The sequence below is a fragment of the Lytechinus pictus genome, chromosome 10 (genome assembly GCF_037042905.1).
Source record: "Lytechinus pictus isolate F3 Inbred chromosome 10, Lp3.0, whole genome shotgun sequence".
NCBI lineage: Eukaryota > Metazoa > Echinodermata > Echinoidea > Temnopleuroida > Toxopneustidae > Lytechinus > Lytechinus pictus.
The window spans coordinates 30,965,381-31,109,559 of NC_087254.1; the positions used below are offsets into that span (position 1 = coordinate 30,965,381).

General features: G+C 35.8%; 4 protein-coding genes across 8 annotated transcripts; 1 reads left to right on the top strand and 3 right to left on the bottom strand.

Moving 5' to 3' along the window:
- Nucleotides 1-10,361: 10,361 nt before the first annotated feature.
- Nucleotides 10,362-35,382, bottom strand: LOC129270088 (hexosaminidase D-like). The gene is made up of 15 exons (XM_064105804.1): nucleotides 34,958-35,382; nucleotides 33,341-33,476; nucleotides 30,877-30,931; nucleotides 28,928-29,040; nucleotides 28,379-28,466; nucleotides 27,807-27,885; nucleotides 25,063-25,148; nucleotides 24,222-24,408; nucleotides 23,046-23,189; nucleotides 22,642-22,777; nucleotides 22,198-22,280; nucleotides 21,597-21,693; nucleotides 20,853-20,975; nucleotides 11,799-11,894; nucleotides 10,362-11,233 (listed from the first exon to the last, which is right to left on the bottom strand). The coding sequence occupies exons 2-15, from the start codon at nucleotides 33,406-33,408 to the stop codon at nucleotides 11,074-11,076; spliced, it is 1,515 nt and encodes a 504-aa protein (XP_063961874.1). The 5' UTR covers nucleotides 33,409-33,476; nucleotides 34,958-35,382; the 3' UTR covers nucleotides 10,362-11,073.
- LOC129269465 (target of rapamycin complex subunit lst8-like) lies at nucleotides 34,968-48,228 on the top strand. Of its 2 annotated transcripts, XM_064105805.1 has the most exons (9): nucleotides 34,968-35,197; nucleotides 35,703-35,846; nucleotides 37,628-37,679; nucleotides 38,104-38,266; nucleotides 39,759-39,834; nucleotides 40,812-40,886; nucleotides 41,239-41,444; nucleotides 42,672-42,814; nucleotides 43,554-46,063. In XM_064105805.1, the coding sequence occupies exons 2-9, from the start codon at nucleotides 35,733-35,735 to the stop codon at nucleotides 43,670-43,672; spliced, it is 948 nt and encodes a 315-aa protein (XP_063961875.1). In that variant the 5' UTR covers nucleotides 34,968-35,197; nucleotides 35,703-35,732; the 3' UTR covers nucleotides 43,673-46,063. The 2 variants fall into 2 exon arrangements, with proteins under 2 accessions (XP_063961875.1, XP_054762940.2); XM_054906965.2 differs by lacking the exon at nucleotides 34,968-35,197 and having other exon boundaries at nucleotides 35,464-35,846; nucleotides 43,554-48,228.
- LOC129269466 (intraflagellar transport protein 27 homolog) lies at nucleotides 46,061-59,105 on the bottom strand. Of its 2 annotated transcripts, XR_010294916.1 has the most exons (8): nucleotides 58,778-59,105; nucleotides 57,878-57,957; nucleotides 56,873-56,932; nucleotides 55,678-55,737; nucleotides 54,588-54,702; nucleotides 53,997-54,106; nucleotides 47,450-49,100; nucleotides 46,061-46,896 (listed from the first exon to the last, which is right to left on the bottom strand). XR_010294916.1 is itself a non-coding variant. In XM_054906966.2 (7 exons), the coding sequence occupies exons 1-7, from the start codon at nucleotides 58,812-58,814 to the stop codon at nucleotides 48,999-49,001; spliced, it is 564 nt and encodes a 187-aa protein (XP_054762941.1). In that variant the 5' UTR covers nucleotides 58,815-59,008; the 3' UTR covers nucleotides 46,061-48,998. The 2 variants fall into 2 exon arrangements, 1 of the variants encoding a protein (XP_054762941.1); XM_054906966.2 differs by having other exon boundaries at nucleotides 46,061-49,100; nucleotides 58,778-59,008.
- An 11,388-nt stretch (nucleotides 59,106-70,493) lies between these two features.
- On the bottom strand, nucleotides 70,494-107,245 carry LOC129269467 (trinucleotide repeat-containing gene 6C protein-like). Of its 3 annotated transcripts, none has more exons than XM_054906970.2 (18): nucleotides 106,803-107,245; nucleotides 105,188-105,254; nucleotides 103,700-103,731; nucleotides 102,877-102,922; nucleotides 99,017-99,162; nucleotides 96,798-96,869; nucleotides 94,116-94,189; nucleotides 93,496-93,598; nucleotides 89,740-89,767; nucleotides 88,805-88,936; nucleotides 86,834-86,923; nucleotides 86,013-86,579; nucleotides 83,287-85,017; nucleotides 82,715-82,803; nucleotides 82,198-82,324; nucleotides 80,289-81,629; nucleotides 77,373-77,443; nucleotides 70,494-76,867 (listed from the first exon to the last, which is right to left on the bottom strand). In XM_054906970.2, the coding sequence occupies exons 1-18, from the start codon at nucleotides 106,827-106,829 to the stop codon at nucleotides 76,385-76,387; spliced, it is 5,226 nt and encodes a 1,741-aa protein (XP_054762945.2). In that variant the 5' UTR covers nucleotides 106,830-107,245; the 3' UTR covers nucleotides 70,494-76,384. The 3 variants fall into 3 exon arrangements, with proteins under 3 accessions (XP_054762945.2, XP_054762942.2, XP_054762943.2); XM_054906967.2 differs by having other exon boundaries at nucleotides 80,199-81,629; XM_054906968.2 differs by having other exon boundaries at nucleotides 70,500-76,867; nucleotides 80,238-81,629.
- Nucleotides 107,246-144,179: the final 36,934 nt, after the last annotated feature.

Here is a 144,179-nt window from a genome sequence, read left to right on the forward strand (position 1 = left end):
CCTGACAAGAAATAAGCAGCAGAACTGAATGAAATTGCTGAAGGAGTAAAGGATTACCCAGTCCTCAAAAGCAGCCCGAAGCAAAAACTGATTGATGCAACTCATGCAGATATCAATATGGGTTTGTTTTTCAAAAAACTGATCATGTGTGAGGTAGCAAGGATCCAAAGCTGGGTCATATCCCAGACATTGAAGCCTGGGTACAAGCAGGCTGAGAAGGCATTTGATGATCATGTACATGAAACACTTGTACCCAAGTAATGACGCTGGGAAATTATACTAGACAGCTTTTCAAAGAAGGTAATAAACACCATGTCCTAGCTCTCATTCCAGACAGTGACAGGAGAGAAAAGATGGGAGAAATATTCAACTTGTTCCGACAGGTTCGCCAAGTCTATAGGGCTCACCATCCTGGCAAGGAAGACATCGCATCTTACAAAGAGAAAGCCATCAGAATGGGGAGGCTTTTGGATGAGCACTTCACTTACGCCAGCTGGCCCAACTACCTACACAAGCTCATCGAGCATGTCTAGGAGGTACTTGAAGACGAGGGACCCGGAACTATTGGCGGGCTAAGTGGGGAGGGGAATGAAGGAGCAAATAAGGTATTCAGAGATTTGTGCGGCCATTTTTCACGTAAATCAAGTGCCATGCTTTCACGTTGAGATGTTACCTGGTTTCATTGGCTGTACACAAGTCCTAAGCTTCGTAGGATAGCTCAAGTCACATCAAGAGACTATTCATGTTCAAAATGTCAGAAAATGGGGCATAGTGCAATCCATTGTTCAAATGCATGAAAAGAAAAACAAGTGGAATGCCTCTGGCTATCTCACCTGCATCACGCGATTCAATATAGCAGCAGTGCTGACTTTGAAAACTACTATAACTTGCACAAGATGTTCAGTGATACTTGGTTACTCTTATGTCCACGTTTTATGAACTAGACCAATACACTTAGAGATATGATGGTAATTCAACAAATACCCCCAACATGGCCAAAGTTCATTGACCTTACATGACCTTTGACCTTGAACATGTGACCTAAAACTCGCACATTGAATCTGATTGAAACGTTGTATCAAATTTTCACACACCAAGATCACTTTCATTGAAGATCTAAACTGAACTTTGTGAAATCATGAAATCTACTGTACATGTACATGTAAGCTGAAGAATGATCACACTAAAGATTGCAAGCACAGACTAGTACGAATGGGACAGTGTATTATTATCATTGGAAAAGTGACGCTTTACTCATTTTTCTCAATTCTCAGCAATTACACCTCTTTCAGAATCCTTTGGTACTTTTTTTCAATACATAAAGAGAGACACTTGGGTGGTCATTTTATTGGATTCTATACAAACTCATATTTAAATAGGAAATGTCCATTATAACAATTTCAAAATGAGTTTGGATGTGTGAACATGTTAATGTTTTTACATGTTTGACGAGTCAAACCTATCCATGTGGATACTTATCAGCTTACATTTACTTATTTTATGCCGTTTTTGAACATTCGACAATGATTAACTTGATACTAAACTGTCAGAATTTACTTCATTTATGTTAATAATATGAATATTCAAATAGTGCTTACAGGTTTGAAGGTGTGCATGTGTTTGATGTGAGATTCACATAATTACAATATATGAATACCATTTCACTGGCTTATCTGCGATGGTACTGATTAAATATACTACAACTCACATTTCAAATATTCTGAATAAAAGGTAGTCCTTCATTGCCTCTGCAATTTATGTGTAGGCTGTGTAATTGTTACACCCCATATTTGACTCCCTTGGCCAATTGATTGAATAGCCCCCCCCCCCCCCCCCCGAGAAAAGAAATTTTGATCAATCTTGGGATTTAAGTCTTTAAATGCCCACCACAAGATAAAAGTATCAATAAATCATACACCAAAGGAAGGCTATACTATAAAATAAAATATATATGTTAGATTCAGGCATTTATTTCTACAGATTAATGAATGTACTTTATAGTTTTTATACTACTTAGCTATACACATATAGCTCTTTCAATTGGGCCAACTTGCATACATGTATTTAGGATGGTAATGCTTACACAGTCTCAATCTCTTATTTTGAATACAGAAGTATAATTCAAAAGAGCACTATTTTGTGCGCATTGTACTTATACACTAATTTTATGTTTTCATCAATGAACAGTTGTTTTGGATTGAGTTGTTTGAGATATTCAATTTGCTCAACTTTTGTCTTCCTACTGGATAGTTTAAAACAGACCAACAAAAAATAGTAACCAGTCCATCATTTTTCTGAATTCCTTTTCTTTATATAATTACAGTGGTCAACATTGAGCATACATGAAATTAAAATTTACGTGATTTAACCAATTTTATTTCAAAGGAATATGCATACTGATCTAAATACTCTTATCATTTGGATTCTTGGTACTGATTAACGGTCACACTTTATTATCCTTGGTTTTGACCTGAGGCCTGTTGCAGAAAGGGTTGCAATTAAACGCAAGTCCAGTCTGCACACTTTTCATTGTTTGAAATTAGAGTTGCATTTGATTTTTAGAGTTTCAGTGCAACTCTTTCTGCAACGGGCCACAGTACTCAGAAGCATTTGTTTTTTACTTTTAGTCGGGTAATTGATTCAGCATAAATTATCGGTGCCAGCAGATCTTTGTGAAACTGTACCCTGGTATTAAAAATTTCATTTTTAACTTAGACATACATGTAAGGAGGCCGAAATTGGATCAAAGAGCAGGAACATTAAGGCAATTAGCTCTGGATATTCATTTTATTTTCCTGTTGTCACAATATATTCTATCCTGTACAGGGAAAGTCATGATTTAATGACCCATTGAGATTGGATTTATTTATATACGTATATATGTAATAATACTTACGGTATGCGCCTACCCACTGCATGTACATAGCTTTTTGTAGAGATTTACATTTATAAAATCCACTGTAAAATTGTTTACCAACACAAAGGTGGACCGTGTGTTTATTTTTCCATACAACGAATAAATTTCTCTGGTCTCAATATTGTTTAACTCAGTTGATGCAGCTATAATGGGCAAATATTATTCATTTATAAGTCTCAATTTTATTTTAAAGTGCCTTTCAGATAAATGGCAATGTACAAAGAATGTTTACTTCATGATTACATGTACATAATTACTTAGGTTTGCAATCATTTAGATCCTCTTGTTAATTATCAATATTGATTCTTATTGTAAGTGTACAATTGGTACATGTACATAAAGGGAACACATCAACTCCAAAGCCTTATCGCTTAATACAGTTGGTACAAAAATACTTCCCTTCTGGAATTTTTTTCAGCTTAATGCAAGTTGTGTGCAACCACTGATGACATCTGTCACACTGACTCCATGTTGGGTCACCTGAATCTGGGGCCCATTTCATAAAGAGTTGCTATCATAGCAAGTTGCTATCATAGCAACTCTGGTAGAATAGCAGCTTTTACTTGCTATGCTAGCAACTTGCTATGCTAGCAACTTTGCATTTCATAAAAGCACATTCGCTGGAAAGTCAGCTTGACTTTCCAGCTATTTATTTGAATAGTCATGTACGAGGCTGATTAGGGGGAAATCCCCTTTCTCTCCAGTTTTTTGTTTTCAATTCAAGTCATAAGTTTTGGTAGAAAGCACTGGAGGATGCAGGGGGGGGGGGGGCACAGCCGGCCCGTGCCCCCCCACCTTTGAGAAGCAAAATTAGAAGAAGAAAAATTGAAAGAGAATATTATTATTTTTTTGCTTATTAATTTTTTCGGGAGCGAAATTATTATTTAGCAGCTGCAAACAGGGTCTGCAGCATAAGACTAGCAGTTGAAGCAGAGTGATGGCTCTCTGGCGATAGTTTGCAATTCTAGAAGAGAGTAAGAAGAAAATATCTATTTGTCACAGGATGGCATAGCATTGTTTCTCCATTGTGTAAGTTTTCAGAGAATTGATTTCATTTAGCCCTATGCCAGGGAAAAAATTATTTTAAAAAGGGGGAAAATATATTATTATTGCCGGTCGAAATTTCACCTTCAACAAATTTTCTACCGTACAAGTTTAATCCCAGTCCCACACTTGACTATTTGTGTCGGTAATGCAAGGTTGTATCAACAACAAGGCAGGCGGCGGCCCACTGCTGGTGCAGTGCTGTATGATCACCCTGAAGCAAGTAAATTTGTAGGGTCTAATTATGCATGAAACATCGAAAATGACCTTAAAAGATTATTTTTGTTCAAAATGGAAATGACTTTTAAGTTATCGGTTTCAACGGTGAATAACCATTCAGTAAATGGATTCAACAATGCCATGGCCACAACTTTTTTTTTTTGAGAAAGTCAGAAACAGAAAAAAAAAGCAATCATTTTTTTATTGCATACATTCGTAATTCCAAAGCTTCATTATTCCGAAGGTTCGTTAGTCCGAAAATGAAGTGAGGTTCGTAATTCCGAAGGTTCGTTAATCCGAAAACGAAATGGTTAACGAACGTTATTTCGTTTTCGGACTAACGAACCTTATTTCGTTTTCGGATTAACGAACATTCGGAACAACGAACCTTATTTCGTTCTTGGATTAACGAACCTTCGGAACATCAAACCTTATTTCGTTTTCGGATTGTCGAACCTTCGGAATAACGCCACAAATATTCGGATTAACGAACTCTTTTACGTTTTCAGATTAACGAACATCGAGGTATAGGCAATTTACGTGTTTCGGAATTACGGACCTTCGGAATTACGAAGTGTAACCTTTTTTATGGCCTAGGGCTTTTTTAATTTAGGCCTTGCATTAAACACTTCCACACAATAAATCTACCTTCCTCTATTTTTTCCCACAAGAAAAAAAATCCTCTCAATTTTTCTTTTTTTAAAGTCTGTCTATAACTTGCCTCCCTTTTTTTCCCTTTGCCTGCCCTGGGAAAGACTGAAAAATTTGCTGTTTCGGAGGAATTTTAAGAATTTTTTTTTTTTGGGGGGGTAGGTAGAACAAAAAAAAAAGAAACAGCATTTCTACTAGAAAGCATTACATTAATATTTTCTTTATTAGCATTATCACAGACATTGCTCTAAATATCTGTTCTCTTGTAAGAGCCCTTTGGGCATGCCTGAGCACAACGTACACCATTCTTAACAATGAAAAACCCTTTACAGTGTCAACTTGACGCTCCCCCATGACCAGCGTCAAATATTTAACCCTATTTGACGCTCCAGTAACCATACTTGTCGCTCCAGTAAAAAGTTGACGCTCCTACTGGAGCGTCAACTTTTTATGAAATGCGCTGCAGCGTCAAATATTTAATTTGACGCTGCAGGTGAAAATTTGACGCTGTTTTGGGACTTGACGCTGACGCTGTACCTTTATGAAATAGGCCCCTGGTGAATTTGCAATTGTGCATGGTACATAGTCACACTCTTGAGGTTCATAGCTACGGTCAGAAAGCAGTGAGATTTGTCGAGATAACCCACCTAAGACAGGTATGGTGTCATCGCCAACCAAATTATGAACTGTTAGTCCATACGTAGAAAATATAGATTCAGCATGTAAAGTTTTGGGAAGCAGTTGGTAGGTGTTCAATTTGAAGTTTAAAAAGAATGCTCTGGCACTAGCTTTGGGTGCTATGCCCTTCTTGATATCTCTCTCCAAATCTTGGACCCCACCAACTACTATTATACTTCCATTATGTACCACAGATGCATGGGAGGATAGGTATATACTAGATGTTTCAGGTGACCCAGGCAAAAGAGAGATCTCTGAGAATTGTTTAAGTTGTTTGTTCATGCTCACAATTCTCGCTACCCCAAATAGCGATTTCGCCGAGATCCGGGAAAATCCCTGTAACGCGCATTGCATTATGGGATAGCTTTTTCGGTATTACAACTTCGTGTTCGGAAGTCCAATGCACTGTTTTGCCATTCAGATCAACAGTGCCGTCATGCACTACAACGCAACGTCGCTTTCGCTCGGAAAGTTCGTAATCACAACCCTCTCTTTCACGATACATTTTAACGGCCTTTTCTGCTAAAGTCACTAATTCTTCCCGACGCTTTCCATTGCAAGGTATTCCTCTGTCAGTTAAGATTTTTTTAAGTTCCGAAACTGATTTTTTATCCATTTTGTGGTCGACGAAAAATTGAACGGAATGAATGCTGTATATATTTAGCGTCTAGTCGAATACGATCGTGGTGTCAGGCCGGTCCCTAAATGCAAAATTTAAGATATTCATTTCTTGTTAAATTTTTTTTAAACCAAAAAAAAACATTTAAAAAAAATATTTTCACATGAAATATATTTTTTATTTTTATTTAAAATTCAAATGGAATAAAAAGTATTATAATCTGTACATATTACGCTGATTGGCAGCGATTTCAGCGTGGTGGAAAACTCAGTATCGCAAACCTCACGCGAGCATGACTCTTAACCGGAAGTGGTGATGACGATCCGACGGAGTGAAAATTATCTCGTCTCGCGCATTATGAGATTTTTGTTCCTATTTAGGGTAGCGAGAATTGTTATTTCATTGAGTGATTCTTGATATGTAGGTGCTCCTTCAATGAATATAACTCCGCCAATAATTGGCATCACAAATTTGTCATCTACTTCCAATATGTTTGCACTGTAATAATTACCATTAAAAAAACAGTGAAAAACAAAAGATGAAAAAACAAAGAAATACATAAGAAATTCTAAAAACAAAGAAATACATAAGGAAAAATTTACTTTTGTAATTTTTCTTTGTGGAAACCTTTAAATTAGATTAAAAAGATGACATCTGCAAAAAAAGAAGAAAATTTGAAGTGAAATAGGGTGTTAAATATGCAAATAGTGTTTTTCATGAATAAATTTGCATATTTTTATTCATAATAATAAAAAAATAATAATTTTCAGATTTTTTCTATACTAGCACGTAGTTTGTGTGGTAAAGAATGTGTGTGCCAAATTTTGGCGCGATCGCGTGAACGGCGGCCCCCCCAGTCCTCACTATGTCTCAAATAGCCCAGTCCTTTTATGGTTAAAATTTGATGTTGACGCCGCCGCCGCTGTCGGAAAAGCGGCGCCTATATTCTCACTCTGCTATGCAAGTAAGACAAAAATTACAGGCAAGAATGCCTCCCAAAGGTTGTATCAAATTGGAATAGTTTCTCTCCCACAGCTAAAAAAAATTAATTCACATGTAAAACTTCTTTTGTGGATTACATCTACTAGTCTCTATGGCAGAGACCATAAGGGAAAGCTTTAAGAGATTAGGAGGTGAAAAGGTCGAGATAGATGCAGATTCCGGCATTAATGTATATAGAAATGATAGTGGAACTGTAAGACTACTTCGGCATGCATGTAAAGCTCTAGCAAAGGATGCACATAACAAAAGTGGGTGTCATAGGGCTTGGTGAACATATGCTAATGATAAAGGATTTTTTAAGCTGTACCTGTAAAACTTTAGAGGAAACCGTTTCAACATTGTTTTTTTAGGGGATTGGTGGACATGTTATTCATTTGAGAAATCATATTTATGACTTCTTACACAATGTCAATAGACCAACCAATGGTCTTCTCAATGCTATCTGTGCTGATGTGCAAGTCAGATTTTACCTGTCAGGATGAAAAATTTTAGGAATCATCAATTAAATGATAACAGCTCTTCTCTGGCATGTTACTGGGGCATCTGGCTACATTCTTGACATGAGTGATGTGTACTCAAAACTGGCCTCAAGGAAGAACTGTATTCAGATGAAAATATTTCTGAATTCATTAATTGCAATATCTCTCATTTGATGAGAGTTTGATTATGAAAGACGAGATATTCAATTCTCTAGTAGGTGCTTGGGAAGGCGATGATACTACTCATAGCTTTATGAGGCCTACTCCGACAGCTCTGGAACAATTAATTAATCAGGTGACAAAAGATTACTTGCCAGGGGGAAAATATCATGAAGCCTACATATGGAAACCCAACAAAACTTTTGTCAGCAAGGGCTTGAAAAAAATTAATGGTATGGTGATGAATTGGTAACTTCGATCTACAAATTTTGGGAATACTATGCTTAGGCAAATTATGCTAAAGCAAAGCAGACTGCAATTTCTTAAAGGAAAGTGGTCAAGTACAATGTCAAGTACAGTAGGCCTATATATAAAAAGAAAGATGCTGTATAATCAACATAAATCACTCCCCACAAGCGACTAGCATTTCAATCCTTGATGAAACAGGACATCCATCGAGGGACATAATGACCGTTTCTGGTCACAGAGCTGAGAGTTCTTTTAAGAACAATGTTTGCAAGAGCAATGCCAAGAAAAAAAAAATGTCAAAAACTTATCCCACAAACACCTCAAATGCAGAGCCTATGATGAGCAAACATTGACCCAGGTTAGGGAACAGGTTTGGCAGTCCCCCTACCTTGATGTATTCTGTGGTTATCAGGGGTCCGTAACACAAAGCTTAGCAATGATAGAACATTTTTCTATGATTGATTCCATTGACTACAATGTACAATCAATCACAAAAATCAAGCGTACGATTAATTGCTAACCTTTGTGTTGCGGGACCAAGGTCATCAGGGTCACTCTTGACAAGTGGGGCCACCAGTAATATGATCAGGGGGGTGTTTCATCAAGAGTTTTGTCCGACAAGTTGTCAGATCTGACAACTTTCCTAGACTCTGGTTGGCTAAGTCTAGAAGCACTGTATGGTAACTGTCAGATAAAATAGTACTTGTCGGACAGAACGTCCAACAAGTCTTTTCATGAAACACTCCCCAGGGCTTCCACAGTTAAAATCTTTGTCGGGCATCATTAAGCCCAGTTCCCAGTCTGCCCATCAGGTTGGTGGTTCTACCCCCCCCCCCCTTGAGCTTATGGGTGAGACTGGGAGGGTGAGAAGTAAGAATTGCTGATAATCTGGACATTGAAATTCTTGCAGACCTATAATCCTGCAAGAATACATCCCGCAGGAGATATGATTGATAACTCCAGGGCCTCCATATATTCCCAATCATTTACATCGGAGAGGAGATAAGATTCTTAAATTGTGACTATTTTTAAATTAGATCAGTACACAATGAATAAAAAAAGGATAGTTTGTAAAAAGCAACAAAAAACAACAACAAGAGTTCCAGGAGAACTAGTCAGGCAGAAGTAGCACACCTGTAGAAATGCAACGGTCTTATAATTGTCAAAGCCTTGTGTTCAGACAAGAGACAGGTAAACCTAGATTTTTACATCATCATGGAATTTCAAACCAAATCGGTTTTCTCTTGCAAAACGGTAAGCCACTTGTCATTGTAGAAATAACAAGTATCCTATTGGCATTGACAGGTGTACCAAGCTTTCTATGGAAAAAGATTCATTAAACAAAAACCCCAGTAATTACAATATTAGATACATGTAAGAGTAAGAACTGAATAAAAATGTTATTTGCTGTAAATAAGATATTATTTAACAAATTTTTCAAACTTCATGTTACTGTTGCTTGTCATGCTACAGATGAAACCATGCAAGACCCTGGAACTGCACTGGATGAGGTGAGAATACTGGGATCGATCAGGGCCCCGTCTTACAAAGAGTTGTGATTGATCCGATCAACCAGAGGTATGGACGCCCAGCAACCTCAACATCTAAAATGCAAATTTGTTCAAAGTATTTTCTAGATATGAGGTATATTCATATATTCATTGTTCTCTTGAAGTTTCTGTGTGATTCTCTTGGTGCAAATTTCCTGTAGAAAAATTATGGTACGGATGGATTTCCATAGAGTTGAGATTGATTGGATCAATCCTTGCTCTTTGTGAGACAGGGTCCAGGGGCCTGTTGCATAAAACTTTTGCCCTAAAAACACTCTGCCATATAAACCAAAACTCTGGCAAAAAAATTGCCAGTTTTTTATGGCAAAAGTTTTATGCAACGGGCCCCAGGTGTGACATAGAAAGAGATGCATTTAGGAATGAGCTGTACTGACCCAAGCCCAGCAAAATAACAATCTCAACAAATTATGTTTTCCCCTGATCATTTCACTATAATAGCTCCTTATCATCTAGATAGACTGAAAAAAATTGTTAGAAAAAACAATATTATGACCTCAGTCACTCATAGGTACTGTAGTAGCGACTGTCCTGGGGGCCAGACTTCGGGAATCCTCGGAAGAACTCGGAAGGGTTTCCTCACCTACGACCCGAGGTCATATGCAGCATGTTCGCCTTCCTTTGAGACTCGATGTATGAACTTTGAATGGGAAACAACCTACTTTGATACTGAGAGTCCTTTTTAGTCAGTTTCGACAGGAAACCAAGCCAGAGCAGGCCTAAAGATAGGTAAGTCTTATTTTTCTTAGGGCTCGCGCGGCTTCAGTACATTCAATATAAATATGTATTCATATAACTTTTTCACAGAAGTGGACAAAATGTAAATATACATGTATTCCACTATCAAGAAATGAAGCCAGGATAGAGCAAACCTGGAAAAGTAAAAATATAACCGATTTTTGACACTCATTTGAGTAACACACATTATATTTAATTCATTTAAGAACACAATTCTTATTAAAAGTGATTTTGATCACTATTTGTTTCTTCAAATTGACAAAAATTACATTATTTGTTTTTATTGCTGAGCTGTCACTGCAAAATACTTTGGCTTTGAAAACATACCCAATGGCTTTGAGCCATAGTGTCATTGCAACTTTATTTTAAATGGTGATTTGACCACAAATCATAATGTTGCAAAGGTCCATTTCAGTCTTCTAAACATTATGAAAAGACCTGGCATCTTTTGCATCATGGTCCATTCACATAACCTGAAACAGTTTTGGCAGAATGATTATAATTTATTTTAAAGTAAATCATTACTCAAAGCATCCAACATAATAAACAATTCTGGATCAAATTGCTGAAAGCAAACCTCAGAGCTTGACTTGAATCAGGATTCAGGATCACATTCATCGATGAAATCTTGCTGATATCAAAAGTTTCCAAAAGCACACCTAGGACAGCACAGTCCCTGGTGTTCACACACACAACTTTGGTGTAGAGCTATTGCTTAATACCTAGACTCCATCACCCAGGAGTTAGATGTCAGTGATCCAATGCCTTGGTTGCTGCTAGTCTCCTTTCTAGGTGTTTCATGAGGGGCATGAGACACAGATCCAGCCATTCCTTGGATGTGGGTGGATGGTAGACTTCGCCGAGGGCTTGATCTGCCGTTGACCTCAGGGCTGTCAGCTTGGCAAGGAGGCTGTGATGTGAAAGAGGACAGAAAGGAATTATGAATGACTTTAGAGAACTACCTTGTCTAAATTTACTGGTGCTTTACAGATTTCACTGCATAAGACTTTTAAACAGATATTTTAAGGTAAAGCATAGCCATGGAAAGTGCACACCAAACAAGATGGAAAGCAGGCTATTTCCAAAAGCAAACCAATCAAGAGAGCATTACAAGTACTTCAGTAAAAGACTGTGGGTTATATTCTGAAGTCAGTTTTAATTTAAACTCTGGTCTAAAGATGTGGTTTAACTATGGAAAGCTAGAAGTGGCAAAATACATCTAGCAGTAAAGGTTCATCTCTCAGCACATTTGATACTCAATACATACATAGCTGCTTGGTAATACTAACTAAATCAGTTTTCTTCACTGTCAAAGAATTGGGACATAACACATTAACCATAATACACACAATGTAACAAATTGACATTTTCAGCTTCCCATAAATTGAGGTTTGGGACAAGCCAGTAAACCCCCACTTTTAGCTGAATCTATTTCGGGATGACCCAGTACCTTTAGAATTAATCACACTTCTCACCTTAAGACCGGTCCCATTTCATCATCAGAGAGGGGAGCAAGGGGTGAACAAGGATTCTCTGATGATGATGCTTCTCCTTCTTTCTTCAATAAGGCACTGGAAGAAAATAAATAAAGAAAATTTTTTTCCAATTCTACTTTTAAGCTACTAGATTCACTGGAGATCGTTGAGGTACCCTGCTTCAAAAAGTTTAATTCACTCTATATAATTCGACCATTTTGATGTCATTCTCTCTGTTAACCAGCGATGCAAAAAAAAATCTTGTTCTGTATTAAAGACACCTGGGCCCCGTCTTACAAAAAGTTACAATTGATCAAATCAATATTAACCCTACGGAAAACCATTAGTGTCTATACAGGAAATTTGCACAATGTCCTTTGTAAACAAAGAGACGCTCAGTGAATTTTCAAGAAAACAATGAATATACATCATAGGTAGAAAATATTTTTGAAAAAACATGAATAGATGTTGACGTTGCTGGCCGTCCATTGTGGCGATTGATCGGATCAATCGCAACTCTTTGTAAGACGGGACCCTGGGCCCGTATTCCATAAACGAGATAAGCTTTTTGCTTAAGTCTTAGCAATTTGTCTTAGCATTTTGCTTGTCTAAGAAATCTTCCCTAACGATATTCTATAAACTTTAAGACATTTGTCTCAAGTCAGACGATATGGCTAAGCCAAAGTCTCAAAGTCAAATTCTATGACCTTCTAAACTGCTGCAGGGGTGTCATTGAAGTTGTTTTTTCTTAACAAGTTTGATTTTATTGAAACTAATTACAACTATTGTAGTAAAGGAAGAGCATTCATCACCCATATATGGTAAGAATTCTTTATTCAGATTATTCTATATTTTGTTAATTACCAAAACATTTCAATCCCAAACCGAGTGACTTGCACAGTTTTTTATGTATCAGTCCCATTCATTACTTTTCATGTATTGTTTGTCAAAATCTAAATGGGATAGGGTAGATTCCTCTCGACATCTTTATTCTACTTCAGTTGAAGTAGACCTAGTCCTAGGGTCTAAGGGAAAACATTTGTAACTTTTGAGACTAGTCTTGGGTCTAACATTAGGCCTAGATCTAGCATAGGCCCAAGATCTACAACTAATATCCGTCTGTTTGGAGGAGAATTGAACATTGTTTTTACTTTTTACTTTCCTGAAGGCTGAAGCAAAACGTAACTTTGTTAGTCTAGTGCCGTAGTGGAGCAACTGAGACTGAAGCTACATAGGCCTAGATCTAACGATAGACCTATATTAGTATTGGTCTAGGCCTAGGCCTAGAACATGCAGGACTTAGCCTGGCTTAGCCTTAAGACAGGGATAGATCTATCTAGATCTACATGTAGGTCTAGAATAGATCTGACTTAGACCAAAAGCTTCAGTCTCCGACTGTATTTTGGTTGACGACACTAAACAATCTAACGTTACGTTGGCCTAGTCTCACCAATGTGATATGACAGTAAATGTCAGAAACTTTTAAATAAATCCCCAGAAACGACGGTTATTCCTGTCAACAGTGCTAGATCTATCGCTACGCATTGCTTGCCAACTATGCCTAAAGTTAGATCTAGTCCTAGTAGTAGTCTAGACATCTGATCTATCTTGCCCCGGGGACCTCGACACGACGTCTTTAGACACAGTATGTGTTCGGGCTGCCGCAGTAAGACATCTATCTAGATCTACTCCTGCTTTTTTTAGGTCCATCTGTTTGTTTGGAGTTTTTATTTTATACATTTTGAGGACTTGTTTATATCTAGGTTTCCAGGACTAGAAAACAGGCCTAAACCTAGACCAACACTGGCAACAGCTCAGTCTAGACTAGGCCTAGGGCCTAGATTTATATAAGAATTTAGATCTAGGGCCTAGGCGGCCTAGCCTGTGCTTTCTTCTATTCATTCTAGATTTTATTTCTAGCCTATCCGGTAGCCCTAACGTTAGGACTTGCTGATCTAGTCTACTGTTTGATCTAGAAATCTCTAACCTAGGCCTAGATCTAGACTAAATGACTTACTCACTTAGACTAAAAGTTAGACCCTATCTAGATCTAGAACTATACCAATCTAGGTGTACATAGGGTCATAGTAATAGGTCTAGATCTAGAGACTTGTAGACTCTATCTCAATGTAGATTCTAGATCTAAAATAGTAAATGTAGGCTAGATCTAGTCTAGTTCTACTCATCTAACGTTAGGCCTGAGAAAGGAAGTAGGCTAGGGATCTAGCATTGGATTATTTCTAGGACTAAAGGATCTTGATCTAGGCTTAGATCTAAACTAGGGGCTGTAGTTCGAAATCTTGAGGTCTAGCCCCCCCCAAAAAAAAAAAAAAAAAAAAAAACTAGAACTAAGCCCTCAGCTACATGTAGTTCTCTATGTAGCCAAACAAAAGTTAGCATTGACCATTGTCTTAATCTTTTTTTGGCGTATACATGTAGTTATCATACAAACACATATTTTGATGAATGAGAAAATGTGTCTTGCAGATTATTTTAGCTCAAAACCTACATTTCATGGACATATAGGCCAATGTCATAAAATGAAGAAGTAGTTCAATACACATCATGCTGTTTACACATTTATTGATCTGATATGCTGTTATTATGGCAACACATTTTCCAATATATGTCTTGCAGATCTACACCTCAAAATCAATTTGTGAGCCAACTTTTATAAGAATTGGTAAAACTGATAAAGGGATTCAAACCACAAGATTTTCACCTAATTTCTTTATATAATATGTTGTTACCTTGGCAACACGATTTCTGATACAGACAAAAATAGTCTTGCACATCTTCAACTCAAGACTATTGTGTGTACGTGCCAAATTTCATGAGCATTGGTTGAAAAAAGATGAAGGAGTTCGAACTACAAGATTTTCACCTTATTTTCGTTATATAATATGTTACCATAGCAACCCGAATCTGATACAGGCAAAAGTATATCTTAGACATCTTCAACTCAAGACTATTGTGTGCGCCAACATTTTAGGAGAATTGACCAGTTGAAAACTGATAAAGTAATTCAAATCACAAGATTTTCATCTAATTTTTGTTATTTTATTTGTTGCCATGGCAACGCAATTTTTTATAAAGGCATAAAATATACTTTGCACATCTTCAAATCAAGACTAACGTTTGTGCCACATTTCATGAGAATTGATTAAAAACTGAAGAAGTCGTTGGAACTGCAAGATTTTTACATAATTTTTGCCCTAATATACCGTTACCATGGCAACACAATTTCCGACACATGCGAAAATGTGTCTTGCACATCTTTACCTCAAGACTTATGTTTGTGGCAAACATCATGAGAAGTGGTTGAAATATTATAAACTTGTTAAAACCACAAATTTTTCACCTAATTTTCGTTATTTAATATGTTGTTACCATGGCAACGCATTTTTTTTATATAGGCATAAAATATGTTTTGCACATCTTCACATCAAGACTAATGTTTGTGCCACATTTCATGAGAATTTGTTAAAAACTGAGGAAGTAGTTGGAATAGCAAGATTTATACATAATTTTTGCCATAATATACTGTTACCATGGCAACACAATTTCCAACACATGCAAAATTGTGTCTTGCATACTTTTCCTCAAATCCAATGTGTGAGCCAACTTTCATGAGAATTGGTAGAAAACTGATGAAGTAATTTAAATTTTAAATTTTGGCCATAATATACTGTTACCATGGCAACACAATTTCTGAAAAAGCAAAAAAAAAAATTTCTCACACCTCCTTACTTTAAGACCAATGTGTGTTCCAAATTTCATGAAAATCGGTTAAAAACTGAGGAAGTAGCTCGAAATGCAATATAGGTATAAATTCTAAAAAAAAATTGGCCATGATTTGTTGGATTTAAAATGTCTTAAAGCAATTAAGACAACTCACACCTGTCTTAAAGTTAGGGCTAAATTCTTAGCCATGTTGTATTTATGAAATACAGACTCTGCAGTTTTAAGAAAAGTTACTTAGCCATTCATCCTATATCTGTCTTAGTCGCGCAAAACCTCTTAGCCAAATTCTAAGACAAAATTCTTAGCCAATTCTTTATGGAATACGCGTTTTGGCTAAGAATTTTGTCTTAGACAGAAAATAAGACAAAATGCTTAGATTTTTGACTTAAGCATGCTTATCTCGTTTATGGAATACGGGCCCAGGTATACACACAAATGCCACTAGGTCTTCTTCAATAGGTCTGAAAAGTGTTTGGGGGTCAAGGGGCAGTAGCCCTGGGCCCGTATTCCATAAACGAGATAAGCATGCTTAAGTCAAAAATCTAAGCATTTTGTCTTAGTTTTCTGTCTAAGACAAAATTCTTAGCCAAAACGCGTATTCCATAAAGAATTGGCTAAGAATTTTGTCTAAGAATTTGGCTAAGAATTTTTGCGCGACTAAGACAGATTTAGGATGAATGGCTAAGTAACTTTTCTTAAATATGCAGAGTCTGTATTTCATAAATTCTACATGGCTAAGAATTTTGCCCTAACTTTAAGACAGTTGTGAGTTGTCTTAATTGCTTTAAGACAACGTTTAAATCCAACAAATCATGGCCAATTTTTTTAAAGAATTTATACCTATATTGCATTTCGAGCTACTTCCTCAGTTTTTAACCGATTTTCATGAAATTTGGAACACACATTGGTCTTAAGGTAAGGAGGTGTAAGAATTTTTTTTTTGCTTTTTCAGAAATTGTGTTGCCATGGTAACAGTATATTATGGCCAAAATTTGAAATTTAAATTACTTCATCGGTTTTCTACCAATTCTCATGAAAGTTGGCTCACACATTGGATTTGAGGAAAAGTATGCAAGACACAATTTTGCATGTGTCGGAAATTGTGTTGCCATGGTAACAGTATATTATGGCAAAAATTATGTATAAATCTTGCTATTCCAACTACTTCCTCAGTTTTTAACCAATTCTCATGAAATGTGGCACAAACATTAGTCTTGATGTGAAGATGTGCAAAACATATTTTATGCCTATATACAAAAATTACGTTGCCATGGTAACAACTTATTAAATAACGAAAATTAGGTGAAAAATTTGTGGTTTTAACAAGTTTACAATATTTCAACCACTTCTCATGATGTTTGCCACAAACATAAGTCTTGAGGTAAAGATGTGCAAGACACATTTTCGCATGTGTCGGAAATTGTGTTGCCATGGTAACGGTATATTAGGGCAAAAATTATGTAAAAATCTTGCAGTTCCAACGACTTCTTCAGTTTTTAATCAATTCTCATGAAATGTGGCACAAACGTTAGTCTTGATGTGAAGATGTGCAAAGTATATTTTATGCCTTTATAAAAAATTGCGTAGCCATGGCAACAAATAAAATAACAAAAACTAGATGAAAATCTTGTAATTTGAATTACTTTATCAGTTTTCAACTGGTCAATTCTCCTAAAATGTTGGCGCACACAATAGTCTTGAGTTGAAGATGTCTAAGATATACTTTTGCCTGTATCAGAATTCGTGTTGCTATGGTAACAACATATTATATTTATAAAGAAATTAGGTGAAAATATTGTGGTTTGAATCCCTTTATTAGTTTTACCAATTCTTATAAAAGTTGGCTCACACATTGATTTTGAGGTGTAGATCTGCAAGACATATATTTGAAAATTTGTTGCCATGGTAACAGCATATCAGATCAATAAATGTGTAAACAGCATGATGTGTATTGAACTACTTCTTCATTTTATGACATTGGCCTATATGTCCATGAAATGTAGGTTTTGAGCTAAAATAATCTGCAAGACACATTTTCTCATTCATCAAAATATGTGTTTGTATGATAACTACATGTATACGCCAAAAAAGATTAAGACAATGGTCAATGCTAACTTTTGTTTGGCTACATAGACAACCACATGTAGCTGAGGGCTTAGTTCTAGTTTTTTTTTTTTTTTTTTTGGGGGGGGGGGCTAGACCTCAAGATTTCGAACTACAGCCCCTAGTTTAGATCTAAGCCTAGATCAAGATTCTTTAGTCCTAGAAATAATCCAATGCTAGATCCCTAGCCTACTTCCTTTCTCAGGCCTAACGTTAGATGAGTAGAACTAGACTAGATCTAGCCTACATTTACTATTTTTAGATCTAGAATCTACATTGAGATAGAGTCTACAAGTCTCTAGATCTAGACCTATTACTATGACCCTATGTACACCTAGATTGGTATAGTTCTAGATCTAGATAGGGTCTAACTTTTAGTCTAAGTGAGTAAGTCATTTAGTCTAGATCTAGGCCTAGGTTAGAGATTTCTAGATCAAACAGTAGACTAGATCAGCAAGTCCTAACGTTAGGGCTACCGGATAGGCTAGAAATAAAATCTAGAATGAATAGAAGAAAGCACAGGCTAGGCCGCCTAGGCCCTAGATCTAAATTCTTATATAAATCTAGGCCCTAGGCCTAGTCTAGACTGAGCTGTTGCCAGTGTTGGTCTAGGTTTAGGCCTGTTTTCTAGTCCTGGAAACCTAGATATAAACAAGTCCTCAAAATGTATAAAATAAAAACTCCAAACAAACAGATGGACCTAAAAAAAGCAGGAGTAGATCTAGATAGATGTCTTACTGCGGCAGCCCGAACACGTACTGTGTCTAAAGACGTCGTGTCGAGGTCCCCGGGGCAAGATAGATCAGATGTCTAGACTACTACTAGGACTAGATCTAACTTTAGGCATAGTTGGCAAGCAATGCGTAGCGATAGATCTAGCACTGTTGACAGGAATAACCGTCGTTTCTGGGGATTTATTTAAAAGTTTCTGACATTTACTGTCATATCACATTGGTGAGACTAGGCCAACGTAACGTTAGATTGTTTAGTGTCGTCAACCAAAATACAGTCGGAGACTGAAGCTTTTGGTCTAAGTCAGATCTATTCTAGACCTACATGTAGATCTAGATAGATCTATCCCTGTCTTAAGGCTAAGCCAGGCTAAGTCCTGCATGTTCTAGGCCTAGGCCTAGACCAATACTAATATAGGTCTATCGTTAGATCTAGGCCTATGTAGCTTCAGTCTCAGTTGCTCCACTACGGCACTAGACTAACAAAGTTACGTTTTGCTTCAGCCTTCAGGAAAGTAAAAAGTAAAAACAATGTTCAATTCTCCTCCAAACAGACGGATATTAGTTGTAGATCTTGGGCCTATGCTAGATCTAGGCCTAATGTTAGACCCAAGACTAGTCTCAAAAGTTACAAATGTTTTCCCTTAGACCCTAGGACTAGGTCTACTTCAACTGAAGTAGAATAAAGATGTCGAGAGGAATCTACCCTATCCCATTTAGATTTTGACAAACAATACATGAAAAGTAATGAATGGGACTGATACATAAAAAACTGTGCAAGTCACTCGGTTTGGGATTGAAATGTTTTGGTAATTAACAAAATATAGAATAATCTGAATAAAGAATTCTTACCATATATGGGTGATGAATGCTCTTCCTTTACTACAATAGTTGTAATTAGTTTCAATAAAATCAAACTTGTTAAGAAAAAACAACTTCAATGACACCCCTGCAGCAGTTTAGAAGGTCATAGAATTTGACTTTGAGACTTTGGCTTAGCCATATCGTCTGACTTGAGACAAATGTCTTAAAGTTTATAGAATATCGTTAGGGAAGATTTCTTAGACAAGCAAAATGCTAAGACAAATTGCTAAGACTTAAGCAAAAAGCTTATCTCGTTTATGGAATACGGGCCCTGGAGCTTTATTTAACATTTACCTACCAAACATTCCACCATATTAACACAATTAACTAAAGTATCAAAACAGTGACATTCTGGGACAACTGCAATCATGCAAAGCATGCTCTTATAATGAGATATCATCAAACCAATATATATATATCTACTGATGAAAATACCCTTAACACAATGTCAGGCAACATCATAAACAAAGAGAATGCACACAGTATATCAGATGTAAAGTTCAAACTTTTTTTGTTTTATCAGAAAAAGTCAGAATTGCAAGTAAAAGTCAGAATAGTGGTATCCTTGTATAAAAAGGATTAATTTTTTTATTTTCATTTAAGAATTATAAATCTCTAAAGAAATTTTAAAGAACCTAACATATCCAGATAAGGGCAGGTTTTTGTATATTTCTTTATCTGGAAGCTCCGGTGAACTCAGCATTTGTGAATACTCTGTTGTGGTTCTTCCCTTAACCCTAACAGGACTGGGCTATTTGAGATGTATTTCAGCATGATCGCGCGAACGGCGGCCGAGATCAGAAGGGGGGGGGGCCATCATGGCCCCCCTTCTGATCTCGGCCGCCATTCGCGTGATCGTGCCGAAATTTGGCACGCACATTCTTTACTACATAAACTACAAGCTAGTATTAAAAAAAAAAATTTAATAAACATTTTTAAAATATGCAAATTTAATCATGAAAAATATTATTTGCATATTTAATACCATAATTCACTTCCAATTTTCTTATTTTTTTGCAGATGTCATCTTTGTAATCTAATTCAAAGGTTTCCACAAAGAAAAATTGTAAAAGCCAATTTTTTCCTCATGTATTTCTTTGTTTTTAGAATTTCTTATGTATTTCTTTATTTTTTCATCTTTTGTTTTTCTTTATTTTTCAATGGAAATTATTACAGACCATTTAACAACTAAATTAAACCCTAAATTAATTAAGCAGACCACATAGAACGAAAAATAATCACCCTTTTATGAATTTCATCTCCCATAGACTTTGTACACAAAGTATAAAAATGAGCCATTTTTGGCATGACATCGACTCGTAAAAAGTCACATGACGTCGCGATGGTATACCCGTATGTCGCGAATTTGGTCTCAAAAGTTGCGCGAGACTTCAAAGAAAAAAGGCATAAATTTTGCGGCGCTATCTTTGTGCGTTTCAGAAATATCGCGCGAAGCGTCGAGGGGGGGAGCTAATTCCATTTTTTTGAAAGAATCTCAAAAGTAATTTGTAAAGTTTCTTGTTCTTCAAAATCAATCTTTACAAATCACTCAGCCCTATAAATTTATCAAAACCCTTTCATGAGATGAATGAAATAATGAAAAAATGCTTACCTTTGACTAGCAAGCCTAAAAAGTTTTTGTCCCTCCTTCGATGATTGGATGGTAGCAAGCTGCCTGGCACACATATACACCCCACTACCAGGATAGGTACCTATTGGTACACCCACAGGCATCCTGGGGGAAAAAAGAAGACATTTATTAAAACTTGTTTCTAGAGGAAAAAGAAAATTAAGACAAGTTGATAGGTGAACTTTATATCACAGTAAAAAATACCAACTGATTATCCAAGCGTTAACACATACCACATAAATATGGTATCAAATTTTATGGGAGAAAATGCTTTTTCAGGCCAAATATAATAATATGTTCATGAGATATTTTCTTCTTAATTTGGGGATTTGTGAGGTGTCATGTTTTTTTTACTCACAAGGTATCTCTTTGGATGCTGAATTATTTTTTGGGGGATTAATAATGACAATTGTACTGATGATATTTTCTTCGCATATAGAGTTCCAAATTTCACCATCGATACTGATAGTTATTGAATAGATGCTACCCGAGAAGTTTTTAGATTTAATTTAGATCAATAACAGAGAAAGAAATGAACAGAAACAGGAATAAATCATCTGAAAGTAAACACAATAAACACAGAAAAATGAATATTACGATCGTTGAATTTAATTGTACGAATGTGCAAAATTGCAACATCAGCGCAGCAAGAGTTAAAAAAGAACAAACTCATTTTGTACATTTTATGTACAAAAAAATTATATTAAAAGAAATATGACAACATACTCTGATAACGACAGGTTTGTTTCTATTTCCAAGTCCAAAAGCTGAGGGAAACCTAGCCTTTGAGATATACTCTGGTGTAACTCCTCACTAAAATGGCCTGTAAAGATCAAGTTTTTAGATTTAATTTAGATCAATAACAGAGAAAGAAATGAACAGAAACAGGAATAAATCATCTGAAAGTAAACACAATAAACACAGACACAAATTTCCAACAGATTGACTATTCTTTTAATTTAGAGATTTTTTTTCTTGTAGACATAGCATGATCCCACTAAAGCTAGACCAGGCTATTTGATACACTGTAATGATAACATATTGGGTAGAAAAAACACAATTACTGTGGTCTTTGTAAACATTTCATGATTTTATTTGTATTTTTTATTAATCCCATTGCAAATTAAAAAAATCTGAGTTATGATCCCTTCAATCTGAGCTTATCAAAGTCTGAATTTGATCTCAGTATTACATCGACTAACAGGATTCATTAATTTCATTACACAAAATTACTTTCTCATGAAAACTGGTTAAGTAGCTAAAAAAACTGGAAGTCAGATGCATACAACATTGCATATCACACAAAATAATATAAGACTGAGTTTACCTTGAATAAAAGTTTGTAAACAGAATGCAAGCGAGGGCAAGCCAACTGGCAAGAGCTCACACAGAACTGTTTCATGGGTGTACCTGGGAGTATAATGAAAACAGAAACTCAATGGCACTTATATTCAGAAGAGAGAAACACATTTTTTTATTGGTATATTTGTATATTAACAGATGTTAATTGATCATTGCTTTACAAATTTGAAACATTGTAATTCTTATAAGATTTAAATAAACAAAACATATTTTAACAAAATATATGCACCTAGCATCCTTAGGGACGCACCATTAGATATCCAGGGGGGCTGGAATTTTTTCCAAAAAAAAACTTGACTTGCTATATGAGCAAAAAAAAATTTGACTCACCATCAGAGTAAAAAAAAAAAATTGGTCCACTGACAAATCATCTGAATGGTGGGAAAAAAAATTGTCTCAATGAACTTACCTCTGCCAACCAGTGAATACTATTCCTTTGAAGAAGAGGCTCTTTGGAATGGTGCTTGACAGGTGTCCCGCCCATAGCTCCTGGTTTCTTATGTGTTCTAACTCTGGTGTCAGGAAGAGGGTTGGTCCAAAAGCACCTTGGAGATCAAAAAAACAAGAGCATGTTATAGAATGCTTTAATTGTACAAGGAAACATGCATTTCTATTACATTGGGGAAATTAGAACAGAGATTGACTCATGGAAACCACTAATATAAATACAGTATTTTTATACTTAATTGTATTAACTTTATGTGTGCAGTCACTGTGCTAAATTATGTCAGCAAGCCATGTTTACTCTGGAGGCACAGGTTCCGTGTATTTCAGGAACTATCCTCTCTTGTGAATCCCAAAGGGTTCTTTTACCTTTGAAAGCCGAAGCAATCCAGACATTCTTGAAGACTTTTTCATAGAGTCGCCACACCTGGTCAGGAGTATTGTTGTGAAAGCTCTCTGACGTATCCAAGTAGTTCCACACCATAATGTCAACAAGCTCATCCAACTTGGAATCTAAAGTAAAAACGAGCAATCAAGGTTTGTTTAGATACCACACAGTACGTCCCAGCCATAGTGACGGAGGGGAGCAGGAGGGTTTGGTTGAGAACGGAGGATGTAATGAATCATGCAAATTGAAGGGAGGGGTTAAGGTCAAGGGTGGTTGCTGGAAATGTGAGGTGAATATGTTCAACCCTGTTTAACATGGACAAAACCATATTAAAAAATTGGACTAGTGACTAAAACCCACTCAACTACCCCTTCATAACTAGTGTTCTAAATTCATGTGATAAACCACCCATCCAACTTAAAATTATGACAGTAGCAATCTCAAGTAGAAGTAGTATTGTAAAAGAGAGAATCAAGACAGTGCTTGTTTAACAACAAATTTAAAGTGTCAACAAATATATTATATCATATTTAACATAATATAAGAAATGAACCAAAATGTAGAAAAGAGGAAATTCTAGAAATATTTTTACTCTTGCAAACAGATTGAAGTTTGCAACATTGAGGCAATTCAAATGTGAGATAAGGAATTGACCATAAGATGGAATGAAAAGAATGTAAAGTAAATGATGTAATGTATATGGGTTATACAACTCATTTGACCTTGGTGCTAGTTACCAAATGGTGTCAAATTCCCCATTATAGCTAACCAAAGCATGCCTATATATACTAGAATGGTACACATGTTCAGCCTTGACATGTTCACCCTTGCTGGCTTTCCATATTTGACTCTGAACAGGAATTGAATATATCATTTTGTTGGGTCCTGTTTCACAAAACAAAATTCTGATGACTGTTAGTACTGAATAGGTGACATATCATTGGCTGACAGCAAATAAGCCATACAAATAATTGCATTATATCGTGATAACAAGCTTTATGAAATGGGATCCTGGGGAGTATTTCATGAAGTTAAATATTGTTACCAAACTCCTAGAAGCTGATTGGCTCAGAGCACATCTTATCAGTGAAAATCACTGACAAGATACTTCATGAAACACTCTCCTCATTGCATAGATAGAGGAGTAAGAGACCCACCTTTGAGCAAGTCATACTTGGCATTTCTCAACATGTCGTCCCACATGATCGGTCTGACGTTGGGGTACTTTTCCTTGAGGTATAGGAGCACGGCCTTGACGTGAATCAAGAATAGACTGACAGGCTCTCCAAGGAAACTATGTGTGATCCGCCCACAACACTTGTCACACCGTTTCTTCATCCACACCTATATAGGGTGGATTCAGAGATAGAGGGGGAGGGTACCATAAGAAGAGAGAAAAGGAAAGGAAGAGAAAGGAGAGGGAGTGAGATAGGATCAGAATTTGCAGTATGTTAATAGTTTTTCTTTATCATCATGCTCATTGTCATGAGAGTATACAGAGAACAGATACGGCCTGTTGCTCTTCTTGGTACAAAATTTTGCAAGATTTATCATCTCTAAGTAAAGAACAGAACAATTCATATGATGAGATGTTCAATGATTTGTGCATACATAAATCTCTCACATAATTTTCACCTCCCAAGTTCCGTAACATGAAAACTGAACACAAATTATCATGCTCTTGTAAATTGCCTCCAGAAGCAATCTTACTTGTTGATTTTTTTTGGGTGTTCATTCTAAATATCTTTCTGAGGCTCACATATTTTGGGGTGGATGTGGCCTTGACAACTTCCAACACTTACAGAAATCTTCACAATACCAATTTATCCATGTCTACGGAAAGCCATTTTAGAAGCTATGAACCTACAGAAGGACAGTGTCCTGTAACATACAAACTTGTAATCAGTTGTAAACAATATTTAGTATATATATCTCACTATGTTATACTCCTAAAATCATAAAGTATTTACAGCAGTGTTTATCAAAGAAGATACCTACCTCATCTGATCCTATATGAAAGTATTTCAGGTTAGGGTGCTGTGCCATAACTTGATCAATCATGGACCGTACCAAGCCTATCGAATCTATAACAACAAACAAAAATACATCATTTGGATGGAAAAGTAAATTATTGTTTCTCTTTTCTAAAATGGAGAGGTTGTATATATATAGTGATCAATTTATATATTTCCTATTGAAAAACACCTTCTTTTCTAACACAACAAATCTTATTGATTTGACTTTAGTGTCCAATTGACAGTATTGCATGTTAATAATCAATTCACTCACAATTAATTAATAATTAATAATTTCTAAGCATTGCTGTCTGATAAAAGGAGACCATACAATTAATGTATTATCAGATAAGAATAGTCGTATTACAAAGTACAATTAAAAATTCCATCTGATCACATACTTGCTCATCACAAACAAGTAGAACACACTTCTGGAAGGTTTACTATGCAGTGTTGTTGAAAGATACAATTCTAATACAAACAAGTGGAATGCCTCTGGCCGTCTCACCTGCATCACGCGATTCAATATAGCAGCAGTGCTGATTTTGAAAACTACTATAACTCGCACAAGATGTTCAGTGATACTTGGTTACTCTTATTTCCACGTTTTATGAACTAGACCAATACACTTATAGAGATATGATGGCAATTCAACAAATACCCCCAACGTGGCCAAAGTTCTTTGACCTTACATGACCTTTGACCGTGATCATGTGACCTGAAACTCGCACAGGATGATCAGTGATACTTGATTACTATTATGTCCAAGTTTTATGAACTAGACCAACACACTTTCAAATTTATGGCTGTAATTCAACAAATACCCCAATTTGGCCAAAGTTCATTGACCCTAAATGACCTTTGACCTTGATCATGTGACCTGAAACTTGCACAGGATGTTCAGTAATACTTGATTACTATTATGTCCAAGTTTCATGAATCAGATCCATAAACTTTCAAAGTTATGATGGTAATTCAACAGATACCCCCAATTCGGCCAAAGTTCATTGACCCTAAATGACCTTTGACCTTGGTCATGTGATGTGAAACTCATGCAGGATGTTCAGTGATACTTGATTAACCTTATGTATAAGTTTCATGAACTAGGTCCATATATTTTCTAAGTTATGATGACATTTCAAAAACTTAACCTTAGGTTAAGATTTTGATGTTGATTCCCCCAACATGGTCTAAGTTCATTGACCCTAAATGACCTTTGACCTTGGTCATGTGACATGAAACTCAGGCAGGATGTTCAGTAATACTTGATTAACCTTATGGCCAAGTTTCATGAACTAGGTCCATATACTTTCTAAGTTAAGCTGTCATTTCAAAAACTTAACCTCAGGTTAAGATTTGGTGTTGACGCCGCCGTCGCCGCCGCCGCCGCCGCCGTCGCCGTCGGAAAAGCGGCGCCTATAGTCTCACTCTGCTATGCAGGTGAGACAAAAATTGATCAATGTTGTAATAAGACTTTCAAATAGTATTTGGGGTTCTATTTTCTTTGTTTCCCTTTGACTTCTAATTCTCAGTTTTATCATTGGAACTAATCAACTAATAATCCTTGATTAATTCAGTATCATTTAATACAGATATTTCTTTCTCAATTTGTACTTATAGGACACAATAAATAGTGAAAACTGAAGATATCCAAACAAATTCAATCAACAATAAGTTTCACCTATACAGCGGATGATTATATATCAAGATATGCCACCCACAACATCTACTTTTAGAAATCAGGCATCTCAAATCCTGTCAAATTCGGAAGGGAATCCTTCATTTACTTAGTTTTGTGATTAAATCTCTTCGCATATAATTAATGTTCCAGGGGCAAACAATCCACCCACGATCTTTTTCAACATTGTGATAAGATCTGTCAATAAAAATTTATCAAAGCTATCTGGAAAAAATTTAAAACATTAAGATATTGCCTCGAGACTGCATATTTTGGTTACTACTGATCCCAGTATATTCATAATCTCCACATCAATATCAATTTCTATGACAATCTGCCTTCTAGTACTAATGAATTCTACAAGGAAACCCTAGATAGATAAACAGGTATTCTGTTCCTGTCTCATTACAATCTTCTTTTGAAAATCGGGGATGAAACCTTTATAACAACAATGCAACATTCTAAGTTCTAAGAGTGGGGACTTTTAGGGTTTTTTAAATATAAACATTATCCTCACCATTTCTAATGGGCTGATCAGATATACTGAAAAATCTTGCATGTCAAATTAAACCGGGGAAAAAAAATTCAGATTCCCATTTAACTACCTTGTATAGTTTACATTGGAACCAGTAGGAATTTCAACCCCCAATTCCTGCTATTGATAAATAGGGCTAAACGCTTTTAGAGGATATATTTTCCATACCAGTGAAAACATGTTATCATAATATTTTGTGACAATTTCAGTGATTTTCATTAGATTGATGCAAGTATGTACAGGCTTGTGTGTGATAAATGGTTAAATACTTCATACATGGACACATATATGATATACAAATATATTTAAAAAATATACACTGAAGTCACTGATTATAAAGAATTTAGATTTGAAACCAGGGATGTAGTCAAGGCCAGTACTTTTGAGTCATGAGGCCGCTGAAGAAAAACCTTCTCCTATAGACTTTGTACATGTGACTCAGTCTGAGGCTGAAGCCAAGGCCAGGATTAATGTGGCCTCGACTGCTTCCCTGTTTGAAATACAACTGACTCACCAGGATGAGATGGACACAGACTCCTCCTATCCTCTGGGTGTTCTCTAAGATGAGTGAACCGTGAATGCTTTAATACAAACTGAAAATAAAACAAATAATCTCTTTAAAAATAGAAAATTTTATTTTTGACAAACCAGTAGACATGTTATACCTGAAGGAGAAAAAAAAGGGACTACATCAAATGCATATTAGGTATAATCAGGTTAAAAATGTTTTGGAAATCAACACACAAGGCCGTTTTCTGAAACAAAATATAGATGTACTTGTACACGTCGGTATGTAGCAAGGGTTCTTCAAGCACAGCAGACAGAGCTCTTTATCACTCTGCATCACGAAGCAAAAACATCTGATTTTCTTTATCAACTATTTTTTTCCTTCAAAGTAATCACAGATAAACACTTCAATCCTCTTGGATGTAATATGTTTATGGCAAACAGAATTTTTAGAATATATGAATAACTTGAATATATATTTTTGTTTTAAAATGGGTAAACATGAAAAAAGAGCTAGTAATATTGGATGATAATTACTTCTGCATATAAGACATATTATCACAATGTTTTATAGCCTACCTCCATATGACCAAACGTCTGAATGAGAGGGATATATTGCAAATCAAGACTCTTAGCAGCTTGTTGAAGAGTGGCAACGTCTCCAGAACTATACATAAATTGAACAAAAAATTATATTAATTTTTTTATTGTACTATCTTGGTAAGCACCCAAAAGAAAAAGGTAATGTTGGATACAGAGAAAGAGAAAGATTTGATTCAGATTAAAAGAGAATGTGTATTCTCATTAAATTCTGGAATAACTCATTGAATTAGAAATTCAGGAATAAATCCATTGAATTAGACATTCAGGAATAACTCTATTGAATTAGATATTCTGGAATAAGTTGATTGGATTAGAAATTCTGGAATTGAATTAGAAACTCCATTGACAAATATATATGTTAATATAAAACATTTAAAGCAAAGTTAAGGGGAAATACAGAATAAAAGACACATACATTCTGAGCACACTTAAGAACAAGAAACAAAGCAACTTGAGGAGTCCTTTATCTAAAATTATAGTTTTCAGGGGATGATCTTGGGTTCGAAGTTCATGACCTACATGTACCTGTAAAACTCATCACCCTTTTGCAGTACATCAAGTTCCCCTGTATATGGGAAGGTGTCCTCGTACTCCACTAGAAGTCCTGTAGCACCCCATTCTTTGAACAATGGAAACACCTGGATGAATCGAAAACAAATTAATAGAAAGAATGGATTAGACTAAAGAAGCAATACGATGGTGATAAAAAGTTGGTGAACCTCACCAGAAAATGAACATATTTAAAAGTGTTCAAGTTCTGCAACGTTTGAGATATATTCAATTGTGAAGTTAGGTGATAAAATATTACATCCAATAATGCTTGTTTGTCAGGGTTCGCCAAACATTGTAGTGTTGTTATCTACATTCAACACCCAGCATGAAGGAGTGCATTTTCTGGTGGGGTTCACAAACTTTTTAGCACCGCTTTATATTTGTGAAACACCATGCTTTCATTTCTTACATTAATATGCTACATGTATTTCACATTGTTTTATCACCCTTTATAACACTCTGACCCATGTACCTAATATGAGATGTCTATGTCTAGGGAAGTGAGTGATGTTACTGTCTGAGGAAATTCCACGGCTCTGGGGACCTTAAAAGTTCTTATGCAATAGCTTTTAGATTGGATAACATGCCACTACCAGCATATAATTGCACCAAGACATTTGAATACATGCCAAGGTGTAAATAATATGATCATTATTTTTTATCACTGCTTGTAAATATTTAATCATTTTATCAAACAAATAATATCATAGTTTACTAGCAATTCTGTTTAATAGGCTTATGTGAAGGATATGAGTACTGTGTAATTTATCAGTTGTGACCTCCTGAATTCTTCCAATATGTAAGTGTACAACATGTTAAAGAAAATTGCCTCCCATGAAAATGCTTGGTATATTAGGATACAAGAGAACCTACAGTTGAAAAGGTTTCGAGCATCGTAAGTATTTATAACCAGTCCAAATAAATTATTGAACGCATGAGGCTAAAATTCTAGTACTAACAGCATTTACTCCATCCATAACATTTTAAACTTGTTTGGGTTCCCAGAAAAAAAAAGAGTAAGAACCAACTGGTGTGGTATGCAGGGAAAAAAATGACATGGGGTCGATGTGCTCTGGCAAATACAAAGAGTCCCCGAGATACCCTATTCATTACAATGTTACACCTAATCCAATATTGCATATCTGGCAGTCTCATCTGCTTAATACGCAATTCAATATTGCATTACCTAGTGCTGACTTTGATAACAATGTACAATGCAAAATTGCTCACAAAGAGAGGGAAAACCCCCATTAATGTGATAATAAACTCCTAAAGTTTATTGACCTCAATTGACCTTTGCCCAATGACCTGAATTACACTCATTCAGTTGCCAATAAGTGATTACCATTATAGTTTTATGTGAAAGTTTTATGGAACAAGCACTAAATACAATTCTGTACATTATCTTGAAAATTCAAATTCTTCACTTTGGTAAAGCATTTGACGCAACATGGTCAAAGCTCATTAATCCTAAATGACATTTGACATTGATCATGTGACCTGCAGCTCATGTAAGATGGTCAGTGATACTTGATTACCCTTAATATGTCCAAGTTACATGAAATAGGACCATATACATTTGAGATCTCAAAAACTTAACCTTGGTTAAGATTTGAATGTTAATACCCCAAACATGTTCAAAGTTCATTGACCCTAAATGAATTTTAACTTTGATCATGTGACCTGAAATCCAAGTTCAAGTTTCATGAAATACGACCATTTAAATTTAAGATGACATGTATAAAACTTAAACTTAGTCAAGATTTCAATGTTGACAACGCAGCTACTATCAGGAACATGGCGCCTTTATAGTCTCACTCTGCTATACAGGCTAGAAAAACAAACAAATATTATTACCACCATTGATCATCATTATTTGCATCAAGCCATCGACTAAATAAATGAAATAATTGATGACTTACCTTCAGTAAATAATCTATCTTGGGAGGAGCTCCTTTCAAATCCAAATGAACAAGTCTAAAACAGTTAATAAAAAGGGATATTAAGTGACGTTAATAATGCACTTAAAAACTGTTGTATTGCTAACAGGAATCAAGAAAATTGCACATAGATGAGCATGAAAAAGCCTGGAAAGGACTGCATCCCAATTGTCAGCCGACTGTTTCAGTTGTTATGTGAGGGCATTTAACCCTATAGCACCTACAGATTCCTATACATAATGGCAATTACTCACTGGAGGAAACAATAAAACTGGTAATAAGTAGGCATTGTTCCAAACAAATTGAAATAGTTTTTTATAAATTTACTTTTGTTCATTACAAGTTTTATTTATTTTGTAGCATAGGACCTGTTGAATAGAATGGTACATGGCAAAGTTCAATCAGATGTACGAATATTGACCTTTGACAATCGTTTGCAGAGCGAGAAGAAAAAAAACAAAAGTTCGGGTTTCAGCCGCCCCAGTCCCACGCCTTCAAAAAAATGTAAAGTATCACTGACAGAATACTAAAGTTTTCGCCAAATCTTGGATCAAATATATGTCAAAAATTAATTCCAACTCACATCTAGATGTCACTCTGTGTGATATCCAACGTTTTGATGAACATATAGCTACGCCCAAGCTTCTTCGGCGAAGTAAGTGGTTTTCCGAGACATGGACGCAGCCATCTTTGCTGAGATCGACTGCGCAACAGTCTGGAACTTGACACACCGATGCATGTCAATCGGTTTTTCTCTATTATACTCAATAGGAGCATACACTTTTCTATGCAGATTTATATAGCAGCCAACCTATACGGTATGCACACGCAATATTACCACGGTAAATCATAGATAAGAGATACTCTAGCGCAAAGAAAACGTACGGGCGGTTAAGGGCGGTTCAGTGTGTAATAGGAAGGGCGGTCTCGGGCGGTTCAGGTGCTATAGGGTTAAAAAGCATCCCTTGGCATTGAACCACTTTTCATGATATTCTTTCCAACTCCTAGGTACATGGAAAAAAAAACCATGATAGCTCAAAAATTCATCATCATCATCATCAATTCATCATCATCACCATCACCATCATCTTCATCATCATCATCATCATCATCATCACCATCATCTTCATCATCTTCATCATCATCATCATCATCATCATCATCTTCACCTTCACCTTCACCACCATCATCCTCATCAAAACCACCACCAGTCCACCAATATCACTGTCACAACCTTTGAACATCATCTCCATCATCACCAGCAGCATCATCTTCACCATAACCAACACCTTCATCATCATTGTCTGAACCTTCTTTAAATCAGTACCTTACTTTCCACCACTGCCACCAAACTCATTAGCATCACCATCCCCATCACCTTTGTCATCGCCACCACCACCATTATCTTCATCACCACCAACAGCATCATCTTCACTATAACCAACACCTTCATCATCATTGTCTGAACCTTTGTTAAATCAGTACCTTACTTTCCACCACTGCCACCAAACTCATTATCATCACCATCCCCATCACCTTTGTCATCGCCACCACCACCACTATCATCACCACCAGTATAATCATGAAATCTCCTTGACAACCACTAGCATCCATGCATTTGTAATACATGTACATTGAAGCAGGTCTTGTTTTGTAAATGTTAAAGTGAATGAGTTGTGCAATGAACTTGTGAGAAAGGTGAAGAGAATCATTGTAATTGTTCAAGTTCCTTTTTACTTTTAAGAAGTATATACCTAGGAAAAAAGCAACAATTCTTCCATCTTATTCAGCAATTTGTGCATTGCAGTACTGATACTGCAATACACAATTACTTTGAGACAGTTCAACCCACAATAGTCTTGATTACTATACAGGGCTCAAATATAAATATGTCACAAGCAGCCATGTTGGAGGACAGAACAATGGGAGTCATGTGAATTGCTAGACCATAAAAACAATGATTAATCACAGTTTGAAGCACAGGTTTTTTCTGTTTGTCATCCAACATGGCTGCCCGTGGTAACCCTCTTCAGATGAATCTGACTTAACAGCACTTTAACTCATGATGATGGCCTTATGGGATGGAAGGGGGGGGGGGGCAGTGAGCTTCCAAACAGAATAAACACACAAAACTGTAATTTCAATAGGTTATGCAAAATGCAAGACCAGGTGTTGCCATATCAGCTTATGATTGAATTGCTGAAACTTAATTATTACCAATTCAAATCTATATAGGCCCTACAGGTTTCTTTCCTGTGAGCTAATACAAAACAATGAATAGAATCCAGTTTGCATATAATTTAGTTGATGCTAGGTCTGGACATTCTTCAATAAGATTTGAGGTTGTTAAGATCAGTAGAGCCTTTATTTATTAAATAAAGGTAGGCCTATGCATAAAACTGTTAAGCATGATCAGGTCTAAAGGGAATATCCAGCGTAGACTTACCTTTTATATTGATCAGGCATTGGAAGTGCTTGAGATGGAACTCCATAAATTATGTTTTGGGTCTCCATCTTGAATGAAATTCTAAAAATCTCCAGCTAGTAGTAGTATGAGTCACAGCATAAATGTTGTTTCAGATCTAGTAGAGATAAGGGGGAGGAAAATCGTTCTTTTATAGTAGATCTACAAATAAATAACTCAAAATAAATTATAAATCACCCAACGGCCCTAGGCAATGTGATTCACACAACTTCCAAACAAGGTGGTGAACCATGAGTCTCGCCTGATTTCTCCATCAATAAATTATACAAAATGATCTTTTGACCCCTAAATGACTTTGATCTTATTGATCATTCTAGTGGACACACGTGTGGTATCATCCAATGATATTTTTACCAAGTGTAAACACAATTGATGCAGAAATTAGGAAGGCAAGTTAAAACAAGTGGAACGCCTCTAGCAGTCTCGCCTGCATTACGCAATTCGATATAGCAGCAGTGCTGCCTCTGAAAACAGCTAATGAATAAATATTCGTAGAAGAAAACACTAATATAATAATAAAATATGTCCATTCACCCAAAATGACCTTTGACCATGATCATGTGACCTAAGACATGTGCAAAACACTCATTCATACTTGATTACCTTTATGTCATTGAGCTAGATCCATAAACTTTCTAAATGACCTTTGACCTTGGTCATATGACTTGAAACTCGCACAGGATGTTCAAGGATACTTGATTGCTCTTGTAAACACTGCGTGTCTAAGTTTTATGAACTAGATCCATAAAATTTCAAAGTTATGATGACAATTCCTCAAATACCCCTACGATGGCTAAAGTTCATTGACCCCAAGTGACCTTTGACCTTGGTCATGTGACCTGAAACTTGCATATGATATTCTGGGATACATAGTTGCTCTTATGTCCAAGTTTCATGAACTAGATCCATAAACTTTTAAAGTTATGACAATTCCTTAAAAAAAACCTAACATGGCCAAAGTTTATTGACCCTAAGTGACCTTTGACTTTAATCATGTGACCTGAAACTCAGGCAGGATCTTCAGTGATACATTATTACCCTTATGTCTAAGTTTTATGAACTAGGTCCATATACTTATGACAACATTTCAAAAACTTAACCTTGGTTAAGATTTCGATATTGATTCTCCCAACATGGTCTAAGTTCATTAACCCTAAATGACCTTTGACCTTAGTCATGTAACCTGAAACTCAGGCATGATGTTCAGTAATACTTGATTACCCATGTAATCATGTACATTAAGTGGTGAATTAACCAATTAAGACTTTTCTGAGTAACTCTCCAAAGTCCTAACATGCCTAAGTAATACGTTCTATTGCCCGTTGTCTCTTCTGTACGTCTTCCAGTTTCAAGTTTAAGGTAAAAGTTTCAGCTTCATTCGAGATAGGGGTCTAGAAATAACTTTTCAAGCTCGAGTTTGGTAGGGCCTGACATTATTTCTGTCAGTTATGATCGATCATGTCTTTCAAACTAATTCAAATTAAAACATGTAACGTTAACTTAAAAGTTAAGTTCAACTGAGTTACATATTCTTATTTATTTGTAGTACATTTGACAATCACAAGAGTTAACTTTTACCTGTTTTCCCAGGTTATCACCAGGAGCTGGACATTGAGGAACAGAAGATCCTGTGTCCAGAACTGAACCTTTGGCTTTGTAACCTGGCTTATGTAACTTTCTCAGCTGGCTCCGGGCACGTATTGGAATTCGGACCGCCGCAGTACTGAACTTCCCCTTTCACTGACGTGACAGTGACACTGTCACTACAGCCTTACAGGCTACACACAGTTCAACTCTGTCTCTGAGAACCAGTATAACGTTAGTATTGACGGCTAAATATCCATATTTTCTTCCACTAAAATTTAAAAATGCATTCAAACTTTCGCTTTCCAACAGTTGTGTCAGCGTCGGCTTAACGTTTCACAGTATTGCATTAGAACGAGAAGCACATTGCAAAGTGGCGTGCTATGCTAGCGAGCTGCTGTAGTCTGACGGCTGAGTACGAGTATTTTTCATGATATGCAGGCATGATCTGCATGCCGCGCGCGCCGCGCCGCGCTCTCTAGCTCCTCCGCCCTCGCGCTGGCCTGGATATGGATGCTGCCGATGTAATTGCGCGATCGAGCTAGCTAGCAAGCTAATACGGTCTTCGCCTTGTTTACAAACAAAAGACTGGTATCATTTTGTACCGTAAGCTCATGGATAGACTATGCGATTTCATTTTACGAGAAGGGCTACCATACCGAGCCTGTAATGCACCTTCATATGATCAGTGCGGAAGCTGCTTTCTTTGATTAGTCTGGTTCTCTCTATTCCCCTTCAGCTGGTTACTTCTTAGCAGTTTTAAACAGAAATGGGAAATCCAAGCGATCAAATAATTCTCGCCACTGCCGGCTATGACCAAACTATTCGTTTCTGGCACGCACACACGGGTATTTGCCACCGCACTGTCCAACATCAAGAATCGGTGAGTTTCATGAAATTGTGTGTGGTAATCTATTGGATTTTTTATTAAGGTTATAGTCGGTCAAGAGTTTGAAGAGGGCGTGTCCGATGCGAAAGTGTGATGTCGTTGGTGGGTGGCGAGTGAGTGGGGGGTGGGGGGGGGGTTGCATTGTAGCTCTTTGCTTTAAGAGAAAAAAGAAATAGGCCTAGACATAGTAGCTTTTTTATATCTATTTCCTCTTCAAATTTTACTTAATCCTTTTATCTTGGCCTTTGAATTTGAAGTAATGTCCCTGCCATTGAATCAGTCCATCCTGACCTGGGTTGGGGTTAGCCAGGAGGCTCCTAGAGAGTAAAAATCATACACTAACGTGTGCTTATTTCATGGAGCTAGGCATATCATAACCTTGTTCATTGAATGAGTGGAGCCAGGGATTGTGCCCCATTCATGTGCATATACCGCGGTCAACATTGCAAATTTTGCCCCGAGATTTCTACTTTCCCTGTAAAAGATCTAAATCATGTAAATGGGCTAGAAATTAATTTCCAACATTTATACAATTTCGATTTCATTTTGAAACAATTATTCTTTAAAAAAAAGAGAAAAATATTATGAAAAGACAGGAAAGAAACTTGCCGGTGCGATGTTTACATGGCCATCTTGTTCTCTTTGTTAGTAGCTAAGATACGAGACGCTACGGCATATAGAGGGCGGCAGACATCTGCCACCCTCTAATTGTATTATTAAGCCAAGGGGAATTTGCATAGAAAGATGATGAAAATTAAGGGGCCAAAATACATTTGCAAAGTCATATTCTCAAAAATATAATATCTAGTCAGTGATATGTTGATTTCCACATTTTCCCACTGAAAAAAATGGGTGCCAAGGTGTTTGACTATTCATGAATTCTGTGCTAAGATGTACAATCTGATTGGCATTTCTTTTTATGACTCTCAATGTACATGTACATTCTAAACTTAAGAAAACAACTACTTTTAAGCAGCCTCAACACTGATGTAGAAACTGTGGTTCATGTGTAAAATATTTGTTTATTAAGGTACCACAAATAGCAAGCTTTCTGTTTATTTCATAGCTTTAAAATCTGTGATGGGTTTTAGTCAACTCTGTAGATAATTCGAAACTATGAAAGTTGTAGCTTGGAAGCATTAACCAGTCAGCAGCATGTTCATGTTGAAGTTGTGAAAATTGAGATTGACGGCGATGAAGAACAGTCTTTATATCAACCAGCTGTTGCTCAATGCTCTGTACATCAGTTAGCAAAAAAAAAACATGTCTATTGTGTATGTACTCAAATTTATTTGCTGGTGAAAATAGTGGTTTGGGAGAGCAAGTAATTGAAATAGTCACGTTTTTTGGCAGATGTAGGTGATATAAAATGTATGATTTTTTTTTTGTAACTCATAGGCTATACTGTATGTGCTCATAAAATTACACAGATGCCAATTTAAGTGCTTATATTGCTTTGATTGAGTTGTTGCTTACCATAATATATTAAGGGGGTGATTAAAAATTAGGGAAGTAATTGCGATTATTGTAATTGTATTAAATCAGACATTAAATTTCTTTAATTTTATGGCAAGGGTGTTTTTCTATATTGCAGCACAAATGGAAAATATAAAAAAGAACACTGGAAATCTTCAAGACTTGTGATCATGAGAAGGGCATTGAGTTAAATCAGCACCCATAGTGTTTGATAGCATTTGATTAATTTAAGCCCAGTTTAATTACCATTATTATTGTCATTTGACTCATTATAATCCTTTCCTCTTTCCAACCCACAGCAAGTCAATCATTTGGAAATCACCCCGGACAGGAGTTTATTAGCTGCTGCAGGTGAGTATTAATATGGAAAACAGATTTAGCTTCTCCATCACAGATTCTCTAAACTATTTGCACATTTCTACAACTTTGTGTTCCATATTTGTCACACACTACTTCAATGAAGAACTGAAGGGGACTCCTAAGATTGCTGTGATCGTGAATGATAGCAGTACTTTTTACCTCTAGGCTCTATTAAAGAGCGGTAATGTTATTTCAGAGTTTTGTGAAAAACAGAATTTGTATTAATAAATGTCTTTGGTGAAATAAAATAGACATGCTCCTTGCATAAAATATAAAAACTGCTCTGAAGACTGAATTTCTATCAATTATTTTAACTTAAGTTCTTCCCTAGAAGCATACACTGGAATGAACTTTTAAAATATTAAAATTCAGTTCAAAGAAATTCACCCCCGGTATTTTGTCATCTTCTTTATAGGTTACCAGCACATCCGTATGTATGATATCAACTCAGGAGACACCACACCAATCATCAACTATGAGGGAATCCCTAAGAATGTTACATCGGTTGGGTTCCAGGAGGAAGGCAAATGGATGTTCACAGGTGGAGAGGACTGCACTGCTAGGATATGGGATCTCAGGTATGAAGGTGTTGTACAACAAAAGAGATGCAATCAATATTAAGTTTGATTGTTCCTTTTAGATTGTTTGTATACTGACAGATGCCATTGACTGTACAATTGATTGCATCATTTTATGTAGGGTTCTGATGTTGCTTTTATTTATAGAAGGCATCAACATTGGTGACTAATTCTTTTGGATGAACATTAATTGTGGAAAATGAGAAAATTTATGCCAAAAAAAATAAGGAAACTGCTCAAAAGTGTAGGATTGTGATTTATTTATTCATTCATTTATTCAATCATTCATTTATTCATTTGTTAAAACTTAGACAAGTGTATCACTGAATATCCTGCCTGAGTTTTGCACCACATGATAAGGTCAAAGGTCACTTAGGGTCAACAAACTTTGGCCATGTTGGGGTCATTTGAGGAATTGTCATCATAACTTTAAAAGTTTATGGATCTAGTTCATGAAACTTGGACATAAGAGCAACCATGTATCCCTGAATATAATGTGCGAGTTTCAGGTCACATGACCAAGGTCAAAGGTCACTAAGCGTCAACGAACTTTGGCCATATGAGGGTATTTTAGGAATTATCATCATAACTTTGATATTTTATGGATCTAGTTCATGAAGCTTGGACATAAGAGCAATCAAGTATCCTTGAACATCCTGTGCTAATTTCAGGTCACATGACAAAGGTCATTTAGGGTCAACAAACTTTGGTAAAGTTGGGGGTATTTGTGAAATTGTCATCATAACTTTAAAAGTCTATGGATTTATTTCATGAAACTTGGACATAAGAGCAGCAGTGTATCCTTGAATACCCTGTGTGTGTTTCAGGAACATGGCCAAGGTCAAAGGTCATTTAAAGGTCAATGTACTCTGTCTGTGTTGGGAGTATGTGTGGAATTAGCATCATAACTTAGGAAGTTTATGGTACTTGCTCATGAAACATCGACATAAGGGTAATCAAGTATGAATGATAGTTTTGCACAATCCTTTGGTCACATGATTATGGTCAAAGGTCATTTTGGGTCAATGGACATAATATTTTAATATCTTATTAATGTCTCTTCTGTGAATAATTATTCATTAGCTGTTTTTCAAAGGAAGCAATGCTGCTATTTCGAATTGCGTAATGCAGGCGAGACTGCCAGAGGCGTTCCACTTGTTATATATATTTTTTTTCATTTGTTTGATTTTGGGGGGCTTTTTTTAAAGCAAAAGTGCTTGCTTGTCATAAGCCTTAATTTTAGGGAAAATCCCCATACATTGTATGGGCTTTACCGATATACAAACATAGATCTACATGTATAACATATGCAGAGACACAGTTTACAAGTCCTGTTTTTTTTTAAGTGTACAGAGCTTTGTGTACGTTTTCACAAAAATGTTTACAACATGTAGAGTATGGTATATTTATACTGGAGATGTTTTCTTCGGGAAGTAGTTCATTTTATTTACAAGAAGTTATAGATTATGTTCATTTACTTTTTCATTGACAGAGCACATAACTTGCATTGTCAGAAGATCTTTCAAGTCAATGCCCCTGTGAACTGTGCTTGCCTACACCCAAACCAAGTAAGTAACAAAAGCTCACTTTCCACATAAACCTTCTATGGAATTTGTGCATATTTTCACAAAATCACCATTAGAAGGTTTTTGACATCCTATATGAAAAACATTCTGGAGGATAGCTATGAACTTGAATTTAAACTTATTAATTTTGAAAAACAGGCCCTATTGTTTCATTGAACCATCACATTTTAAGTTATTCTATCAAGAGGAATATTACCACATTTTCATTGTAGTTCCTGTTACAGGCTTTGTCCATCACCAAGAGTGGAAATGACTTAAAAAAAAAACTATTGTCTCAAATACGAAAGTCATTATTTTACTTTCCCTCAATGACTACCTGAACCAGAGGTTGACTAATGTATGTGATGGGACTACGAGTTAGCTGTGCTCAAGTAATGTAATGGTATTTCAGGTGATTTTCACAATTTTTAGTGGCAGCAAGCTATAGGCCACCTTCCTATAAAGCCTGAAATATAGCCTTACAGCCATATAGCCATAAAGCCTTACAATGGTGTCAATGACTGTGTATGATGATGCTCTTTAACTTGTATTAGATATTTTTATTGTAGAATATCCAACAAATGAAAGGAATAGTCTTTCCAAAAAAATACCCCTGAAAGATGAATATTTAAGTTGGCAGCACTGTATTTTTCAGTTTTCAATCTACTTGTTCAAGACTTCAAGTGTGTTAATTGATATTCCTCTTAACACAGTCAGTGACAGTGAATTTGTTCTCAAATGTATCATGCATGACACACTCACCTTGTTGATTTAATTTATAGAATTTTTCCACTCGACTCTATTTCTTTTCTTTTTTCACATTGTAAATAACAGATTAAAAGATGATAATGGGAGAACCTTTAATAGGAACTAGTGTCCTTTTGGCAATCCTTGGCCATCGATCAATGGGTCTTTTTGATTTCCTTGTATTTCTTTTGCCGGAAATCAAATAAATAGATAAATTACCTTTCCATCAACAGGGAGAGTTAATTGTTGGTGATCAAAGTGGAACTGTTCACATTTGGGATTTACGGAGTTGCCACAACGAACAGCTGGTAAGTCGGTACATGTCATCAGAATAGAAATACTATCACATTGCATTCCTTTTAAGAAGAAATAGCCTTCACATGTAATAGTTGATTGTTTTTGCATCAAAATCTAGCCTCCAGGAAAGGATCTTAAGGTAAAGTAAAAGAGTATCAATTTATAATTTGGTTAATATGTTATTTGTGTCCTTTTAGCCCTTATTTGTCATTATTATTGCTTTAAAAAATTAAAAAATATTTAAAAAAATCCTTGACAAAATTGTAACTAGCAAAAAAAAATCATATAATAAATCATATTTTATCTCGTACATAGCTAATTGATTTATCATAATTGTAATGTTACATTACATCTTCATCTCAGGTTCCAGAGCAGAATTCCTCTATCCAGTCGATAGCCATAGACCCTGAGGCTACTCATATGGCAGCAGTCAACAACAAAGGCAATTGTTACGTCTGGAGGATCACCCAAGGCCAGGGTGACAACGCCCTCTCACAGCTCCATCCAAAGACAAAGATCCCCGCTCACAAGAAGTATGCCCTCAAGTGCAAGTTCAGTCCGGACTGCACGTAAGTTCTTTATTTAACTGCCGGGAATTCAATCCTAACATCACTTAACTTGTTTTGTGAATCGAGAGTTTGTAGGAGTTTTATCTAGATTATAACGTTTAGACTTTAATTCCTGTCAGCTGACATACATATATGAACTCTGTCCTGTAAAATTCTTGATAAGAAGAAGCACCTGTATGCTAAGTTTATTATTTGTCAAAATAAGATGAAGGTGGTAGGAAATTCCCTCCCGTTACATTAAAACAAGAAAAACATGGGTATCGAGTTGAACACTTAGAAAGGGTCACCACTTGTTTATAAGCTTTAGTCCTGCGTTTATTACAAACAGCCCTGCCTGTAGTGCATGACACAAGAATAAGTATCTCAGCCAGAGAATATGATTGAATAGATCATTGTTTCGGGCAGAGGTGTCAAAGAATTAAAGACAACTTTGTTTACCTTCCCGTACTAAATTTTACATTAGGTAGTTGTAGCATTTCTTATAGGGAAACTCTACAATGCATCAATTACGTTGGAAATGCAATTGAAATCCCAATGGAGAGCTGAGAGGCTTTTGTTTAAAGTTGGTGGACTGGGACAGCAGATCAGCCGAAGATTTGGACCGAACGAACAATTGCAAATATGTCGTTGTCCAGAGCCATTAGATTTCGATGCTGTCCCTGTCCACCAACTTTCGACAAAAGCCTCTCAGCTCTCCATTGTGATTTGACTTGCATTTTCAAAGGAATTGGTGGTTGTAGAGAGTTTCCTTGTAGTAAATGCCAGTTGTGGTAATAATCTCAAAATTAGTTCGAACAGAATCCAATAAAGTGACCACCCAAGTGTTTGTTTGTATGTATAAATAAAAATGTGTTCCAAGCGGCTCTGGAATTGATTGTGTAATTGTTGAGAAATGAGCAAAATAAATAAGGCATTCCATCAAATGTTAGGTATTTTTCCAAGCAATATTAATACACCATTCTGCATATGCTTTTCTTTTTGTGTGATAGTGATCATAAGTGTTGTCAGTTCTCAGCTCAGATTCGATGATATCACAACAATAAGTATATGATAACTGGATGAAAATTAACCTTGATTGATTTCATAGACTTTCTCATGAAATCATTGTTTGCTGCAACTGCATTCTTTTATCTTTAAATCTGTTAACTGTTTGTAATCAAAGAGCACATACAAACTTTACAAAGTGGTGTTACTAATGCAATGTTTGTCACATGCTTTTCCTCACAGGTTATTAGCAACTACATCAGGAGACAAGACGGTTAAAATCTGGAGGACAGCAGACTTTTCTCTTCTGCAAACGTTAAGTGTTGACATGCAGCAATGGGTGTGGGACTGTGCATTCTCATCTGATTCACAATATGTAGTCACAGGTAAGAGTTACTTTCCAAAGTTTTTGAAAAGAAAATTCTTTTGGCAATGTTATCCAATAGTGTCGAGGATTCAGGTTGGGCGTTGGAATGCTGGTGTTGTGAAACAACCTTAACACCAAGCATCATGGTTAGGTGACTCTCGACCTACAAACGGGGTTTGAATTTCAGCGATTAAATTTGAATGTATGTCCATGTATTCATTTTGAAAGAAATCTATCCACATTATGTTGCACTCAACCCAAGTGAGGTGAATAAGAACGCGGCAGGACTGATTCCTCCTCCAAACCACTTGAAGCAGCAGATGGAGCTAAAGCCATTGTAAAATCCTAGATAGAAGCACTATAAAAATGCCACTTATTAATAACTATAGCACCTAATGGCAGGTGGGACTGTTTGTAGGAATCATTTGTAGTGTCAAGTTTCCTTAGTACAATTAACAAACTTTGTAGCAGTATTTCATTTGAAAAGTGAATTTTAGCTGTTGCTGGATAAAATTAGAGGTTTGATTGCATTTGAATCTCACCATGGCACTTGTATCCTCTGTCAAGGCATTTATTTTCATTTGCCACTCTCCACCCAGGTGTAGTAAGTGGGTAGGAAGAAATTCCTTGAATGCTTGAGATGACCAGGGTAGCCATGCTAAAGCCAGGGTAATAATATGTAGTGCTGAGAAACATTGCATTAGGCGCTATAAATGTTGCATAGTATTATTATTTGATTTTCCTTTCCCTTTTTTCAGCATCATCTGATAGGACAGCTAGGTTATGGAGCATAGCAGAAGGAGAGGTCAAACGAGAGTTTAATGGTCATCAAAAGGCTATTACATCCCTAGCTTTCTGTGACAACATCACCCCATAGATTACCCACCACCCTACTGCATTGTTATCATAGCAACATAGAGGAGATGGGATCGGCGAGAGTTCAAGAGTCATCAAAGGACAGTATCCCGAGCCTTCTGTTCTGACATTACATCATAGGCTATCACTCAGACATTGTTGCCATAGCAAAATGCTTAGACGTAGTGATGTGATGACTGCTGACATATATCCTCTGTGCCACATTCTCCCTTTGCTGAGGACTCTTTGTATATAGAGGTTAAATGATGAATGCCCAAGGAGTGTGGAAAATGATGCTATGAGAATCAAAGGTCTCTGAACTATTTGAAGATCATATAGACTGTATATGGACAACTCTTCGTTGTTTGGTGGAACTGTATTGATGTTTTTCATCTACAAAACAAGCGAAATTGCTTTGTGTTAAAATAAAAATGAAGAAAAAATTATTCATCTGTCTTTATCTTGGATTGTGCAGATTATTACTGCACTACATTTACTATACACAATAAAGTCAAGATTATACATGATGGCGGGTACTCTAGTCCAGTTAAGTAGGCCTTGGTCTTACTCTGTCCTGAAATTATGGGAATCCAGACATTTCAAGATGGCATTTACATGATATGTTTCCTATCTTTAAATGGTTCTTCCCACATGTTTTTATGATGAAGAGAACCGTTTCAGTAATGTTAAATGAGCTGACCAATTGAACTTGTAGTGTTAGAGATACCTGTCACAATTGGCTATCCATAATTAAACTACAACTTTAGACCAGAGTTCAGGATATAAGCAGATTTGACTAAGGTTAGTAAATCTCTAATTTGAAAGAACGATTCTGATTGGTTACTAGTCAGTGTACTGAGCAAAATTTGCATGCAACGATGATCTTGATAGGCCATTCCCAGCAATTAATGTGCCTGTTATGAGGCCCTGATGTGGTGACAAAGTGCACAGGTTATAATGAACACACAATAATCAGCAAGTAAGTCTGTCAGAGTCAAATCTTATGGAACCTCAGAAATCTGATCAACTTTGAAGAGGTTAATTTTACATTTTGCAGTCTGATAACATAAGTGAAACTTTTCTTATAGTAGAATAATCACTGAACAGGAAGGAATTTTTCAGACTGGATTGTAAAACTATATTTTATTAAATGGGTAATAGTAACATGATACCAAGTATCAAGCGCAGTAGAAGGGTTTCACACGCTGATACTTGTTAAGGGATGCATTTTCAGAACATGGAAAAAACTTGTTTAGGGTGCTTTTCGAAACCCCCATGGTCACGCATGGTATCCACTAGTCAATGGAAGTGCCCCCATCCCCGGATATGCATATAGTTTGTATATAAGTGGACCATATTGTTATTATTAACCTCTTCCAAGTCTAATTTCACCTAACTCGAACGGATTTCTAAGGTCCTCAAGAGATTTGTCCAAAAGTTATTGACAAACACATTACTTGTTTTGTGCTTACTTTTAGAGAATTTGATCAAGCCTTGGTTTTCTACAGCCAAGAGAGAAAAAAATATGTTAAATTTTATGTCTGAAAAGTCTCGCTGGATTGCAATATTTGTGAGTTGTAGTAGTATCACTGGGTTTTATTTTATTTTAAAGTATGCTTATGTATATCAAATGTGCAATTTATCTTGTCCTATAGATATTTTGAGAAAGATTTACAGTATTCAAGCAATCTTTTGAGAGAGCTTTTTGTCTTTTGCAATGAAAAGGTTCAAGTTATTGATAAAATGCTGATTGTGGAGGATAAGATCGTAGATCTCAACGCGAGGGCTTTGAGTCTCGCTCATGCCGAAACGCGTCTAACAAAAAAATCTGATGCTATAGCGTTGTGTGTTAGCGTGCCTCACCACTGTATTCAGTGCAGGTGTGAATGCAGTTGGAAAACACTCCGTCCATCGGAAAGGACGCAAATGTTAGTTCCGTGTATAGGAGAGTCACAACCTATGCACGTTAAAACCAATACACTATTCGTCAAAGAGTAGGGTGTTCACCCGGTGTATTGCACCTGCCTGTCCCGGCAAAATTTAGGTCAAGTCAAGCTTGACGTTCATATGCCATAATAATCAATAAAATGATTGTGGGCATTAACTGAAAGACAAGACAAGAAATCTCTGTAATTTCACCTTCCTCTTTTTGACCAAATACAAAGTTAAATACATGGCATTAGTTATATTCTAATATAAGATTGGTGTAGTAATTGTTTATTTAATTCAGAGCTGGATAAAAGTTGTACTTGTAGTGCTTGTAAGGGATAGATTTGTATAGACTCTTCAAACCTTGTTCCTTTCAGCAGCTCTTAAGCTGTCCCAGGATGACATTTTGTGCATCAGTTTGAGTTGTCATGATGAAGTAAAGTCAAGTATTGTAATATGGAAAGAATCATGCTAGTCTATCTAAGTTATAGTCTGAATTTTATTGAATGTATTGTTTTACTCTTATTTTATACATTTGAGACTCCTCATTTAATTCAAGAGTCATTATCTCTAGCCAATATTTTCCTGCAATGTGAGATGGGCATAAGTTCCGGTAGCCAAACAGATAAGCAGAAAAAAAGTTACCATTTCAAGACAGATTCTTTCCTTGCTATCATTTTCAATTGATATTGAGCAATGTTACCACAGTACAGTGTAGTTCCCAAACGTGACTACTTCACTGAAATCAAAGGGTTGAAGAATATAATGAAAAACAATGGATTTTCTTGTATAGAAAATCTATCTCTTATGTCATTGTTTTTTTTTAGATTCATTACATTACATTACATGTAATTCCTTATTAACTATTATGAGTGACATACAATATATCATGTGCAGAGCATAATAAACATACTGATAATCTCTTTTAGTATCATTATGAATGAAGTTATGATGAAACTAAACCTGCAGCAGGTTTTTATTGAAATAATCTTGTACAAATAATTGTAAATAAATAGTATGATAAAGTTAAAAGGAAATGAATGGTTTCATCTCATTCTTTTTCTCTTCAATTGTCTGGAGTATGACAAATTAATCTTTTTTTTATTATACAATGACAGCATCCACTAATATTCATAAAGATATACAGTATATACATAAATATACATGCCATACAATTTTCACATGTAGGCTGGACAACATTGATGTTGGTGATGTCACAATCCTGTAGCAGAGTGAAGGACTAATTATGTGTGAAAATGTCCTGGCCCACAATCATCCTGACAGGCACATCACTGTTTATACATCATTCATTATGAACTTTTAAGCTCAGTTGACACTTGCACGCATTGGGCCAATGTGCGAACTATGCGTGCCAGCTTGCGGATAGGTGCGTGCCAAAATTTTCAACATGTTGAAAATTTTGGCACGCATTACAAATTTGTGAACTGTTCGTGATCTATGCGCAACCTAGTCGTACCACTGCGTGGCATCGAAATATAAATTTTGTGGCGCCAAGAATAGTAGGCACACCCCCCAGGGTAGTGGCACGCAGTTCACAACAGGGTCGCGCATACTTTGCGCATAGGCCAAGCATACTTCACGCATAGTTCACGAATGATATGCGCAAAATTGTGAGTGCAGACCACGTGATCAGTGTGAGTTGTACTAATCAACAAACGTAGAGGGTGTCAACACCAGAAATGTGAATATTTAAATTTGCGCTAGATACGTCACAGAATAGGGTGGTGTCGAGAATATTTGCTGAAAGCACGTCGGGACATTGCGTGAACTGATATAGCAAAGTCGTGCCATAAAGTGTCCCGCACTGGCACGCATCAATGCGGGCACCACAATGCGTGCAAGTGTCAACCGGGCATTAGGTTCTAAGCCCACTGCAAAGAACCGCTTCTCAAATGTCATCATATTGAGCTATGACCCTGAATAAACTCGGGGAAATGTTTGGGCCTAACGCTTTTGTGTGCAGTCCATTAATGTATTTCTGCTTGCAGTGCATGTGACTTTCAGGATACTCAATTCAATTTCTCATCTTGTTGAGTCCCAAATGCTACAGCATTATACACATACTAATTATTTGGTGCACTTTAATCAACATATTCCACTAAAAAAAAGTTGAGGCATATTCTTTCATGATTCGATATTATGACCAAAACAAGGGAGCATTGCATGAACAAACTTGTCGGACGTTTTATCAGACAAGTTCTGTTTTATCTGAGTTACCATAGAAACTGTGCTTCACAGCCAATCAAAATCAAGGAAAGATATTAAATATGACAACTTGTTAGATGACAAATGTTGATGAAATGCTCCTTTATCTTTAAAAATGACAAGGGTTTCCTCAAAATGACACTTTGTTCAATAGAACAGTGGACCATCGAACCAATTTCTGCATAGTCCTTAGTAATTAAGTTACTAGTAGAAATTACGCATTTGTAAATAATTTACATTAATTGTATACTTTCATTCACAAAATATGTCTGTTCAACTTGTAATGAAATATTAATAAAGCAAGACTTTTTCATGTTTTTTTTATTTAGAGGGTACATTCTGCCATCATTTATGGAATTGACACAATTTTTACAATCTTTTCAATAAAATAATTATCCTTTGACCTAATTTTTCTTAATTTTTCCTCATACAGCTGCTTAAGCTATGATAACTAGAGAGTATAGCATCTTTTCATACAAATTAGAAAGAAGAGAAATTGTATTTCACATATCATTAAAAAAAGGGTGGGGGGGAGGTTGGACAAGAAAATGATGGGTCCCAATACAGTACAAAGACGTTGAGGTCAGATTTAAGTATTTTATAGAATCCCGTCAGGGCATTATTTCATGAAGCTGATGTTGACAACTTTCATAAAACAGTGTCAATTGTATTTCACAGCCACTTTGCATAAGATAACATGTTTCCTAGACTGTATATCACTACAAATGCCACATTCTATGAAAGTATTTTATATCAGTGGCATCTATAACTCTGAATGTGTTATCTATAAAGGGGTTCAAGCTTGTGTTAGCTGCACAGACTTTTTACGAGAAGAGTAGCAATATGCAATAACAGAAACTCAAAGACAAGATATAGGAGAATATAGCTAAATATATGTCATTGACCTTTAGATACAATTTATCACACATAAAATGTTCAGTACCCAAGTCTTGTGTACAGATTTTGAAATCAGATCAGACTGAATCTAAGAAACATTTTTAAAAGAATAGTATCTTAATTGACAGCCTTCACAATTACTTAAAAACCTTAATGAATACATAAACAGACAAAATTTTGAGTTACAATATCACTAAAGAAAAAATAGTGCTTCTCTACACAAAGTTTGTTTACAATATTTACAAGTAATATATATATCCACAAGAATTCATAATGTCTTAAAGATGATTGATCTATCACGTTGCTATAGTCTTCATGACTTCTACTCTCTCTTGATAGAGCTTGTAGAAAGCATTGGCCAAGTAATAGAATGGTGCATCAGTGTTTTCTTGTTCCTTCTGTATGGAGAGATAAGAGAAGTTAATGAGGATTTTTAGTATGAATAGGTCAAACTCTTTGAGATGGTAAAAAATGACATGACTTGGGTTATCCGTATCTCATTTTAACACAAATCACTCACCCTTAACAGACGATTACCCCCTCAAAGAAAATCAGAAGAATTAACAAGTAGGACAAGTATAGTTATCAAATTGCAATGTACCGAGCATGGTAACAAGTCTTTTTAGCCAACCTACAAGGTGTATATTTGTTAGGAAAACTTTAAACTCACATTTTGGAACTTCATATTTCAGTCAGTCCTAAATTATGGTTACCTTTACAAACGCAAGACATCAGGTTGACTATATAGTCCAGTAGATATGTGAAAAAGATGCTCGAATCTGGCAGAAAGTGTGAAATCTGGCATACAGGGGTATTTTTGGGCGCTGATTTCAAAAATTGCCGGCCCCAAGCGATTTGACCATCGGGTCGTCCGCCATTTTGAAATCCAAAATGGCCGCCATGAAAAATCATTAAATGTCATTTTCTTGAGTTTTTCATGTCATGTGACACTGAAATTTGGCATATAGGTGTATTTTGAGGCACTGATTTCAAATATTGCTGGCCCCCAGCAATTTGACCATTTGGCCGGCGGCAAAATGGCCGCCATCTTGAAATCCAAGATGGCCGCCATGATATATTATTGCAATCATTTTCTTGAGTTTTATATGAACTGCGGTATTGAAATTTGGCATATAGGCTTAATTTGGGGTGCTGATTTCAAATATTGCTGGCCCCAAGTGATTTGACCATAGGGTCGGCCGCCATTTTGAAATCCAAGATGGCCACCATGAGAAATCATTAATGTCATTTTCTTGAGTTTTACATGACGTGTGACACTGAAATTTGGCATATAGGGGTATTTTTAGGCACTGATTTCAAATATTGCCGGCCCCCAGCAATTTGACAATTTGGTCGGCGGCAAAATGGCCGCCATTTTGAAATCCAAGATGGCCGCCATGAAAACTCATTAAATGTCATTTTCTTGAGTTTTACATGATATGTGACACTGAAATTTGGCATATAGGGGTATTTTGAAGCACTGATGTCAAATATTGCCGGCCCCCAGCAATTTGATCTCCAGGTCAGCGACAAAACGGCCGCCATCTTAAAATCCAAGATGGCCACCATGAAAGATAATTTACTCAAGTCTTACGTATGGCCTGTAACACTTTAGCTTTGGATAAAAACTTGATCTTTGCATCGTTGATCAATGAAAAGAAGATAATAAATAGATGCTATTTTGAATTCCAATATGGTTACCAAGTTTGAATGATGTACAACATTATAATGGTGAGTAAAACCCATTGTATAGGCACTGAAAACAAATCGAACACAAGCACATCTTTGTCCGTTGCAAGGATTACAATACTTTGGCACCCTTAATTGCTGATATAGATGTTACTTAAGTATGAAGCACCATACATACACAAACCAGCTAGCTTCTTCTGCAGTTACACATTTGAAGTGGCTTTGGTTGAATAATAACCATCCGGAACAATCATTTTCTGTTGAGAGGCTGTAAATTATTTCTTCATATGATCTGCAGTATTGCACTTCGACATATCGACGGAGTGTGGGGTACTTATTTAAAATATTGCTGGCCCTCAGTGATCTGATCCCGAGTCAGAAGCAAAATGTCAGCCATCTTGAAATCCAAGATGGCTGCCATGAAAAAAGATCATTGAAAAAAATCACTTTATCTAGTATCACATAACGTATTATTTTAAAGTTTGGCATCTAGGGATATTGAAAATGCCCCTAGTAATCTGTCCAATAGATATGCTGCAAAATGGCCACATCTTGAAATCTAGAGAGGATCTACTGTCATGAAAATTCATCAAAATCCTTTTCTTGGTTTTAAATAATTTGAGGCACTGCATTTTAGACATACAGGCAAGTTTTTGGCCTGCTGGTTTGAAAATATTGCTCCAATAATTGCAATATTTTATTACAAATCAACATGAAGAAAACTGCTCCAGACTTGAAGTACTGATGGTTATAGTGGTATGATGATGATGATGAAATTAATATCAATGATGGATGATAATAATACACATTTTATTGTTCAAAATAGAATTCAGTAACAGAAATGCTCCGAAAATTTATTTTGCCCATACCCTGTAGATCGTGAGCCCGGCAGCAATTTAGCAGCGCCACACAGTCAGACGTTGCTCTATCCCTTAAACAGGGGAGTTCACCCCGGAGAAAAGTTTGTTGTAAAAACAAAAGAAAATATGATATAAAAATGATATAGGTGGATCCATCAAAGATATTAGAATTTAAGTTTTTGATTTGTGACGTCATATAGGCTACTGTACGAGCAGCTGCCCCATTATGTTGTGTGATATAAAATGCATAAATGGTTCATCATGGGTATTTTTTAATCTTTCTGGAGCGGGTGTGAAATCATTTGTTTGTTGATATACCGAAGCTTCAATAAAAACATTTTGATTTTTTTAGGAGGCTACATTTCATTTATTTTGTACTATAAGAAACATGGGGGAACTGCTTGCATCTGACGTCACAAATAGACCAAATGAAATTCCAATAGTTTTTTAAATATTTGATGGAATTTCCTCAAACCTTCAATATTTTTTCATTATTTATTGTTATTGTTTCAATAAACTTTTTGTCAGGTTGAACTTCCCTTTAATTCGTTGACCGCCAAACAGGTTAGAAGGAACTCCCCTCTTTTAAAATCTTTTGGTCTGATGCTGTCGGAGCTTGAACTCCCGATCTCCCGATCGAGAGGCGAACATGCTCCCATTGTCAGATTGTCGAACACACGATGGTTATCCAAAAATGCAAAATTTCAAAATAATAACTACGTTATAATTATGATACTTATTTTTTTAATGAATTTTTTTATGGCAGCCATCTTGGATTTCAAGATGGCTGCCATAAATTGGATGAACATTAATGAATTTGAGAGAAGTCTATGGAGATCACAGGGAAATCCCAGTTGTGGGCGATTCCATCAAACTTAAAACACGTGTAGAAAGCAACTCGGACGCAAAAAGAAAGCCTATTTTCTTCTCTTTCGACTGATGATACATATATTTTGATTGCTTGAAAACACTTGGTTATTTACCATCTAATCAAAAGACACATAACATAATTTCACCCAAGACCACAATAATATATGCATGTGCGTATGCCCGTTTTTATACAGTATTCAATGGGGCTTCAGCAATGTGCCCGTACCGCACGTTCCAGGCACAAATTTTGTGTTTCATTTTTAGCCATCGAACCCATGACGATATACATTGTTTAGCTCAAAATTTTACATTTTCTTGTCGAAAAATTATGAATTCCACGATATATAATTTGCAAGAGAAGTTCAGTTGTTGAAATCTATCATATGCGATATAGCTCCCATCGTTTTGCCTGTAAAACGGGAAATCTACGCAGTTTCAGACTCGTAGCAAGGATTGGCGATAGTACCATGACAAATCTGTGTGGTGGAATAGTGTATTCCATGGAGGGTGAAATCAAGCTCATACAACAACGGTAACCCTTCGCACCCATTGTTCACCTGACATGTATATCTACCATGCACCCCTATCGACGTGTCTTTATGTATTGGTGATACGCTTAAGTGCACTCGAACGTTTGCAGTGAAAGGGAGAAGAAATTTGAGGTCTTATTTTTCGATATGCATGGCGGCCATCTTGGATTTCAAAATGGCGGCCGACCCGATGGTCAAATCACTTGGGGCCGGCAATATTTAAAATCAGCACCCCGAATTAAGCCTATATGCCAAATTTCAATACCGCAGTTCACATAAAAATGATTGCAATAATACATCATGGCGGCCATCTTGGATTTCAAGATGGCGGCCATTTTGCCTCTGACCAAATGGTCGAATTGCTGGGGCTGGCAATATTTGAAATCAGTGCCTCAAAATCCTGTAACTGTGCCAAATTTTAGTGTCACATGTCACGTAAACAAGAAAATTACATTAATGATTTCTCTTGGCGGCCATTTTGGATTTCAAAATGGCGGCCGACCCGATGGTCAAATCACTTGGGACCGGCAATATTTGAAATCAGCACCCCGAATTAAGCCTATATGCCAAATTTCAATACCGCAGTTCATATAAAACTAGAGAAAATGATTGCAATAATATATCATGGCGGCCATCTTGGATTTCAAGATGGCGGCCATTTTGCCGCTGGACAAATGGTCAAATTGCTGGGGGCTGGCAATATTTGAAATCAGTGCCTCAAAATACCCATATATGCCAAATTTCAGTGTCACATGCCATGTAAAACTCAAGAAAATGACATTTAATGATTTTTCATGGCGGCCATCTTGGATTTCAAAATGGCGGCCGACCCAATGGTCAAATCGCTTGGGGCCGGCAATTCTTTTAATCAGCACCCCAAATTAAGCCTATGTGCCAAATTTCAGTACCGCAGTTCATATAAAACTCGAGAAAATGATTGCAATATTATATCATGGCGGCCATCTTGGATTTCAAGATGGCGGCCATTTTGCCGCCGGCCAAATGGTCAAATTGCTAGGGGCCGGCAATATTTGAAATCAGTGCCCCAAAATACCCATATATGCCAAATTTCAGTGTCACATGCCATGTAAAACTCAAGAAAATGACATTTAATGATTTTTCATGGCGGCCATTTTGGATTTCAAAATGGCGGCCGACCCGATGGTCAAATCGCTTGGGGCCGGCAATTTTTGAAATCAGCGCCCCAAAATATCCCTGTATGCCAAATTTCACACTTTCTGCCAGATCCGAGCATCTTGGCCATTTTTTGTCACATAACCGCTCCACTAATATGAAGGTTTAAACTATAGTTTTATATTTACACAGATCACACATTAAAACTTACAGCAGAACATTCAAAGTATTCCAGTCCTTTGCCTTTGGCAAATTCTTCAGCCTTGTTCCTCTCTACGACTCTCCGCCCTTCAAGGTCAATCTTGTTGGCTACAAATACACCTGGCCAAGTGAAAGAGCACATTGTAGATAAATGAGTAATCATATATCTTGGTAGGCGAGTTTGTTTCCAATCTCAGAGTCTCACATTAACAGATGGCATGTTTAGTAAGGAATATTGATGACCGACATACTTTAAAGTTATTCACTCTTCACTTAGCATCAAGAACCAAACAGCCTAATAGTTTCATAGCCAATCAAATCATCCACCAGCTGTTTGATCCTACATCCTACAATGGATACGCAACTACTTCATTGCCCCTGAGCATTGCACGTTGCCCCAACTATACAGTTCACTATGTATATATTAGCAATTTAATGTAGTTCGGATACTTGGATAGATGATTTTAAGGCACTAACAAAATATAACAGATTAAAGAATGATATCCTCTGATGTCAAGTACATTTGGTATTTGGTGCCTGTATTTGTATTCAGTGGAAACTCAGCAAACAACGAATTTGCAATGATGGAATCATATCTCACCTGGGATGTGCTGTCCAGCTTTAGCTTTGACTCGTTCCACCCAGCGGTTACATGCAGTGAAGCTGGTTTCATTTGTCACATCCATCACCACCATCATCACTGATGGATGCTCCCACTTCAGAAGAAGAGAGGAGAGGGAGGAGAGGGATGATTGGAGAGAGAGATGAGAAAGGGGGAAAGGAGAGAGAGACAAACGGGAGAGAGGGGAGAGCCAAAAGACAGAGAGGGGGGATAGGGGGTCAAGAAGGCCAAAGGGGGTAGGAGGTAGAGATGGGGGAAGAGGGGGGATAGGGGGTCAAGAAAGGCCATAGGGGGTATGGGGTAGAGAGAGAGGGCAGGGGTTAGAGATAAAGAAAGATAAGAAAATGGGAGATGTAGAAAAAAGGCAAAGGAATGGAGATGAAGAAAGAGATGGAGGGATGAGGAATGTACAGGATGGAAAAGGAGAGAGGACAGGAACATACAGTAAGAGGGGAAGGGGATATAAAGGCAAATTATATGATCCTGAAGATTAGACTAAATACATTTATATTGTATCTGAGAAGCATGCTGAATGTGTGACTTGGTAAAATATTATTTTTTTAAAAGAAAACAATAACTATCATTCCTTTTCAAAGTCTAACAGACAGGCAGGGTTAAAATGAATATCACACTTCACTTGAATCAACAGCGTTCATAAGTAAGCAATACTTATACATCACAATGCCACAAGAATAAATTGGAGTATCAAAAAAATCCATGAAGGTTCATGACATTAGGGATTGAAAATGTTAAAAGTAAGAAAGAAAGAGCAAGACACAACATAACGTCTTCTAAAGTGCGACTAATGTTTTTGAATTTCTAGAGATCTGAAAGCAATTTGCTTCTTCTTTTTAAGATTCACATAAGGGTACAGTATAGACCTATCCAATAGCCAATATGCATTTGGCCATAATCAAGGGTAGATTTGCTCCTGAATTTCTCTATCAAGAAATATAACTACATCTGCACGATCCAAGAGTTGAGAGCAAACAAGCTAAAAGAATGGGGCAGTATAGAATTTTGTGTTACAGAGTACATAAACTTTGTAATCTACATAAATTATACTTACTGCTTGCTGAGCATAATCAAAGAACATCTCTTTGCCTGCCGTATCATAGATGTACAATTCCTTCATGAAAATGAAAACAATATCAAAACTGACATCAGTATTTAATGGCAGTACCAAGGAGGTAAATTGGAAAGACAAGATTAATGTCATATTTCTCAATGAGCAAGAAAACAAGCAAATTGATTTTATTTCAAATATAGCTTTGCTAAATTAGTTATTCCCATGTGAACAGCCAAATTTTCTGATAACTGACACACTAATTGTTGCTCATCGAGTTCGATCTTCTGATTATTTTCTTCACATATTTCATCATTTTTTTCCTCAAAGGGGTGATTTTATTCTTCCCATGCACATCTATCCCTAAACAAACTTCTTCAATGAAAGATTCAAGTTAATAGATTTGTTTATATTACGCTGAATGATTAAGTAAACTATTTCCTCTTTTGTGACCTTCTAAATTTGTTTTTACCCAAAATTGTTATTTCCAGACAATATTATGAGAACATGAATCAACACTGGCCATCTTGTCTCTCTTCAATCATTACATGAATATTCAATTAACAATTTGAATCTCTATATTGTTCCATATTTAAGAAGCACATTTTATAACACCACCACCCCCCCCCCCCCATAAGGACAATTTGCAACAAAATCACAGCTGTTTGGATGTTTATTGTATTCGCGTGGTCGAAATGTATCTTGCATTTCCTTTCAAAAATATGTTATATCTCATTTACTTGTCATTAACATACTGGACATTCATATTAATGCCCTGCATTAACATTAATGAGTCATGACCTGGGCTTATCTAAATCTTTATCACGTTTTATAATTGGCAAATTTCTTGCACTAATTATTAGGATGTTGATTATCATAACATCAAATTATAATGTATGTAACAATGTTAAGGTTATAAGGAGCCAGTTTCACAAAACTGTTCATAAGTAATGACTTTAAGAATAACTGAAAACTTATTGCCAAATAAAGTTGTTCACTTGATGCTTCATCAAAGTTTTAAAAAATGCCTCCCAAATCACCAACATTTTTTGCAAATAACATACTTTACATTTCAGGAAAAGGTTAATTCATGTGATCGTATTTCGATGTTGGTTGATGTAATTACATTTTTTAAGAACATTTAGATAACTTTCAGAACATTTTTATGAAATTGCCCCAATTCTCTTTTGATACATACCACTGTGTCACTCGTGTCTGGAATGCTGATATTCTTGACACACAGTTCAACTCCGACAGTCTAAAATCATGATGAAAAACAAGCAATAGCATTAATAGGCAAACAAACTTAGAGAAGTGTGATATTGTCTATTGACTAGTTGCTTTAAGAGGGCTAAAATTGAATGATTCGTTTATGTATTTAAACTTTTAGTTCAATTTCAATTTCAATTTATTTGCTCATAAAAATCCATACAAAAACATACATATACAAAGTATCATATTCACAAAATAGAAAAAACAACAACAAATAGAAACTTTGGATTGAATATGAGAGGGACAGCAAGAGAGGGACAGCAAGAAAGGAACAAGCCTTGTGATTAGCTGACCCTATAACATAATAATTATACAAAGACTTCAATAACAAAGATAGAAAAAAATCACTAAACTACAACAAAGGGGGGGGGGTGCCTATAATACCTGAATGAAATTTATACAAACTCTATGAATTACTATTTAAAGTAAATTACCTTGATTTTGACTTAAAAACATTTAATGAAACTGATTGCTTGATGTCTACAGAAACAGAATTCCAGAGTTGTGGTCCTTGAAATAAAATTGAGTTTTTAAAAGATGAGAGTCTTGGCTTAGGTAGATGGAAATTCTTTGCATTTCTTGTGTTGTATCCATGGAAATCACTATTGAACTTAAAGAATGTTTTGATATAATCTGGCAAGAGGTTATTGTTACATAAATACATAAATATAAGAATTTGAAATGCATGAATATCATAAAATTTTAATACATTCAATTCAACAAATAGAGGATTCGTATGGGCAAGGTAAGGAGCATGAGACATAATTCTTATTAGAAAAGGCATCACAAGATATTCACTGTAAAATAAATAGTTCTTGTAGCAGTTGTCGCTAGAACATATGCCATCAACAGCTCTATATATTTGCCATTTGTCTTTTACAACATCAAAATTAATGAATAATTCTGAAAATTTTAAAATTAATGTACTAACCATTGAATAACCTTTTGGAAAATGGGCTCCATCACTGTGAAATACCTGGGTCAATGCACTCTTTCCAACAGCCGAGTCTCCTGCAAAGGCAAAACATTAATAATACAAGAAAGAATAAATAAATTTCTACTTTCTTCAATTTGTAGAAATTGATGCAAAGGGTAGAATGGGAAGGGCTAATCAAGATTTCAAAATGGAAGTGTGCATAGGGGCTGTTGATAAACCAATTCACTAATATAGACCATCCAAAATTACTCTTCGTTGTATAAAAGTTGAATTATCAACTGATCTAAAAAAATAGTTTTTCATGGCTGGGCTGAAAAAAAAAATCAAAATGGTGATAAAATATAGTCTTATACTAGATCTACTCTCATTCGTGGGCTGCACAGTTGTTGCTTGTCATTTCAAAGCGAAGCAATCGACCAACTTTCATGTCAATAGGGTGAGAAGTATCGTCATGATGGTGGCCTATTTTTTTTCAATTTACATTTTTATTCCTTCCCCAAATCACTTTTTGAATGAATCTTTCCCCAAATGTCTCTGACTCTGACTTAAGAACGGCCAGCGGACCAAAGGGTAACCCCTGCCCCCCCAAAAAACCTTACATGTATCTTTCACTGCCTCCCCTTTTCATTATCTTCCATTGTAATAAATCCTGGTATAAAGATAGAGCTAGACTCTAGTAGTCTAGAGCTAACGCGTAAACGTTCGAGTTCAATCGGCGCAATTCGCAACAACATTCACATGATCACCAGCACACACTGACACAGAAGTAAATATTCGGGACTGCAATTATGCATTTTGCTTGGACAAACGCGCCGATTAGCATCTCTTTAAAGAAACAACACAACTCAAATTATTTCATTGATCTGATATAATCAGCAACCGGTATTTACTTACCGACTACGAGACATTTCGCTCTTAAAGAAACTGGCATTCTGGAAAGAAATTATGAAAACGTATCCCTGACAACACGACGCTATTTCTTCTCGACGAGATCAAGAAAATATTTGGAGCTGCACTTGTTTTACAATTTAATCATCGTGTTGTGTGCGGTGTTAGGACAGTTTTGTTATGCCTGAGAACGGATACCAGTCTTTATATCCACCAGCGATCGAAAACGGCTATCCTTCATAATCAATTATTTATAAAATATCAATTTTTCAAAGAAGAAACTTTGCCTGCATTTCCCAGAACAAAGCACAAACAAAATAATGTACCCTACTGTACCGTATAGAGATCTAGTTTTCTGTGATTATTTTTATTTCTCTTATTTATTAAATTATCTCTCGCCCGGATCTCTCGATCCTGCAAATCTTTCTGCTTCCATAGGGATTATTTCCCTTTTATTCTAGGATCTCCTCTATCTGAAACAGGTTTCTCCCCAAATCTACATTCTCATTTAAATTCCCCCTTCCTCAACACTCTCGTTTAAAGTCTTACAATGCTACTTTTCCATGATGTGATTTATACCGAACAATTAATTTCTGAGACGCATCCCCCTTCTCTGTCGACGTCTCCACTGTTTTGCAACCTCCAACTTCTCTTGTGTATTATAATTGCTCCCTTGACCTTTGTACGACTTTTCCCCCCTTTTCTCATTTCATATATTACAATACAACCGTTTCTAAATGATCCCTCGGCATTTCACTAGACATAATTGCTCCCTTTTGTGACTCCGGTCGTTTTTAGAAACGCATTTACCCTGATCTCTTTCATATTGTCCACACTTTCATCATTCCTTTTCTCCATCTTCTTCCCTTTAAGATATTTTCTCTTTGTCAGAGCACTAATTTATTGATCCATCCCCTCATATGCTTGAGAACGACCAACTCCAACTATTTCCTTATTTGGTTGTTTTCTTTCATTTCATGTTTGGAAATCCATTAATCCATTACCTTTCAAAATTAAGAATGAGATCTATTTCAAAAATATATTTGTCTTCTCTCTTCACACATCTACAATGCTTGTAAATTCCCCAACCCGTATATAGTCTGCCCTCCTTCGGATCTCTTTGCCATTTTGTATATTTCTACTCATTTCATACTCTTCAGCTTATTATCTCCACCTTACCATCTTCATCTCTTTCTGTATATTTTCCCATTTCTATACCTTTATGATCTCTATTGGCATGATAAATCAGCCCCCTCCCTCTCATTCTCTAATATCTGTCTCTTGCTCCTTCTTTCTACCCCCCCCCCTACTCTTTCTCTCTTTGAGAACCAGACTGACCAGATTTTGAAAGTAACATGAGACATTCCATCATGGAGCAGTGCATGCAATTGTGCACAAAAAACTGTTCTACGTCCCAAATTGATGTGCATCATCATGAATGCATGCATTGATGTAACAATAATAGAGGTACTGAGAACACGGAAGTCGAGAATGACTTTGAATTTTCAATATCTGAAAATTATTTTTCATCTACATGTATTATGTTGTTGATACATGTAATAGATTTCTAAAAATTAAAAATAAATAGAATGTTAAAAATTTGTGAAATAAAGTTCCAGAGAGAATTCTGGGGATGATTCATATGGGGTGCAGGAGGATATCTGGTCATCCGGCTCACAACACAATTCAAATTGAGGCAAAGACACATGAAATGAAACACAGGGGTTGTGGAAACGATTCTATTATTGGTCATTCCAACAAGGTCTATTTTGAGCACACACCAAAAAAGAAAAAAAATATGCGTATTAGGTTTCATCTATACATACACTGTCTCGTATTGTTGACATATTGAAATTCACTCCTACTGTTACATCCAAATAGATTTTGCCAAATCTTTTTCACTTCCTTTAAAAAAACCTTTTCTCATGTCCTTTACCATCTGCCTTTTCTTTGACACTGTTAACACACACACACAAAATCCTACTGCAAATATACATAAGTTTCACATTGCTATCAACTTTTGCAGGGAAAAAGAGCCATTAGTCTACTTTGACAATTCCTGTTTTCTTACAACAAACTACATCTCAAATTTTCCAACTATGGAAGCACAATTTGGGTTGATAAAGAGAGAATAACGTTGGAAAGATGTGGCCAAGTACTCGATGATTTAAATATAGCTTATTTCTACAGCCTGAAATGTATCAGAAGGCGAAATGGGTAGCACATGGTTTGCATCCAACGTGCCAAGAATATTGGAATATTACAATCATCACCATCCTATACTGATAAAATCCTCCTTTACATTATTGTCATTTTAAGAAATATACTTTCCAAAACTGTATATCAGAAATCAGTATAATTACTAACTGTTCTTACAAACTACATCATAATGTGATATAATGTCAATTCCTACTCAACATCAAAATCATTATCACAATATCTGAGCTTACAAATCTTGTATATTTCCCAAAAAATTGCAGTAAATAGCATGCAGCAATGGGGTTTTCCCCTTTATTTTACCTTTTTTCAAGATCAATTAAGATGCTTAATTGGGACAGTATATATCATCACAGTGTCTTGATTAGAGAGTATTAATTCTTGAGTATTGTTAAGTATTTTTCTGGTGTAAAATGATGGGCAAACAAGTACCACAAAGTGTATTATTTAAAAAAAAACATGCAACTTTGGAAATAAACCTTTTCAAACATTCAATTAAATAGAAACTACCAATTGGTGAAATATTGTGTAGTATTCTGGCCAGTACTGACAAAGCTTATGCTATGGCATAAGTCTTTTTTTTCTTCTTTGAAAATCCATTGTTTCTTTAATTAAAGTATAATCTTGAAAGTAATACACCAAGCATAGGCTAAAAATGTACCAGTTTCTTTGAGGAAACAAACCGTAGCTTATACATGAAAAAAGAAATATGGGCAATGGTTTGCATTATGCAAATATAGCACTGATAACACTTATTCTAGTCAAATAATCTAAAATCATTACTGTTTAAATTGCAACATTGCTATTTTGTACTGATTACTGAAGACATAAGTGGGACATTAGGAGTACACTAAGCTTACAAACGTAACCTGTTTATTTCCAAGTATTCCAATATTATTAACAATTATTAAAGTATAAATATATATTTGATAATTATGTCAATTTAAAAGAATCTATGAAATATCAAAAGAGGTGGATTATTACATTTCAAAAACATGTTTTGATTGTCAGACACTAACAAAATGAATGGCATATATTGTAACATATAATCTAAGTAATAACGTAAAGAATTTAAAGAATACTCCTTATGCAGATTAAGGTAATATTAAGCAGTTTATCCTTTTGTTAAACATGTACTGCATCAAAAAAGGCATATATATGCTAGAAGGAAGTGCAAATATAATACTTGTTATTTCTATAAACCATTCTTGTTCCAATCAGGCTAGATTGTGATGTCTCAGATCTCTATGAGAATGAATGAGCATAATTGGGGAGCATTCATCACAAAATAAAAAGAGAATGAAGACAATTTTGAAAGGCTTGAGATGACATGGTCCATGGTTTTTAGTGACTATGTTCAGAGTATTGTCCTTTTTTTCAAATCAGGCACAAAGGGTATATGACAGTTTTAAATACATTACAGAAAACAAAAGAATCAGTACCACTCCATAATTAAGTACTTCAATCAAAGAATTATAGTCATTTAACATGAATTAGAAAACATACTGGCAGGGTTTATCTTAACTATCAAATAGTCTTTCATTCATAACGTCTCCCATCTGTTTCATCACATCCGATACACTCACATAAACATGTTAAGTCAAGAAGAGTATCAAACAGAAAGTTTTGAAGAAAAAAAATCAATGTGACTTTTACAGAAATGTGTGACGACATTTTAAAAACGATTGACAAATATCTTTAGGTTAAAGTTGCTTGTACCAGGCACATCAAGTTGATTTTTCACAGCAAGATTTGACAAGACTTAAATAAAGTGTTTCTCTTTAGATTCTTAAAATTTCCCATACAGTATATTTCTTTGATTTTGGTTATCACAAAGCTTTGTATAAAGTTGTTAAGTCAGCAATTGGTAAGTATTGGCAAGTTCAGTGCGATCCATTTCTATTTTTCGGTCTGCAGATACATTGCTTAAGTTGGTTCTTTTTTCAATCCTCGCTACTCCAAACATCAATACACAACAAAACCAGTGCCTATTACTACTACACAATTAAGCTATCAAATACAGCAGCATTAAAAAAATAATAATGATAAAGTATTACAATGAAAATCAGTTTTCCTCCTCGTATATGAATAAACATTTGCATTATCCCCCTCATGTTATTCCATTTGTTATAAACAGAATTATTCTCTAAAGTTGCATTTAATAGACACACAAAAAAAGGAAATTAAACATTAAAATTTCATATCATAAAAAACTTTACACTAATACAATCTTTCAGTTATTTCAAAATTTCATTGTCAAAGAAAAAACACAAAAATACAAATTCTTCCGTTAAATATAGATTCAATCTTTCTATTTTTTTGTTTTTGTTTTTTTCTTGTTGACATATTTGAGTGTTGGGATGGTTTAGAATTACTTCAATTTGGAAGCATAGTTTACTAAGCAGGCCTCTTTTTATTACAGTATTTTTTCATGTTGATTATCACAAATACAATAGTCATAAAGATATACGAGTGTGAAAGTAGTACATACAGAATATAAACCGTTCAAGATAAACTATCAAAATGGTTTCTTTACAAGTTCAGTGCATTGCACAGTAGCTACACAAAACTATTCCTAAACTGCATAGCATGTGCCTTCAAAACATAAAACACATTTGCACACCATTATTTTTTTTTATATTTTTTTCGTTTTGTTTTGTTTAGTTGAAACTTTTGGGTTTTTTTTTTTCAAATCAATCACAACAATTACAACACACAATGAATTTCAAAGACATATTTCATACTAGTATTGACACTAATTGCTTTTCATTAACAAGGCAGGTTCATCCATATTTTTTCTTTCTCGATATATTCTCGTAGCCACACAGAATTTAAAGTGCATAACTGAAGATCATATTGTACTTGTAAGACCATATGAATTCTATTAAAACAAAAAACAAGTCAAAGATACTAATGACAAGTTGAAAATAAAGGATAATAACTGAATAAAAGATAAAATAGATTAGTAGGTTTATATCATCTATAACTAATTTAAAAAAAAAATTTGTCTTCACATTGAGGTGAATGTTGGTATCTGATTATAACCTGAAAAATCAATGATACTTCTCTTAACATTTTTAAATATATTTCCCAATTTTGTGAATCTATATTTAGGTTTTAGGAAAAACTCTTGGGGTCTCATTCATTCCATTTTCCAAATATCATTTGGTAATGTGAATATATTATATTTTATATTTGATTCCCATCCCATTCAATTACACTAACAGTTGCAGTTGGTTAATGACCATTTTTACAAAGATTATTATCTTAATTACCAATATGTATCTCTATCTAAGTGTGCTTTATTTATCGATTTTAAAAAGCATAACAAATCTATTTGGTAAGAAACATGTCAAATTGCTTTATATACACAATATGACGAGCAGCCTGCCAAGAGTGAAAGATGGATATATATATAATATATATAGTACCTGAAACGACTGTAATACCTGCTAAATTGTGCTACATCAATCTAAGTCACTACACAAAACTATAAAGACTACAAAGGGCCTATAATAATAATACAAATAAATCAACTTCACACTGTACTCTCTCCTTTGGAGGGGTGATAACTTGAAACAGTCCCCCACCCGCTCTAAAACAACCAAAACAAAAATATGGTTAATTACAGTATACACACATATTCAAAAACAAACATGCACATTTCATTATAAGCATTACAGTAAAGTATCATGGTTTGCAAAATATTTGTTTTATAGGGAAAGACTTTGAAAAATCAATCAACTCTTTTTTTTTAGTTTTTTCGTTTTTTTCTTTTTTTTTTTGCATTTGATTTTCTGACATATTGTGTAGACTAGCACCGTCAGATTGAAGAACCCCTTTTAAATATTATTTTGGGGGTGGGCAAGTAATAACGGTACATTCATATCACTATACAAGAAAAAAAAATGTGAAACACTATTAGCTAATTCTTTGATTACTACTTCTTTTAAGTTCGTGAGTTATATCCCACATTGGGAATCTAAACTTCCAATGGATCCTTCTTTGTTGTGGAATGCATACAAACAAAATACAATAATTATTAAAAATAAAGAAGTTAATGTATCACTTTACATGTATGTTGTGTCACCACTTTGAACTTATAAGCATTAGAATTCTTCTCTTTTTTTTTGGCAATTTTATTGATATACATATCACAAAAACAGTGATCGCCAGAGGCATAGCAAAACAAGAAATATTTCCTTTCATTTCAATATTAGAGAGCTGCACATACAGGCGTGACCTTCACAAAAATGCCACAGGAGAAAAAAATACTAAAATGCACTTCATTTTAATTGTCTTTGACATATACAATACACATGCATTATCAATGAACGGATTATCTTTACTGCAACACTTTCAAAAAATATCATACAAGTGAAAAAATTGAGAGAAGCAAAATATAGTATATGACATCAAAAAATTAAATTTTTCAAAACGTTTCTTACGAACTACATATTGCCGGTTATAAGTAGGTCGTAAAAGGGATTTTATACACAATACATGCTCTTATTCAATTTTTGAAGAATGAAAAACAATTGTACAATATATGTATACTTGGTACAAGATGGGTAAATGGCTTGAAAACACACACAAGGTCTTTAAACAGCTACCACTAAGTTTGTACAAATACCCAAAAGAAAAAAAAAACACTTTCATCATAAAATTCTATACTTTAATGTTTGAAACCACCCTTGCTTTTAAAGGAGTGCTATTTGATATTCCAATAGTTTACAACCTGGCTTAGATACAAGTGAATAAAACTTTTATGCAATCATACGTGTCCGTAAAATTCACACACACTCAACATCTTAATAATGAAATAATACTTATACATTGGTTAACCCTTTCTCACATTTTTTTTTATTATCATTTTTTCATCATTTTTTTTTTATTTTTTTGAAAATTTTTTCATCACATTCTTTTCCAGCATGGAAGATAAGTTCTCAAATATTCAATCTTGGACATAACACAGACACACACCCGTAGTATGAAAACAAAGAGTATTTATGTCACTCTATATCCAGATAATTACCTTCATAAATTATCATGATTGCGTTTAGAACTGATCTGTACCATCAAGGGGCACATTCTGTGTAAGGTTGATCACATCACGCCTTCCACATTTTATTTTCATCATTTTCAAAAAATCTCAATTTACGACATTCAATTGTAATCAAACATTCATATAAAGTATATAATACAAGAACTTTTCCTTTTTTTTTTTTTTTTTTTTTTTTTTTTGCTTACCAGTACAAAATTAAAATCGCACAAGATTGAACAGCCATTTTCGTATAATATAAGTATATAATCTTACATAGACTGTATAAGACTAAGTGAATAAGGCATTTAACATATCAGGTAGATATTATTTCATTCATTATCATTGGCATCAAGAACAAAATTGCACCCGACATAAAAAACAAAAGTCGGTATTTACTCTTTTTTTGTCTTTTTTTGTCTTTTTTACATTTTTTTCTTTTTTTTTACATTTTCATTTGTACTTTACAAGTTACAAATTGCCTATTACACATCTTTTCTGCATAAGGGCACAGAGACTAGTACTACGGAATGCCTGTTGAATACAAGTTACATAATGTCATAATGTTTAAATGGCTCAAAAAATGTGAGTTTAGAAGACTGCCAAGTAAATTTCTCTTCATTTCATCACATAGGCACTAGTAGAGTATGAATTACATATACATAAACACAAGCAATGGAAGTGTACAGTTCGTTGTTTCTCGCACTAGATTTTTCATATATAGATATATATAACTTACTCTAAAAGTTGTCACCTTGTCTTAATAACCATTGTAATTCAGGGATAAAATGTAAACAACATCCACAAGAGTACCATTGCATTCAATTTCACCTCTGGCTATTTTTTTTTTCTTTAGTAACGAGTCAACACACTACATATATTATTTGCACAATTTTAGTTTTACAGAACAGCTACATTTTTTGGTGGTAATGAGAATAGGTGTCAATAGTGATTATCTCTTTCCGTGGATGAAATAAATGATTTCACAAGGCAAAATAACCCCCAGAAACAATGGAATGGACAGCACATAAAAATGAACCTTGGAAAACAGACATTAGCACTGATTAAAGTGAGTCCTGGATAAAATACAATGAAAGCATAACAAGTGATAGGGGAATAGGGGAAGAAGAGAAACAATATTCAACGACTCTGTTCATGACTTCAACAATACAAATGCGACCACAAAAAAAAAGAGTTAACAGTTGGAAGATAAAAAGGCCAACTTGGCAGCACATCTGGATATTGGCAGGAGGCATGTCTTACACACTGTGCTCATAGCGAAGACAAAAAATTGAAATAAAATATATTCAAATTAGAGGCATATTCAAACCCTATTTCACCCTCTAATAACCATAGATTTTACTCCCCCAGCTGTATTTTACCATTCGTTTTAAAGCAAAATGTTAAAAAAAACTAATAAAGTAGTTGATTTCTGTCAAAGTATATTTTAAATTATCTCAAATACCAAACCATCTTGGAAATTTACTTTTATAGCTGAAAACTTGTAGCTCATGAATTTAGAATTAAAAATACTGATTCCTAAGCGCATTGGTAATGATTCTAAATGTTTAAAACACTTGGCAGAGATGTGACAGAGTAAAAATTAACAAACCTACGAGTCAGACGGATAAGAAAGAGAGAAAGAAAAAAAATTACACATATATTACCCTGAGAAAACAACAGGATATTTTCAAATTATTCTCCTTTTCACTAAAAATAGTCTTAAAACAGATACCTACAGAACAAAAAGTGTATGTGAGCAGCCACCACAAAGCACTGTGATAGATTAGAGGAAAAAAAATAAAACACAAAAACATTTTTAAAACGGACACAAAATGATGGATTTCAAAGAATACATTCAAACTTCCTTCTTTTTTTGCATATTGACTCATGGCCATTTTGAGTTGCAATGTGACAGTAATGAGGAATGCGAGACCAAATATCACAAATTTCAAGTTCAATTTAGACGACAGTACTGCAGTGATAGCCAATGTTGTCTTCATTTCGAAATTGATTGATTTCACAAACAAAGAACAATTCAAAATAAAATGAAATCAATAAACAGGTCCAAACTAAGGGACACAAGTGAAATATGCATCAGCTTATATTTATTTTACTCTACAAAGTCCATAAAATGTAGTTTTAAATGCAAGAGCTATGAAAAAGAGCAATTTTCATTTCTATCTTTAATATGTTGCACTAACAAGGGAAATTTTAGCATAAAATGTCTCTGTTCACAGGCATAGTTGAAACAAATATATATATCTCTCAAAATATATAATGCATTATATTCTCAAGATGGTTTCCAAACATTTATCATGGAACAAAATGATGCTAATGTATGCAATAATATTAAACTATTTACAGTCAAAAAGGCAGAATAATTTCAGAGATGTCAGACAAATCATGTATATTGTCATTATATCTATTCAATTTTTTTTTGGTTTTTTAATTTTTTTTCTCCTTAATTCTATTTCATTACTTAATAAGTATATCCCATTATTCTCAAAATTGAGAAAAGTGGCGTTAATCACCCTTTGGTATAGGTACTGGCTAATCGACATGGTAATATTTTCTCTTAAAAATGCAGAATCATAAAAGAAAATATACACAAACCAAAAAAATAAATCATAAACAAAAGCTGTACTGCATGCAATGTATTCAATACAAATTTTTCTGAATTTTTATAGTATTGGCAGCATCATTTCACAACAAAATTATACGTACTATAGGCCCACGGCTCAACGATTAAAATTTTTTTTTCTGAATGTTTTGATCTTTCAGTATATTCGCTCCCTAAGATTTTTTTCGCTAATGAAAGAGAAATGAGTTCTTGTGCACAGATATTCAGTTAACATGGTACACACACATTTATTTACACATATACACCACAAATGGAGGTGGGTTTTAATACTACAACATTGGCAATAAAGGCATCTTAAATTTGTCCCTAAAATTTCCTTGCACCTGGGAACTCCAAGTCAACACTACACATCTCTGCAAAGAATGAATGTCCTATAATTCTTGGGTTATCCCACTTCTTCTGCTTCTTCAGCATAGACACGTAGGTTTAAGAACAGAATAATAATTTAGTTCACTGTAAAAAACATTTGCATTATCAATTCACTGATGGATGGAAAGAAATGAGAAAGAGAGATCACCCTGTAGTAAGAAGCCCTAGGTTCAGGGAGACATTCATCAAAGACATGAAAAGAACTGTGACGTAATATAACATCCTCTGGAACTATAACACAGCAGTTGAAACCAGATTTAAACATTCCACATGTTTAACTCTTTCGACCGTTATGTGAAAAATTCAATGCAAAAATCAAGCAGGCATTCGCAGATTGTTTTATCCCATGTTCTTTGACATCATTGTCAGCTTGACTTTCATTGCAAAGAAAGGTTCAAACTGTCATAAGGACCACAGTCTTTGATCAGTCATGATGGAAAATATCCCAAGAATCAGGCAGGATTGGCTGAAAGCTATCAAAAAAGACATGTGGAATGCCATTACTGGTAAACAACTGCCTGTTACTCAATTAATTAAAAGAAAATAATTTTGAGTAATGAAGTCCCAATGAGAAATGATTCAGAAATTTTTTGTTAAACCTTGTGGTTTCTGAATCTTCAGACACCAGCAGGTAACCGAAGATGTTGGGTAGAAAAATATAATCCGTTACAGCTTTACGAGGGCTCTGAAAAGAGCAACTTTACGTGTAATCCCATTAACACTGCCTTATTGCTGCCAATAACCAAGATCAGTTTTCCTGATTTTAAAGGCCAGTTAATTGAATCATGACAAAACAGGACTTTGTGGAGCAAAATTAATCTCAGATTCCAGCATTCTCACTCTTTCATATATTATCTTATTGCATGATCCTTTTTTTTTATAAGATACACAACACCATTATGGTAGATAAATAAATCATTACTAATAGATGGTACTGGTCAGAAGAGGGCTATCATTTTAAAAGTTCAATAATTTAGCTAATTACTGTTTGGTATCTTTTGCATTTTAAACAAAGAAAACATTTCTAAAAGAGCTACATACAACAAGGCAAATATATTTCTGAAAGATCAGTGGTGAGGGGGCATGGAGACATCAAAAAGTCAGCATAGTTTTGACAGAAAATACCATAAAAAAACTAAAAATCTCAGCAAAATTGATAGTCATTTCTCTTATTTCAATCTGTCACCCCACTAGTTACTAGTGACGTTTTGGGCATTTTTTTAATCTTATCATTTTCAAAAAGAGACGGAATTTATACACTACTTTTCAACAAATATACTTAATTCATAATAGTCCAATAATAGAAAATTCTGTGGCACACATTGTTTATATTCTATGGATAGAGGAAATGAAAATAAAAAGGAACAAACAGCATTTGTCATGATTTGTGTCACACATGACAACATCCCTGCAAATATACTGGCACCATTTTTTTTTCTTTTTATTTTTTTGTAATTTTCAGTGTGTATCTACACAAAAATAATGATTTATTCTTTACCAAGATAAAGTATCATAGAAATTGCACAGGGTTAAATAGGAAAAAAAATGAGATGGAATACTTTGTTAGCTGAAGCAAGATGTGCACAAAATCATGACATACTTCTTAGATTGGTAACCAACTGAATCAATAAACTGTTGAATCCCAGTTTCCCTTAAAAGAGTGAAATGACATCATGCCCCTGCATTTTTTAGAATCTGCTTGTTACCACGGTTATAACATATTTTCATGATGGCTATGTTCAAGCATGGAAGACCAGCGTGTCCGATTCTTATCACAAGCAGAATTACGTTTTACTTTAGATAATCAATAGGCATCAACAATTGGGCATCCACTCCAAATTTTATTCTACAACATGGAGATGCTAAAAACCTGTGCAAGGGAACAATTCAGTGTTATCATCACCAATCAACTCTTCTCAAGAAATGGTAATTTACCAGCCAGGCAATAAAGCAAATTTCTAGACATTACCTTTACTTGTACTGATGTTCCCAATCTCCTTTCCAGATTATTTCATGTCAAGAGAGTACAGATCTAAGTTAATACTGTTAAAATTTTACACAAGATATCATCGCTTAACATCGCAGAGAGATACGGGGAAAAGAGAATGTTCAGAAAAGCTTTATCTCCTCAAAGATACAGAGATCCCTGGTTTCAAGCCAATCTACATCAGCCCAAGGTTTCGTCTCATCCCTCTTTTTATCATACCACAGACCCAATCAGAACAGTCTCAAGTAGCAATCAGCAGGCAATTTCATGAGCTTCATACCAGGATTACAAGTCAAATGTTGATCATTTTTCCCACAAAATAATGCACTAATGGGTGATTTATTATCCTGCTTCCTAAAAGTCATGATACACACAGGTTCAGGTCTGAATGACTTATTCAAGATTCAACTGTACTGTGCATGCTCTTCAAAATGCAAGCTGAAATGTGCACGCTCCTCAGCCAAAGACTACAATCCATTACCAAGGGAAAATCCCCTACTTAAGATGATTAAGCATGTGTTTCTACACCAGAGAGATCAACTTCTCAGAGGAAAAATCAGGCTAGAAACTCAAGATTGAATTCTTGGATGGCCAATTGGGATAGAATCTCAAGAACGAGCGAACATAAGCTGATGAAGAACCACTTATTCTCTCTACCGACACTCCTTTTTATAATTAGTATTGCCAAAGAGGAGGCCCATTTATAAATCTCTCAAATCTCAAATATTTATTCACACCTGATGAGAAGGAGACAGCTGTTTATGTTTTGGTCCTTTCAGATTGCATTAAGAAAAAAAAAAGAGAGATACAGATTGAGGTAAGCTCTGGAGTATAATATGTGAGATTTGAATGGTTGTATTACCGGAACACTGCTGTGCAATATGTGTGATGGATTCTTCATTATTGCAAGGAATCAAAACCAGGATACAAGAAAGTCAATCAATGTTGAAATGCATATGGTGATCACAGCATAGACTATCAACCAACCAGAATCATCATATCCAATCTACAATTGATTGCAAAGTTCTGTGTTATCGGCAATTTTTAGTGGAAATACTCTGCATTAAGACAGAGAATATACAATGAATGTTGGTAAATAGATCAATTTTTATGAGTTGAATTTGAACCCAAAAGCACACAACATATTTTTGTCATTAAAAAAAAATCAATAGAACCAGCAGAAATAAAATCATGATCAGATTATTGCGTGCAGTTAAATCACTATACATACAAAGAGGATGGTGTGAAATATTATTGTTATTAATGGCTATTGGCCATACTTACACCTAAATTTATACCAGATTGATGATGGAACAGATTTTGATCACTGCAAAATTTGAGTACGATCAAAAGACGGCGAAACCTAAGTACAAAATGTAGTCAGAAAACTAGAGTTCTCATTACACTTTTGCAAAGAATACTCCTAAAGAATTGACAAATATCATTTACATGAAGGCATGAAATAACTGGCAGTTTAAGAGTAAAACCAGCTGAACGATATTGACACAAGTGTGAATAGATATAAAGCAGTGCATTCAAGGTTGTTGTTGAACCTTTCCTTAATTTGGATGATCAAACCTTGTTAATACTATCCTGGCAATTGTGCAAAAGCCCTATGGACCTACTCATGTGAATTGCTATAAAGATTTCAATGTGGCAAGTTAAGATTGGGGAAGTGTGAATAAAGGCATGAACAACAGTATTAGATACTTTTAGATAGTAATACTCATTGATGCTACAGTTAGGCATTGATGATATTTGAAGATGGTTGCTTAAAGGAATCCATACTGAAAGTTATTTTGAGGTTATCAGGCTTTTGGAGAGCAATTACTAATCACACCCTGACTTTCAACAACAGAGAAAAGGCAGTTTCCAGAAACACAGATAGCTGGTTAGTCGACATCTTGATAATATTGACATAAAGTTATCTTACAAGAAATCGTCATCAATCATACATCAATGATGTTAGAACAAGCACCAGCACTGAACCATAATTATAACGAGACCACTCAGGTATACTCGAGTGCTTGGTACGAATAACAATGGTACACAGAGTCATCTATCTAGAAATAATCTACTCTGAGGCGCACTATTATTATCAACCTAGCTTTGGCTCCAGCTGCCACTTCAAGCATTCAGTGCATTCATGGAATTAATCCTGCCATTTACTCATTCATGACGCCTGTAATATGAGCTAGGGTTTGATTTTAGATTGAAACCAAAGACTGACATAGAAAGGCACTAGGCACAAATTTGGCTGATTTTATTTCCTTTCTAATTCTCTAAGCAACCATTAAGTATTAGAAGATGTCTAAAAACGGATGTATTTCAGATTTTAATGATTTTCTGTTCATCAACAATGGAGTTCACAACTTCATTTAAACCTATATGATCCTCTTAATATCATCAAGTGCCTGCAGAGTACTAGTATGTCATACAATGTCATGATATCTCAACGTAACAAGAGTGATTGAAAAACATTCCATTTCATTTGTGGAGGACATTGAGACTGGGTTATTTCGTTCATCAAGTCACACGTAGGAACACGAAGAGGAGAAAAATACAAGCCAGCACAAGGGAATCTTGTTTTTTTTTTTCTGGAGAAAGAAGAAAACAAAGAGATAAAGTCTAGACATAAACCTCAGCTGCACTTGGTTTGGAATAAGTGTCTTTCCCTGATAAAGGGGTAACTTAACTAAAAGACAAACACTGAAAAAAAAATGAATACAATCCCTCCCAACAATAAAAGCTATTCTTCAACATTTCAGAAGTTATTTCTTTGTTTTTTCTTCACCACCTTCAATCATTCTCCTACTAGTTTTGCAAATTAGTTAAATAATAAAAAAAGCATTTTGAAGGTACAAATATATCAGTGCTGACAACACAAAGAATTTTTGTATTTATGATAAACGATCAACATACATATATAACACGAAATATATATATTTCTATATTTATAGCCAAATACATATTTATACATGTACGTATCAGAATTATCTCCTATGCAAAATTTTCATAAAAGTAGTGTATAAACAATGAATTAAGATTTGATCACCTTACAATGCAATGCAATGTTATGACAATTACACATCAATAGTCAAAATAAGGGTTGATTTAACAAAAGAAACTCACATACCCTACTTGCATAAAAGTGTTCTAAAACTTCCACATTTTTGTACTTTGTTAAACATTTTGTTTTGAACATTATACCTCTTGAATTTCACAGAATGGATTGACTGAATTAGTAGGCACTGTCAAATACTGTTCCCAAATATTTGCAGCTTTGCAATTGGACATTATAAAATGCTAATGATACACAATGAGAGTAAACGGATGACAACAGTTATTAAGCTACAGAGTAATAATGCAATAATGAATGAGTACCATGGTTATCTTATTATTACTTATCCACCAAACAAAGTCTCTTTAATGCTTTCCTCTAAAGACATAAAATACTTGTGTAAATAATCCTATATGTTAATTATTCTGACTTAATCATGCAGAAAATGCCACTTAAGACCAGAAAATAAAGTGCAGTATTCAAAATAGACAAAACGTTGCTTTACACTGTTAATCCGAGTGAAAGACGACTCAGTTTTTTCCCATTAAATTGACAGCTGGTGAAGATCAATTTCAGTTAACGGTTCAGCCACAACTCTATTACACGTTAAATGTACTCCGTAATGCTCTCCAACTTGTACAAAACACTCAGATCGGCAACATCTCTGGTCTCGCGTCAAGGGCGGAGCACTCCTGGAATTTGAAGCAGACTGAACTTGTCGGTTGATTTGTTCTCATTTTTATCTATTAATGCCATCCACACGCCAACATGGCTCGGCGTAACTATGCCACAAAGCCCCATTGTTATGCACAAGGAAAACCAAATTAAAATTGCACTTAAGAATCGCATTGGTAGTGAAGACTTTGCGACCTTGACATATCTTGGATGAGCCAAGTTCTATTTTTCTCTGTGACACGCCGACGTACGCTGCTCTACTTATTACTTCATCAAACGACACAAATTTGCATCAGTCATCGATACACAGAATAAACATTAAAAGAAAAATGCTTTGGAATACAGTGTAGTTTGCACCATCCGTCCTTATGAAAAGTCACAAGAAAATGTTTCACTTTCTTTTTCATGCTTTTCATCTTGCATCACATGTTGTAATGACAAGATGGAGTACTTTTTCTCTTTAGAAGGCTTCAGCATTCACCATTCAGCACAGCCGTTTGTCTTTCAATACAGAACCCAGGATCCTCTGCTTGTATCTCTCGCAAAAACAAACAAAATTGTACATTTTCAGGGCACAGTCTTTTCTTCCTCAATCTGTCAGTTTCATTTCAGCTAGTTTGGCTTTTATCGCACTACTGGAGCACACAGAGCTTAATGCGTAGCAATTGTTTATTGTGAATGTACATGCCCTGTACATACTTGAGTCAACATTGTTCATCCTGTGTATTGTCCTTTGTTTTGTTCCATAACAATCCATTGTCATTCCATTGTGTTCTGGGATTCCACACAGCTGGCTCCATAAATGAAGAGAAAAAGTCTCCAAACATCTTTTAAACAAATCACATTTATTTCATTGCACATGTACTGTCGTACGCAAGATCAATCCGTCAATGAGCTGCGATTATGGCTTCCAGGTAGTTCAGATGTTGGGGGTGTCTCACAAAAGTGACAGCCACAAGCTTGGCTAAGTTTCGCACAGCGAAAAAAAAACACTCTTCACAAAAATCTGTTTATCAACAGGGAAAAATATAATATATACATTATTATTGTCAAATCTTACTTTACTTTCTTTGGCAGCTTAAAGTTGCTGTTGAATCAGTATAAAGTTTTGATCCAAAACCCCACCACCGAATGCACACATTTGTCATTCTGGAAGTCTTGTTAGCAGTTGTTTTGAAAAAAGGAGAAAGAAAAAAATCCAAAGGACATAGATGAATAGTTAGCCTGGTTGATATTCAATCAACCATAACAAGAGAACTGTCTATTGACACAAGTACAAAGTTATTCATATGAAAAACAAGGTATTTCACTGACTACAGTAGTGTCCCGAGCACAATTTACTTACAAAGTACATTAAGATAAAATTGCATAAGTTACTTATGCATGCAACGGATGGATGGTGATGACAATACACATGCCTTCATATGTAAGATGAAACATAGATTAATATTAATAAACAATCACATCATGGCTGAATTGTCAAGTGCTTGAGATATATTCACAAAGATATACATAATATAATAATCAAGTGGTATTGAGTGGCAATTTGATTTTTAGTTTTTTTTTTCATAGCACCATAGAGGGTATTGGCGATGAGAATGATTCAGTATCACTTCATCTTAGTTGGTGCTTTCTCCGAGGAGGTCTCCAGGCAAGAAGCTGAAGTTGGGTGCACTGGAGGAATCTCCGTCCATTGGGCTCCAGCCCATGGATCCACCGGGACCTGGAGACCACAACTGGCTTCCTGGCATGCCAGGGAGTCCAGCGCTCCAGCTCTGCTTGCTGCTGCCCGACACGTCATCCTTTCCGGCGCTGGAGGCACTGGAGGTGCTGGGGAGAACACCATTGCCAAACTTACTGCCGCTGCTGCCTCCTCCCTGGGGCCAGCCGGAGGAGGAGGAGGCAGGGGTGGAGAATGCATCGCTGGGGGAGACAAGCTCTGCGATCACATTGGGGAAGGTGGTAGTTATGGTGTTGAGGGCCTTGGTGGCATCATCAGGGAATCGGTAGGTGACCATGACTGAACCTTGGGCACGGTTCTCCTGGAACTGGTCCACCTGACCTTGCTGACCACAGATGTTCCTCAGGGCAGACACATTCATCTGTAACATACCAAACATTCAACAACAGAGTGACAGTCTGTTCACTTGATGAACTATCAAATAGTATTTTAAATTAAATACTCAATTAATTAACACCTTTTCAAGTACCTTGCCAACAAAAAAGCTTACATTTTTGAAACAGTAGTCATGGTATTGATATTTATTCAATAAGATGAAGATAAAAAGGGAGCTGTAATGGTAAGGTAATTTTATAAAGCTTGGTGTATCAAGTAGATTGAAAGTTCACTCTGACCATCTTTTTAAATACTGTGATCCAATTGTACGATGATTTGATACATATATGCCTATCCTTAAATCCAAGTCTGTCAAACATAATTGAATTCACCAAAGATTACCTCATGTATAACTGAAACACTGAAACTTCCTAAATTCTTTGATGTGTACATCTATTTTGCTGTCAAATAACATACCATCAGCCCCCAATCCCTTCCCTTTTGTTCAGCCCAAAAAACATTCTCAAACATCTCTTCAATCAGAAACTTACATCAGATGTGACGCCAGAGATGAGAATGGAGTTTGCACCAGAAATTCCATTTCCAGAAGACCAGGATGATCCTATGAAAGATACAAGGGTAAAAGGTGATAAAACCTCAGAGCTCAAAATGTATAAAGATCTATCAATAACATCTATAATGTCCATTCAGTGTGACATATCAATGACCATCTTTTCAGTGTCCCAGAGCTATAAGGAGGTCCCTTAAAAGAACTGTTGACTTGAGTCTATAACTATGCCTTGATACATGAAATCTAAAGATAAACAAAAGTTGTGTGAAAGATTAACATAATCTTTGTGAGCCAACAAATTCTTTTCATTTTAAAAAAGAGTTAGGAAAAAAAGGTCCACTGATGAAACCCTTTGGCCGACGATTTGGGTGAAACGGAAATCAGTACTTTTAAATCCCGTTATACTGCATATCTAGCACTTGGTAAACCAAAGGTATTCATTTTTTCTATACATTAAGAAGAATACATGTATATCACTTTCACATATTATGATGTAATGTCTACTCCTCAATCACACGGCTGAATTATTCTTTTGAAAGTAGTGTCCTGAATATGTACCTGGTTTGTATCCCAAATTAAATAACATTTTACACTCCCAAAGTATTTGTTTGTAATACCATCTTAACTGTCCTAGCTCAAGTAGGGATTAAGATCCATGTGGTAATGCCCTATTTGTAAACATGATAGAACAATAATCAAGATTTAAAATAACAATTTCACAAAAATGAAATTAGAAAAGGCATAATAAATCCACTCAATTTGTGTGGCAATTTAAAAGAAAAAAATGGAGTGTAGCATTGAATTGCCAAACATGCCGACAGCAAATAAATGGCCTGGAGCTGGAAAAAAAAAAAATTTGAAAGCGCAAGAACAAAATTTGAGACTAATAAAAGGATGGACGTTTTGATTTGAAGAGAAAAGTTTTTTTGATTGCGAAGGAGAAAAATTATGAAGAAAAAATATTTTGAATTTCTACTTGTGGCTGATATTTATAATGGGTTGTTCGTGCTAACAATTTTTAAATATTTCTTTGAATCACAAAATGCTTTCCTTTTTTTTTTCTAGATTGCTATAACATATTCTTCTTATCCCATGAGAGCATTGTTAACTTGTTAGCTCCTGTTCTTTTAGAAGTAAAACTTACAAGGAGGCCACCAAAACTAACCCCAGAACAAATGAACAACGTGTCACATTTACCACAGTCCTTTACACAGATTAGTCTTGAAATGTACAAAATGTGGAGTTTCCAAAAAGTGTTGCCTTTATCACTCATCTGTTTGGCAAGATAGCATTATAGATTGAATTCCAATCATATCATATAAAACACATATATTTACCTCATGGTACATGTATGATGTAACTCTCAATTTCTCTATGTGAAAGTAGTCACAACCAGACAGAACAAAAGAAAAAAAACTACACATATGTGAACATCATAGATAGAGAGGTTATAAAAGGAAACCTTCAGAAAAGGCAAAATTCATACTCCATCATCTATACAAGTGGGATGCATGCAACAATTATTTATGTAATATTAGCAGATGGTTTTATATTTCTGTGTGCTCTGTAACAGAGAGCATACATTCCCTGGGTTGTTTTTTTCTTAACAAGTGTATTCAATTGTTTCAACCGAACAAAAAAAATTTTGCCAAATGAAAGGAAGAAAACACATTTAGAGCAAACTGAAGTAAAGCCTTTTCCGAAGATTACCTTCCATGTCGTCCGCGTTCATCCGAACCGTCATATCAGTCAATTTTGGTTTTTTTTTTTAAATTGAGATTTTTGCAGAAAATGAAAGTACAAGTCCTATTCTATTCATAACTAACTTTCTAGGCAGCAATTTATTTTAGTTTTTGAGATAAGAGGGCATTTTCATGGCGATGACATACAAATTTTTAATAAAATGCGCAAATCCCATTGGAAAGATGTACTGTAGCAGAGCGATACGAAGTTTTGACTGACCGCGATCTCAATGCGCGCAGTCATCCAAACCGTCGTATGCGGCCATAGACACTGCATTGACTTTGCACATGAAAAGCGATAAAACGTTTTGACTAACCGCGCGCATATCCCCTATGGCGTTTTTGTGCAGGAGAAATCTTAACCGCTCAAACCGAAATTACAAGCTTGGAGCTCTTTTGCGATATTTTGTGTTAAAATAAGGATACCAATGTCAAGCTTTCGTCTTGGTCTTTCCAACCATGTATTTTTTTGGTAATGAATATGTTGTAAGGCTAGGGAACAAAGTGTGAAATTATAGTAAACTTTGAAGTCGATTTTCTCTGAAATGGGTTTGCACCATCATATGTGTGATACAACGGTTCGGATGACCACTGACGATGTATATGCAAACATAACATAAAATAAATGAATAAGATGTTCCCAAGTGAAGCAATAACCCACACAGTGGGGGCATGTTAGTCGCTGATGATTGCAAAATTATAAAAGATGGAAGCACATTTTGAATGAGTACAGGTTTGGCTAATAATAACTGAATTTTAGTGGGTGATTGAGGAAACGTAAACTGATGGAAATGAGTTAGCATAACTGAAAAGTAGGTTTACAGAGGTATATATACTTCACTGTATATGGTTGGGGAAAAGAAGAATATACCAAAAAGGGATAGGGCCTACATGCAAATTTGATATACCTCTTAAAGTCAAAATAAAATGATAAAGATATAATTTGGCAAAAAAAAATTGAAATTAAAACTTGATACAGAAATTTAGAATGGTTGACGAGAAGCTTGAATAATCAAAATGAGGTGAACGTGGATAGGTTATGGTTTGGTTGGTACTGTACTCACTGTGCGTTACTGCATGCCCCTGCATTAGTGGGTTCTTACCAGAGGGAGCATCCCAACTTCCTCTCCAGGAATTACTGTGAGGATGCTCACCCAGTCCTGGAGGTGGTCTGGTGGCACGTTGCTGGTTTCCAGGAGCACTGTTCCACAGCTGGTTCGAGCGAGAACCTGCATTTCCACCAGTTCCAGAGAAGCCTTGACCGCTGCCGCCCTCATAGTTCCAGCTTGTCTTGCGTCCTCCTCCTGGCTGATTGGATGACCATGGTGCCTGGGGTTTCATGGGACGGGTCAGGATACCAGAAATGTCATCCTTGTCACGTCCAGAAGGCTTGGTAGGGGCATACATTCCTGGAGTGGCTGATGGGTCATTGGAGACATCAAGGCTAGGTTGAGGATTCCATGGTACACCTGGGATGAACTCTGGAACATCATCAGTAATGGAGCTTAGGTTCTCAGGCTGGGGGAAGTTCCAGCCATCAGAGAAGGCAGAATCAGCGCTGTTAGGAATACTGTCGGATGGGGTTGGTGAGTTGCTGCGAGACCAGTTAGAACCTCTGCGATTGTTGTCAGGGAGACCAGTGACCGACTCTGACCGGTTCGTTCGGGGGAAATTCTTTGCTCCAGGCTTGCCAAACAAATGCTGAAGGCGAGACTGCTGGAGTGGCTCACGCATACCAATATCAGGATTCATGTTGCTAATGTTTCCTAGCAGGTCTGATGAAGTGTTGGTGTTGGAGTACATCTCAGAATCACTTCGCATTTTGGGACGTTGTGGGAACGGTTGACGAGACACTGGAGGTCGCTGTCCTTGAAGCAGCTGCTGCTGAACAAAGCGTGCCATCAACTCCTGCTGGGAACGGTTGGGTGCAGAAGAGCCCATGCCTTTGCCCACACTGTTTCCTCCACCAACTTGAGCAAGGTTACCCTGTTGAGCTTGGGCTTGGGCCAAAAGCTGAGGATAGCGTTGAACAATGCTCATGATCTGTGTCGGAGTCACCTGCTGCTGCAGAAGGCTCTGGTTGACGATGCCACTCTGTACAGCAAGCTGGAGCAGGACCTGGAACAGCTGTTGGTGTTGCTGTTGTTGCATCATCTGCTGTTGCTGGTTGAAAGGTCCTCTTGGGGGTTGGTTGAGACTGCCAGGCTGCTGACCCATTACCTGTTGTTGACCGCTGAACCTTTGGCCAACGCTACCAGTTGGCATGAATCCTGGTGTGCCCATCATGTTGCTTGGCTTTCCTCCAAGGGGAAGAGTTCCAGGCAGGCTGTTGTTGAGCAGCATGTTTGCATTGGTCAAGTCACTGCCAGAGGTCAGTGGATTGTCACCAATACCCATGTTGCTCATGGTTCGGGACATCTGCCGTACTGGATCATCTACATCCCCAGATGGCATCTTGTTTTGATCCATCATGTCTGAAATCTGGCGAAGCTCAGCTGTTGAAAGAAAATAAAGTAGACGAAATGTCCAGGCATATGATATCAATATTTTTTTAATGAAATAAATTGGGCTTATCACAGAAAAAGTTGCAATTCAACACACCTCCCAAAATCCAATGCAACTTGACTTTCAAGTATCAGAATTGCACACATGGAATTTAATTTTATTGTTTTTCTTTTTTTTTGGGGGGGGGGGGGGGAGTGAAATGCAACTCTTTCTGCGACATACTTTTTTTCAATCAAAATCCATTATTATGCCATGAAACCCAATTTTAATACTGAATATTAAATGGTATACATAATACAGCATACAGATCGGACCGATACCTTGCAAAAAAGCCATATTGCTCATGGTACTCATCGGCTGCATACACTGATCTATCAAGCAAAGAAAAATGAAAATCGCAACAGAACATCAGTGGAATTAGAAATCTTTCATATTCCCAACGAACCAAATTTTCAATGTACACTAATAATAATTCTGTGAATTCACATCACAGGCTTTTGAAAAACTTGTGTCGTAGGACTACCTTAGGATTTTAAATCCGTGGTAAAAAAAACTTACTCAAAGCCGTTTCAAAATGAAAGTTGTGTTTGCGCAGGGCAACCTCAGCCACTTCTTTGGGGTATCCATAATCCATTAATCGTTTGAGCTTGCTGATGTAATGGTTTGATTCACGCTGTCCTGGGGGCTAGATATACCAATGTTAAAAAAATAAAAAAGAATTGATTGAAAAATTAGTAAAGTTAGGAACTTGAATCGAGTTAGAATCAATCAGTGAGATTTTGGTATTATAAATATAGCCTTTCAGCTTAAAAACAATCTGACAGGGCATGAACTTCTACACTTACTCTTTAAGTGACATCCCCATAATACACAGTCCAGATTAACTGGAATAAAAAGATTGAACGAAATTAACTGAATCAAATGTATCCTATTTTGCATGCACTTTTGAACAAAAAGAAAATATATTTAACTAACATCACAAACATGGGTGAAAAATAATTTCATCAAAATAATACGCCATTGTTGTGATTAAGTAAAACCAAGCTTGTGCTATAATGCCAGTGAGTTAACTTACCCTGGGCTTCTTAGGGCCACCTCTCCATCCTGACATAGATTCGCTGCTCTGGGAACGATTTTCCCATTCTTCATCTCCCCAATGACCAACTGATGAAAGAAAACACAAGAGGTTTGCTCTCGATTAGACATGAAAAAACTGGCATGTACATTCTGACATTTTACATTTTTAACTTTGTAATTTTCAGCTGGTCAATGTGGATACTATTCCTGAAACAAAAAATATGATTTATTCTATATCAAATTTAGGGCAGAAACACAATAAGATGACATTCATATAGAAAATTGGTTGTCAATACCATGAAAAGTTTTACCGATATTATTTTACCGAAATATAAAGTACCTTCTTCATTCAAAATGTGCAAGATATTCACATTCAGAATCAATAGTCAAGAAGTGACTTAATTTATCAAGAACACAGCAATAAATACCATAAAATAAATCTGAAGGAATGACACAAATCTATCATTTTGCAGAAAAGACAGAACCATGCTCGTAGCTTCATAGGTCCCTGTGGTATATTCTTATTATCTGTAAAAATAATTCTTATAAATGGCAGTAAAATATACTCACTGGAGCCAGTACTATTATCATCGTGCCAGTTTTGTTGCATAGAATCCTTACTCTGAGTACTGCCAGTAGTACTGCTGGACGGGCCCCAAGAAGACGTGGAAGACTGATCCCATTTGCTACCACCTTGTTGGTTCCACATGCTTCCACTGCTGTTGTTATTATTGGATCGTTGGTTAGGGAAGTCTCCCCAGCTACCTGGTTTGCTCTTGTCGTCCCACTGGTTGTCAGCTTTAAACTGCGATGGCGGAGCATTTGGCATCATGGACGAGGGAGGCATAGCGGTATCACCTTGTGGGCCCGAAGGGGGTGGCCCTTGCATAGTACTGTTCTGGGGGTTGCCACCCATCTGCGGCATGTGCCCACCAGCTTGTCGGCGGGTGAGGCGCCTGTTGTGGTCGCTGGGGTCACCCCAATGACTGGTTCCATTGTCAACGGTTTGAATGCCTTGGCGAGTGACCATGGTAACATCTCCCCAACCAGTTGCCACTATCTTCTTAGGGGGTGGTCCAGGAATCTGAGATGGGTCTTCAGCTGGTGGCTGTGGTGTATTGCTTGATGCATTGCTTCCCGTCTCCATGGCATCTTTCTGTGGAGGACTAGATCTATCTGTGCTAAAACCAGGAGTAGAAGGTGGTCCATGAGATCCAGGCTGACCAGGAGGTCCCATGGCTTGGCTACCTGGAGGTCCTATAGCTTGGCTACCTGGAGGTCCTATAGCTTGGCTACCTGGAGGTCCTATAGCTTGGCTACCTGGAGGTCCTATAGCTTGGCTCCCAGGTGGTCCAAGTGGTCCTGGTCCTCCAGGCATTCCAGATGATGCACTTGTTGTAGGTGGTTGACCCCAACCTGGATCCTGGTTATCATTTCTCTCTTTTGGTGGTCCCCAGCCAGAAGTCTGAGAGCTTGTGGGTGGTGCTGAGGTGGGTGGCTGATTTCCCCAAGATGATTCTGTTGGAGTTTGTGGAGGGTTTGGTTTACCCCAAGCAGACTGTTTTGGCTGTTCAGCCTTCTCCCACTGTCGGTCTGATGCAGGTTGAGATCCCCAGCCTGATGTCCCAGACTGGTTTATACTAGGTTGTTGAGGGGCCTTACTGTCCCATTTCATTTCCTGGTTGATTGGTCTCTTTCCCCATGGTGTCTTCACCAGTGCTGCAATCGAAGCCTGATCTACAGGAGTTGTTTCTCCAGGATTCATTCCCCTGTGATCAGGGGCTCCCTTGCTGGCTGTCTGAGCCCAAGAGCCATTTCCTGACGGCTTGCCCCAACCAGGCTGTCCACCATCTGGTTGGTCTTTTTTCATTCCTCCAGGTCCAGGAGGTTGATTAGGCTGGTTGCCCCATCCTGGAGGATTGTTCCATCCAGGAGCAGCTGGTTGTTCTTTGTTTCCTTCTTTGTTCCATCCTGAAGGTGGTCCTGGAGGAGGTCCACTAGTTGGAGTAGTTGAAGGTCTACCTCCCCATCCACTTGTAGCTTCAGAAGGGGGAGGTTTACCCCATCCTCCAGCGCCACTAACTTCATTTGGATTCTGCATTGGGTTGCTACCACCCCATCCCCTGGTGCTGGTGGGTGGCATGCTGTTTCCACTGCCCCATTGCTTGTTTTCTTGACCACCTGATTGTCCTGAAGGGTCGGCACCCCATCCACCCGAGGACTGTGCTTGTGGAGCACCCCAAGCAGATGTCCCTGTAAGCGTTGATGGACCGGGCGGATTACTGGAACCCCAAGAGGAACCTGTAAACAAATGGAAATGTAAGACAATAATATTCTTTACTTCATCATTTTCATTTTTCCTGAAATTACATAATGAATGATACTGAGTGATCATTTGTCTCTCAGTGACCATTGGAGATTTTGTGATAAATCATTCAGGGATTTTAATGAATTCCAGTCTAAGATTTTGATAAAAGCACAGTGCAGTGGTAATACTATACCTCAAGCAAAACCTTTGTAACATTACGTACCCACCAGTCTATGCCATAAAAAACCTGGACAGTCACTGGTCAAAAAAATGGATGACTCAGGCATAGACCATACACCATCAAACAATGTTGAGCTAAAATTATATTTGAATTATATTTTATGTGAAGTTTGTTAAGCTAATATTCCCTATTTGATAACTTGGAATGATATCAGGATGACGGCTGCGAGTTATATTAAGGAATATACTGACATCATAAATAGAACTAGCACAGAGATATAGAAGATAATTCTTTCTTCACCACTGATCTAAATTCTTCCTTCAAATAACCTTCATCCCATGAAGGGTTGGGCTCAATTACAATTACGTAATTGAAGAAAAGTTCAATTACAATTACTTTTCAATTAATTTACATTTTTTTCAATTACAATTACCAATTTATTTTGCCTATTACAAGTTCAATTACTTTCTATAATAGTCACGTATGAAATTAATTTGTATTCTGTATGTGCTAGCACCACCTACTTCAACATAAGTTACAGAGAAAATGATAAGATGAAGGTTTATGTTAAAGAGCACTGATTCTGCCTATTACACTCTTTGATGCTGAAGCAGTTGACATGAAAGAGGTCATGAAATCAAATCATAAATTAAGCAAAGTAATTGAAGTCAATTATATTTTTTTCATTTACAATTACTTTCCCTTTCAAAATTTCAAATACAATTACAACAATTACTAAAAATAATAGAATTACCTTATAATTGAGCCCAACCCTGATCCCATGTATTTGCTAAAAAGTAAGCTTACCTTGGGCATTACTGGTGACAGTGGATGAAGTTGGAATTTGTTGCTGTGGCTCTTGTCCATTGCTAGCAGACCCTCCTTCATTTGCATTGCCGCTGTTTCCGTTCCCATTACTCGGGGCACTCCCACTGCTCTGTGAAGTGGGCACGGGCGGGTTACTCTCTGCACTAGTGGGAGTGGAGGCCGGCTGGGGCTCCATCCCGTTCTGATTGGCACTGGTGTCCCAGCCTGAGCTCTGAGACGTAGATGGGTTGCTTGCTGAGGTAGTAGACGGTGCTGAAATGGGGTTGGTGCCCCCGAAGGGTAGGGACCCCTTACCGCCTGGCTGCGGGGTTGTAGGGGTGCCCCACACTGACGAACCACCACTGTGCCCATTGCTGGTGGAGTTTTGAAAGAGACCGGGATGGAACGGCGAGGAGGATGATGTGCTAGATGGGATACCACCCCAGCCACTGGATGTAGGGGTGGATCCGCTGCTGCTGCTAGACCCCCAGATGGAGCTCATTACACCACTTCCGGATTGACTGTTGCCTTTACCATTGTCTTGGCTTATGGCAGATTGGCCATGACCTGCAAAGAGAAGAAAAATAAAACAATTCCAAATTATGATCATATTGCTTTCTCATTCACTGACTGATGTTGTAGCACCATGCGTTTTCCCTTCTTCATTCTCTATCTCACTCTCTCTGTACATCTTTCTCTTCCTCTTTTTCTTACTTTTCTGTCTCATAATTCATATCCATTGTGTTGTGCAAGTTTTTTTCCAACAGAAACCAATTGAAGAGCATCCTTATATTGAAGCTAGAGATACATGTATGACTTACTTGGATCCATTGGAGTCCAACCGCTTGAGGTGACTGGTCCATTGGGCCAAGCTCCCTTCTGGCTTTCACTCCACTGACTCATATTTATTGCTGGAATCAAAGAAAGTAAACTCAATGAAATATTCAGAAATGACCATTATACTAGTAAACACTTCCTACAAAATTCTACCAAAGAGAATTTTGCTTATTTATGGTCTATATTCTTCTATTTTTTTTAAGGAACTAAGTTTGACATCAAGTACTAGTACAGTGTCAGAAAATGTAAACAGGTTAGTATATTCAAGTCTAATGTCAAGTGAAAACCTACTATCACCAATGCAACTACTCTTCTTTTCTTTTTTTTTTTCTTTTTTTTTTTTGGGGGGGGGGGTTAAAACTGATTATGTAATATTTATTGGAAGTTTTCTTACTTTGGAGTACATTATACAAAGCTCTCACCCTAAAACCTCTTTACCATTTACTCTGCAATACTGACCTGGATATAATTTGCCATAGTAAATTACTTAAGTGGCAGATGATGGAGGTTATTAAGCTTTCACTATTTAAGATTCAATCCTTTTATAAGGATTAAACACAATAGCCCAACAGGCACTATTTAAGTTTCCTTACATTCAATCTAGGCTTGGCTAAGCTTCAGTGCATTCTCAAATTATAGTGATGGACAAACAAGACCTCAACTGATTGAGTTCAATCAATATAAATGTAGCTCTATGAAGGGGTTGCAACAAATAATAAACATGAACTCTTTCTCCATAAATTAAAGAAAAATACAGAAGCACACAAATCAAAGGTTCGTTATTTTTACATTAGTCTAGAAATAACCAAGGTGGAAATGCTGTAATCATATATATTTATATCTACTTTGTAAATTTAGAAAGAATGATAAATCGAAGCTTGTCAAAATGGCCATTTCTAACAAGAATAACCAATCAGACAAGACAAAATGAAAGAAAAGGCTAAAGCTCCTTATTTTCAAGGAGACAGGAATTCCTGTTTCCTGATAACTCCAGGTAATTGTAAGGCTATTCTATTCCAGATAACTGGAAAACAGAGGTCATTTCCGATTTCATGAATGTTATTAGAGCAAAAGAAAAAATAGAGAAAAAACCTCATGGAGGGAAATGGAAATAAGAGAGAGAATGAGGGATGGCAGACACATGAATGGACAGAGTAAAAGCAAAAATGGTATGACTGAAATAGGGAGAGGGAAGGGTAGATGTTGACAGAAAGAAAGAGGGGGAGACTTGTGTTCAGCGATATGAAGGGGGAAAAACACTATACTGAACTTACAAAATGTATGAACTAAACAATTTAAAAACAAATTTGTATACTTTTAAGAAACACATTAGAAATTATCCTTGTAAAAATAAATAAATATTCAGGCAGCAATAACTAACATACACTATCACAGAAATAATAAGTTGCAAAGGATGCTTATATAGGCATGGATAAACCTGATTTGTTGTAAACAAACTATACTGCTGATGCACAACCTTTAAGGTACTGATTAATGAACCTGATTTTAAATGTCTTTTTCATACAATAACTAGTTATTTTTCATACAATAACTAGTTAGCAGTTCGATTCGTCAAACACGCATTAATTAGCACATAATCCAGACTCCAACATAGCACAGCAAGTTGTAAACACCAGGGACAATCAAGGTCTGTGCCTGGAGACTAGATTTACACCACCTAGATCACCACACTTAAAGAACCATTTGATAATAGGCATATGTGTGAGTGAGAGTGTATTAATTTGGGTTCAAAGACACTAAAAAGAGATATGCAATCCAGATGGATTCCTGCAGGCTCCAAGCATGTTTAAAAAGGAATAATGGCACCACACTTGCAGAACCATTTGATAATTAAAATATAAGTGTGAGAGGGTGTGTGAATTTGGGTTTAAAAGACACCTAAAAGAGACAGATGGATTCCTGCAGGTTCCAAACAAGTTTTAAAAAGTACTCACCTGATGAATTATGATTAAAGATGCTTTCAGAAAGCTGAATGGTGGACTCTACCTGCGAGCCCCCGCACTCCTGACGATGATACTGCTCGTGATTTCCCTTTCTTTCTCCTCCTACTTTGGCTTGATCAATATCTACCCAAGAAAAAAAGAACAAAGAGAGGTTAACAAACCTTGCTTTTAATCCATCATACTTTATATGAACAACACAATCATTTTCATGCTATTTATTTATCACCAGCAGGCTGTAAGTCAACGATTTCACACAATATGACAGTCCTTCTAGCTCCGAATTAATAATTTTTTCATGAGATAATGAATAATGATGAATCCCTTAAAATAACATTGATAAACACGTGAACCAGATGCTCTAACTCAAATCCAAATCCAATAATTTTCCAATACTTCAGAATATGAATAAATTCATAAGAGGTAAACATAATAAAATATATAAATGTTTTTGCAGAGCTCTGCATCAATCCTCAAATCATCAAGGAGTGTCAAGGAAGTTCATCTGTAATAAATACCATACACACCATACTGAGCATAAAAAGATAGTCTGTGTGCTATTCTGAGGTACTTCAAAATTTGATTTATAAAAATAAATACTTCCTGAAGTTGGTGACAGGATGCCAAGCAAACTAAGAAAAGAAAACATTCATCAATGAGCAATTTTTCACTTTTTCTTTCTCCCTTTTATTTCTTGCAACTAAATCCATTTTATTAAGCACATCATGACCTATCATTAGAATGGTTATTCCTATTACATGATTATCTGCCAAATTATCATTATTTTCACATCTGTAAATTCAGTAAATGGTTTGTTTTGAAACAGGATATTTGGATGATGCCAGCAATTACAAATTTTCTAAAAAGGAATTCTGTTATTGAGATTTTGAAGAAAAAACAATTCATACCCGAACTGAAATGATAATTACCTTTGGCTTTATGTTGTTCACAGGCAGTCTGTAATATTCAGGAGGGAAAAGGGAGGAGGAAATATGAAAATGGCGAGTGATTAAAGATAAATACCTGTTGAGGTAATGATCGCAAAATGAGTTCAAACAAAATCCAATGAAGTTACCACCAAAGTGTTTGTATGTTTGAATGAAAATTGTGTGCCATATAGCTCTGGAAGAAAATGCGTAATTACTGAGAAATGAGACAAATAAGCATGGGAATTTCATCAAATGTCAGGTATTTTCAGAATCAATATTAATACACTGTCCCACATATGCTTTTCTGTGTTATTGATCATCAGAATTATAGATTTTGAACTAAGATTTCATGATTTTACAAAGATAAGTTTGCATTAATGAACCAGATCTAGACAATTAACCTTGATTTAAAAGACTTCCCATGAAATAATTGTTTGCTGCAACTACTGTCTTTTACCTTTAAGATTAGAGAGATGTGGGGAGGAGGGAAGGGGATAGGGTAAGAATGACAGGATGGAGAGAGAGAAAGGTAGAGGGATATTGGAAGAGTGAAAATATATTAAGAACAATATATTCTCACAGACAATGACATGAATAGCAAGATGAAGTGTGCATTGAAACCCACATTAATTAATACATCACTCTAGAATTCTTTAGTGGCCATACTCTAAGACCCATTATGCACTAGGATTATTAATCATAAATATGACTTGCATTATCTAGTTCTTTAGACATGTTGTCTCACTGAATTTGAAAAAAAGAATCATTGCACATGGAAAGCAATATTGTAGGAAGATTTACTTGGTGACAAATGACAAGAGACGTTCAACATCCTGTAATAAAGCATCCCTCACTCATTCAGTCTGGCTCATCAAAAATTCATAGCCTACCGCAATCAAACAACCGATTACAAGCAGACACACAAAAGCACAAACAGCCATTAACAAATGCATTTCTTTATCAGCCCCTGGCAAGGTACATGTATACCTGCCTCAGTTATAAAGCACGGGGGGGGGGGGAGCAATCTGTAGATGGGGAAGCAAGGAAGAGTGGACAGAAATTATCTCTTTGCTGATCATATTCTCTTTATTGTATACATAGAACATACACATAACATGCACTCCTTTTAATCTATCTTTCCCTCATTGAAATACACCTTTTTTTAAATCTAAATCAATACATAGCTCCAAGATACTTGGATTCCTGTGTAGTAGACTGGTTTTTAGAGCCAAGTAGCTGTTCTATTATGCAATCATTTCTTGCATGAACTCGGAAATAGATACAATGGAACCTTTGAGTGTGGTAAAATAGCCTGTTAACGGCCTGATAATAGGCTTTTTCTAACTCATAATACTAGACCTCATATGCAAGGTTAACCGTATTCTATTAGAATCCATTCTATTCAGCTATCATACATGAAACTCATATCACCTCTGAACAAATTTGTCAATGTCTGCGAAGAACTATCAAATTACAACATACATGTATTGAGAAATACATGGAATAGAGAGGAAATGTGGATTACACTCTTAGCATAAAAAAGGGAACAGTTTAATGTCATTGCAATGCCATCTGACAATATTTCCTGATGTTAAATATTGCTGTAATACAACATTGTTAGCATGTTCAATTGCAACATTCCAATTAACCTAGAGGCAATTTCCATATATTCAGGGACATACATTATTCTATCTGTTTGCCAATTGAGACAGCAAGCGCAGTGTACTTCTTCCCTGCATTCATGCACGCCAACACAGCATTTGATGCCCTGCGCAATGTTTGCACATTAATAATTCAACCCCCTGATCAATTACATGGTGTGGTAAGAGATAAGGTCAGGTTGTATTGCATTTCTGTTTGCAGAGATCCAGTGACTTGGGAATTAGAATACCAGCGCGGTTGTCATCGCAGCAAGCCATAGGACCCCATATCAAAGGAACCTCCTTCGTATCAAGTTACGGCCATTGCTTAATCAAGCAATCCTCTTTCCCTGCCATTCTATACCTTATCAATAATGGCCTCACCACCATAACATTGACAAATGCGTGAAATCTCTACACTCGCAACCATGCATACATGCTGAAACCCAGAGACTGTCAGTCATAAATCACTTAATCTATCATCAAGATAGGCAAACAGAGAATATAAATCCATTCAATATCATTTAACATATTACCAGGGTAGCCCATCCAGCTGCTATTCCAGCCTTCATCTGCCACTGGGAAAAACCCTCACCACACTGTGTGTGTGTGTTTGCTGCTTTAATACTCATTCAAAGCCACATATCACTGACAAGTTTGATAGATCACTTAATCTCCCTACTAAGTAAGCCTTTAAACAATACACAAACCTGCAAAATATGATATCAATGATACAGTTTCAAGGGTAGTGTTTTAAAGGGAAAGATCACACACCTATGAAATCAGGTGAGTTTCTAGGATTAGAAAATTAATGCAGACAAAAAGTGTGATCACAAAACAAAATAAAAAAAAACTTTTTTCCATCTATTTTTTGTTTTAATTTGGAATGATAACTGGATTAACATTTAAACAAATCGCAAAGAAGCGTTAAATTTAGTCTCATGAAAGACTATTTCATTATTTGACATCCCACATCAAATTTACAGTAAACCCATGCCTTTTTCCCTGTATTTTTTCTCTCTCCAAATTGCACCTTGACCCCGCACGCATCAGTCAATAATCACTTCTTTTAAAGACCAATTCAACCATACAAACATTTATATATTGCACATACATAGAACCCATGTACAACTGCACACATGATAGATGGGTAAACATAACCACCACAGCACGACCCAATATTGATTTAAGCGGGGCTTTAACTACTGCATAATTTTCTCTCAATTAATCAGAATGTCACTTTCAAACTAAATATACAATCCACCTGATATTATAAACACTAAAAAAAGATGAACAAATGTTCTCAAAATACACTCTTCTTTTTTTTCTGATTACCACCTATTGTTGTAAAGAACACATAACCCATCCCATTTACTTTCTCCTCTGGTAATACACTAAACAATCCTAAGCACTTTGTAATATTAATCTTTAATACCTCAAGCAAGAGTGAAATATAAACTATATTGCTACTGATGAGACCATTTGAGCAAATTAAAGATTGAAATCAAATATTATTGGATAACCAATATTCTAATTTTCATGAAGTTTGGATATTCAACACCTAAATCTAGAAAATGGGCTTAAATGTTTGTAAAGGTCATATTTATAGGTGGAGTTCACACTCACATCAAGTTTGTTTTGATCAATAAAAATTAAAGAAAAAAAAGTTTTTGATATAAATTAAAAAGAGGCATACTAAGGAATGCTTGGCGAAAATTCATCAAAACCAACCGAGTTATGGATACTTTTAAGTTTTGATTATGTGACATATGCGAAACAGCCCCCCCCCCCCTCCCCCATATGCAATGCGACTTGAGTTTCATTAAATGCTTTATTTTTTTCCTCATAAAATTGAAAATTATTTTATCTGTCTTTTAAATATTATTCCATTCCATCAGACATTATTTCAGACAAGTGAAAAAAATATTCTAGTCGTCTAAAGGTAAATAAATGTGAATTTGGGGAATTTTTTTTTAAATTCCAAGTCTTACGCTGCTCACATGTGATATCACATAAAAATAAAATTGAAAATAAAACCCTGAAATGCCTTTTGAAATGGTAATTCTACCCCAGAAAAGAGTTGATAAACGCACAAGCAAACACAGACTAATCTTACCTCATTGATGGTATCTCTATGTGTGTGTGAGACTGTGTTCTGAGAGGCTTGTCCAATCCCTTTCACTGGGGATGAAGATGACCTCGTACTATCAACCTTGACCCTACAATATAACCATACATAATATACCATCACCATGGGATAGACAACTTTATGCCCATGTTGACAAGCTTCTGTCCGGTCAGGAATGGGGCTGAGGTTATTAGGAATTGTTCAATGAAGGAATAAGACATGTTGCTCTCTTTAATAGCTGTAATGACTGGCTAAATAATAGAAATAAGAAACTTGATGTTACTGCATGTGTTTCCAATCCAGATGTAAAATTAAATTATCAACTGATTTGATATCGTTTCCAATGACCATTTTTGGCTGATGATATACAAATATATGTAAGTACAACTAGTGAATAAAGGATCATAAACAAGCTTCACCTACATGTAAGTATTTATTTCCACTTGCATATATTAAAGGACACATGCATGTTTGCTTCCATTCTGACAGCACCAAATGATGAGGAATATTTAACAAGTAGGCCTATATGAACTAGAACTTCACTACTATGGTAGATTTTGAGAAATACCAATAAAAGAGAACCCCAAATAGTAATGAATAGTTCTTACTGGTCTTGATTAGTGGTATATCCGGATACGCTGTGCTGCGCTTCCTCAGAGTTGAACACGGATTCTGTCTTGACCTGGAAATGCAATGAATAACACATTTACAAGAATAGACACAGATAGACAGACACAGACAGGCGCTCAAGCATGTACATGTATTTTCAAGGAATGCAATATAAAAATATTTGGAGGGTTTGCATATATGCTTTCTAAAACAGCCTTGAATAATGTTTTGAAAATGCACATATAATACCAAAACATGATTATCCGAAATTGTATAAGGTAATGTACATGTTTGGAGAATATTTATAATTGTCTCATTTGCATGCATGCGTTTCACCTTCCTTCATCATATACATGTATATAATTGGATGATGGAGAAATGCATATTTCAAGTGCTTTCAAGCAATATACTGATGCATCTAATATTTCCACTCATCTAATAGGCCTAATCGCTGATTATCAAGTTTGAAGTGATACATGAAACCAATGGAATGGACCTTGAAGAATTAAAGACACAAAGAACACATTTAACATCATGACATCTTTGAAATAAATGCCATACATGGTTATACTGTGACGTGATTAAGCTAGCCGCTTCATGTTACAATGATACAATGAATGCATAAACAGCTTAATATCCAGGGCAGAGGAGGGTACTGCAAATTGGAGGTGCCTTCAGCGATTGGTGCGTTGCCTGAACCTCTTACAGCTGAAGCATCACCAAGGCAGTGAGGACTGGTGAGGGGGCTTGAGAGCAAGCCTCAAGGAATGAGTCATCTATTACAACAGCTTTAGGAAGGGGAGCAGACAATGCATAATGTAGCAAATTCGATGTGGATTAGAAGGGCAAACCGTAAGTGCATATTGCAAACCAGATGCAAAAACCCAAGATCAAATTTAGAAAGCAATATTCAAGACAAGCAACCCGAAAAAGGATATGCCTATAATTTCAAATGGTAGGCTCTGACAGGCATTTTTTTTCTTCCTCTTCTTTTCTATATTGACAAGCATTTTTACATATTCTTCTCCTGAACTTGTTAGAGATGAATAGCCATAATAAAATGGCTAACAGACTGCACAATGCACAATAAGTGACTGATATGCTGCCAAAGACACTTGTCTCAAATTTAAGGCAAATAGGCAATACACAATTAGACTACAGTGTATAATGACCTCATGAATGATACATTGTATCAATTCCCAGACCTTCATTTTTGAGGAGCGCGATCGCGCCGGCGCTCCTACCGCGCTCCTTAAAAAAAATAAGGAGAGCAAAAAATCGCGCTCCTAAAAAAAAAAAAAAAAAAAAAAAAAAAAAAATGAAAAAAAAATTGTTAAAATTTCACATTTCACATCTTTAAATCCTTGAAATGGTCTTCTTTTTTCCATGATTCCTTGAAATTACTTTGATTTAGTTGAAAACTATCAGAAAAATGAAGAATATTCATCTCTTTCCCGACTCTGATTTTAATTTAAACTCGGTAAATATTTGCAGTCCCATGTAGTCCCATATGTAGATTTTCATGGCAGCACCATGGAAGTCTACATGTGGGACTACAATATTTACCGAGGTAAGTTCAAATCAGAGTCGGGAAAGAGGTGAATATTCTTCATTTTTCTGATAGTTTTCAACTAAATCAAAGTAATTTCAAGGTATTATGGAAAAAAGAAGACCATTTCATGGATTTAAAGATGTAAAATGTGAAATTTTAGCAATTTTTTTTTTTCAATTTTTTTTTTTCAATTTTTTTTTTAATTTTTTTTTTTAGCAGTAGTGCATACGACCTCTTGTAAACGTATTGACGTGACCCAGGCCTAGTTTCACCACAGATTAATTAATAGCTAACACAGCCATGCATATACATACAATGTTAGGAAAAATCTACAATTTATCATACATGTATTGTAATGAATTGATTTGAGCTCCTCACGGAGAGCGATTCTGAGGAGCTCAATTGAGCTCCTCAAAAAAATAAGGAGAGCGATTTATTGAGCTCCACGAAATTATAAACGTGAAGGTCTGAATTCCTAAGGAAAAACAAAAAAAATGCTAAATCATACAACTTTCCAATGCAATAAGAAAAAAAGTCTAATATTGAAAAAAATACAACATAGACCAAAAATATGAATAATAATAATAATAATAAACAGTTCTTGTATAGCGCATATCACGATTATGAATAATGTCTCTATGCGCTTCCAAAGGACTTGGATATTATTACCCCAGCTGTAGCTTGGCAGCCGTAATTACTAAGATTACAGCGCACACGCATTTCAAGGAATAAATTCCTGCCAGGTACCCATTCACCTCACCTGGGTTGAGTGCAGCACAATGTGGATAAATTTCTTGCCGAAGGAAATTACGCCATGGCTGGGATTCGAACCCACAACCCTCTGTTTCAAAGTCCGGAGACTAATCCACTGGGCCACAACGCTCCATGAGAATAAGTAGAGACAACATAGACCCCCAAAAATATGAATACGTAGATAAATTCAAAATTAAAAAAAATAAATGAATCACACAAAATAAATTAAGTGATGAAATAATATGTCATAGAATATGACCAAGACTGAATACAATTACACAACGATGAAAACACACAAAGGTTATTTCATTGTTTTAAGGATTTGTCAAAAAAAAGAAAAAGATTTATTACATAATGGAAAAAAAAAGACACCAACCTGACTTTTGGTCTGGCCAACTACTTGATCCTGAATACACTCTTGCTTGTTTGTAACCTTTGAAGGACTTCCCTGATATAAACAAAGACAAAAAAGAATTTCATTACATATATTGATAACAGAAAAAAAACTCAATATCTTTAGATATATTAACCAATATCTGAGAATTGAAACTCAAATGAAAGAAGAAAAAGTAGGTCTGGTACATTCAACCAATACGGCTTCAATGAAGGCCTAATGGCAGAAGAACAACAGCCTAATGTTCATTTTACTTTAGTTACCAGTAATAATAATCAGGGAAGTGTACAGTATTTAAATTAAAAATGAAATATGGCTTCAATGAAGGCTTTGACAGAAACATTTTCTATTAAAAACAGTGTGGGGGGAACAATGAGATCAAAGAAGACAATGCAAACATAGAAATCGCTTCGAGTGAGAACAAAAATTAAGTCACAATATTTTGTGCAACACACACGCACAAATATAGGAATCAAACTGGAACTATTTTATTTTTTCAAAGGGGCACAAGAAATGAAACAGAGACAGAGTACATGCTAGCCACAAGGAAAACACAACATAAACAAATACTGGAAAGTCAGGTTTTTTGCTTTTCTATTCTTTGCTTATTTCTTTGAATCTAAATTATAACATGCACTGCAGTTGAAGCATAAATCCAAATTTTAAAAGAAACATTAAAGAAGTATAAGTGGCAGAACTAGACAAATTAAAATAACTGTACATAGAAAATCATATTCTATCCAGTGGTTTTTATGAGATAAATGCAGCATCGTGAACAGATCAATCAACTCTTTTCTTCATTACAGAAAAAAAAATCAATCTTCTATTTCGCGCAAGGATTCTTGGTGGCAAAAGCGAGGAGGAAAAGGGATGAAAGCTGGGTAATTATGAAAGCGTCAGGTTTGCGACACTTTCTCCCCCTGTCTGCCTCATACAGTGTCCCCAGGCGCTGACATTATGACATGCTGTTGCCCATTATTGCACTGGGCCAGTGCGTGTGGCAGACGGGCCATGAATCGATTTGTTGTGTCGTGCAGGAGGGAGATGAAGCAGAGAATGAAATGTCAAGAAAAGTCAGAGTGGTTCAGACACCTTATGTCAAGGCAATGGATGCTTGTGCATGCATACAATGAATACAGTTACAACCTCTCCGGTCTCCAGCAACAAAATACAAACATATTAGTAAACAATAGGCTCCAAATAATGAGGGCATGAAACACACAATTTCATGAAATTGCTTGTTATATTTTACATTTAATGAAGCTCTATCCGAAAATATTAGGACTGACTTTTTACGACCGACTTCTTACAGTCAACTTTTTCAAATTCAATTTTGAATGGGATAAAAATTCAAAACATTAACACAGATGGTTCAAAGATTTTTAGAAGATAAATAGAGTATTTTCAAATATGAAAATATCCTGCATATTCAGAAAAAGCTGTCTCCCTGAAGTTCAATACATGTCTGTGGATATTGCATCTCTTTTGCATTTCAATATGCATACGCGTACGACCTTGCAGACGGTCTGGGGAATTATTCTGCCACCACCTTGCCTTGCACACAGGGCTTAGGTTGAATACAGCCTGGGGGCAGTATTATCTTCTGCAGTCTTCGGACAAACTAGAACCCATGTATTGACAAAGCCACTTAAGTCCTCCCTGTTCCCTATAATCCTATATTGCTCAAACAGAGCAAAAGCAGAATAGTGATCAATGCTACAGATATTAAGCTCCTGGGAAGTCCCTCTTGATTCAGACAAATAAGTCAACAATAAATATTTCTATATCTGCCATGATGCAAATGCCATTTGAAATTAAGGTTTCATCTTTTGTTCTTCTTCACCCCTCCCCCCCCCCCCCCAGGAAGGAAAAATTGAAGTTGGCATGTTATAAATAAGGTTGAAATTGAAATACGGGTTCAAAATAACTCAGGAGTACATATGTATTTCACACAATAGGATACAAACATGAATTTACTGTACAGCAATACATGTACACTACTTTACTGCCTGCAGCGACACACAAATGGGCACCACAATGGCTGCAACAAGTTTTGTAAGGGGCAATTTTTTTGGAGAATATTTTCTCTTTCAATTAACCATGCTGGTTGGTAAAATTTCTTGAGTTTTACAGAAATTTAGGGTCGTTTTGAAGCATTTTCCATCAGAGTTGATTCAAGAGCTATGATAAGTCTGTTTTACCTGTATTAGACTGAATATGTTAGGAGTCGCTTGACTGGTGGGCTCTGAATCCTGCACCTGCTGTGGGGTTGGACACCCGTTCAAATTTGGCGTACTCTCGTGACTTTGGCTTGAAGATGAGTCAAGTACTCTGCTCTGGCTGTTATCTACAAGAAAATGTGATTGGAAAGGAATTAGTCATAATTTCTGCTTTCTAAAGAAAATTTATTGTAAAGACATGTATAAATATGCAACAACCCCCCCCCAAAAAAAAAAAATATATATATATATATATATATATCTCTCAAAGACAAAAATAATTCAAAGTTCAATATTTTTCTAATCATTTTGGCCCTAAATCATTTCTTACTTTCATATCATTAATGAGGGTCATGTAAGATATATCAAGCAAGCATCTTTTTTTTTACATTAATTGTAAGATTTTTAATTACTCAAATAAAACCATGGGCTCATTATAATCAAGTAATTAATTTGAGCAAGCCAAAGATTATTCTTCTCTTGATCTTGCTGATGACTCAAGTTATCTATATTATCAGAACTTGATCTTTTCCAGACTTTAGCAAAACAACTCAAAATGTTGGTTTAACATTAAATGTAGTCTCAAGTGGTACAAGTCTCAAGTGTGCATGAACCGCACATGGCATCACGTTTAGACTAAATAAACTGAGTAAAATGTAAATTTTTCCTGACAGCTCATGTTGGCAGTATCCTCCCAGTAAGGACAGGTGGGGCTGTAAGATGATACGTCACGTAATAAACCCCCTTCTCTTATTTCACTCAGCCTCCCCAGGAGAACCTCACCTAATGATGTCCTCTCTCCTTACGCCACCTCAAGAGCATCATCATCATACACACTGCAAGCACATTTGCTCCTTCACCCCCATGTTTAAGAATTTCCTGAATGTTATCAAACATAGAGCAATAGATTCCCACTCCCTCCCCTCCCACACACACATACAACAACAAAATGAAATGGGCAATGTATAACTGTACAGGGTTTTTCACAAATGAAAATGTATCTAAAAAAAAGTGTTTTGATATAAAAGAGACAGTAATTTTAGAAAATGCTTCTCAGCTGTGTGAATAGGTATCTGGTTATCTTGAAGTGAGTTCAAAATTATTTTTAATATCACACAGGGCATACATGTTTTTCTTGAACAGCATGCAACTGGTTTCCTAGAAATCAGAATTTTATAGTGAAATTGTGTTGAGTGGTCATTCCTCAAACATAACAAACTTCATAAGACAATAAAGACATCTTTTCTGTATCATTTCTGTTCCATGACAACTACACCCAAGTGAGTATAAAAAAAGGGGTGGGAAACACGAGACAAAACAATGACAGAAGATCCAATGTTTAGACGCTTCTGTCGAAGTCAGACATCATTTGTAGCTCTGATCCTATTACATGTACCAGCGTGGTGGATGGCTGGTAAACATGTTTAGGTTACATCGTCTCTTAATCAGATGTGCATTTCCAGACACATTACAGTTCTATTTTTCTCCTATGTCAGACATGGGGATAGCATCTTCATACTTCATGGGGATATTGCATGCAAGTTCATTTGCTGAGACTGCATTCGGATGGAAAGCAAACGACCCATATCTTCCCTGTTAATCAGAGGCATCTTGTCTCCCCATTGCCGAGAGGTTACTAATGTATTTCAATGATGGTATCTGAGCTTGTATCCTGCCTTTGTGAAATTACTTGTGACAAGGGAGCACAAAACTAGGCTATGTTGGGAGTATAGGGATAAAATCTCTTTACAGTTTACAGGGCAAAAGAGAGGTTAAGAAAAGAAGGATCGATACAAGGATCTTTACTCCATTATTGATTTTATGTAGTTTTAGAATGACTTTCTGTAAGACATTTCAAGTTGGACTAAAATACTTTTGGGCAGGAAAGAAGGAAATTTGTATCAAAACTTGCATATTGGAAGGAGTTCAATTCCAAGTGCCGATAACGATGTCAACATTTAAAATTCAGTGTTTGTCAGAACTGATTAGGAAAACGGTTCCCGAGGGCCCAATTCTCGCCAAATTCAATCAAGTGTTTTCCATAATAATAGTATGCATGTTCGGTTTCCTCCTGATAAACGGTAGTGTGTCCTGAAAGTCGGGCACAGTCAATGTAATATTTAAAGACTTTTCACAGACTATCAACAACAAAAATGTTTCACACTGTCTCCACATGGTTTGCCTCCCAGGTCAATGTGCTCTTTAATTATTTACTCCCAATTCAAAACTACAAGCAAGCAAAAACTTATTCATGATTCTTCTTCATACATGTATGTACCCCTTAAACTAGGAAGTCCACCTTAATGTCAAGTTGCCTTTCACAGAATTTCTAAAAATACAAGTAACATACCAGTACATGAACTACTGAAAATTTTGCAAAACATGTTGTAACATCACATCCAAGCAACTGAAGTATAGTTTCTATACATTTCCTATGTTTAATGATTCATAATGATCAAAATTTTCAATAAAGCGAGTGCGATATATTTCAAACACAGTTAAAATCATTTCCTTTTTTGCGGGGAATAGCATTCTACATTAAATAGATCAGCTGCTCGCATGTGATGTCATAAAATCAAAATTTACAATTCATCACTGTGTTATTAGTTGACAAATTTATACAATATCTCCATTAATATGTTTAATTTTGCAATTTTTTATTAAAAATAGCTTGACATCCAGAGTGGAGTTTTCCTTTAAGTCATAAAGCAGGATATCAGGACAGGAAATCTGACATTTGTGCTGGAGGAATTGACAACCCTACAAGAGCAGGAATCAGACTGAGGTCAATCCAGGAAACTCAAACACAACAACACAAACCACAGCTTTCATTTCCAAAGAATCCTAGAAACTATTGACAATATAACTGCAAAGATTGCTTACTATTATACCTGCACCTAAATTTCAAAACCTTATTTAGACTTTGTCTGTATGATGTGTACACCACAACAAATTTCTTTGAAAAGCACTTCCATTACCAAAGCTGTTACACACAGGCATACATGAATAAACAATAGAGCATCAATCAAAAATGTGTTAAGGGATTCATGTGCATGTAATATCACACATATTCTTCTCAATTTCAATATATAATGGTAAACACTTAAATAGTCTTTACATATCTGAAGCAAGTACTGTTGTTCAAGACAGTACCAGTGAGGCATACTCTACATTTTGTACCCCTCCCCCATTCCCATAATAATACGTGGGAGGGGGGGTACTAAAAACTGCCATTAATTATCCAACTTCATTCTTGAAATTGAATTTTGGTGAAGAATTGTACAATAAGATGACGAATAAAGAGTAAACCAGATGAAATTCCTTGTAAAATTTCAATTATAGATTGAAATTGATTGATAAATTCAATTTGGTGTCATCCTGATGGTTTAAAGAAGTAGCAAGTGAATTGAGAAGATACATTTGGTTTACCATTTGTCGGGAGAAGAATTATTTAGTTTTGTAATGTTATTTTTTCATTTTTATTATTTGGTTGTTTTTCAGAAAAATGAAGAGATTCCTTTCTATAGCACATTTCATGGCTGAACTGAACTTGTATCTCAAAATTAAAATATTTTGATGATAGCTCAGAATAAGCTGGCTTTTAGAGCTATAACAAAGGTAGCACCTTCTTTTGCCTCGACTTAGTTCTTCACAGGTATCTGGAGACAGTTTTCAGACAATATGAGACTGCCACCATTGCTATATTCTAAAAATACAGCCTTTTCTAAACTGCCCTCAATTTTTTTTCTTCAAAATTTTGAGATCTATACAGGGTTTTATAAGCCCAGCCACAATGTACACCATGTTATGTTGAGCTAAAATTAATATCATTAACTGCTCACCTTTGAATGTGAATGAAACAGCATCTTTAAACACATGAAGAAGTATCTGTTAGAAGATTGATAAAGTGGACAAAAAAATCAATAGATTCAGTCATCAGATTTCTGAAGAACCATGAGAGTTTCACCTCATCATGTTTTCAACATTCTTATATTCATTTGTGTATTTTCACAAGAGGAGCTGAAGAATATGTACCTTACAACCTGGAAAATGCATGTATTGTAGTACTAATTTTCTCTTTAGATTACAATGATATACACTATTGCAAATTGATATTTACTTTTTTAAAATATATGTATACACGTACATGTAAATAATGTAAACAATACTATGGTAAGGTTGAAGGTACCTAAACGGAATGTGCATAAAGCAATCTGGAATGGGGTACAAATTTTTTTTTTCTCAAAAGGTTGCAGATATAGGATACATTTTTAAGGTAATAACTGTGGGCCACTCAATGTCTCAATCAAATGTCTGAACATTATATCATACATCATGTGATATGAGCTACATGAAATCTGTGTATTTTCATGATAAATAGAGGAGTTGCCAACTTAAATACTCGATATAAAACCAATCAATAAAACAACCCATTAAAAGCTCCAAGTACCTGACTGTACTTTTTTTTATGCCCTGCCATCGACATGCATGTGATTTTTCATCAATATTTTTATGATTAGTATTATGGATACCCAACAGGCCATGAAGTTACATGTATAGATTACACGTCAATCCCTCAAAAAAATCCCCACCTGCATTAAAAAGAGTCACAATAAACAAACTAATGGATGCCATGCATTATTCTATTAATAACTTCATATTTACCTCATCATCACTCTGCCCTTTGTACTTCTCAGCTGCGGAAACAGAATTAAATGTGGATAAAATAGAATTAATAAATGAATGCTAACCACACCAAAGTGTGGGCCTCTCACGTCTGGGACCAATGATCAAATATTTTTCTTGACTGTTGTCTCTAGAACAAAGTCCGCTATAAAAGGGTGTGTTACATCTGTAGAACAAATGGATGAACAAGATTGGTCTCGACTCGGTTCCATTTTCCTTGCTTAAAAAATATGGACATCTAATTTTCAAATTATCAAGAGCTGTGTTCAATTTAAAAAACAGTCTTCAATTATTGAAAATTATGTACATGTGAATTATGGGCGGTAATTACAGTAACCACAGTCGTTTTATATGGTCCAGATGCTTTGAATACACACACTTGCACACTGTATTTTTAGTAAATTAATTCAAAAGTCCTTTAGATGTCAATTCAACCCAAAACAGTTTGCTGATTTCAAAATAAATAAATACAATACACAGATCATTGAAAATCGCAGGTCAGAAATTTATCTAAACCTAAGGTACAGTAAAGTATAGCTTGTCATGCCATGATAAGAACCAAATGATTACAATAATACTAATTAAAAGTGTAGATTGTAAATTGATTTGTCATAACCTTATAATTAGGTTTTAAATGCTGGAGATTCATATTTATAGCATTGTAATTAATTTCTTTCTGCATCTGTTACTATTTTTAAACAATGTCAGTCTTTTATGAAAGAATTTCCAAATTAAATTTATAGCTTGTGCCATAATGAAGAACCAAATGGTCACAATGATACTAATTAAAAGTGTAGATTGTAAACTGTTCTGTAATAACTTCATAATGAAGTCGTACAATGTAGCTGCTGTAGATACATATTTATAGCATTGCAATTAATTTCTATCTGCATCTATCTGTTACTATTATCAAACAATGTCAGTCTTTTATTAACTAATTTCCAAATTAAATTTCAATAAAGCAGACCTTCATTTTTGAGGAGCGTGATCGCGCCGGTGCTCCTACCGCGCTCCTAAAAAAAAAAAAAAGCCTTCACAAAAAGTTGCTGAAATTTCACATTTTACATCTTTATATTCACGAAATAGGCATCTGTTTTCCATAATTCCTTGAAATTATTTTGATTTAGTTGGTAACTACCGAAAAAATGAATATTCACCTCTTTCCCAACTCTGATTTGATTTTAAACTCGGTAAATATTGTAGTCCCATATGTTTCTAGATAATAAAAACTTGAAAGGAAGCTCTTTCTTAAACAAAATCAGATTCTTTTAAATAATAAACAGTGCAGTAGTACGTGTAGGTGTGGGCCATAATTCTAAGCAACGACAATAATAACTCAAAATCATAATCCATCATAAGTCTAAAGAAACTTGCTACACATGTACTCTCCTCAATCTACATGCCTACATTACAAGCATAGAATTCAGAAAATATATAACAATGTAGAAAATACCCCATTACCCCTACCTGGAACGCGCTTCAGAAATAAGCTCGTTATATCCCTAAGTCTGGCTGCATGGCTTCTCTCATCGTTCTGTAATAATGGAAATTTTAAAAAAGACAGAGAAAAAGAGGGGGAGGATGAGAAAGGGAGAGAAAATTATGCAAATCATTAATAACAAGATACATATCGTTCACTATGAAAGACAAAACTATATCCTTCCACACCAAGAGCAATATGAAAGTTATACTGTGGCATGAATGAGGCTAATTAAGATGGACCTACAGTGCATCACACTTGTTTTGGTATGAATTAATAAAAGGAAATTGATAACTTTAATAAAAGGATGTTCTAGCAAGTGCCGGTTTAACAAAGAATTTGTTCCAAATTTTGAGCACTGATTTGGTGGGGGAAGGCACCAGGTGTGGGAGGAGGGTGGTCATGGCAACTTCAGATCTCATAAACAGATTCTTGAACACACAGGGTAAAAATAAAAAGACTTTGCAACAGAATTATCATCTAGCCTCAATCAATATGTGCTTCTACTTGTGCAAGGAAAGGTGTTCATATCAATTCATAATCCAGCACTCATTGACCAGGGATATGAAACACATAAGTGGGTCTAAATAATATCTTCTCGTGAAATTTGCTCATATTAATGTAGGTCTATATGTTACAAATAATTGTCCAGTTAGCGATGATTCAATATTTATTTCTCTCAATATACATGTACATGTAGTCCTTAACATATTGCACAGTATGCATGTACAATGTTTGCAGGCATATATTTTTTTTTCTTTTAGGGGACTACTTTTCACAATTTACTATCTAAATCTGCAACACTGGGTAAGTTTTAACATTGCAACAAATGGGGATTTCCAGGGTTCCATTTTTGTTCAAGGGCTCTTTTGAGCATTTCGGAAGGCTAAATTGCCCCCAGTCCCTGTGTAATTTTTTTCTCTGGTACACTGATGATTGATAGCACAAGCTTATTTTGAAAAAAATTAGAAAACTTATTGACGGTGAAGAGGCTCTTTTACCAAAGATAAACGTTTCTTGTGTACAGTACATTCCATGAGCCTATGCCTCCACTTACAAAAAAATGTCTACAACTCGGCCAACAAGTATTCGAAATGATAAACATACAATACTTCCATTATTAATGCAGACAGATATGGAAGACTTACAAGGAAACAAGCAACTGCAAATTTCAACAACAATAAACATGTCCAATGGCTTTTCAGTTATTTCATATCAAGATTTTAAGTCTATATCAATACACTGTATTTTACGACCTACAAATTTAAATAAAGAGTCATGGACAGCTTACGATAGTTTTTTTCTCCACTCAGAGAAATAACATGAAAACCAACAACACTTTAAAAAATACAAGTAAGAACGACATCAAACTAGTGTCTGCTTGAGAAAAAGATAAAACCACCAACTATCATTTTGATAGGCAGTTTACAAGTACTAGCAAATTCACACAGAAGCTGTAGTAAAAAACTAACAAGCCTGAGCATCTAAGGTGAAGTTCTACATGAAAAGGTCACTTATCAGCACGACAACACAACACAGGCCAATTCATCACCAGCTGTAGGCCTGCCTATCTGTAGTTAACCCAACCAATAATTCACTTACCAGACTTGCATAGCAGCAGACGTTCATTAGTTATGCAGAGGTTCTGGTAGAACTAGGGCATACCGACCGACATTTCTCAGATCCACAATGTACTTTATTCTCCGAATATTTTTATCTCTTTTATTTTCCACAAGCAGAGTACTGAATTCTTTCCTCTTGGGTCATCATCACAATACATGTAGCTAGTGATAGGCCATGTTTGTACATGTATAGCCTTGGGCCTTGACATAAATAGACCTTCCCGGTGCGATTACTACTGAGTGAATGAAGCCACAGCCTACACAATGTTGTTCATAGCTCTCGCAACGCACTGCTAGTCAGCCGAGCTACATGTACATGTATATTATGGACATGACCCAACCGGTTCAGGTTCTAGCACTGCGATGCGCTCTCGTTCCCCCCTTTGATGGGCCTCCTGTCAGTAAATACCCTATGCCTAGACTGGAAACACAGCATAGAGCCAAAGTCTGCTATAGTGTTTCTCTATTGAAGCATACATAAATGGCTGCAAACTCCTGCAGCACTACAATAGCCTGCTGCAGTCTGAATAGAATCGCTAGTCTTACCAACAGCCAATGTTGTTTTGTTTTCTACATCAACAAATTACAGAACAACTTCCAACTTCATGAAAGGACACCCCACATAATATACTATTTTCTTTCATTAAACTTCACATAATCTTTTAAGGGTCCTCATCTAAACAATATTGTCAATAATTGGCTTGATAAAAGGATATTACTGATAAAAAACACCTTTGAGACTATGAAGCTTTCTATTTCATGATGAGATGAGTTTGACCTCCAAAATCAATTCCTATTATTCTACCCAGGGTACACAATCGTTGTCTTTGAAACAATAAACTATCATAGTGTAGTAGAAATAATCTGGGTCAGGGATTCATCGTGATGCTAAGAATAATGAAGAACAAACTAATACTTGCAAATTCACCAGAAAATAACCATCTGTAAAACCAGGGAAATATTTAAGGGGCACTCTGGTCAGAAACTAAAGGCCAAATTCACCTAAACAAAAAGTTGATGTGAATAAAATTGAGAAGGAAACAGAAATGCATAAAGCTGCAAATCTCATCAAAATTGCACATCAAATATGTATGGATTATTAAAAGTGTTTTGTGTAGCAGGATTTTACTTCACAGAACCTTGTTGAAATATTGAAACAGCCTAAACTTTTTTATACCAGTAATCAAATTTGAGAAGTAAACTTATATATTTCTCGTTCCTCTGCAATTTTCAGTTTCCTCACATCCTCCTCCAACACTGAAAAAATATATCATGTTACATTATCTTTTCACATTGTTACTTTATGACTACCTTCAAACCACAGAAACCTTGCACAAACTGGTCGGATAAATGTTACTGGTACTATCAGCTTGCACAATTCTTGTAATTTTCAGGTTGCTTGTCATGACTTTTTTTTATAATACAGAATGTTATGGGAAAGGTGAAAACGGTCATTGTGAGATTTCAAGTTATTTTTCTATCCGCTGTCAACAACTGCTCCAGTCGCAAACATTTGGAAACACTAAAAATAGCAGCGCTTTTTTTCCCTTTTTCTTTCAGGGGGGGGGGGGGGTGCGTAGTCCCTTGAATACATTCCTCTGTTCAGTAGTGCATGTGTCTCACAGCAAACAGAAAGCTTAAGTGATCAATACCAGAATTTCAAAGCTACACTAATTCTTTGGTAAATCAACGTCAATGACTTTCCTCAACAGTTCAAGTTACAAGTACATCCATAATTTGACAGACCACATCTTAATCATGGGTTGCAAAAAGGTGTTTGACTATGTTTTAATTATAAAGAACCCTTTTTTCTCACAACTTTGTAGCTAAATCTTTACTATTGAATATCACAAAAGCAATGTGATTCACAGTGATGAGGGTTTTTTTATATACAGATGCAAAATGGAAAAAAAAATGAACTTAATTCTGGCTCATCCATTAAAATCTGTATTTTACTAATCAATCTAAATCTAATTTGGGTCGAAAATATTTCTATTTCCGTACACAAAGGTTAGCGATTGATCGTGCGCTTGATTTTCACGATTGATTGTACATAGTAGTCAATGGAATTAATCATAGAAAATTGTTCCAAGATCATTGCTAAGTTTTGTGTTATGGGCCCCAGGTATATTGATATTGTTGTATAACTGTAAAACAAGATACATATGCGTGACAAAAACTTCCAACGCTACTAAACTATTATCTTAATCACAAAGTAAACAGCAAAGAATATTTCATAGAATAGGCCTACAGTTCAAAGGTCCATGTACCTTGGAGTAGTAAATGTATTCAGTACAGATTTTTATCTATTCTGTATTTGTGTCACGAGTATTGATCTTGATAATCAGGTGTAGTACATGCCCATTAAAGAAGTCGTGTACACGCAAAGAGTAGAAAGAGGTTGAAAAGAGTGATCATATTTGTTGTGACTGTCCATTATTTTCACTATTTATAGCAGTCGTTCCGATTTAGATTCATTCATGAGTCAAATACAACACATTAGAGTTGCCAAATCTAACTTCTGCAACATGATCAGAGGGAGGAGGAACATTTGGTAATAATCACATTCTTATTATCAATCGACCCTATACATCCGAGAAATTTATTCTTGACAAACTATTTTTCAGCAAAAAATCTGTTGGTAGATTTGTTTTTAAAGCTTATTCTTTAGGACAAAACTGAATTAAGAGAAATTTCTGTTTGACAATGTATTTTTTTATTATATTTTGTCATTTGTACCTACTAAACAATGTCTAAGGGGGTGTCGCGAGAAAATATTTGCAAATTGCAAATTTTAGATGCAAATTTACAAGTGATAAATCAATCGCGACTCTAGAAAACAAAGTTTACTAATGAAAGAAGATGGTCATCAATCAGTTGCAAATTTGCAATTTAATGCAAAACTTTCTTTACTTGCAATCGATCACAAGTTATAAGTCTTTTTATCATCTAGAAATTCCAGACAGGATAAAGTGGTAAGTGCAACACGAACATCCTACTCTGGGAGCAAAGGGAACCAACCACTGACCCGTTACCAAGACTGCAACGAATGTTGACTGGTAAACAATCTGTATTACATTTAGTCCTACCACCTCCCCTACCAAGCACCAGGCAGTCATGAAAGAAAGCAAGCAAAGCTCCTGTCATCACTGTGACAAGAAGCAGGGCTGTTTATGTCCAATTCCTGATTCCCATGGTGACGGCATGGTCCCAGAAGTGCTGGCTTGAGAACGTGCATTAGGCCTATTTTTCTCACTTCTTGTGTTTATACCAGACTATTCAGAAGAAAAGTAAGAATAAATACCAGTGTACTTGAGATTTACTTTGTGGTATCTGGACAGTATGGCCTAGAGATGCTGGTAGAATGTAATCACTTTCATTTGGAATTTGAATTTTCAAACCCATACAGGCCTACATGTAGACCTAGACCCCAGCTGGATATTTGTGCTAGTAGTAAGTATAAAAAGGCCTATCCTACATGTACCAATGATATCTCTGAAGGTGCTTTAAAACCGCCTCGATCACAATAATCCCTGTTAAATTACAAGAAATTTTTCAGGCTAAAAAATAACTGTTTATTATTCTCGCATTCACATCGCCCCTAAACATACCCTTCAGGATTAGTTCTTGAAATTACAAGCATGTGCAGTATGGTCTGATAAGCAAGCAAGGCACGAGATTCAAAATCGCTAGCTCAGCAACCACCCATGGCACCCGCGCCCAACTAAGCGCTGGGCCATAAGTTCCCGTTATTTCTTTTACACTGCCAAAATACCTGCGAACTTGGAAAAATTCCAGCGACAGTTCTTGAAATTTTTACAAGTACATGTACCTACTATTAAATACTGGGTAAATTCTTTCGGGAGATTTTGCTTTTACACTGCCAGAATTACCTGGCATTTTCTGATCGGGTAAATTTCCCAATCAGGAGGGAGGGGGGCATGTACAAGCTCAAAGACCAAAGCATTTAACATCAACTGCAGCACTTAAAATTGATAGCTCTATTAGAGTCAACTTTACACAATATTTATTCCTATTCAATTTGTTTGGTTGTTGGAATCAATTAAGCAAACATTAAAATAAATCATTCAACATCGCCTTTAAAAAATGATCAATATTAAGGATTTCAAATATGTGCAGCTCATCCTCAAACCAACTGTAAAATTAGCATCATGATTAGCAGTAGGTATTATACACAAGGCTGTAACATTTCCAAGCCAATAGTGAAAAATAAAATCTTGACCTATTGGTGGAAAACGAGGAAGAGAGATGTAGGACAAAAGACAGTCAGAGGGGGAGGAAAAAATGAACCAAAAAAAATAGGGCTTTGTGAGCGGAAATGAGCGCAATTGCACAGGGGTCATGGCCATAGACACTTTTGTGACAGGGAAATCTTGCCTGTGATTGGAAATATGATCAGGAGCAAACTTTGCACTCTCTGCATCTCTAGTATGTATCTTTAATACTTGCTCTAATTTATCTAAAATCTTCCTGATAACAAAATAACAAAGCCAGAATAATTTATATGCTTCTCAGTCTATAGGCCTATCTGGTTGATTGGTAATTTAGTATATTTTTTATGAGAGGTCTAACTTGAAACGTGCATTACTTAACGTCACAGGCTCTACGGCTGTAACATTGTAGGCAAAGTCCAATTTTATGAGAACAAATATTCTGAAAGAGCCAAGTTTCAAACGAATGTTAAAGAGCAAACAAACTCAATTAAAATTGAAACAATCCATGGTTGATGACATAAACACAATCCATCTTAATAAATGAGAGACAATATATTCCTGCTTCGCTTCATTTCATGTTAGCCAGGACTGGAAACAAAGCTAGCCATTCCAACCACACTCATGCAAACATTCAAATATAACATACAGTTACGGTACACTTCTTACAGTTTAACCCCACCAGACCTACATGTAATGCCTGGGCATCGAGATAATTTTGCCGAGCCCGCACCCTCCCAAATCAATACAGCTTTGCTGGAATATAGGCTTCGTGCAGTTACTCACAATGGTATATTGATTATCGTCTTCCCATTTACTGTTCATATGTCATGTCTTTTTAAACCTCCACAACAGCTCAATTTTCCACGATACCTTTAAGAACCAGAGAAAGGCTAAAAATAAATTGAAATGCACAACTTCTGACAATGAATTTTTCCTACATTTCTAGGCCGATCTTCCCAACTTTAGCCACCATCGTACATTGTGGTAGAGATGTTTGTATACAACTTTAATATAAGGTGCATGTGCATACCACAGATTTGGGTGTATGTATAATCCTATCCAAGTGTCAAATTGTTCATTTTCTATGCGAACAAAATGATGGTCTTGATAATATACTAATATGGCCTTGCTCACATAGCAATTGCAAACAGACAAAGGAATACTTAATGAAAATTGAGTCAGGGTCTGGAGTAATTACAGACAGAAATATAGCTGGTGAAACCTGATCGTAATATTTATTGTCTTTGTTACAACATGTAGGCCTATAGAGTGGGGATATCATCTTTCATAATGTACTTTAACTATTTGTTGTCATATGTAGATATGAAATGTAGGCCTAAATGATTCTTATCACTCTCTAACCTACAGTGAAATATGCAAAACAAGAAGCAAGGGGATTTTTCCCCCATGACTGAAATATGTACATTTAAAGTACAGTATTGATAATCTGTCTGAGAAAAATACATTGAATGAAATCTACTTTTTATCTTAATTCAATAATCTGTTCTTGAAAACCACTTGTCTAGAACATACATCTTTGTCAAACCACAGCCAAAGAAGTAAAATAAAAGACCAGGCAAGCTCCAGAAAAATCTAATTCTTGTGAGAAAACTTGATCAAACCACAAAGCAATCCCATCAAGCACTATGGATACACTACAGGACTGAAATATCAAATATCAAGGCTTTGCTACAATCATTGATATTCATAGTGGAGGAGACTTAAGGATGTGTTCAATGTTGATCTTCAAATTTAAACATCAATATGAATCAGGATTGAAAAAGCAATTACAAAATGCAGAACACAAACATGATCAGGGTTGCAATGTTCAGTTTCGAAAATACAAAGCTGATTATGTGTTGATTGTTTTTTTTAATTCCTGGAACTCATCAGCGCAGCCTTCCTGCAAAGTTTGACCCATTACAAGAAAGGTCCATTCTGGTACGTGCCTGTGTAGGCTTCCACTACGATATAACATTTAAAAACTTTTCAAACTAAATCACCTTGCATTCGAGATGCTGAATGTCATAAATCTTAGCTGATTACATTTCCAAATGTACCTATTTTGGCATTTCAATTTTCCTCCGAATAGTGATCTAAAAGACATTTACTTTTACGAGAGGGAATGGGGGGGGGGCATAGAACATACCCTTTGTTTCTCATTATATATGTGTTATCAATCATGACTCATGTTGCTGTTTAAATTTGAAAATCGTCATTGAACAAACCCAAAATGATAAACTAGAATACTAGTAGTCCGCACAAAAATGGTAAAATTTGAATTCCGTAATTCACAAGTTATATGTTATATTCAAAGGAACAACTGTCATGCTTGAAAAGTCTTCATGAAATAAGGGATAATGAGGAAAATATTTTGGAAACAGCTAAATATAATCTTGGCATAAGCTGCAACTATTGTATTTGCTGTTTTGCTACAGGTATGTATATAAAACTTGAAAGCAATATGTTTCATGCCGCGAGGCGCTACATGTACAAACAGCACCCATATACGATGTAGGCCTACCATCTCATTATCAACAAATATCCCGAAGCATTTTTTCGAAACGACTGAATCATAATCAACAAAAAGCAACCAAGAAACGAGACAAGATGGTGGAGGTACATGTAGTTGCTGTTCATAGTGTTGCCTGAAACATTGCCTGTACATTTACTGCAGCAGCAAATGTGTTGCTGCAACCCCCACCTAGATTATAGGCTAGACTAAATAAGATTTAATTTGAATTTAACCCATTTTCACAAGAAAGTACTAACAATTCCATGCACAATGCAGCTGTGTGCGCATTCGAGACATGCTTTCATTCCATTTCTCATATTAGGTGGTGCTGCACCATCCCAAGTTTGCTCAATCTCGAGATTTTAGCCCGATCGGCCCACTTCGCGATTAATCTCGAGATTCAAGAAACCCCGTCTCCACCATCGCAAGAAGAGCGATTCCTGCTCGAGCGAGGCAACAAGCCCGATGTTACGAGCATGCGCACTTTCGGATCTTGGAGTTTCAACGGCCCGCGCTTTTGAATAACTTCCCGCGATATGCAAGCAATGTACTCCTTTCACTAGCACTTTCCCCGAATTCGACCAGTGTTATGCAACAATCCTCTCAGCTCAGCGAGTGAAGAAGTGATGTATTCTTCGTTAAATATGATGGCGGAGTAGGAGGCAACGACAGAGAGAGAGAGAGAGGGAGAGAAGGAGGAAAGAAATGCTATTTGCTCACATTTTGCGAAGGAAAAAGACAACACTGCTGTCAGTGTTGTTATTGAATATGACCATCGTCGATGAGCGCCTCCCCCTTCGGTCTTTGGTCTCTCCCAAAATCCATTTACTGGTGGGACACCATCGTTGCTTATTAGGCAATTGATGAACGCTATTCGCATGTATAAAGTTGACTTTCGCACGTGTTTATGTTTTGACCAAGGCGGAAGTGGAACGCGAATTGCATTATGGACTGACGTCATGAATAAATTACCCCGAGTCCAATCTCGAGTGCGTCTGCACCGACGAATTAGCGGGATAATTCGTAAAATAGCGCGCTATTTTGCAAATAAACCCGAGTTGACTTGGGATTGCAATCTCGAGATTAATCCTACGAACTAGCGCGATAATTGCGTCTCCACCGCCAACTATCTCGAGATTTTTCAGATCGGGATAATTTGCCGGATCAGAAATAGCGCGCTAATTTGAAAACTCGGGATGGTGCAGACGGCCCTTAAGTCTCAAACTGGAAGACACAATTGTTTAAAGTGCTCTTATTGTGAGGGAAAAAAAACATGTTGCTTTTGACAGCATGTCTCTTTTGTGTCAAAAATAGTCACTGCCATGGGGAATTCCAAGTCTGAATGGTGCAATACTACATGTACAATGTCATACTTGATTGCAATAAAGCTCTGATATCAGTCCTACATGCATCTATGCAACTGTCAAGTTTAATGTTTGCAAAAAGAAAAAATCCCTGACATGAATCGAACATATCATAAAGTGCTGATTGTATATTGGCTAATTAATGATCATTAAACTCAACAGATGGTACCAAATTGATTTTTAAACTGTCTTGGAAGAATAGATATTCTGCATTCCTTGCAATAAGGTCTCTGTAAAGTTGTATGAACAATGAAACATATTTTGTTTCCTCATTCTCACTCTACATGTATAATATATATGCCTATTTAAATTTCAATACTTCAGCGTGTCAATTACATGTACACAATGTATGTAACCTAAATTTCATGGATTTGAAGTGCAGATCGGCTGTGGTAAATAACCAGCCAGACAGCAGATTCAGATTTAGACCTTTACATAATTGAATTTAAATCCAAGATATCTTAATAAAAAATATTAAATCATTTGTGTCTGGGATAAATCTTTATAGGATTAGAGTTCGACTGGAATAGCACAACAAATCTTGATTAGATTTTAATCTATAAAATCTAGAGCTTGTTTTCCTATTCAAAGATTTTTTTTTGCACATGTTTTTATTATGACCCAAAATTGATAATTTTGTCAGCCTGTTCATTTACATTTTCAAAAGACAGGAAATCCACTTTGCACCGGCATATCAATTATCCATTTCATAGACAATTACACACTGTAATTCATTGATTTGTGCTCGACAGACATAATCCAAAAGCAAGAACCCTGGGACACACAAATTATACAGCCAAACACAGAACAAACAGAATTCAAGCAAACATATGTACATGAGATATTTAGGGGACAATAAGAAGTTCCAGTGGGGTGTTTCCATAGGCTGACAAGAGGAGAAGGTATTTACAGAAGAGCTTAGCAAACAACAAACTCAATCATCACATACTAATGTGCAGGCCTATATAGGAAAATTAATTGTCATGACTGTACAGTAATAACTAAAATAATGCCCATTTACCAAATTATATCATAAAAAACAGTGGCCACTTCATCTCACCATGCACCATTCCTGGCTGACTTCCTAAGTTCTACTGTATATAATCCTAACATCCCACACCCAGATTGGTATGCAAGGGGGGGGGGGGTACACTAAAGTTAAAAATTGGATTTGGGGCAATAAGTGAACACTTCAAAGCATGAATGAATATGTTGTATTCAATATCAGTACCCGCCCTGACATTTGGAGGGATTCTTTGATCTTATGGGGGGAAGCCCGCCTATCTATCAATCGGAAATGGTAGGGGAAAAGACTGCATTTGATAGATTTCAGCATCCACTTTCTGTCAAGACAGAGATATATCCCTGTAGATAGTATAAAAGGAAAGTAACCTTGGGTTATAATGGAAAGAGGTGGCAACATAAGCTAACAACGATCCCTTTCAGTAAATTCTTCCACTTCTGGTCCACTCCAAGAAAAATGCTTTCAGCAAAACAATCATGGTGGAATGTGTACTATATTGAAGACCATTTCAGTATTAACATCGTGCAAAACTTAAAGGTAAATTCCAGTTCTGGTAACGATCTCAAAATGACTTTTTACAGAATCTAATATGATGACCACCCAAGTGTCTGTTTGTATGAATAAAAAATATGTGCAAAAGGATTCTGGAAGAAATTGTGTAATTGCTGAGAAATAAGCAAAATAAGCGCGGATTCGGTCACTTCCGTCGGGTCTTTATTCCAGCAATAATAATACATTGTCCCACGTGTGCCTATCTGTGTTGGCGATCTTCAGTGTGATCGTATTTCAGCTTAGATTTTATGATTTCACAAAGTTCAGTTTATGTAACTGTACCAGATCTAGATCCACAATGATTTAGTCATACTTAACCTTGGTTTCACAGACTTTCTCACGAAATCAGTGTTTTACTGCAACTACTGTAATTTAGCTTTAAAGGGAGATAACTATCAGGGTAACTGCACACGCCCACATAGGCCTTCACATGCCATTTTCCGATACTCATACACTACAGCTAACTAGAGCACAGATAGGTTTTGCTCATCTAATGACCTTTGACCTTGCGATGTATCTATCACAAATTTAGCACTGATGCATTTCAGTAATTCTCTGATTTGCACATGGTGCTTCTAAGAGCAGCTCTAATTTAGCATGGTCTGATTTGTCCATACCAATCAAGATACTTTTGACAGTGCAATGAATTTGGCCCTGATTATAAACTTTAAGCGGTTTTCTAATCCAGCATGGCGCTTCTCAGAGCAGCGCTAAAACAACACTGACTGTTTGGGTGCTGAATTACGACTTCGCGCAGAACGGTGATTTACTGAAAGGGGTATTAAAGTAATTTGGTAGTTAGTAAAAGGCAAATACGATCCTGCCCCCTGGCCCCTAGCTCCACCTACTCTGCTAAGCACCTATCTAAATCTCTGTATTGAATGTAGAAAGATCTATCTGTTTGGACACACTGTCTTCACCACAATGGTACCAAGTTGTTTGTTTTGGTATTTACTTTACATATCTTGGATGCTATTCATGCTAAGCAAGGCACTATTGTGTTTTCCCAGTATGCAATAAAACAATAGGTGGTTTCAAACCGCCTCGATCACAAGAATCGCCGTTAAATTACGAGAACATTTACATGCTCAAAAATACCAGATAATTATTCCCGCATTCAGACAGCCCCGAAACACACTCTTTGGGGAAATTTCTCGAAGTTATGAGCATGCGCAGTAGTCTGGTAGCAGACGAAGAAGCACGCGCTTCTAGCGGTACGATCGGGGGACGGCCGGCGTAGCTCTAGCACGTACTAACTATACTCGATCGTATGTGCAAATCATTTGTTCCCTTGATCATCTGCAATTGCACTAGATTTCTCTCCACATTGAAATCAAGGCCTTGGTGGCCTCCTCACTCCAGTGCGATGTCATCTGGTATGAAAATGTAGAATACCGGTAAATATCACCCTTAATTCGTAAAACTATTTTTTTAAGAAGAAGAATCAACCGCCTAGTCAAAGTCGAACCCTGGGTCACGTCGCATGAAAAGTGTACGTATGTTTATCGCTGCATATGCACTGGCGCTGGCTTGCTGGTAGGCCTCGCATATCCATGCATATCGAACAGCACGGGCTATGAACCGGAAATTCACTTATCACGGTGATCGATGGGATACAAGTTCCCGGAGTTGCTTTCAGATTGCCAAAATACCCACGACATTGGTTGAGAGATACATGTACATGTAGGTATTTTATGCATGATATTGTAATTGAATCTTAATTTTTCTTTCAAAATATCTAAGCAATGATGAGCTTATTTAAATCATGGGCTAATGTTATTTTTGTTATCTCATTAATGATCATTATACACATACATGTAGGTACATTTACAAGTCTACATCAAACAAACAGAATTTGAACTCAATGAACACTTCCTACCCCCCCCCCATCTCTTTTGAATAATTCTAACCACCATGTCATTGAACACCTGTAAAATCAATACATGAATCTTGTATTATGTTTGACTCTGTCCCAATTAAAGAGTAAATATAAATTTATAAAGAATGCATATAATAGAATAACAAATGAGCAATCAAAATAAATTATTAAGGAATAGGAATGGGTTTGAAAACCTATGGTCACATAAGTTTATACAGCAAGTACCCCACCCCCCCCCCAAAAAAAAAAAAAAAAAATCTTGGGTGAGGAGTCAAGCCAATATGGAGTTGGTAAGGAAGTTGGATTGGGATTGATCTGCAGTCAGGTTTAGAAGTTGACTAAGATTTGGCATCAGTCTGAAGTTATTTCGAGTCACTTCGAATTTGTCTGAGATATTATTCTACAGCTTATTATGAAAATAATAATCACAGTAAGTAATAAAACAACACAGGTTGGCATATGACACAAGCAAGAAAGTTCTACTACTACGTACATGTTGCCAGCATGTTCTATTTTTGCCTCGCATTTCTAATCACTACAAATTATAAAACAAAATGACAGGTGACAAAAGCAGAGAAATCACAGCACAACCAACATTTACATGTGCAAACTAAAAAAGATATCTCATGGCTATGATGGCAATCACATTATGCTGAAATTTCTAACTGAAGCAAAACTTAAATAACACTCACAAAAAAGGAGTTTGGAATCGATGATTGCAAGAGATAAGAAAAATATGAATGTATAATATATCACACTAAAATATTATTTAAAAAACATTCATGAAGACAAAGCAAATCTTCACAATGAAAAGCATCACCTAGCATGACCATTCTTTTTTTTATAACAATGCAATGAAAAATCATCATACTACCAATTGTGAAGCATACAGAAATACAGGAAAATATAAAGGCTCAGACCATCTGAATGGAGGGGGGGGGGTGCTCTGATGATTTTTGTTGGACAGAATTCAAGACACAAGAATACAGACAGCCAGGATTGGTGCATACTGATTTCAGTACATAGAGTGCGGCAGGGGCTCAGGGCACCGGAAGAATTTGGACATCAAGACTGAGTACAAGGCACAGGGGATTATGTTGGCAGGATGTTTAAAGATACATGTTTTAAATGACCACTTACCTTATTGCTGGAGGAGTCTCATCTGAGAGGCGATAATCCATGATAGAAAAGAAATAAACACGACCATAGTCAGATAAGGGAATCAAACATTGCACACAATCAATCAACAAGGGGCTTTATATTGCTCTGAAGAACACTGTGGTATATATATATCCACATCAAGGGGCCCCCTCTAGTTTTGCGCTTCTGTCAGTCGGCCCTGCGCACTGCAGTTGTTGTGCAGTATGTCTGCATCGGTGCGACACACACAAATTATGTGTGAGCCAACATAGATAAAAGAACCGCTGTCATGTACAAAGAGGGGTCTGTGTATGCCTCTCTGCTGTGTGTGTGTGTTTGTGTATTGCATTCTATGTACAGAGTTAGAGCTCTGTGCACACGCATCCACAACAACAAAAAACGCCTGTAGAGCGAGAGCTCACTTTTCATGGCAGAATAAGAACTCACAAATCGACAACCGTACATGCTCATTGCTCTTTTGGGCATGCGCTGCTGTCAAAAGAGGTTGACCAATAAGGTTCAGGCACTTACTGAAGTCTTTCTTTTTCTCCTTGAAGCACTCAAGAAGAGAGGAAAAGAAAAAAAGAATGAGGGGAAAGTGGAGAGAGAGAGAGAGAAGCACTTTAATCTTCTGTTGTCTGATACCAGGGCTTCGGGTAGAAACCAGACAAGGATAGCAACTGGTAGGATTGACCTGGGAACTAATATATAATATATTCCGTAAAACAGGACACAAGAAATAGAAACCTCTTAAGTTGCCGGTTAAGATGCCTTTGCCAGCGCAACACTACACTTGCAAATATCATGTCTGTATCATTATCTTGGATAATAAAAAAATGCGAACACACAGAGCGAGATGGATTCGCATAATTTACGCACAGTAAAAATCTACGCCTAATAGCCACAGTAAGATTTTAAATACATGTATATTGCACACTCAACTGTTATAATTTCTTCAACATTATTTCAGAATACAATATGAAAATATAACGGAATCGAATAAAAAAAAAAACACTCTCAGAAAAAAAAAAGGTTTGCTGGTAGCATCTGGGGTGGTTGATCAGAGATTGAGTAAGAGGAGAAGTGCGCACCATGCTATCGCTGCTGCTGACGTTCAGATCTATTATCATCAGGATTTGGGTCTTTGATGTTCAGTCAAAATCAAGACAAGCCTGCATGGAGCTCGTTACAGGTCAGTCTCAAAATCCTTCCTGGCAGCCCAACAGAGAGCAATTTCACTCGCTATCAACACTAGGTGGTTTCAAACCGCCTCGATCACAAGAATCCCCGTTAAATTACGAGAACTTTTTTAGGCTGAAAAATACCCATTAATTATTCCTGCATTCACACCGCCCTGAAACATACCCTTCGGGATAAGTTCCTGAAGTTACGAGCATGCGCAGTATGGTCTGATAAGCAGCAAGGCGCGAAATTCAAAATCACTAGCCCAGCAGCAACCCATGCACGGGCCAGGGCCGTAGCTAGAGGGGGGGTATGGGGGGGTGTGACACCCCCCCAACATTCATGGCAGTCGGCAAAATCATGTACCAGTTGGCAAAATGGAGGATAGGGGAGAAAAAGAAAGAGGGAAAGAAAGGAAGAGAAAAAAGAAAGAAGGAGAGAGGGGGAGAGAAAGAAAAAGAAAGAAAGAGAGAGAGAGAGAGGGGAGAGAGAGAAAGAAAGAAAGAAAGAAAGAAAGAAAGAAAGAAAGAAAGAAAGAAAGAAAGAAAGAAAGAAAGAAAGAAAGAAAGAAAGAAAGAAAGAAAGAAAGAAAGAAAGAAAGAAAGAAAGAAAGAAAGAAAGAAAGAAAGAAAGAAAGAAAGAAAGAAAGAAAGAAAGAAAGAAAGAAAGAAAGAAAGAAAGAAAGAAAGAAAGAAAGAAAGAAAGAAAGAAAAAAAGAAAAAAAGGAAAGAAAAATAGGGGTATACTAACTTCGAAGAAGGTTACCACTTTTAGAGTAAAGACAACCAGTTGGCAAATCCAAGTCCATGTAGCCAGGCTTAGAGCCCTACTAGTCAGCAAAATACAAAGGACAAAACAGATGGAGCTATAATAACACACAAAGTAAGCCTCCGGTCCTCCCCCAATATAAACAAGCTTGTGAGTTTGCAAATTATACCACAATTATTGACGATTTAACAAACACATTAATTTTGTAAAATTAGAGGCAAGACTAGGTAAATAAATATGGGGTGGGATGAATTTCCAAGGTTTAAGTTGAATAATCAAAGCCAAAGTATAGTTGGCAAATTATAAAGTGGGCCTATTAAAGTGGCAGAACACTATACGCTCTACCAGTCAGCAAAGTGATGTACAAGTACTGCCCCGTCTCAGCTCTCAAAAGAACAGAACACAAGACTTTAAAAAATGGTAACTCTGCAGTTGGCAAATTCATGAAGACAAGTCTACAACTTGTAGACTTGTCTACAAGTTTGCAGTTGGCAAAAACACAAAAATGTTCTAAGTTATTTTTACTAAATTCTGTCGCTGAAGATTTTTTTTTTAATTTATGGTGTCAGAATGTGCTTGGGGTGGGGATGGGTGGGAGTGGGGGCAGGTTGGGGTTGCATCATTCCTGGTGCTCGCATTGTCTGACTAATGAAATATATAGTCCTGTTGTATTTTAAGTTCATGAAGATTATGCACCAAATTATCTCCTCGCACTTCAAGTTATTATTGTTTTATGTAGTGACATATGCTTTTTTCATGACTATATACTTAAAGTGATTGCCCACTTTTAAGGCCTTAATAAAACATTTCCAGTCTGTGCTTACGTTCGCATTGGTGTGGAACGATATAGATACCGGGCTGGTGTTAAATCAACACTGGCGTTTTTGCAGTGCACGAATTCCTAAAGACAGGTCTTAAAATGTCCCCTTTTCTGATCTAATTACAAAAATTTTCAGCTCGCGCTTCGCGCTCGCATCCCTTGATTAGTGAAATAGTAAATTCCTACAAACAAGCCATAGAATGCCCCTCTTCAGGTCTGAATTTTAAAAATTATCAGCTCGCGCTTCTCGCCCGCAATATTTCATTAGTGAAATACGTATCATGTTCATGATTACAATGACCACAAAAAGTGCTTCATGTACCAGTGTAATTCTAACAGAATCAGCAAGCGCTTGGCGCTCGCATTAGATGACTATGATGAGATACGTACGCACTTCATCAATTCCAAAAGATAGTCCTTAATATGTCCCTTTTTAGGGTTAAGTTATACAAAAAATTTCAGCTCGCGTTTCGCGCTCGCATTGTTTGTTTTGTGAGACAGGTACGTATCATGATTACAAAACTTTGCTTATAATGTCCCTTTTTAGGACTGAAAATCAAAAATTTTCAGCTCGCGCTTCGCGCTCGCATTATTTGATCACTAAGATACATATCCGTTTAATGGCACAGTCCTTAAAATGTCTCTATTAGGTCAGTATACCTGGCAATTGAGCCCACTTAATGACTCAAAATTTTTGCTGGTGCCCCCCCTGCCGTGACCCACGGTACGCGGCTGTTAGCAGTAGCACTCTTGAAATTTTAGTTGAGACATCTTGCACAGAAGGTTAATTAAAAATTAACAAATCTTTGATTTTGATATTATTAATGCCTATAGGGTATATCATTATACTGCAAGTAAGCAACTACAGCACAATAGCCTTTCTATTTTGATCCAAAATGTTTATTTTTATAGTGCAAATATTTTTGTATATCTTTGTATAATTTACCTTAAAGTATTCACCAAATGCCACTAATTCAATTCTAAAAATTTAACATCTTTTAGCATGTGATTATTGTAGGGGGGCACATCCCCCATCAGACTCCCCCTGTGCTCACGTTGGCGCTGTCACGCCAAATTTAGTTGGCAAATTTAGCTGGTACACCCCCCCAACAAAATGCTTCTGGCTACGGCCCTGTGCACGGCGCCGCACCCAACGACACGCTGGGCTAAAAGTTCCCGTAATTTGCTTTCAGACCGCCAAAATACCCACGACCTTGGAAAAATCCCCGCGAAAGTTCTCGTAATTTCGCCAAGTACCTACTATTTATCGGGTATTTTCTTTCGGGGATATTACGCGTAGTTTGCTTTCAGACCGCCAAAATACCTGGTATTTTCTGATCGGGGTAAATTTCCCGATCAGAGAATACCTGGAACTGGCGAACTTCGAGGCGGTCTGAAACCACCTACTGAGTTAACAAGGGCAAAAAATACAATTTGTTTTCACACTTGAACTTTTCATGTGCGCATGCATGCAGTGAATATGCATGTCTAGGCCTACATGTGTTATTTGTGTGAATGTCAGAGGTGAACAAGAACATTGGTTCCATATGAAGATTAAAAATGACATTTATTTTCAACAGAAGTTTGTGCGTCCTTCTATTGCCCACATCTTCCATAACAACATCTATGAAGTTCATATTTTTTGTGACAAACCATAAATTCAGACAAAAAGTCAAGATCCAAAAGAAGTTTAAAAACAGAAATTCTAATTTGAGTACTGGTAGTAATTTTATTTACTCCATCATCTATCTGAAAAGTCATGAAGGTCCAATCATCCTTAGGCTTAGCCTTTCAATAAGACCTTGCGGTCACTTTAATGCCACACAGAGATTGGATCGGCCAGTGACATTGACAGAGAGATATCAAGAGAATCTGAGTGAACAGAACTAAAATTCTGGCAGAGACAGAAACGCATGAATTATTCATGAAATGCAAATAGGCTAGCTTTTGATTAAATGACAAACCCAAATCTGCAGGTCTGTTTCACTCTTTGTCTTTGCATGTAGGAGAAATCCAATTTTCAAATGAATTTAGTTTAAACCATGGTTGTGTTCAATTTTTAGTCAGTCATAAATGTAGATGTCATTTGAAACCCAAACCTAAAATACTGAAAAGGTACGCAATTAGAAAACTTATCCTGTAGAGATACAGACATTGAAAGTTGATTGAATGCAACATAGTTTTTAATCATGATTTTATGAACAGTCCTTCGTTTGGTTTGGACATAAATTGCGCACACACACCAAGGTTGACCTTTACTTCCTAGTTCAAACTCACTGGTCTGCGATGTGGTGGGTGTGCTTAAAAAAACTGCTCTCACAAAATGACCATGTTTTGTATGTTGTATTTTGATGTGATTTTTGTTCATGATTACAGCCTAATGAATAGGATTAAACACAATAGTCACAAAAAAATATCTTGGATGAAAGGCCATGTCTTAAGCCTACCAAAGACAAGGAACTAAGGCAGAGAGGCGCAACTGTTATACTGCTCAACACATAATCATGCACTAACTCCATTACAAGAGGGATAATTATTTTGGGCCACAGTTTGTTTACTGTACGTCAGAGCTTTGAAATCGATTGCACAGAACACAGCTGATATTATTACCCTGCACACTCTCCCAGTCTGTTATGATCATTTAAATTCATTACACAGTTCTTCTTCATTACTCTCACAGGGCATCTCTTCTTCTTCAAGGGGTTGTTCAGGAAAGTTGTTTATATGGACAGCAGACACCAAACCTGATCCTCACAGTACGATTTGAAATAATGATCATTAAAAAGATACCGTATTTGTTTCTTCTCATTCACATCAGCAACACTCAAGGCCTCTCATTAAAAAGTAATATCTAGAGACAGTGATTTTCCGCGAGATCGCGGAAAACGGACGGAATTCACAGAATCGGCCTTTTGAAACGGAAAGAGGTTTTTCATAAGAAAATAACGGAAAACATATTTTTCCTCAATATGAACAAAATAGCAACAGAAATTACTCCCAAATCCTCAACGAAATAAGAATATCAACTGGCCAAAAAACACGATCTCACGTTGCTACAACAATCATGACTCCATTCCACTCAGATCGTATTGAAATTACATTCATATCCACATAGCAACCTAACATCTCTCAATGAACGTAAACACGGCCGTGTGTTGCTGCCCTCTGCATTCGGTCATAATATCATGATCGCGGTACTCCTCAAATCCAAAATGGCGGATAGACGAAAGTCGTCGACTGCTCATAACGATGTAAAAAAAGTCCCCAAATCATCGATAAAATCTCATTCAACCCTAAAACAATGCTAATAATGTAAAAGGTGAGGATGTATTCATGTTAATTATGTTTCTTTTAATTGTTTTTGTACTTGTATCTCTTTGATTACAACAGATTTTAAAGAGTTGGTAGTACACTGGCAGATACAAAGTTTGACCAGCGCAAGCATTTTGACATCGCTACTCATTGCATATTGATTTTCTATGTAAACGGAATAGTCACTTTTTCATGTACACAAAATCTATGGGGAAACAGAATTTCCGTTTTCAGACATGCTGAAACGGAAAGATTTTCTGACACGGAAAAGGCAATTTTTAGAAACGGAAAATCACCGTCCCTAAATATCTACCTAAAAATTTGGCTTCTGTTTTTATTAGTTTCCAGACAATACTATAAAGAAAAACTCATCCCGATCCCGATAAAGTAACGTTACATTATCAAAACACACTGACTCACAGAGACATTATTATATCATTATTATAACGGCAGAGAACTGAATATCTTGGTGTACATGTAGAAAACACATTTTTTTGTACATGTTTTGACCATTTCCCTGCTGGGGAAGGGTTTGGTATATCCTCCAATCGCAAATTCAACAATTTGTGAAAATGTTTGGGACTCCCTTCTTTTGTAAAAAATCCTGTACGCGAAAATAACAGCATATAGCAGTTAGTGAGGAATGGAAAGGTTTGAATGTCTGAATTAATCTAAAAGACAAAAATTCTGAGGAAGCCATAAATGGAATCTTTTTACTCTTCAGAAAGATAGGCCTACACCCACATGGATGACCTTAATTATGTTCAGTCTTTTTGTTTTCATTTTGGTACAAGTAGGGACAGTGATTTTCCGCGATCGTGGAAAACGGACGAAATTCACGGAAAGGGCCTTTTGAAACGGAAAGTGGCATTTCAAACGGAAAATCACGGAAAACGTATTTTCCCTAAAAATACACAGAATAGCAACAGAAATTACTCCAAAATCACAGCAAAATGAGAATATTAAATGGCCAAAAAACCCCAGAAAACACGATCTCACTTCGCTACTATCATGACAATTCACACATCGTGACTGCACTCGACATCAGCTCACTCGTTTGTACCCCGCACCGTACCTGTACCCGGCCGGCCGGGCTGTGCTTCACATGCACACATATCGTTAAACTACATGTACACGGTCGTGTGTTGCTGCCCTCTACGTTTGAAGAGGTAACAGCACGATATCGTGGTCTTAAAATCCAAGATGGCGGATTGGGGAAAAGCCGTTGACTGATGATAACGATGTCCAAAAACCCCCAAAATTATCGATGAAATATCATTTCACCGTGAAATAATGCTAATAATATGAAAGATGAGGATGTATGCATGCAAAATGGGTGTGTAAAAATATTTTATGCACCCGCATGGATCCGATTAGAACGGATTTTATTGTGTTGTTGGTACAGTAGCAGATACAAATTTTGACCAGTGCGAGTGTTGTGATTTTGCTATTCAATGTGTAAACGGAATTGTCACTTTTCCGTGTGTACAAAGTCTATGGGGAAACGGAATTTCCGTTTTCTGACATGCTGAAACGGAATTTGAGATTTTCTGAAACGGAAAAGGCAATTTTTTTAAACGGAAAATCACTGTCCCTATACAAGGAAATGTTTCGCCTATCCCATTTCAACTGTTCTTTCAAGAGCCAAAATACAAATGTACTGAATAGTTTATACAGATAAACCTGTGATGGCATTGAGCTTGCTATGCTGTCCTACTTTCGATAGTCTCAATTACTTTCCACTTTCTTTTATAAAACCTATTGGGACAAAAAATAAGTTTGTTGGGGAAACAAATTTCAAGAACATGACAATAAGTTCAGAGTAGTGGCTCTTGAAGTCTATACCAAAGGTCTAATACAAGAATGGGATCCTGAATACGACTAGCCTTGGGAAAAGACCCAGTTGTCTGATAAGTGACCAAAAGAGGTTCATTGTGAAAACATGGTTGAAAGACATCAGCAATGAGCCTTCAATTACTGTAACCAAGGAGCTTCCCCTTGCTGTAACTAGGGGCTGATTAAAAACGGAGTGACTTTAAAGGAGAATGAAACCCTTGAAACAAGCTGAATCCATATCAAAGATAAAAATCAAAAAAACATATTGTTGAAAGTTTGAGGAAGATTAAATGAATAATAAGAAAGTTATGAGCATTTGAATATTGAGATCACTAGTGCCATGTAGATCCTCCCATCGGCAATGCGACCAAGATCTGTGATATCACACACGTACAACTCCCTCATTACTTTAGTACTTATTTCACTTATATTCTCACTTTTATAGAGTCTATCACAAGGTTAGGTGTTTTCTTTATGAGATGACAAATACAGAGGTTTCACAACATTATATCATTGATGAATCGTTTGTCATATGATTAGAATGAGCAAAAAGAGATGTTTTGGGGTATATTTTCATTGTCCGAATGGGAGAGTTGTACGTGTGTGACATCACAGATCTTGGTCGCATTGCCAATGGGAGGATCTCCATAGCATTAGTGATCTCGACATTCAAATGCTCATAACTCTTTTATTGCTAGTCCTATTTTACTCAAAGTTTTGTTGATCTTATTCTTTGATTTTTCTGCTTTCACAAAAGCTAACTTGCTCCAAGAGTTTCATTCTCCTTTAAGTCAAACGCGTGCAAAGAAAACACATAATCTCACTGATGAGGACGAAGAAGCATGTGTCCCCTGCATAATCTAAACAATGCTGTGATGTGTTATACACTGCATATTTCCAATCTATTAGTTAAAATTTGGTATATCATTTGTGTCACTTAGATCTGCAACATGGAGTAAAGTATCAGTTACATGACCTCAGCATTGCCAACATGGAATGGTAAAAAAACTGACATACATGTATTGGCATAGTGTACTAATTAATATTTTGTTTTTCTATCTCTGCCAGGATTCACCTCGGAACTGGACATTTCTCCATCACTGGCTTGGTCTCATCATGGACCTACTACTCTTGACAGAGAGTACTAATAGTAGGTCCATGGTCTCATCCAAGTTGCTGTGCGATGTAAAAATACAAGTCAGGCGGCCTTGTTAAAAGGCAATGTTTCTACAGGAACGGGCATCCAGGGTATGGGATGTAAGTATATAAATATCTGATAGGAAGTTGGTGTGTTTACAGGGGGCTTTTGAGAGTAGTGGAAGCAGAGGAAGTCAGACATGCGTCACATCCTCTGACCCCAGGATGGTTGGAGAGCGCTCTCTTCCCTCCTCTTGACGAAAAAGATTAAAGACGAACTTCACCCTTTTCTAATTGGTTTTTAAAAAACATAAACAAAAGTTTAAAAAACAAATCATAAATCTGCCATTCTTTATATGGATTTTAACATGTTTTAACATTTTTCTGCTTTCATTAAAACAAACTTGCTGTAAGGGTGGACTTCCCCCTTAATTTTTATTTATGTCTCTCTATACATACAGGTATGCCCCTCAACCATTTGTTCTTTTCTCCCTTTTAATATACCTCCCCACTCCCTCTTACTCTCTTACGATTTTTCTCTTTTTATTGAAATCAGTTTTTTGTTGGGGTGGACTTGTCCTTTAAGGGAAATGATCAGAATTTAAATAAAGAAATGACCAGAATTTAGGTAAATAAAGTGGCATACATGTTACATTTAAAAGCTTTTCAAGTTTTTATATTTCATTTAAGATCTGCATTTGAATTTCTTCATAATTCTTCAAATTGGGCTTTTATATCACGGACCAAGTTATGATGAGATCTTCCTCGGTCCTACATGTACATGTAGCTACATAAAACAAGTTACAAAGTCTGTGGTTTGAGGTTCAAGTCCTCAGCCACATATTTTTTATGGTGTTGTTAAAGATCTGTTCCAAACAATAATCATATCTGATTGATAAATGTCTGTAAAAGCTCAATCACACACAAACAAACTCATCTTGAAATATAAGCTCACAGCTTGAGATGATTTTGTTCATCCGTGGAAAGGTCAAATATGCAGAAACATGTCAGTTTCCTTTCCTTGTTAGTTTCCATTTATGTTGTTCTACAAGTACAATATTATGGGTGTGTTTATTGATGGTAACAGGGGGCCAAAGTAACAAAAGTTCCAAACTAGCTAAACAATTTTCCTCAATATGAGTGGAAAAAATTGGAAAGGTGACCTACACACAATTCACAAGATTTTGGATCATAATTACCGTGTTTACACGCTGCCCCGGCTAGCGTGAAGATCCGCAAGCTGATGCAAGCAATATCCTGCGTCGTGTTTACAAGCTGCCCCAGCTCGCGGGGCAAACACACAGATCGGTTGATAAAATTTACGTCATGAAACGCATGCTAATTGCCGGGACAGATTTGACTTCGTGTTTACACGTAGAAAATTGCCGTGTCTGCACCGGCTCGCAGATCTGCACCATGAGCCAGGGCAGCGTGTAAACAGGGTAAATGTGTCACACACTTTTTGAAATGTCAATTAGCGACACAATAAATACCACACTCCCTTCGAGACTAAATTGTTACTAAATTGAGGATTGCCTTCAACCATGCCCTGCTTTATTCAGCTTTAATAGTGGATTCTTTTGTCAATGGAAATTTGAACAATGAAAAACATGAATATTTGGTGTTCTCTTTCACCATTGTACCTGTGAAACTGAAACCCATTAACCAAATAGCTAATTAGAGATAGCATTGGGGAATTCAGTCCTGTCATTTGGAAAACCTTCTTCAATCTCCTACCATTGTTCCAAATTATTTGAATTTTCTTACATACACTGTATATTTCAATGCCTACATGTATATTGTCTTTCAATCCATTGCAAAATGAAGCTGCCTTTCGTACATTATTCGAATCTACAGACTTTCTATTTTATAAGCAGACAAACCCAGCATCTGTAGCATTCAGGAAATCAACAAGCAGTGATCAACTATTCTTTGCATATCTAAAATAGTACTGAACAAACTCCCAAGTTAACCCCAAAATGTTGATTTTCTCAATTTCTAAAAATAAATATGTTTCCATAATTTGATATCCTTTAATTACACAATAATTCAATGCTGGCACAAACTCGGGCTGCTCTGAACTCCATCTTGTAAAAAGCATATTATTGCATTAGAACTAATTTATACTGAGAAAAAAAAAAGGCATCAATAAAAAGACCTGCACTTGCCAAACAAATAACAAGGCCATATGGAACAAGTGTTGACCTCAACAGTTGCAAACATGCATTGATTATACAGTTATTACAAGGTCCCTATCTACAGCGATCAATTGCACTAATTAGAGGATTACATGTAAACAGACACACACATTAATAGTATGAGGGGAATATAGGAAGTAATCTCATTCATTAATTTGGGATTAGAAATTTTTTTCCTTGATATTAGAATATGCATTTGGAATAATAGTGGAAATGAAACAAATGAGAGAAATTTTATTTGTTTTTTCATGATTCTGTACTAATATTCTGGACTAATTCAGATGCAAGATATGTATGTACATGAGGAATTGTACATGCAGGTATTTCCTACTTAGTGCTACATGTACATGTACATGTTACATGTACATGCACCCATAATTTCATGCTAAACTATGCCCGAGGAAAGACATTTTCATAGTATGCTATCTTGCTAACTTCAAATCTATATGCCTGAAACAAACATATTTTAAGCACAAGTTGGTTTTTCTTTAAGTTGTCTTTTCCTTTTATTCATGTTTAAAGACAAGCCCACCCAAAAAAAATTATCAGAATAATTTTTTTTTATCAAAATAAGCTTTACACTGAAATTTCATCAAAATTTAATGTAATAAAAGACTAGTGACATTTTCAATTGTTACTTATTGTCTCAAAGTAGTTATATCATCATTGGTGGTAGGTGAATATTTGGCATTTTATTATTTGAAATATTGATATTTCGATCCATGTTTTTCCTCCAATAACAATACGAGTTAGATTCATGAAACAGTATGTATCCAGTTTATTTTGAACCGCTACAGAGCTTCTTGGTGAAAACACTTGGTGAAAATATTTAAGGTTCATTTCAATTCATCTTGTGACTGATATATATCTCAATTTGTTTTTATCTTAAAAGTGAAGAAGCTTTTCTGAAATTATTTCTGTATGACTATGAATGGTTCTAAAACTATGCTTTTATACACAGTTCATTATTTACATTAATTTAAACTACCACCATCATTTTTTTTTTAATGTTCTTTGCAACATGTACATGTCCAAGACAAGGTATAAATTTGTGGAGTTCATTTTGCTGGTACATGAGATACATGTGCAAAGCCTTCAAACTGCATAGCAGAATGTCTGACACCAGCAATGCAAATACCATGAAAAATGATATTCATATCAGTCAAAACAATATCATAAATCAATCCACTAGTCCAAGCCTGCATCATACTTAACTTTATGATTTACATTATGCTCAATATTTTATGAAAATAGACTTGCATCTTAATACAGGGGGACCCTGAGAGCCTGGGCCTGTATGTTATTAACATGTCCTTGTTGTGTCACTTAAATGTACATGTATGACACAAATTTATACTGTTTTCCTCGCATTTTCTCTCAATTTATTCAAGATTAATCACAAATGACAATTACTGCATTTAGGCCTATATGTAATGTAAATAATAAAATAGCAAACATTTTCTTACAAACCTGTATGGAGTTTTAAGTCTCTTTCTTGGAATTATATACATAAAAATATATGGATAAGAATGCACTGAATAAATAATCCCCCCCCCAAAAAAAAAAAAGTACATTGTAAAAAAAAAAATAGACGGAAAAGGGATCACAGAACAGGAATAGTGTGAGAGCTTTTCTGAGACCGTCCCTGCAGCATATCAGTGCGTGCAATCAGACAAGGCTGTCAAGGCAGTCAGCGTATTGGGTGAATGGAATATCACTGTTGCTATGCTCAATAAGTTTAGCATTTGTGTGCCCGACGAGGGAGGAAGACAAACATACAAGTATGATTCAGAGAACGCTGGTTTACCAGCAGATAGAGGGCACTACCGTGAAACAGACAGCTTGTCTGGTTAACCAGCTTGAATTTTAAAAAAAGAAAATTGAACAGTATTTTTAAAGGTAATGGATCTGCCTACTGTATGTAGAAGCATTTATTTCAATCTCCATGAAATTTTCAAAGTACATGATTTCTATCAGACTAATAATCTGTAGTTTTCTGTACATTGCACTTTCAACAACCATGTTTTAAACTTTTGTTTGTTTTTTTGTTACTGGAATATACTTCTTTTGAAACACTGACTACAGTGAACTTGGCTCTCCCATCAGACATCTCTCCAACAATGATTCCATGAATTACTACTTTACACATGTAGGCTTCATGTAGGCCTTCTAACAATCAACCAAGGTTTTAAAATCACTGCCTATAGGCTACAGACAGGGGGTGGGGCAAGATTATTGGATACACTTAAATAGAGAGAACCAATTAACAGTGACCAGTTCAAGTACAATTTTACAAAAATAATTCAAAGTATTTTTATGAGTGAGTGTATAATCAACATCAACCAATTTTATTACTTTTTTCTTTATAATCTTTTTTTTTTAATGAGCCCACTCTCATCAAAACAAGAAAGCAAAACATTACTGAAATGATATGGGTCTAGTTGATACTCATGAAAGTTCATAGAGAAAATATATTCCATCACTCTTTACTGTCAAAACAGTCATCACTTAATGTAGAAACTCTACAAGAGAAATCATGTATTCTACACATGAATATCGACATTGAACTACTCTTTGTCGTATTCCATCCTCTGACAGGAAATGCAATTTAGTTTTGAAAAAAAAAGTATGAATCATCATACTCTAACTTGAGGCTGAAAATAGTCGATCTGAATGTGGGTAATAATCACTTGACGAGGATTAACCCAAATGCAGTTGGGCCTAATGCTTGCATTATAAAAACTGAGAAGACTAGAAATAGAAATAGGCCTACATGCATCACGAAACTGAACAGAGCAGAGAGATTAATTTATGCCTATTGCTGGCATATTCCATCCACAACCATGACACCTTTAATACAAGAAACCTATGGGTTATGTACTCAATTTAATAGCTTTGAACCATTTATTGTGTGTGTGTCAGCTTCATAACACTGGAACAATTTGCCACCATACAATAGATAGTGTAGGGACAGTGATTGTCCGCAATCACGGAAAATGGACGGAATTCACAGAATCGGCCTTTGGAAACGGAAAGTGGCTTTTCAAACGAAAAATCACAGAAAATATATTTTCCTCAAAATGCACAGTATAACAACAGAAATTACTCCCATATCCCCAACAAAATACGAATATCAACTGACCAAAAAGCACGATCTCACTTCGCTACAACCATGACAATCCACACATCGAATCATCGAACATGACTGTAATCGACTCCATCACTCAAATTATATTCACGTCCGTATATGAAGGCAGAAACACGGTCGTGTGTTGCTGCCCTCTGTGTTCGGACATAACATCATGATCGCGGTACTCTTCAAATCCAAAATGGCAGATAGGCGAAAGTCGTCGACTGCTCAAAACGATGTCTAAAAAGTCAAAATATTATCGATCTCATTCAACCCTGAAATAATGCTAATAATGTGAAAGGTGAGGAAGTATTCATGTTAATAATTATGTTTCTTTAAATAGTTTTTGTACTTGTATCTCTTCGATTACAATAGATTTTAAAGCGTTGTTAGTACAGTGGCAGATACAATTTTGACACAAAGCAAATTTTGACACGAGCATTTTGATATGGCTACTCGTTGCGCATTGATTTTCTATGTAAACAGAATTGACACTTTTACACAAAGTCTATGGGGAAACGGAATTTCCATTTTCTGACGTGCTAAAACAGAATTTAAGATTTTCTAAAACGGAAAAGGCAATTTTTAGAAACGGAAATCACTGTCCCTAATAGTGTCCATTCAGAAAGGCAATAAACAAGTGGAACACCTCTGACAGTCTCGCCTGTGTTATGCAATTCAACATAGCAGCAGTGTTGACTTTGGAAACAACTAAAATAACAAATTTTTCACAAAAACACCATTTATTTGATAACAAAATATTATGTTCATTGATCCTAAAAGACCTTCATACTTGTTCATGTGACCTGAAACTGGCAAAGAAAGTATCAGTGATAACCTTATGTCCAAAACGGTCCAATATTTCATGAATGAACTTCCCCTTAAGTTGCTGAAATGTCACATTTCATATCTTAACACCCATGAAACAGCCAGCAATTTTCCATACATTTATTTCTTTGAAATTTCACATTGCATCTTTTTACATCCAAGAAATTACAGTAGTATGATTTAGTTGGAAACTATCAAAACAATTGAGAATATCCCCTTCTTTCTGGACCCTAAAATATCGTTTTCAGTTGATGTCACACGAGATCAACTTACATGAATGTCTACATGAGGGACCACAGTATGAAAAATTCGGGCAAAACAAATATGGTCACTCGCCTCATTCTATAAATAGACTTAAACTTACACTTTGTGCCAATGGATGAGACAAGGATAAGTCTTTGAATCACTGATATCAAACTTATTCATGCCTTTGTGGTTCTTTTCTCAACTTCTCAAAAAACAATCAAGATGGAATCACATGATACGAGTCAATAACCTTTTGCTAAAGACATTACATTATGAATCGATCTTCAAGGTGATACATTTTTTTTAAGTCGAAAAAAGGACTCCAAAGGCATAGATAGGTTCAACATCAATGGTCCAATGACTTACATGTATTCTTGGTACAAAAGTTTATTTTGGAATGACGATAAAGTTTTGCCTCAATTTTTCATACTGTGGTCCCACATGTAGACTTTCATGTTGATTGATCTAGTGTGACATCAACAGAAAACGATCTTTCAGAGTCAAGAAAGAAGGGGATATTCTTCATTTTCTTGATAGATTCCAAATAGATCATACTAATTTCAAAGAAATATGGGAAACAGATTTAAAACATTTCTTGGATGTAAAAATATAGAATGTGAAATTTCATCAACTTTTGGGGAGATTTTTAAATATAATCCATTCAAACAGTTATCAAAACAGGAAATTTATTCATTTAACAGTCGTTTGAACAGCGTTTAAACATTTTGACTCAAACCTAATACACATACTTAAAAAAGGACTGCCAAATCACTTGCTTTTGGTATCAGTGGCACATTTCTTACTGCCTACATGTAATCCACGTCAAATACACAATACATGCCTGCTTCAAAATAGCAATATCATAGTTTATTTCGGATACAAACTGTTTCCGACAACTTCTAAATTTATGAACCCTAAGTAATTAAATAGATAAGGCGTTTATTTAACTGATAGCAAAACTATAGAAATAACTTAACAAATAATCCTCCATAATGAGTAAGGACTGATGGTTTTGTTTCCCATTATAAATCATATCACAAGAAGTTTGCATTCATCACTACCTGCTAGCTCCACTTGGTATTCTGGTATTCACATCTGCCTCTCCCCCTTTACTTTAAATAATCAAGATATAATCATTCATGATAACAATCAAAAGGGGAAAAAGGGCATGAACCATGATTGACATAACCACCCAATAAAAGTTACATCTAAAGAAAGTCTGAATTTGAGGTCACCAAATATAAGCAGCAAACTGTAGGGAATCCCCTTTATGTCATGAGCATGTACTATTGCAGGCCTCTACAAAAAAAATTTGCTTGCCCGATAGAAAATACCGCTTACCCAATTTTTTTAAATTCTTTTGCTCTAAAATATTTTTCATGTCAAGAGAAATAACTACAAATGAGAATCATGTGGTATAAAGAGCACAAATGTATAGATCTAGATCTAAGTCTATTTTCAGTCGTAACATCAGTTCTTATGCCATCATAGACATGGATCTGCTTATTTTTACTCAGTTTCGCTAGTAGCTCACTCATACTACCTTTGGAGCTATAAAACTACGTCACTGCCGATCATGAAGACAAAAATCAATGATTTTAGTCTGACAACTCATTATTTACTCGGTTGGGAACGATTAAGAATCTTGAGAGGATGAGTATTTAAAAAAATTGCATGCAGCGAGCTCGAGAATCAGCTGGCTCGCGATCTCTCATATGTAGCGCCGATTTATGGAGCATGCCATGTGTTGCCGCCCTCTATGTTTGTTAGTCATCGGCAAATTGTGCAAGATAGTAGCGCATGCGCAGTGTATTTTAGAACATAAGATGGCAGCCCCCATAGCCGTTCTACGAACAAGTTACTTGGCGATAAATTATTGGTAAATTGGCGCAGATTTTACATGTTACCACTGTTTTGACATTGTATGAAAGATAATTGGCCGATAATTGTGATTTATCCAAAAAGTTATTGAAATTTACTGTCATCTTATTCTTTCATTTTCAAAACAACCACTTGCCCCGGGCAAGCGGGTTTGTTGCGCCAGCCGAGTTTGACTATTACACAATATTGCGCTGAGCGGTACTGGGAAGTTTGCAATGAGCGAAACTGAGAAATTAAACTGGAATATCTAGCCAAGGCCCTATACACAAATCAGTTTTTAACCAGGTATTTATTTTCTTCCGCATGTTTTTGTAATATCTTCTAAAAGCATACTTGAAAGACAAAGTAAACATGTTTTTTGCCGCTATTGGCTAAAATTGCACAATCCACACTGTAACTCATAATACATGTAGTTGTGCTGGCTGGGCAGCAGCGCTGGCAAAGGACTTCCAAATTTTTAGTCAATGGACCTAAGCAATTTTGTCGTTTTCGGTTGGAAATCAACTGAACATACATATATCAACAAAGAATCTTTTTTTTTTTCATGAGAGCACTAAAACATTTTGAGGCCCATGGAAAAGGTACAACATATGAGTAATGATATTAATAAAAATGGGTCCCCACTAAAATCTTCGACAGAAATATCACATTTCATTCAATTCAAATGGCAGCCAAACATCACCAGGTACTCGTCTATTTTTTTATCCTTCAATTCATGTGTTTTAAATTTCATAACAAGTCACTAGTGATTTACAATATATTGCATTGAAATATAAAGCTATCAGCCTTATAAATTTTAGGTGCTTGTGGGCAACCTTGAACACCAATTTGTATACTTACTAAACTTACCTTTGAAGATTTATTAGATGTGTACTGGAAAGCAAGCTGCAGATAGGCTTGAGTTAGCTCCTCTGAAAGAAAATAGAGATAGTTTTTTTAAATACAAAACTTTGAGGTAGCATACCTACTTTTAAAAAATCAAAATATATTTTGTTCATAAATGAACAAAATATTTTTTTAAATGTCCATATGTCCACTCTTAGGGTGGCTAGAGAGGTAAAAAAAATAATTAAAAATTTTGATTTTTCAATCAAACTAATCTGTGAGGTGTATGCATTTTGAATATACCTAATTCATGGGTTAAAAGGCAATTACCCCGAAAAGACAAAATCTAATCTCTATTTTATAAAGTTATCTTTTATGGTTTCAGAAAGCCCATATGTTGAATTCTAAAGTTTCAATGAGAAAAATTTGATTATATAATGCAAATTTATGCTAATTTGAGGCATCCACTTTCCCTAATCAGTATACATTATGTATGGGACAATTATAAAAAATTAAAATAAAACCTGTGAGATTTAATCAAAAGTGAGATGTGGATAGTGGACCACAGAACACTTTATTTATTCACTTTTATTTTATTGATCTATCTTTTTTTTTTTTTTTTTTTTTTTTTTGGGGGGGGGAGTGGTGATAAAATGAATATTCATCATAGCCAATATGCCCTTAAAGTCCCACTCTGTCAGCTGCTAGACAAAAAGTTTTGCAGTGAACATGTAGGTCATCCAAGAAGGGAGACCAGAGGTCAATACTATAGTACATAAAAAAGTGCATTAATTCATTAATTGATTTAATCAATAACTAGCAGAAAATTCAACGGGTGCTACCTGTATTATCCTCTATTACTTGGTAAATAAAGAGTGCTAAAGTATGAGGCGCCGAATGTACCAATATTATATAGAACAATTATTTGTTATATAATCATTATTTATTAAATAATAACTATTATTTATATATAATTTACATTTTATTTGTAAATAACTACTATTATATAAAATATCACTTCTAATTATTTATATATAATTCCAAGTAATACTTCATTATTTGTAAATAATAATAGTTCGACATTCCATTATTTATAAATAATGATTATTTGTTTTTCATTATTTATAAATAATGATTATTTGTTTTTCATTATTTATAAATAATGATTATTTGTTTTTCATTATTTATAAATAATGATTATTTGTTTTTCATTATTTACAAATAATGATTATTTGTTTTTCATTATTTATAAATAATGATTATTTGTTTTTCATTATTTATAAATAATGATTATTTGTTTTTCATTATTTACAAATAATGATTATTTGTTTTTCATTATTTATAAATAATTTGTTGAGTTTTCCATTATTTATAAATAATGATTATTTGTTAAATAATGAAAACGTCTACTTCATTATTTATAAATAATTTTTTCGAGTGCACCATTATTCTCATTATTTATAAATAATCATTATTTAATGTTCGAGTTTTCCATTATTTATAAATAAAGATTATTTGTTAAATAATGAAATATCTACTTCATTATTTATAAATAATAATTTTGTTTCAATATCCCATTATTTATAAATAATCATTATTTATAAACAATTTTTACAGTTTGCCATTATATACAAATAATCATTATTTATATACAAATAACCATTATTTATTAAATAATGCCATTATTTATTAAATAATGCCATTATTTATTAAATAATGCCATTATTTATTAAATAATGGAAAACTCGCTATAACATGCAAATGTGGGACCGCCCATGATATGAATATTCATGATGCGATTTCCTTTTTCGTGATTTTTCTTCACAAATTTTTGTCCATTTCCTCTTCATAATGACATTTCTTGAAGCAATTTTCTAGGGATATGGTCTAATTGTAATATTCTTCATTTTCTATATAACTTCGTCTTCCTAGAAATATCAAAAAGTGTAATTTTATACGATTTTTCCTACAGTTCACAATCCCCATAGGAGCGCGTGTATCGTAGGGACAACCGGTGAATCGACGGAGTGCTCTTCATCGAAATACTACGTTGGTTGGTCCCCGGAAGTGGCGGGCGGAATTTAGCCCGAATCCTCGATGGAAGTCGATCAAGTGCATATGAGCTGAGAGAGTGAAATATCAGTGTACTTGTACAGGCCCTTCTACTTTTTATAAATATTTCTTGTTGCTTTTTTTGTTAAGTTAATTTTTCCTGGTGTAGAGATAAGTTTCATTTCTAATAATGCACTTCAAATACATTTTGGAGTGTCTGTTTGAGGCGTTTGGGGCGATTTCACCCTGGCCCCAAAATGCTCGCAACGACAATACGGGGGCATGATGACCCCTAAATTTTTAAAAATTTTCTATTGAAAATTATCACAAAATTCACCAAAAGTGTGCACGAAAGCCTTCGTATTTCACTTTTAAAACTCCAAAAAGTGCCAAAATGACAAGCTTGGTCGCTTCGCTGTGTCGCTTTCAACTTGAGAACGTTTACGCGTCTGCTTCCCCCCCCCCCTCCTCCGAAAGAAATTCTGTATACGGCCATGCTCTAAAAAGCCTGGCACATTGATTTATGTATACTTTCATTTTCATTATTTTTATCTCATTATCAACATGGCCTTACGCAGAATTTTTTCCAGGGGGGCCGGGGCCGGAGCATGACGCGCGTAAACTTTCTCAAAAAAATCTTGAAAGCGAGACAGCCACGGGACCAAGCCCAAATGACAAGCTTGGTCGCTTCGCTGTCTCGCTTTCAACTTGAGAACGTTTACGCGCGTCTGCCCCGGCCCACCCCCCGAAAGAAATTCTGTGAACGGCCATGCTCAAAAGAGCATATGGCACATTGATTTATATGTACTTTTCATTTTCATTATTTTTATCACATTATTATCATCATGGCCTTACACAGAATTTTTACCGGGGGGGGGGGGAGCAGCTAGGACGCGCGTAAAGTTTTTATAAAAAATCTTGAAAGCGAGACAGCGACGCGACCAAGCTCAAATGACAAGCTTGGTCGCTTCGCTTTTTCAAGATTTTTATGAGAAAGTTTACGCGCGTCCTGCTCCCCCCATCCCCCCCCCCCCCCCGGAAAAAATTCTGCGTAAGGCCATGATGATAATGAGATAAAAATAATGAAAATGAAGTATACATAAATCAATGTGCCAGGCTCTTTAGAGCATGGCCGTATACAGAATTTCTTTCGGAGGAGGGGGGGGGGGGGAAGCAGACGCGTAAACGTTCTCAAGCTGAAAGCGACACAGCGAAGCGACCAGGCTTGTCATTTGGGCACTTTTTGGAGTTTTAAAAGCGAAATACGAAGGCTTTCGTGCACACTTTTGGTGAATTTTGTGATAATTTTCAATAGAAAAATAAGTTTTTAAAAATTTAGGGGTCATCATGCCCCCGTATTGTCGTTGCGAGCATTTTGGGGCCAGGGTGAAATCGCCTCAAACAGACACTCCAAAATGTATTTGAAGTGCATTATTAGAACTGAAACTTATCTCTACACCAGGAAAAATTAACTTAACAAAAAAAGCAACAAGAAATATTTATAAAAAGTAGAAGGGCCTGTACAAGTACACTGATATTTCACTCTCTCAGCTCATATGCACTTGATCGACTTCCATCGAGGATTCGGGCTAAATTCCGCCCGCCACTTCCGGGGACCAACCAACGTAGTATTTCGATGAAGAGCACTCCGTCGATTCACCGGTTGTCCCTACGATACACGCGCGCCTATGGGGATTGTGAACTGTAGGAAAAATCGTATAAATTACACTTTTTGATATTTCTACGAAGACGAAGTTATATAGAAAATTAAGAATATTACAATTAGACCATATCCCTAGAAAATTGCTTCAAGAAATGTCATTATGAAGAGGAAATGGACAAAAATTTGTGAAGAAAAATCACGAAAAAGGAAATCGCATCATGAATATTCATATTATGGGCGGTCCCACATTTGCATGTTATAGCGAGTTTTCCATTATTTAATAAATAATGGCATTATTTAATAAATAATGGCATTATTTAATAAATAATGGTTATTTGTATATAAATAATGATTATTTGTATATAATGGCAAACTGTAAAAATTGTTTATAAATAATGATTATTTATAAATAATGGGATATTGAAACAAAATTATTATTTATAAATAATGAAGTAGATATTTCATTATTTAACAAATAATCTTTATTTATAAATAATGGAAAACTCGAACATTAAATAATGATTATTTATAAATAGTGAGAATAATGGTGCACTCGAAAAAATTATTTATAAATAATGAAGTAGACGTTTTCATTATTTAACAAATAATCATTATTTATAAATAATGGAAAACTCAACAAATTATTTATAAATAATGAAAAACAAATAATCATTATTTATAAATAATGAAAAACAAATAATCATTATTTATAAATAATGAAAAACAAATAATCATTATTTATAAATAATGAAAAACAAATAATCATTATTTATAAATAATGAAAAACAAATAATCATTATTTATAAATAATGAAAAACAAATAATCATTATTTGTAAATAATGAAAAACAAATAATCATTATTTATAAATAATGAAAAACAAATAATCATTATTTGTAAATAATGAAAAACAAATAATCATTATTTATAAATAATGGAATGTCGAACTATTATTATTTACAAATAATGAAGTATTACTTGGAATTATATATAAATAATTAGAAATGATATTTTATATAATAGTAGTTATTTACAAATAAAATGTAAATTATATATAAATAATAGTTATTATTTAATAAATAATGATTATATAACAAATAATTGTTCTATATAATATTGGTACATTCGGCGCCTCATACTAAAGTCACTCAGACAGATGATTTTTTTTTTAAACCATCAGAACACTTGTTTTTTTCATCACGGCATTCTCGAGGAGAATATCAAAAATGGGAAGAGGAATAGAAATAATGAATTGATTTGATTTGGAGAATAATTTATCAATCTATTTTGAGTAGTTGATTATTTAATTTCTCAATCTAAATTGTAAGCAAAATTTTGATTTACTGAAAAAATATGTTCATTTTTTTTTTCATTTCTATGTTAAGCCCCCAATGGCTTAAAAATGTTTGTAATGTAAATTTTTCTTTCATCAAGATTTTGTTTTGCTTTCTTAATATGGAAAGAAAATTTAATTACATGTATCGGATAAGAGGGGTATTACAGACTGAATAGTCCCAGACCTCTCTTTTTTTATCATGTCCATAATTCTTTCTTCACCCCACTTCTCCCCCTTCCCACTATGGTAAAAATCTCTAGCTGTTTACCTCTTTCCCCCACTTTAGCCCCACCACTTCAAATTTATTGAAATGAAAATTATGACCATACTGTATATACATGTATTACTTATAGGCCCGTTTTGAAAGTCCATTTTTGATGCACGTGTACATACTATACAGCGTGTTTTTCGGTCGTGTACACATTGTGAAGTTTGTAAACACCTTTAATTCATGAATCCATCCTGCATAAATTATCTCAGCACGATCAGACAAGACTCGAACTAGGATCAAAATAAACTTCAAATGAATGGAGAATAGGCATCATAATTACATAATAGGTTTCATTTTGGGGAAATATAAATCAAGTAAGTAGTAGTTACTATGAAAAGGCGCGGCAAAAAGCTCATAGCTCATGTTTTATCAAGCATAACGTCACTGCATCGTACATGTAAAATTTGTGAACGCTGCCCACGCCTCAGGCCGGCCCAAGACAGATATCATTCATAAAAAAATTGTGAGTGAGCGCTGTGGCTTCTTGCGAAAATACAGAATGTCAAGGGTGGGTATGAAAGTGGAATTTTAGTGATTAAAACTTGTGCAGCGCCTGAGAACTTAGGATTAATGTGAGGCTGTGAGCATGGTAATAGAATTGTGTTCAATTAAATAATTGTACATTTGTTTAGAACTCCCACGTTTATACAGATGCTACCGTGTACACGGTCACAGAATTCAGTACACGTGCACTGACTTGACCTGGCATGTACACACATTTGTACCCGAAATGGGCCTAACATACATACATACATACATATATATATATATATATATACACCAGAAACCGAACACACGACACTGCACACATCAGCCCGAAAGACCCCAAAGACCCAGAACCCATGAAGAAGGCGTAAGGCCGAAAGCTCGGATTAAATAGTGGTCTATCAGCAACGTCCATTCGTCTTGTCATTTTTTTCGCCTAAGTATTTGGTACAAGACACAGTAGTCATGTTAAGGAGTAGATGCCTGGTTACATTTATATATATATATATATATATATAGCAGCGTGCTCGAAGTTTACATATATATTATACATGGACTCTCAATCCACAATCTTGATTCTTTCTTGCTCTCACTTCCGATAGTTTTCCTGTAATGATCAATAAAGCAAAATATTGATAATCAGGGACTAAGTTTTAAGGCGCGCGGGAGCGATTGCAT

What these genes read in the sequence shown, in the direction of transcription:
- LOC129270088 (XM_064105804.1), bottom strand. Translation starts at nt 33,408, where the DNA reads ATGGAGACCCAAAACATAATTTATGGAGTTCCATCTCAAGCACTTCCA. An exon ending in TCTGTGTCCATCTCATCCTG is followed by an intron (nt 25,149 to 27,806) that starts GTGAGTCAGTTG and finishes TTGTTGTTATAG; the next exon opens with ATTCGATAGGCTTGGTACGG. An exon ending in GAAATGGGACCGGTCTTAAG is followed by an intron (nt 11,234 to 11,798) that starts GTGAGAAGTGTG and finishes TTCACATCACAG; the next exon opens with CCTCCTTGCCAAGCTGACAG.
- LOC129269466 (XM_054906966.2), bottom strand. Translation starts at nt 58,814, where the DNA reads ATGCCAGTTTCTTTAAGAGCGAAATGTCTCGTAGTCG. An exon ending in AGCGAAATGTCTCGTAGTCG is followed by an intron (nt 57,958 to 58,777) that starts GTAAGTAAATAC and finishes TTGCCTTTGCAG; the next exon opens with GAGACTCGGCTGTTGGAAAG. An exon ending in TTGATTATGCTCAGCAAGCA is followed by an intron (nt 54,703 to 55,677) that starts GTAAGTATAATT and finishes CTTCTTCTGAAG; the next exon opens with TGGGAGCATCCATCAGTGAT.
- LOC129269465 (XM_064105805.1), top strand. Translation starts at nt 35,733, where the DNA reads ATGGGAAATCCAAGCGATCAAATAATTCTCGCCACTGCCGGCTATGAC. An exon ending in GAGTTTATTAGCTGCTGCAG is followed by an intron (nt 37,680 to 38,103) that starts GTGAGTATTAAT and finishes TCTTCTTTATAG; the next exon opens with GTTACCAGCACATCCGTATG. An exon ending in GTTGCCACAACGAACAGCTG is followed by an intron (nt 40,887 to 41,238) that starts GTAAGTCGGTAC and finishes TCTTCATCTCAG; the next exon opens with GTTCCAGAGCAGAATTCCTC.
- LOC129269467 (XM_054906967.2), bottom strand. Translation starts at nt 106,829, where the DNA reads ATGAACGTCTGCTGCTATGCAAGTCTG. An exon ending in TCATTTTGAAACGGCTTTGA is followed by an intron (nt 81,630 to 82,197) that starts GTAAGTTTTTTT and finishes TTCTTTCAACAG; the next exon opens with CTGAGCTTCGCCAGATTTCA. An exon ending in GGGGCATGCAGTAACGCACA is followed by an intron (nt 77,444 to 80,198) that starts GTGAGTACAGTA and finishes TATCTTTCATAG; the next exon opens with GATCATCCTGGTCTTCTGGA.